This window comes from Centroberyx gerrardi, chromosome 23 (genome assembly GCF_048128805.1).
Source record: "Centroberyx gerrardi isolate f3 chromosome 23, fCenGer3.hap1.cur.20231027, whole genome shotgun sequence".
NCBI lineage: Eukaryota > Metazoa > Chordata > Actinopteri > Beryciformes > Berycidae > Centroberyx > Centroberyx gerrardi.
In genome coordinates, this window is record NC_136019.1 from 19,070,940 (window position 1) to 19,215,118 (window position 144,179).

The window sequence follows — 144,179 nt, forward strand, 5'->3', positions numbered from 1 at the left end:
GCTTTCACACAGCGGGTATAAAAGAAGTTGTCTCTCCTCTTCTGTTCACACGCTACACCTCTCTTACTGCCCTGTTGACCGCCATCAGCCTTCCATTTTCATCTTTACCGTTTTACCAACATCTCCAGCAACATGGATAAGAAGTTACAGACATCCATGGTCCTCCTGCTGCAGACTTTTAAACAATACGCTTCAGCCGACGGCAATCCCAACACCCTGACCAAAAACGAGGTGAAGGAGCTGTTCAAGACGGAGCTGCCTGGATTTCTCGAGGTACTGTACACCATAGGTGATGGGTAACTGTACTGACAAAGATGATAACTGCGCTTAATTGTACTCTAATTATTTGATGCACTGAATTTCCTATGCATGTGCCTGCTCAATAGATAGCGCATTTCCACTGCCAGGGTTAGAGGCTTGATTCCTACTGGGGCTGAAAATGCATGAACTCATGGTGCTTTGGACAAAAGCTTCAAGTGGCATATTGTTAAAGTCAAAATGAAAGATGAATTTTTCACCTTGTTTCTCCATATCATAACACCTATTAAAAGTAGAACATTTTTATTTTCTTGTATTTTTATATCAAATCATTTCTTTAATTTCCTGAAATATTGTGTATTTTTAGTTTTTACTTCATCGTGTACCTGTAGGCGTACATAAAAATTCCAACCAGTAACAGATTTGGCCCCCTCCACCCCTCCCATCATATGAACCCTGCAACTTCACAACTTTGAAAGTGACAGAGTGGCAACATGGTGCAGCGGTGCAGTTGTGGGTGTTCATTCCCAAAAACACAGTTTCCATGGTTGCGCCCCGATGGCTGGAATTTATTCATTTTGAAAAATCCAAAATTTGGACATCTGGAAAACTCAAGATTAGACACAAAGGATTTTAAACTGACGAACACTTTGGAACAGTCCTGCCCCAACATCCTGCTTCAAGGTTGAAGTTCACCAATAGCATCCAGTAGTACTCATGCTGTTTTGTTCCCCTGTGCAGGGTGGGAAGAACCAGGTTGAGGTGGACAAACTGATACAAGATCTGGATGAGGATGGAGATTCTGAGGTCAACTTCAGCGAGTTTATGATCCTGATAACTGATATCACCTGCGCCTTCTATGAAATCGTGACTTCCTAGGGCGGGGCCGACAGACCGCAGCTTGTTCTACAAAAAAATCCTGTTTTCCATCAATGCCTGAATAAAATGATTTATCTACATGTATATGGTTATGAATTATGTGACTTGGGTAAAATGAGATAAGGTAAGATGAAACTTGAATGATCATCATATTCATCACAGTGAAATTGGATTGTTGCAGCAGGAAATGTTAATAGGTTATGGCAAAGAAAACAGACTATAAATAAGAATAAAGCAAGTCGCTGTTGTCGTGTGAAAACCTTGTAACTCTGGTCTGCATGGTGGTCAAGGTAAACAACATTTTCTTTGTTCCTGAAAAGTCTTTTTGGAGATTTTCACAACAAAATGGTGGATATATATATAACATTTTATATATAACACTAGAACATGTTGCAAAGAAATGTATAAATGGAAAGTATGAAAAAAGTATAGATTACAACATGATGGGAGGGTGTGCAAATTAACAGCTGTGGAACAGACTGAGACAAAGAAACATTTGTGAAAATTATATAAAATATACCAAAATATGAACTAAAAAATATCAATATATGTGCAATTTATAACAAATGAGAAGAATATAAGGATATGAAGTCTTTGCACGCTACTGTGGTTGAGAATATGTAAATGCATGTATCAGTATGGGTGGCAGCAGGTAATGAAAAGTCACATTCCAGATGGAAGATGGCGTATTCTTCCAAATCATTTCAGAATAAGGAGCCACCGGTCAAAAAGTCTCATTCATGTTCAAACAGTCACTAGACTTCCTCTCTAGGTAGGGCAAGAAGCCCTGTTACAAATCAATCAAATCAGCAACAATCAATCAAGTCTTCTCGTTCTTTTCATATCTGGTGAAAACCTCGTAACTCCAGGGTTTTGGAAACGTCTCGTCCTTCACATCCAGGGGCTATTTCTAACTTGAGTAGGTGTTAAAGTCCTGGCAGAACCTGGCAACAAACCCTTGAATGGTGAAACCCACAACAGATCCAATAGAAAGCAATATTCCAGATGGAGCCTGTGTGTATTTGATGTTTGCACCGCTGTGCATGCACACCTAATTCGCCCGAGGGTGCCAGGCAGCCCAAAAACAACACTGGGATACGGAAATTCAGAGACGTCGAAAGGGAAACAGGTAGTCCAGTAATCCCCTGATCGCAGGCACCAGGCTCCCTGTTAATCCACTGCTGTGATACTGAACTGTCTTTAGGTCTGTCTACCCACCAGAGAGCACTGTCCGAGTAACACACTTTCTCCAGCCGGGACAGTTGTGTAATAATTACAGAACAGCTATGCTGCCCTCTTGTGGCACATACACTCCCCATTTCACATACAGAGTGCTGAATCTAAAGTGAATCTGATGGAGGCTCAAGTTCAGGTTTTCACGGGAAGGGTTCAAACCAGCGTGGCATGGTAAGATGCAGAGGTTCAGGCAAGCAGGATGAGACGGATCCTCACCATCATCATGAGAATACAGCTTGATTTGAGTCGCAGGCTGCGCTTGTATGAATTTTCAGATTTCTTATCTACTGTTGTATTGAACCATGATAGGATTATCCTTACTGGTGATTTAAAAAACACACTGACGACCCTTCTAATGGCTTTGCCACTGATTTTTTAAAAGCCACTAAATCTTTTAATTTTGAACAGCATGAATCTGGCCCAACTCATAACCGTGGTCACACCTTGGATTTGGTTTTTACCCTTGGTTTGAGAGCATGTCATGCATTATATCTTTGTTTCTGATCACCAGTGTATCGTTTTTAATTGTCCATTCCTTGCTTCCACTAATGTTTTACTGCAAAGTGTGTGTTCTTGCATCTTTAATGAACAAAGTGTCCCCAAGTTCTGCACGTTGTTTGCACATTGTAGCACTTCCATGACTGAATTCTTCCACACCAGTGATCTGGTTAACTGTTTTAATTCACTTTGTTCATCTGTCCTAGACCTCATAGCCCCTCTCAAAACTAGATCCAAATCATCTACTAAAACACAACCCTGGATAAATGATAGCATCCGCAGCTGTAAACGGGAATGTAGAAAAGCTGAACGGAGGTGGAAAAAATCTAGCCTTCAGGTCCACCATTTGTTTTTGAAAGATTTACTAACCACTTATAACAATAAAGTTAAAGATGCAAGAACCTTTGACCTTTTCGCAACGCATCAACATAATCCTAGATTCTTATTCCAGACCATTAATCAACTTCAGTGCTGCTCCCCAATGAATCCAAGCACCATGCGAGAGATTCTGCGGGGAGCGCAATAAACCCCCCAAGGCATAGTAGACATATCATTAATAATACTAGTGCAGTGCCCGTTCGCCCCGCTGCTGCACAGAGCGCTGTTCGCTTGTTTATTCAAAGTTTATTAATATTGAACACGTCGTGTGTCCAAATTGCACCAAATCCGACACTGCACGTCCTTGGGTCCCCAGCAATACACCCACCAAGTGTGAAGTCGATCGGACGAATGGTTCTCGAGATATGCGAAGGACACACATACAGACAGAGATTCCTTGCTTTATAGTATGATGATGAACCAACATAAAGGATAGAGATAGCTTGCACAAGCATCCTGGGAGCAGATAATACAGGAGGAGGTTGGGGTGGTGGAAGGAATTTGCATCGACTTGGGTCAACAGCAGCGGCATGAATGAACGGCAGTGTGAGCTGGCAGATTATAAAGACCGCCTCATGTTGTTTGAATGTGATTGGTGATGAGAGTCAGCTTGGATTGGACAACTGATAGTCAATTAGCTGATGGCGTGCACAACTTCAGTGTTCTGCCTGAACTAAAGCGATGCTTCATTAGTAAACCCAGTTGTTCCTGGTGTGTCAGCACCAAATATTTCTGACTGTGAGAAATTTGTATCCTTTTTTACTGACAAGGTGGAGTTAATCAGATCCACTATTTCCTGCTCTGTCACATTTTCTGATAATAATTAATTGATATTAATTGTCCACCACTGGACACCCGGAGTCAGTTTTCACTCATTATAAGACATTACAAAAACATTTGAAAGTTTCTTGGTATCTGGAGAAAAAAATAAGAAAAGTTTCTCGTTATGAGATAAGTTGGTATGTCGTAATAACGAGAAAAGATGTCATTATAACGTGAAAATATCTTGTTATAACGTTAACAAGATACTGTTATATTACTGTTAGATACTTTTTTTTCACTGTGACATCAATACACTGCCCTAACCTTTGGCTATGAGCTTAAGGGTAAATTTTGGTGTCGTGAGACTGAGGTTGTGTTGCCACAATCGGAGCCACCACCCAAATCAAACAGCTAAACTGGTATTAACCTGACTGTTTGGAAATAATTTAACATCCATAGTTTTTTTTTATCATTGAATCAAACAGCTTTCACACAGCGGGTATAAAAGGAGTTGTCCTTTTATCTAAAAAAAATCTTGGTGAACTTCAGTCAGGTTAAGTTTATGGCCATGATCGGCTTTCTCACCTGCGCCTTCCACGACAGAGCTCACGGCAAGTGAGCAGTACGACCTCATCGACCAACGGACCGCAGCTTGTTTTTGTTAGTACAGGGAATAAAAACATTAAAAAATGGTTTTCCAACAATGGCTGAACAGTCTATCTACATGTATATGGTTGTTATGTATTATGTGACTCGGTGTGAAGGTGGAAGTTGTTTCTCCCCGGCCTCCTCTTGTGCATGTTCAGCCCACAAGGCACGCAAAACTGATATGGAGGGTCTGTAACAGTAAATACTGTTTAACTGACTCTGACTGTATAAACAGATTTGCTTTAAGTTTTGCCAACACAGTCTCACAACATTTTGTGAAATAATCATGAACTCTGAAACGCAGATTACATGTGGTGGACACAAATAATGTGAAGATCGGAAGAGATGGTGTTCGACCCCAAAGCCATTGGAGACCACTCACCAGTGGTTATCCACGACCAGAACATAGCCCAGGTTGACTCTTACAGATACCTGGGCATACACATTGACAATAAACTGACATGGAGTGTTCAGGTAGAAAATGTCTGCACCAGGGTCCAACAGCAGCTACACTTCCTTCGTAGGCTGAGGGTCTTTGGCGTCAACCAGAAAGTGTTGCTCCTCTTCTGCCATGCTGTAGTTGAGAGCATCCTGCGATATGGCATCTCAGCCTGGTTCGGCAACCTCAGTGTACAGCTGAAAGCCCAGATTACCCGCCTCACACAGAGGGAGTCAGGCAGCATCCCACACTCCAGGCTGTCTTTGATGAAACAATCATCAGACAGGCCCAGAAGATTCTTTCAGACCCCACCCATGTCCTCCACCCTGAGTACCAGCTTCGACCCTCAGGCAAATGCTTCAGAGTGCCCCAGTGCAGGCTCAACCGGTTTAAGAACTCCTTTGTCCCCCTGTCCATCAAAGCCCTAAATAACACCCAAGTCAGGGTCTGAGTCCTGAATCCAAAGCTTTTAAACTTGTAGCAGAGGCATGCATGTAGACAGAATCTCCGTAATCAAGAACTGAAAGAAAAGTTGTTCGAACCAGTTCTTTTCTAGCCTTAGGAGAGAAACACACTTTGTTCCTAAAATAAAAGCCAATTCTTAATTTAAGTTTCTTCACCAGGGTCTCAATGTGTTTTGAATAATTTAACTTGTTGTCAATCCAGATCCCCAGATATTTATATGAGTTGACTAGCTCTATTGGTTGATCATTCAATATTACAATTTGATTTTGACATGAATTCTCAGACTTTGCATTTGAGAAAACCATGTACTTTGTCTTGTCAGCGTTTAACACAAGCTTGAGATGATATAAATTCTCCTGAATGACATCAAATGCTAACTGTGCATCCTACATCCTACTGTGCATAACTACGTGCCTATGGCTTGAAAAAGGTTTTAACCACCACACTGCGACTGCTCCTTTCTCACGCTATCACACACACATACAAGCATGTGAAACATAAAAAAAAGTTCAGCACAGGGTTGAACAAATGAATACATTACATTATCTGACAAGGTACCCCAATTGAATCTTCAGAGTGCTAAAACATTTACATTTAATTACTTTAAGTAACATGCATCGCATCATGTAAAGTGAAGATGCAGCTATTGTAGAAATCCCACTTTTCAAGTCTGTGCTGTACTGCCAGTATCTTGAGTGCAGGTTGTGTTGACACAATTGGAGCCACCACCAAGACCAAATACCTAAACTGGTATTACCCGTTTGTCATTTAACAACCGTTTTTTTTTAAAATCATTGAACCAAACCCAGCTTTCACACAGCGGGTATAAAAGGAGTTGTCTCTCCTCTTCTGTTCAACCAGCATCAGCCTTCCATTTTCATCTTTACCGTTTTACCAACATCTCCAGCAGCAACCATGGGCAGGATATCGCAAAGCATGATGTCCCTGATTGAGATTTTTAATGAATACGCTGCAGCCGAAGGCAATGCCAACACCCTGACCAAAACCGAGGTGAAGAAGCTGTTCGAGGAGGAAATCCCTACATATCTCACGGTACTGTAACCATTTGGGATGGGTAACTGACAAAGATGATAACTGTGCTTAATTGTACTCGAATTATTTGATGCACTGAATTTCCTATGCATGTGCCTGCTCAATAGATAGAGCACATGGTGCAGCGGTGCATTTGTGGGTGTTCATTCCCAAAAACCCAGTTTCCTTTTCCTAACACTCCATGGTTGCATCCTGACGGCTGGAATTTATTCATTTTGAAAAATCCAAAATTTGGAAATTTGGAAAACTCAAGATTAGACACAAAGTATTTTGAACTGATGAACACTTTGGAACAGTCCTGCCCCAACATCCTGCTTCAAGGTTGAAGTTCACCAATAGCATCCAGTAGTACTCATGCTGTTTTGTTCCCCTGTGCAGGGTGGGAAGAACCAGGTTGAGGTGGACAAACTGATACAAGATCTGGATGAGGATGGAGATTCTGAGGTCAACTTCAGCGAGTTTATGATCCTGATATCTAATCTCTCTTGCAACTTCTATGAAATGATGACCGCATCCTAGGGCGGGGCCGATAGACCGCAGCTTGTTCTACAAAAAAATTGCTGTTTTCTGAATGCCTGAATAAAATGATCTACATGTATACGGTTATGAATTATGTGACTCGGGTAAAATTAGATAAGGTAAAATGAAGCTTTAATGATTATCATATTCATCACAGTGAAATTGGATTGTTGCAGCAGGAAATGTTAATAGGTTACGGCAAAGAAAACAGAATATACAATATAGCCGCAAGTGGCAATTTTTTGAAACGTCTGGCCCCACCCTAATCAGTGATGCCAATCAGCTGTATCCACAAAGCTTCCTAGTACTAAGAGTTGGTCCTAGCGGTGATGACGTTTTCAAAGAATTTCCCCTTAAAAGTAAGACTAAATCCTAGTAAAGATAATAGCTATTCACAAAGCATCTTAGCCCTTAAGAGAGCTCCTAAGGTGAAAAACTGTTAAGAGTAGAGAGGAGCTTTTAGGAGCTTAGGAGTTTCTTAAGGAGAGGAGGAAATGGCTGAAAGATGCAGAAAAGACACATTAATGCTGTTATTATTATGAAAGTTATCACAATGTAAGACATTTAGCAACAGGCAAACAGTGCAGCAGTGATGATTTAGGTTTATGCAACCACATAGTAGAATAATCACACAAACAATCACAGCTCCTTCACAGACTCATATTGTGACGCAACCCGTTTAATTCCCACTGGATGTGCGCACCGCCAGCAAAACAGCAGCTATGGATATAGTGAGTTTTCTCTGTATTTGTATCTGTACTGGTCACTGATGGGACAGACGTCCGCATCATCGGCAATATATATTCTTGTTAAAAAATCCTATTCATATAGGCTTGCCAATATAGTCTATAAATCTTAACATCAAATTAGTAAAGTATAATAACTTTAATGCATTCACCCAAATAAAGGCATAATGCGTCAACCCGTGAGGACCGTACAAGCATTAAAAAGTACGGTTTGTACGGTTTTCAAAGATTTTGTCCAATCAGCTCTATTTTTTCTTTTTTTTCTTTTTGATAGTATAAGCAAACCACACGTTAATATCGAGTCAATTGTGTGATTATCTTGTGTGATTGCTTGTGTGCATTCTGGATGACAAAAAGAGGCGTGTTGATTTTTCTTGCTCAACCAATGACAGCGTCCGACAGAGAGCATCACACCTAGCAACGGGGTCAGCAGCACCTCCTCACTAAGGGACTGTTCGGTATTTATGAGGGGGGGGGGGGGGGGGGGGGGGGGGGGGCTGGGGGGGGGGTGGCTGGGGTGTGACGTCGTTTTTTTTTTTTATCTTGACCCTCCCCGGAGCTGCAAATATTTTTCCTTGAGCCTCCCTGAGTGACTGGGGGAAAATGTGACTGGGGGAATATTTTATTATATTCACACCAAAGGTAGCAAATAAATAGCAAGGCTGACCTTTTCCAACCATATGTTGATTGTCAAATTATGAATTGATAAAATAAAATTAGCACTGATGACTTTTTAAATATTATTTTTTAGAATATAATGACGCACGCGCACCGCCAACGTAGCCAACGTGCACTCTGGGTATGACAGCTGCTGAGAATCTGAAACGCAATGAAAGATAAACGTGGAATTTCCTCAGGTATAAAAGACTGCATAGATTTCATACTGAAAGATGGCGTACTCACAAAACTTACGTTTTTTACGTTAAGTACGTACGCACAGACATTTTCAGATGTATAAAACCGTGCGCACGCCAGGTCTTGCGCACCTTTCCTTTATACATCCCAGTCAACGTGAAATTGAGCGCACATGCATGAGCCTCTCACCCGGCCTTGTCTCCTCCCAGAATTAACTATGCAAATGACTATAAATACGCCCCTCTTGTCACCTTCTTATCAAAAACAATGGTGAATGTGCCAGTGCTTCCCTCTCCAAATATGTCCAATGTGCTTTTACGCATACAGTGTTATTGTAAATAAAAGTAAAATTGCACAATTGAACTGATTCAAAGATTAAAAACAAAACCATATAATGTAACATGTCCAGTGTTCGCAGTGCTGCCGCTCCAAATATGGCAATTTGTGGCATTTTTTTCTACACTACTTTTTTTTTTTTTTTTTATAGTTTTACGCACGGATGGCCTTTCCTTTCTTACCGTTCAGTCCCGCAGTCAGCGCACAACTTCGGTTGTGTGAGTGGGTAGCTACTACACACAAATCGTTTGAACATCACACAGTTGTTCCAGGACTTATTCCGAGTGCATCTGCCCACCCGACACTGCATTTTCTTCCCAGGAGAGATGGATCTGTGCGCCTTGCCTCCTGTGCGCCATGGATCTCTGTGCGCCTCGGCAACTGTACAGTCCCCGACGTGCGTTAACATCTCCATGTCACATAAACAAAGAAAACTGTACAGTTTACTGGCGATCTTGGTTTTGTCACTGTGAGTAAGGCCTGATGTCATCTGTGGGAAATTAGTTTCACTAGGTTTTCATTGCGCTCAATAAGTCAGACCTACTTGAAGTGAGCCGGAGGAGAGAGAGATGCGCATTCATACAAACCAACGCGGCGATATAGCGGAGAGTGCCTGTATCTATTTCCTAAGTGGCTTTTTTCATTCATTTAAAACCCTCATATTTAGGAAAGGTCATGGAGGGAGGAAAACATACCATTTTCCTCAAGTGTTGGAGGAACTAAAAATTGAAAATAACAATGCCAGATGGGTTTTGGCCTTTCTAATGTTAAACATTATCCACATAAATAACCAAACTATTATGGTGTATCAGTATAATAATAATAATTATGGTTTTTCATATACTACTTCATAGACATAGCACAGTGAATTGAGTGAACATTATTTTGAAACATTTGGAGAGTTTCACTACTTAGTAGTTTGGCGTCGCCAACTGACGAAGCCAGACAAATGTGCATACGCATAGTCTAAAGTTTGCGGGACGGCCCACACATTCTCACGTCAAGTTCATTTTTATACATCCCGACGTGTGCGTGAAAACCAGCGTACACAACCTTTTTGTACGTGCGCAACGTTTATACATGAGGCCGGTGTCTTTCCTGTAGGGACTGTGAAGAATATGAGGCCGGACACGACGCAAACCCATGTGGTTATTGTGGCTGTCCCCCGGGAGCACATCTCCGTACTGCTGATGAGTCGGGCGTGAGGTCCAATGAGGTTAAGGTAGGGGTGGGAGATACCAAGTTTAGTGAGTCCCGTCACCATACAGCGGTAAAACACGTATTTTGAAAAGAAAAAACGTATTTAAAATAAATACAAAATACAACCATTTAAAGTTGTATGTTCCTCCCCTAAGCCAAAATAAAAAACATAAGTCCCTCCCCAGTGCTTAAAAAATTATTTGACGTGCCTCCCCCGTTTTGCACCACCCCCTCCCCTCTCATAAATAACGAACAGTCCCTAAGATAAAAGTTCTTGTCCATTCCTTGCTCAGAGTCGCTCTGAGAACTTTCCTAAAACACTCCTAAGCTAGGACCCCTTGCTAGGAAGTTTTAGGCTAAGGTAAGAGCTCTCTGAGAGGATTCTCAGAATGTTTGTGGATACGGCCCCAGGTATTTTGCCATTGACAGATGATGTCAAACACCTGCTTTGAGTTTTCTGCACTGTGTGATTTAGTGTTGATTTACTTTTCATGAAACTTCAAAATCCATCCATTCATCCAAAAGTCCATCAGGGACTTCAACTCACAACCTTGTAGTCCACAGACCTGGGGCCGTATTCACAAAACATTTTGTCTTACCACTAGCTAAGAGTTTCCTCTTAAAACCTATTCACAAAGCTGCTGAGACCAACTTTTACTAAGGAATGGGGAGAAATCTTAAGTTAAGAGAAAGGGTGGGGTTGACCTCGTTGCTATGGATGATGTCATGTTTCATGAAACAGTGATTGGCTGATAGGGGATGGGTCTCTGTGAGTGAATTCATCATAGAAATACTGTAGGAGGTATCATGTTGCCATATTCAAATAAAGATTTTAAAATAAAAATGTAGGCTCTCACTGATTTAACATGAAACAAAGAATAGTATACTGACTAGTCAAGTATATGTGCAGCTAATTGTCAGCCTCTTACATGTCTGGCAGCTCGTTAAACAATTAGCGGATATTCATATAAGCAGCCTTTTAATTATCAGACTAGAATAACCATGGCTGATAGTAAGACGTGTGACGCTACATTGTGCAAACGAAAACGAAAACCAAACTGGATGCAAGAACAGCTTTTACTTCTTGCCCAACTTGTGGCGATACCTTTTTAAAAGCTCAGTATCATTAAATGTTTCTAAAATGTTGACCCGATTACGAGGCGGATTTTAGGATTGTTTGTGATTTGGTCCTAGTGACTTAGGAGTCCTCTTGACTACCCCTAAGTTTTCATAGATTTAGGAGCTGGTTTTAGCGCTAAAACGCTTTGTGAAATACTCTTAGACCAAAAATTTAAGAGTCCTAAAATTAGGACTGACACGCCCATTATTTTTAGGAGTTTCTCCTGAATCAGCAAGTTGGGAGCTACTTTTAGCCTTAAGATGTTTTGTGAATATGGCCCCTGAGCTTAAACACTCTGCCAACTTCCACTTTGGTGCGTCACAGTGGGGAAACAAAACAAAGAGACAAGTGATAGGTCATAGGTGATAGTCCAACCCATATTGAAAGCCTCAGAAAGAATATTATAACTGTATTAGTGCCCCACATCAATCAATTTACACATGTCTTTACAGACGTCATCTTGAGAGTCCAGACATCGTTTTGTGTTGAACATATCACATTGTCAGTTTCTCAAACTATTTGCAGCTGCACATTTCCATCTACTGTACGCTCAGTTTTCAAGATATCATTATAGTTTTTGGGCTGTTTACTAATTAAGGTGTGACGATTTCGTTTTTTTTCCTGTAACATACGGTTTAGGAGGACAACACTGTGGGATCACAGTCAGTTTTTGCTATAAACAGAGGGGGGCGAATTGGGGGTAGGTACCAGTGTACGAAAGATTTATCTCACTTCAGCCGATATATCCTGAAAATGTCAGCTCTCTAGGACATACGGCAGATTTTTATGAATTTTTGAAGTTTTGACTTCAATATCTGATATCAGATTTGGTTATTATGCAATAAGCCACACCCACTTTAATTAATCATGACCAAATTTATTGGATCGACTTGGACATGATCCTAGAATATGTGTAAACAATGTCATTAAAATCTATGCAGTCAATTATGAGATATAAACTTTTTGCATTTGTCATGCCCACTAGTGGTAGAGCTCAAAATGCTTTTGAGGCCATGTTCAAGCAACACTGCTCAACATGTGTTTCAAATTTTGGCTTGATTAGGTGAATGGTCAATGAGTTATAACCAATTTAGTGTTAGGGCGTGTTTCATTAAAGGTTTGGTCGATAAAGGCCAAACCATTTGGCCTATCAATAACCTTTATGCAAATTTGAAAGAGGACAGCAAAAACAATAGCAAAAACAATAGCAAAAACAATAGGGTTCCAGCACTACGTGCTTGGACCCCCAATAAGAATAAAGCAAGTCGCTGTTGTGTGAAAACCTTGTAACTCTGGTCTGCATGGTGGTCAAGGTAAACAACATTTTCTTTGTTCCTGAAAAGTAATTTTGGAGATTTTTTTTTAGAGGTTTTCACAACAAAATGGTGGATATATATATATAAAATATTATATATAACACTAGAACATGTTGAGAAGAAATGTATAAATGGAAAGTATGAAAAAAGTATAGATTACAACATTGTGAGGGTGTGCAAATTAACAGCTGTGGAACAGACTGAGACAAAGAAACATTTGTGAAAATTATATAAAATATACCAAAATATGAACTAAAAAATATCAATATAGATGCAATTTATAACAAATGAGAAGACTATAAGGATATGAAGGAAACAAACTAGATTATGCTTCGTCTTTGCACGCTACTGTGGTTGAGAATATGTAAATGCATGTATCAGTATGGGTGGCAGCAGGTAATGAAAAGTCACATTCCAGATGGAAGATGGCGTATTCTTCCAAATCATTTCAGAATAAGGAGCCACCGGTCAATAAGTCTCATTCATGTTCAAACAGTCACTAGACTTCCTCTCTAGGTAGGGCAAGAAGCCCTGTTACAAATCAAGGTAAAAGTGCACAGTGCACTTTGTCTTCTCGTTTTTTTCATATCTGGTGAAAACCTCGTAACTCCAGGGTTTTGGAAACGTCTCGTCCTTCACATCCAGGGGCTATTTCTAACTTGAGTAGGTGTTAAAGTCCTGGCAGAACCTGGCAACAAACCCTTGAATGGTGAAACCCACAACAGATCCAGTAGAAAGCAATATTCCGAGCCTGTCCTCTCCCAAAACACGACCCCATAGGTCGTTTGTAAAAGCAGCTTATTACGACCTATAGTTACGTTTTAAAGTTAAGCGACCTCTAGCGGTCGTGTAAATAACGACAATGTGCTACGTTGCTCTGCGTCCACGTCACGTGACTGTCAAGTTTCTCTCTCAACATTGAAATAGCACGGTGGAAAGTAAGGGTGTTGTGGTCGGGGATGGCGGACGGGCGTATACGTTTGCCTTCGATGTCGGCGACCGGGGTTCGATTCCCAGTGTTTCCAAATTTAACCATGACCAAACCATTTTCCTAACCTTAACCAAGTTGTTTTAGTTGCCTAACCATAACCATAACCCAAGTTGCTTTCATTTCATGTATTTTTGTGAGATTACGTTGGAAACGCTCCTGTGGGTCATATTAGAGGGTAGGAACAAATGACCTATGTGGTCGTATGGGTTGGAGGACTTGTTGAATATTCCAGATGGAGCCTGTGTGTATTTGATGTTTGCACCGCTGTGCATGCACACCTAATTCGCCCGAGGGTGCCAGGCAGCCCAAAAACAACACTGGGATACGGAAATTCAGAGACGTCGAAAGGGAAACAGGTAGTCCAGTAATCCCCTGATCGCAGGCACCAGGCTCCCTGTTAATCCACTGCTGTGATACTGAACTGTCTTTAGGTCTGTCTACCCACCAGAGAGCACTGTCCGAGTAACACACTTTCTCCAGCCGGGACAGTTGTGTAATAATTACAGAACAGCTATGCTGCCCTCTTGTGGCACATACACTCCCCATTTCACATACAGAGTGCTGAATCTAAAGTGAATCTGATGGAGGCTCAAGTTCAGGTTTTCACGGGAAGGGTTCAAACCAGCGTGGCATGGTAAGATGCAGAGGTTCAGGCAAGCAGGATGAGACGGATCCTCACCTATCATGAGGATACAGCTTGATTTGAGTCACAGGCCGCGCTGCGCCGTCTGAGGCCTCGCAGGGCTGTTTGGGAAACGTGGCTGGCCTGTAATCGGCTTGCAAGGTCATTAAGCTCACACTCTCCTCTCTCTCTCTCTCTCTCTGTCTGTCTGTCTCTCTCTCTCTCCGGGGCATTACAGAGGCTTATAGGGGGATTAGGGTCCAGAGTGGAGGAGGACGTGGGTCCTGGAGTCAGGAGATACAGGTGGAAAGGGAAAGGGGGACGGGAGGTGGAGTATGTACTGTATGTTATGGGTAAGGTGGTGGTGTGTGTGTGTTTGTGTGTGTTTTGGGGGGGTGGGGTAGAAGCAGCTGATTCTCTCTCTCTTTTTCTCACACACACACACACCATCTATCATGATTTGAAGGATCTTATATTATTATATATGATATATATTATTTATTATGTGTTATTATATGTATTATTACTATATATTATATAATCTATGTTTACAATATTATTATAACCTATTACAAAATACAGGTGCGCGCGTGCGCACACACACACACAGTCCATAGTGAATAGCATTTTATTCTCCTCTATTTTTATCTTGTATTTTATAGATAGCATAAATTTGTTATGTTATATCAAATTCAAAGTGGCACAAATCCAATAGATAGATCGAATAGAGGTTTTCCAAAGAATAGTGTGATATCACTTCAAAAACAAATAAATACAATGTTAAAAGTTATATTATGTCATGTTATATTATATAATATCACATATTACTATATAGTAATCTATTGAGCCTAAACAAAATGCAGGTGCACATAAGCACACACACCATCCCTGTTTCTCTACTGATTATGATTACATTATCTTATATTACATCTTATAGTGTTACTACAGTTTTAAAATCTATGAGGCCAAAACAAAATAAAGGTGTAGACAAACATACATGCACACACTGTCCATAGTAATCAGTATCATTGTATTCTCTTCTATTCTGTTACTGTATTTTACACATCTCATCTTCCACCTTATATCATATTTTATTACTATATTATTAGAATATATTAAGCCTGAACAAAATGCCAATACACACAAACTATATGCATTGTCATTGTTGTCAGGCCCTGAGGTCATGTCTATACATGTGATCAAAGGCCAAACATTGGCTCGGCTCCATAGAAACACTTAGCCAAGTAGACAGGATCTACTTAAAGGGAAAATCACGGTCATTGCAACAATCATTTTATAAAAGCAATGTGTCACTATTTTCAAATGGTGGCTAGTATCTCATTTTCTCCTCATATAGGCTTCTAGTGTTGAACCACATACACACACCTCTCAGCTCCATCCACGTGAGGGGGGGTAGGCCAGTCATGAATACCTAATTTTGTGTTAAAGCCACACGTCTCCTCTGGTCATATGAACTCTGTGTGCCGGGGTGTCCAGCCCGTCTCGTGGCCTGACGTTCAGCAGCAGAAACAGGCTGAACACACTGCCGCCCTTTGTCTTGGAGCTTTCACGCCAGTGTGTTTTCATGTCTTGGTGGGTGTCATGGGATGTCACCGGGGTTTTTGTGCTGAACGACCACAGTAGGTCCAGGACTATCGAAAGGCTACGTGACTCATGACTGCTTGAATCATGGGTTGTTTGCACATGAAGGTGTCAAATCTCAACCTTTGACAGCTGTCATCAGTGATGGTGGTAAATAAAGAGGCGGGTAAACTATGAGCTCCAGTTGGTGACCGTCATAAGGCAAACATCCACCGATAAAACTTATCCTTAAAGGATAAGTTTGGCGATTTTGGACCTATATATAATTTGTCTCTTACATACAGTACCTGTAGTACTTGGACCCACAGAGAATATTGGCTCCCGAGCCAGCTGTCAGTTGAAACCGTGAGCTCCGTAGCCTCTTGCTGCTAATGGGTTTGTCAAAATATCTCCAAAAAAGCTAGTCTGTAAACGATATGGCGACCAACCGACGTATTTATATCCACAGCCTGTAAAGTAGCAGCAACGCACCATTTCAACTCAGTGGATAGTCTTCTACCAAACTACTGTTTACAATCTGACCTGTCCGTCCGCAAAACTAGATCACTCCACCAGTAACACACTTTCACCCCACAGCAGTCTGTGCTGCAGCAGAGAAAAATTGTCAGTGATTTCCTGATTAGTCAAAATGTGCGTAATGGCGGAATTGTGTCATGTTTACTCTCAACTCTCCTGTACAGCCACAAATGGCTTTTTTGGAGATATTTTAACAAACCCCATTTGGACTCATTGTTAGCAGCAAGAGGCCTAGCAATGGCGCTTGCTGTTTCAAATGACTGCTGACTCTGGAGCCAATATTCTCTGTGGGTCCAAGTACTACAGGTATGTAAGAGACAAATTATATTAATGTCCAAAATCGCCAAACTTATCCTTTAAAAAGACCTGATCCTCAGATAACTTACATCAGTTTGATACTGCCTACCTATTTCTCTGGAGTCAATTTTGATTTTGACTCTTCAAATTGTAGGACTCCTCAACTCCTATGGATTCATCTAAAAAAAGACTAAAAGATTAAGCTGTGGCAACTCTTTCCTGAGAGAACTCCCAAAAGCTAATTCACACAAATTAAGACATCTGAATAATGTTGCATGAAAAAGAATAATTTTGCATCAATTGACTTGAAATTAACATAAGTGTTTTTTGCATGTTTTCACCCATTTATTACAATTCACATATACTTTACATTACTACCGACTATGTCCCAAAGCATACTATACTTTTTTAGATGTTTGAATGCATTTTTCCTACTTTCCCGGCAGCCATTCAAAATCATTCATTTCAGTACAGTATGAAAGTCAACTTGCAGAGATTTGAAACTTGCTTCAGTTACGTCATCCATCACAGTCAACATCGCATCCGGCTTTATTTTTGTCAGAGTTACTTGTTTTGAAAAGTCTAATGTCTTCTGGTGCGTTCACATGTTGGTACATCACATCCAGGACTTGAAAGACAGCTGACAAATGGCATTGCCGTGCTATTTGGTAGGAAAATCAAACCCAGAAGACAAACGGTAAGCAAACATGGATGTTGTGAAAAGGTTGATGTGGAGGTTAAAATAGACAGAAAAATAACATCTGGATGTTTAGGACTACTCATAAATCCATGATCATAATTCATAATTGAAACCAAAAAGGAATATGGAAAATAAACCACTTTTCAGAAAGTGACCATGGAGAGATGAGATCACTCACAGCTGTCTGGACTATAGGCTTCTCCAGCCAAGCAAAGACGCCAACAGACCGCATCAGTATTACTAAAGCTGAAGCCTGCATCCACAGAAAATCTAATAATCTAATGTAGCCTTAAAACACCATACTTCAAAACTTCATGGGATTGCTCTGAAGCGGTTCCTTTGCATGCTTTGTCTGAAACAAGAGTAGCAGCCATGTTTCAGACATTCATATGAAAACAACTGGGAGAAGCCACACAAAGGTGAGATTTTACACTTAATTGCAGATGTTTTCACACAATATGTTTTACTCATGTAACAGAAAAGGGTTCAAAGATTTCAGAAAGCTTATATTGGCAAATTTTGGTCTGGAAACCTTACCCACAAGAAAGATTTTATCTGCACGGTTTTTAATGGAACGCCTCGGGACTGGCACCCACGCAGTGTAGTGCCGGTCCCAACAGGGCTAGGGATGCCAGTGTCAAAACACAACATATGCTGGTCTTGCGGCATGGTGTAACCAGCATTCATTATGCTGGTCATGCTGGTAACCACCTATGCTGGCTTTTCTATCAGATTGCTATTTTTTTGCCCCATCATCAGCCAGTAGCAGCAGCTAGCTACCTTACATTGGTGAATGGAAACTAAGCTAGCTGGGTAACAGTTAATTAACGATAGCTAATGTTAACTAGCTACCAGGCAACTGAAAAACACCAACTGTATCTTTTTTTTCATCTGTTAATGCAACACGCAGCTAGCGTGACACGGTTGGTGGTTAAATAGTCTAATCCCACTAACGCAACTTAAATACCACAGGAAATAACGTTACCTACCATGAACATTTGTAGGGCAGCAGAAGATGTGGATGTCTGTAAATGAGTTTGTCAAAGACGCCCTCTAGAGGCCATCTCACAAAGCGCATCATATCATGAAGCGACAGATAACTGACTGACTGACTGACTGACCAACGATTATTTAGCTATCTCTAAATAATGAGACCAAAGTCTGGATTGGAATTCAACTTTTTTAACTGTCAAAAATAGTTCTGCAGATAAGCGATTGGTCAAGTTGTACACTTCTTGAAAAAACTTTTTTGACCAAATCACTGGTCAAAAAAGTAGTACCAAGAGTCATCTCTGCTCAGTTTCCACTCCCAGGGTCATTGGCTGAGAGCCCGACTCTCCATTTTATTTCATTTTGCAAATACATAGTTGGGTAAACTGGGTTTGGGCGGGTTTAACCTCCACTACAACCCTGGCTGTTGTACTCTGCTGTGTGTCACCAGGTTAGTGGAGGAATAATTTGACCCTGCCTGCTGCTTTGACCTGTGTAACCCTACAAGAAAAAGACGTGGTCCCCTCCCTGCTTACTTGAGCACTAATAGTGAGGCCTGTGTAGTCCCCCAAGGGCAGTGTTACAAGCTAATGTAATGCCTTTTCCCAGGCTTTCACCACTCACCGCAGCATCACGTAGCATCTTTGTGTTCTATTGTTAGCCTCTCTACTTCAAAGCCACACAGTCAGCTGTCACCGGCTTCGGTTACATGCAGAGTATTTTAACACTGCGAATGTATTCTTTCCGAGTGAAGACGCCTAATGAACTGTTTACGTGAATGCTAAATAAAGTGATCTGATAAGGTGTGCGTTTGTATGCGCCAAAGCATGGAATGAGAATAAAACTTTTTTGACATAGACCCGCATTCTAGCATACTGTTAGACTTTCCCAGAAACTCATTGGCGTCACTTCCTTGAAGTGGAAAAACATGGAGAAAAATATATTGTATTCCAACCAAAGAAAGAAGTCTGTTACAAAGTCTGTTAAATGTTTACACTGCTATTAGCTGCTACTTTCCCCCCATTGAATGAATTAGCAATAGTTTCTACCACACCTTTCTTACCAAACAAAGCTTTATTTGGCTCGTCTGTGCTGTCGGTTAGGTGCTTAGGTGAGGAATTTTATTCTGATTGGGCTATTATTCCAATTATTAATCAAATATGAGGCTCAATTCACACCGCAGGCCTTCTTGCTCGATTCCGAGTTTTTTGGATGACTGTTCATATCTATTCTAGGATGTACTCCATATCTGATGCCAATATAAACTGACAGTGATGTTGGAAAGAGACGCATGTGGAGAGTGACACCAACAAAAGACAACAACATCCATTTTTGTACCTGCGCTTCTCCTGCTTCTTTCAACACATTTCAATTACAGTATGTGCTTTTCAGTTTTGACTGAATTGAGGCGTCTCCCCAAATGCCAATCAAGTCAGCTGTTTTGCTTTCTTTCCATTGTTGCATCTTATTGTCCTCCATGCTAACGCAGGCTCAGCCAAGTTGCCGTGGCGCCCAAATGATGTAATGCAATTGTCTCAGGTGAATGATGTAATATTTACTTATTGTCATGGTAACACAAACAAGTCCTGATTTGAGCGTTCCAATACAAGTCGCATGCCTCGGGATCCGATTTTGTAGCACACACCATGTGGTCCAGATCAGACGTGTCACATGAGCAAAAAAAATCAGAATTGGGACACTCTCGGCTGCAGTGTGAACGTAGCCTTAGGCTCCATGTGAACCCAGAGTCTGGCTATACTGATGTGTGCCCTGTTAAACTACAGTGGCCAAAACTATGTGAGGCATTTCCTTGTATTAGAAATAGTTGTGGCGTGAGTCTTTATAATTACACGTGACTGGCATCAATTATGTGTCGATTTGCTTTGCAAAGGAGGACTAGAACATGAGGATCATTTGCAAAACAAAGCAAGCAAATTTAGGCTTGACGGACACACCATTACCCTTTACCCTTAAACCTGTCTACCAAGAACGACCTGCTGACTGTCTCTGTCTGTGTGGAGGCAGCTTTGTGTACAGGCTGACAAACAGTTGCCAGGGCTTAAACAGCATACCGTAGAGTTCCTCCCATACCATGAATTCCTTTTAACTTAGTGTGACGGCGGCCACTTCTGCCAAACAGGATCCTAGCATTTGTCTGCCTTGCAGGCTGAAGTCCTGTCTCCACCGCTGACCTGCTATCACACAGAGGAAAGAGACAGAATCCAGAGTATTGACGCTGTTTTATCAGCCCCATCGAGCGTCACTGTCTCCACAACCAGACGACTTTTTCAATGTGTGTGTGCGTGTTAACTGATATAATGCGCGTGTTGCCCTTATCAACATGACTGAGCTGCCCTAAAAGACTCTTAAGTCCGATAGTGAGGGAAAACAAACAAAACAGCCATCATTCATACCAGACAACGGTGTCTGGTCTGCTGTCACCTTTGACCTACACATGATAAACAGGCTCACAGTGTGATTAGATCATTGTCCAGGAACTCGCCTTGGGTCTCAGCTAATTTGCTGTTGTCCATGCTAAGAGTTATATCAACTTTATATTGTACTTAATTGAAGTAATAAAGTTTATTTTTGCATACCCCCCTTATAACTCCTATGTAAATATGGAAAGAGGTCACAGTTCACATAATACTCCATCTGTTAAACGTAATATCTCAGACACCACTGGTCCGATTTTGACGAAACTTGGAGGAATGATGCATCTTTGCACTGTGTTCCAGCGTTTAAAGAATTATACTGAATGGCCTAATGGGGGCGCTATATTTAAAGGTCAAATTTGCAATCATTGAAAGGCCATAACTGCTACACCATTGGCCCCATTTTGATGAAACTTGACGGGATGATGCATCTTGCTGCTGATTGGCCAAAGGGGTGCCTGCATCATTCGTGGGGGACGACGTAATTATTTGGAATTTCGAGGATCAGGTCATCAGATCATTGTCCACTGTTAGCGACTAAAGCACCAAAGCCTTGCGGTATTCTCTTGGAATCTGTCACATGTGGCTTTCATTCAAGTTATATAATAACTTTCGAGTTTCAAAAATAAGTGTTTAAAAGTTTAAATCCAACTGGGAGGATTGGCTAAATTAGGAGGCTATCTCTATCCTGTCCATTGATGTAGATGTAAATAATAAAGATGATCATCATAAAACAACCACCAACATAAACAATACAAATCAGTTATAGTTTCTAGGGATGGGACGATATATCGAAATTCAATATATCGCAATACAAAAAAGTGACAATATGTATCGTGGGGCAGAAAAATGAATCGCAATATTAGCTCCATTTTATTCTGCTGTAGTAATCACAAATGAGACGGCTTGACCATCACAATTTCACAAGCTCTCCATCCAAATTATATTATTTGCACTTTGTAATGACATTTTTAAATTGTTGTTTACATTCTAGCAAGCCAATGCCATTGCTAGAAAGATTTGTGATTCAGAAACCCCATATCGCAAATCGTATCGTGAGATACATATCAGCATATCATCAGCATATGCTTTTTTCCCTGTAAAGACCCTATCCTCATATAACTTACATGAGTTTGTTGCTACTTGCTATGAATTTACCTCATAAAGATTCAGAAAGTCAGCCTAAAAAGGTGAGTTAACTCTATTCTGCAAACAAAAAGGTGGGTGAATTCAGTTTAGGTGGGTTTATGCTCCATTACATCCCTGATCCTATCTCTTAAAAGACTTTTCAGCAGAACATCTACAGCCAAAGTGGGTAGAAACGGTGGCGATGGCCCCTTCCGATCAAAGAGGGCAAACTGCAGAATCTCGTTAAAAGTTTCCGAGCACTTCGTAAACCTGCTGAACCAACCGCTATCAGTCATCTTTGATCTTCTGGTTGACAGAGGGACGAGAGGTGACAGTATTTGCATTGAGAGCACATTGTGACAACAGGCTCTCTGTGGGTAGACTGTGACCGGATGAAGTAATCCAGGCCACTCTTCCTGGTTTTTACAGCAGTCGCTCGTGACGTAATTAAAAGTAGCACTGTTTGCGCACTCCCAGATGCAAACAAGCCCGCTCTCTATCTTATTCTCCCGTTCACTCACACACCCACCACACACACACACACACACACACACACACACACACACACACACACACACATGCACTCACAGACACAGTGAACCACATGACAAGGAGACTTTGTCCTCCTTTATCGCCAGCAGCCCTAGAAAAGGCCTTCAGTGCAGACACATTTACACACTGTCAGAGATAGCTCACCCTTACATCACTGGGCAGCACATGTCTGAATTCATCCAAAGCCATTAGCACCAGTAGAAATCCTTCAGTGCTCCAAATGCCTTCGGGTTTTCTCTCGTTGCGAGAGGCTCGACACTAGAGTTGAAGTCGACTCGCTTCAAACTCGGAGGCGTAAATCATTGGAACATGTAAATGACTTTTCACATGACAGTGAGCAGCTTCTGGATTCAATAACTAACCCACCCAACAAGCCCAAAGAGTTGCTGTATAACGAATGAGCTTATTATTTTGGACGCGGCTGCGGTATGCCGAGGTCCTGGAGGGTGAAGATCGCGATCAGCACAGTCACACAACCACACACCATTTCTCCTGCGCTCACAATATGCAAATCTCAACAGTCAGATAGCATCAAATGATGGGAATGAGTGTTTGCATGAGTGCATCTTTCAATACAATACCAAAAAGGGGAAGAGTTCATTGTTAGTGCTAGTTCACCAGTGGTTCTGTGTATGCATAGGAAGAGAGCGACTACCATAAGCTGTCAGACTGATTGATGTGTATTGATTGATCTACTGATTGATCTTTCTGCTGGAGTGATTGAGTCACAAGGGGAATTGGCATTAACTTTGAGACTGAGAACTAACGAGTTCTGCTGAAGCCAGACAGATCATAGACCTTTTACCCAGGAATTTTACTTATTTTACAGAAGTGAAGACAGACAGAGAATTTAACGGGCTGCAGGCACTCAGTGACCTTGTGTAGAAAGAACTCAGTGACCTGGAAATAAGAGCTACTAGTGGTGGTAGAAGTACACTGCATAACATAAAGGTGAATTGAGTAGTATTGTGGCAAAGGCAGTTGTCTTACTGAGATTTGTACTTAAGTAAAATTAAATATTGAGGAACCTATTAAATGTGAAATATGGCAGTGCAAATCCATCCTATTTTACAGACAGTTTCAGACTATGCAGAACTCCAGTAAACGCATCACAGCGGACTTGGTCCTGATTGGCTCCCTCACTAAAGAATTACTGAAATCCATCCAATCAGGCCAGTTTGCAGCATTTGAATGGGAGAGCCTATCAGAGTCCAGTATTGTGAGGACGTTCATTCGATAAACAACCTTTTTACTAAACTACATTTATTTGCCAAACATCATGAAGAACATTATTTTTTATCCTGAGCCAAAGTACATTTGAAAACAAAATCGTGAAAGCTGAGTCATATTGGACCTTTAAAGTACTTGAGCAAATATACAGAGTAAATTTATACGAAGTGGAGTAAAAATAAAAACAAGACTTTGTGGAAACTTAAACTGAACTAAAGCTATCTTGTCTAGGCCTACTTGTAAAAAATAAGTGCATTTTTTTAGTTTTCATCTTTTTGTTTATGTGCAGGGCTAGAAAGAGAATGAAATGTCAGCGTATTTGCTGAACGATAAGTGAAAAATTCTTGTAAAAACATTGGAAAAATAAAGAATGTATGATTTACCGTTTGTATTACACAGTACCTGTTGCAAACATATTCAAAATACCTGCTCTGAATTGAAGATATCACTATATCTTAAAGGCATACTGAGCAGGCATACTAAAGGCATTTCCCCCTTGAAATGGCATAAACTATAAATCCAAAAGTGATCCTACTCAATCATTGGCTCATTGGTAGTGTGTGACAGTGTGTGTGTCTGCAGAGACCCTGCCTTCTGCCTGGATATTCTAATTTCTGAATGTTCAACGTTTCTGGGTGTCAGCCTTTTGGTAGTGGGTGTGTGTTCGCCTGCAACCAAAACCACTGCTAAATCGTTTTATATCTAAAAGCCACGCTGGCTGCGGTAGCGGTCCTGAACTCTAAAACAGAGCAACTAGAGTTCTGGTCAGAGCGAGTGTATGTCATGAGCTGAGAGCTAGCTACCATTGTTAGCGTAGCTTGTTGCGTAGCTAGCTGTTAGCTAGCTAGCTAACCTTTAAATACTAAAAATAAATAAATAAACTGAACTAAAATTACCAAACCCACACTGATAACTAAAACTAAATTTGCAAAAAAGAGAAGCGAAGTACTTTGCCAGCAAAAGCAAAAAAATGTCTTATATTTGGTGTGTAGGTAAGAAAAATCATAGAAACAGTCAATGTAGTACTACCCACACACAAAAAAACAGGAGGACCAGAAGCCTCAAAGAGCAGTCATCACACTGAGATGAATGCCTTCTGGATTTATTCCATACTTTAGTGAAAAAAGTGCTCAGTGCACAATGTGAGGTTAAAAGCAAAGCAAACGTTTCAGTCAAACAAGACTTTCATCAGTGCTGTTACAGGCTCATGGATTGGAAGCATATAAATGGACAAGGCCATGACACAGGTGCAGTCAGTCACTCAGCTCACTCTGTTAATTGTATAGGCAGATTCCACAAACGTGAACAATATTACAAAAAAGAAAACAAACAATACAGCAAAGGTAGAGGACACTATAACTAAAACGAAATTTAAATTTAAAATAAACATCTAAAACTATTTAAAAGTAAAAGCTAATGAAAAATCCCAAACTACAGTAACCTTGGTATGGAGTCGCTATCCATGATCGCCACTCATTTGACAGAACAGATTCTCTATGTTGAGTTGAGTTTCTTATATTTCTAAAAACTGAATAAAAGCAGAATTTACATAAGAATGGCCTCTATTCAACATATGCAGACCAATAAACATGTAAAAGATTTAAAAAGACACAGTATACACATGAATAAATAGTGACCATTTTGTTGTTGTTGTTGTATTTTTTACAGAAGTGTGTGCGCTTTCACAAGTTGTGGCTCTGGACTTGAAACGTCGGTGTAGATTTAGCATGGCGGCATCCAAATGAGGCCTCAAAGGGGGAGAGAAAGATTCCCTATTGATCAGAATCATATGAGGATCATGTGAAAACAGGGAGACAGAAGAAGCACAGAAGAGTGGGAACGCCTGCCTTTTTCGAAATGCAACAGATAGAGTAATGCGTCGACATCGGAGGATCGACAAATTTGGGGCCAAAATTGTATTCAGCAAACAAGAAGTGGGCCTGTGTTTGCCCGACGCAACACTTCCCCCCTCTTCCCTTCTCTGTGATATTTTGGTTCTTAAGCGTTTTCAGTGCGGTTCCCCCCTCTGCAAGACGTAGCACGACTACAATAACAAGCAAGTGGAGGAATGTGGGAGAGTCAGCTGAGGTTATCGGCGCTGCAGGTAAAATACGTGCACTCATTCATTATATTCAAAAGACTTGTTTTTATGTTTGTGGCTGTTTTTTTTCCCTTTCTTCATGCCCACAGGTTAAGTGCCACCGAGGGTGATGGATGTGTTGCGTAACTACAAGCACAGAAAGAAAGAAGGAAAAAAAAAACACTCAGCCGGATGATTTCCTGCTGAAGAAATCGTACATGTATGTAGGCACATACACACACATGCAGAGACACACACACACACACACACACTCCAGACAGAGTGCAGACAGCGGTAAACAGGTTGAACAGCTTCAGCAACAGGAAAAGAGGAACTGCAAACATATGGATTTGTTTGGGCGGGACGTCATTGTTCCTGGAGGACAGCGATTGGTCGCTTGGATAAAGACGCCAGTGTGTGATTGGTCTTCTTGAATAGGAGTCATTTGGGGTTCTGTGAAAGGATTAGTGCGCTGTAAAGTGTGTCAGGAGGCTAGAATCGACATGTGACTGCCTGGTTACAGCATGACCACAACAACAACAAAAAATCATTTACATCTGAAACAGAATCGGGGCTGCGGTTCAAAATAAAATTTTAAAAGCCTGGCATGTTATTAATTTTCACTGTCCTGAAATAAACTCTGACCAGCAAGTTAGAAAAACTGCTATATTGCTTTCCTGATATTGGCCTTTTATTAAAAAATCAGATTATATGATGCAGTTTCATTACATATTTATTGTATAATTGTAGAATGATCAATACTACACTGGTTGTGTATGAGAAGACCTTAACCTGAGCTGATTCTAATGAGATATTTTGATCAGATTCCACACAAATATGAATAAATATGTTTTATTATTATTATCCTGGGTTTCAGTGGAGAGTTTTAGTGTCCCATGATGGTCTAAATGCTATTTCAGAGGCTTTTCCACCCTGCCAATAATACAATTCTGGGTGGAAACACTGAATACTACTATATTTTTTGGCATGAAAATGGTCAAATTGAAAAATATTGACTATTGGCAGCTTCCATCCAAAACCCCATATCATCTGAAGCGTACTTGAGTCCCATGCCGGCTATGTTTTTTTTAGCGTTCCCATGCATTTTGACTGACATTAACTGGCCCTTGTGGGAAAAAAAAAAAAAGAGTTTGTGGAACAATGTCTGTAATACACAAAACAAAAAAGGCCCCATGAGGACATGAGGTTTTTTTCAGGACATGGACAAAATGTAAACAAGCTGGTGTGTGTACCACATGTCTAACCTTATCTAACTCCTGACCTATGACCGAAATGGGATTAACCCGGGAGGCAAATCATGAGCTGGGAGTTCCAAGGTTCTATCTGGGTGGAGTGCAGTGCTGAGCATCACAGATTTGACATCCCATCTGGCAAAATCTTATTTTTTTTTTTTTAAATATTAAACCCCCGAAAGGTTCTGTTTTTTTTTTAAAATAACACCGCACAAGCATGAAGTCACATTCAAACATCATGAATATGCGGATAACTCAATTTTGATTAAAAAAAAGCCTGATAGAACCTTAGAAATCCAAGCTTCCAAAGTGCAAAGATGTGCATGACCTGAAACGCTATGAGAGACGTTTCACTCTCACTACCACAGAGGCCTGACATCCCCCCCCCCCCCCCCCCCCCGTAGGAGAGGATTATGGGGAATCTTCCAACTTCGCCATCTGTTCTGAATTGACTTTCAATTAATGCCGGCAAATGAGAAGCCATTGGAGGTGTGTGTGTGTGTGTGTGTGTGTGTGTGGAGGGGGGGGGTTCAAGACAGCAAAATTGAGATGTTGCTTTTCGAAATGTCAACTCGCTGCATGTCGTGCGTTCGCCGGCTTGAAGTTCAAATGAGATAGTATCAGTGACAGGAAAGACAGAAACACAGAGAGAGAGAGAGAGAGAACTGAGTAGACGAGAGATAATTTAAAAAAAAAGGCAAGTCGTTTAGTCCGGTAATGAGCCTTAAAATCTACAAAAAAGGAATAATTTTGCAATGGGGTGAGATCATGTCACTTGTTTCCAGTGCAAAACAGCATGTTTCACTACATTTTCACGAAGCAAGTGACAATATCTTGATACGACTCAAATAATCTGCCTTATCCTGCTTTGTTTCAAGACTTGTCACTTGTTTCGATGAAATTCTCAAAGCAGAACCCTCCTGGTCAATGAGGAAGTCCTGTGTTTTTTTTGTTTTTTTCAGCACACACTGCAAAAAATATCCATCTTAGCAAGTCATTTAGTCTGGTATTGAGTCCCAAAATCATACTTTTCTTGAGTGAAAAAAACGGCCAATGGGAAGCGACGGCTCCACTTGTTTCCAATGCAAATGAGCTGCCTTACATGAAGCGACTAGTGGATTGATACGCCGTATTTCACGATACTGTCAATTAAATTCTCCAAAGAAGGGGGAACTGCATCGGAAACAAGTGGCATTATCTCACCCCACTGGCCCGATTTCTTCGCTTGTTTTAAGAAAAGTACGATTTTAAGGCTCAGCACCGGACTAAATGACTTGTTAAGATGGATATCTTTTTGCAGTGTGTGTACATTGATGGTGAAAAGCCACACAACTTCCTCATCGACCGGGCCTCTGTGTTAGAGAGTCAATATGTGTTTGGCCGTCGGCTGCAGAGCTCTACTTTCAGATAAAGAACTCAATAATAGTCTAGTTTTCTGTCCTTGAGGGACCTGGCGACTAGAATAGAATGAGAAAATATGAATAGAACATAATTAGATATGTGAATATAGTTAGAAATATAATGCAATGCTGTCTGACTTCAATCCCACTGACCACACATGTACATATGGAGCCAATGCTATGACACACAATTTATTGCTCTCTCTCTCACACACACACACACACACACACACACACACACACACACACACACACACTCTCTCCCGCTTGTTCCTGCTTTCTCTCTCTCTCTCTCTCTCACACACACACACACGCCACACACACTCTCTCTCGCATGCACACACACCACACACTCCCTCTCCCTCCCTCCCTCTCTCTCTCTCTCTGTCACACACACACACTCAGAGACAATTACTCCTGGTGACACAGCAGGGAGGCAGTGAGGGAGGGGGAGTGTGTGTGTGTGTGTGTGTGTTTGTGTGTGTGTGTGTGGGGGTCAAACAGCTGGTCAATAGGGCTTGACTCAACCTATTTCCATAGGTCACGAACCCTGGGGTCAGAGGACAGATGAAGTGTGCCACACTATGTACCCATACTGTGATGGGAGGGCATCACTGTTACTGTCCTGGAAATCCCCCAGTTATGATTATTATTACTATTATTAATAGTAGCAGTACCAGTGGTAGTAGCACTGGTAGTCGTAGTAGTAGTAGTACTAGTACTAGTAGTAGTAGTAATATAATAGTAGTAGTAGTAGTAGTAGTAATAGTGGTAGTAGCAGTAGTAGTAATACTAGTAGTAACAGTAGTAATAGTAGTAGTAGTAATAGTGGTAGTAGCAGTAGTAGCAGTAGTAGTATCATTAACAGTAATAATAGTAGTAGTAATAGTAGTAGTAGTAGTAGTAGTAGTAGTAGTAGTAGTGGTAGTAATTGGGTCTATGCTTATTCTTGGAAGTCACAGTCATCCCAGTCTGCGGTTTAGACAAGAAAAAGTGTAAGAAAGGTCAGACTTAAGCAAGATAAGGGGGTAGGGTGTCTACTGAGAGCTCCAGTAATATTCTGCTTTGATTCAACAGAGACATCAGTTAGATCAGAAGCTAGTCTTACCATTGGTACTACACTTGTTCAAATCATAAATCAATACCACGGAAAGGACACTTTCTGATAGAGTGCAGGTGTTTGTCAGTTGGATCCTATTTGTGCACATGCCTGAATGGATGCATTGTCCTTACCAATAATGAAGAGGTGTGTGTGTGTGTGTGTGTGTGTATCCTCTAATTCCCCGAAATAGCAGCCATACAGAATAATTCCCTGTAATGGTAGATATGTGTCAAGACCTTCTGCTGGTAATCCAGTTATTAAATAGGAAGAAAAAATCTTACATGAACATTTAATGATCAAATCTAATTTTTGCCACTTTTTTGACTCCTACAACTCAGTTTACTTGTGACTTTTCCAAGTGTGTAGCACTTAATAGTATGAACTTAGTTGAAACTAAAAAGTGTAATGTGTGGAAATGCTTAACAAAATGCAGTTAGAATGATAAAGTAAGTTCAGGGAAAAATGGATATAGTAGGAATAAACATTTTTTACCAAGTGTTTTATTGTGTCATGTACAACCTGGTTATATTACAATTGCCTATTTACACATACAGTTGGGGGATTTTCATTCATAAAACAAACGAGGGGAGGGGAAAGAGTTATTCGATTAAGAAATTAACATAGTAATTCCACTCACAAATTTATGACTGCATCAAATCTACTTGATCCCCACTCAATCCCTTACTCACTTAAATCTGAGTAGAAATAATGAAAGTACTATTTGGGCTTCTGATGCAATACTCTAGCGGAGGAATCAAACCCACTACGAACAGGACGGCAGAGGTTTGCCTTGTTGCTTGGATACGAACGCGGAGGGAGGCGCATTAGCAGTGTTTCTCTGAATGAAACCGGCTTTCAATAGCCGACATATTGGCTCTAGACGTAATGTGTCGTCGAGGAATGACCTTCCTGCTTGAGCCGGAATGTCTCCAGTTTCCTTGACGCTGTTGAAGAAGCGCTGGTTGTGAAAACAGCGCCATTTCTGTCGGCGTCCATGATACGCGATGCTACCGCAGCGGATTCCGGAGCTCGAGCTCGGAACGGCAGCGGGAGAGAAGTAACCGCTCCCCCTTCGCTGCTCCTCTTTACTTCAAGCAACGGCAGGTAGGAAATTCGGCGAACCGAATGGGAGTTTTTATTTCGTAGTATTATGTTTTATTTTCTCGTTTGGTGTTTCATTTTTAGTCAGCTCCCTGCTTCACTGTCGGACGATATGGCGCACATTTTTGAAGGAAAAACGTCTGACAGTCCCCAGATAGCCTGCCGGGGCAGCCGCTCCTCCTCCCCTTGGTCACAACAACAACTAGCGTAGCGTACGCGCTAGCTAGCTAACGTTAGTTTGAATTTGAATAAGACATTTGTGTTAAATTTTGTTTATCGACGTATACAATTACATACGGTCTGTTTTCGGTTTGAATAAATGTCTCAATGTTATTTGGATTTGGCTAGCATGCTAATGTTAGCTAGCCATTTAATGGGGAACAGTCAGTGCTCTAATTTCACCATAGCAGCAGCCTACGTTCACCTGCCCGCACACATATCTAACTACGCGACGTCTGATTAAATACATTATTCATTAAAATAAAAATTATTCTGTCTTGTCTTATCTGGGTGATGCCAGTTATGTAGAATATCATAAAAGAAAAAACAAATTGTTCAATGACAGCAGGCAAGCTGTCCTCAGTAGCTAACTTGGCTAACTTAGCTCATTAGCTAAAGGTCGGTGGTCCAGCTAACCTTGCCATCCGCTTGCTAAGTGAAGCAGCCAACGCTAGCTAGCTTACATTAATACTATTTGTGAATGCAGTAAACATTTCAGCTGTCTCCACCTCGCTGGGTAGATGATAAATTAACATTAGCAACGAACGCTAATCAAAATCCCAAATACCGTAACCTGCTGTTCCCTAGTTGCATTACCGGACTCGAAGACGTTAATGTCTGATAATAATAATAAGTTAGTTAAGCGTAACTGACACATCCATTGTAAAGTACTAGTAAGTTACTTTAAACAAAGTGTATTCTGTTGCTCCTTTCCTTGCCAGACAAACTGTCTTTTATAATCGCAGATCGTAAGATAAAGTTGGCATGTGTGTATTACAGTCAGCAGCTAGCTGCCGGGGCTAGTGTGCACACAAAAAACAGCTGGGTTGTAGTCACTGGTCAGCCATATTTAGCAGTTATCGATGAAGCTAACCTTTCAAATTTGGTCCATTTGGACGTATTATACTAACAGAGTGTTGTTCTGTACAATCGGATTGACTGTTGAACTGATATGGTCACGTACTGCAAAGCTCCTTATCTTGCCCTTTTGACGACTATAACGGGTAGCCTATAATATGCCACTGTTGAGTGACGAGAGGGCCAGCCAATCACATCGGTGCAGCCTCCATTTGCTCTTCACGTTGGTTCCCTAATCCACTGCTGCCATATGAAACACATGCACTTGACAGCAAGCGTCTGTTTGACTGCCTATTGCCCACACAGTCATGTCACCGGCTGGAGTTTGCTTGTTGCTGTACTGTCATGAGTGCTAATCCAGGACATATTCTTTGGCTTTATGGCTCCCGATTGAAACTTTGCAGCTGTTGGTTTATGACTGTGATAGAGGGAGTAATCAGTAAAGTTTCTGTAGAGGAAGAAGAGTACCTGCACACTGTTGAAAACCAGCCTGGCTGTCATCCAGGTCTTTCAGAAAGACCTGTTCATGACCACTGCTGCTGTCACTTCTCGATTTACATTGCATTTACTTAACCACGGGGGTATTACACAGACTTACTTGAATAACTTTATGTTATATACTTGCACACACACCTACTTGCACCTACAACACCACAGTAGGGCTGGTTGAAATCAATATCAAGATAATAATATAAGGATTTTTTTTCTAACTATATAGGCTACAACATGCAAAATTACATGTTAAATAATCAAATTGATGCTCATCACATTGAACTGCATAGTAATGTTAAGTGTGATGTCAATTGAAAAAGAAGAAGAAAAGGTTTGGTTGAAATTTTTTCAAATATTACTTAAAATGTTTCTTACCTATCTACCTAATACAATTGTACTTGTTATCATCAGTTAAGACAACAGAATTGTGTATCACGATATCACAATGTCATCACAATATGAATCCGCTGAAAGACAATATACAGTAATTATTGCCCAGCCCCTTGCCATGGTTAAAATCCAAGCCTCTGGTTGGGGTGTAGTACTGTGGCAGGTCAGCAGAGTGGTAATTCTTGGTATCCTGCTCATTGTTACTTGTAAAGAGGGCTTACCACCATTATGTGTCATGTTGGTGGCTGCTGTCTGCATTATATGCAGAGCCCATGCTCTCTCAGGAGCCCATTAGCTTGCTGGTGTCCGTTAGCAGCACTATCAACAGTCATTAAAAGCCATCCTTTGGGACAAAGCAAAACTTCTCTGCGGTGGCAGGATCTGTCACAACATTTGTCATCCTATCTATTTACTATTTAAAATAAAGGAAAATAGTATGATTTCCATTGCCGAAAGCTGTGACTACATGCCTTGGCCAATTTTTATTTTTTTACAAATAGGCCTTGTTTCTTGCCGTTATGTTTGGCTCTGTGGGTTTTTTATGAATGCGGTCTTTGACTATATCTTAGTGCTGTGGGATACCTGCTTTCGACATTGAAAGTATTTCAGAGAAACTGATGCATGTTTGTTTGCTCTGTTTCAGGTTGTGCCGGTGAAGTAAGACGTAGCCCCAAAATGGACCCCTCCAACTGAGACGCAAACACGACTTGTGTTTTGCTCACCAGCTGATATCTTTCATCAGCATAAGCCATGCCTGACGAGTAAAGTCCCCTTTTTTGCTCAAAGCAATAAAAAAGAGAAAAGGAAAAAAAGAACATCTACATGCCTCCCCATGTAGAGCCCCTTCAGTGCGTCCTGCTGGAGTGATACCCCCACCTTCCAGATAGGCTCTGCCTCGTCCTCTCTCCACACCCTTTCCCACCAACCGCCCTACAGTAACCACCCGTCACAATGCCGCTCCACCTGAGAATGGCCAACACCTGAGGTCCCATGCGTCCAGTGAGCACCGATTCAGACGGTCCTGCTCCTCCTGAAAACCTCTCTTGCCCCTACCCCCCAGTGGGCCCCCTGCCTGCCTCAGAGATGTCCCTACTCCAGTCGCTGGGTCCAGTACAAAGCTGGCTTGGCCAGGAGCTGGAGAAGTGCGGGATCGACGCCATGATTTACACCCGCTATGTCCTCAGCCTTCTCCTGCATGACAGTTATGACTACGACCTGCAGGACCAGGTTTGTTCCAACAACCATAAGGAAACATTTTCAGTCAAATCATGTGGCACGGAAAAGGATTGCCCAGTTGATATTGTTTTTTTTTTGCATTGTCAAATCAGTGGGCATGTGACAACATTCAAGAAAAGGTTGGACAGGGAATATCACATTGCCCTAGATAGTGGAACATGCCATTTTGTCAGGAGAAGTTCACAATGATCTAAGGACTTTATTTCACATTATTCCACTGGTAGCATTGGCTAATTCCTTCTTCCTTCATTTCTCCCATTCATTATCACATTTTTTACCATTTGTGTTCATATTATTATGTTACATTTAATTGAAATGTTATGAACATATAGTATATAATATACATATTTTATGTAATGCAGTCATGATTTTGATTATCTAGCTTTGCCCATGCCTGCTTTTCTGTTCCGTAGTATATTTTTGGTGAATGACTGTTGTCTGTATTTAACAGGAAAATGACATCTTCTTGGGTTGGGAGAAGGGAACTGGGAAGAAATGGGGCAAGAGTAAGAAGAAAGGAGGGACAGACCTGAGTCTAGAGGAAATGAAGAAGCAAGCCGCTGTGCAATGCCTCCGTTCTGCATCTGATGAAGTAAGCATCATTCTGCCCCAGTGTTGCAACCAATTGATTCTCATTAATGTCTCTGTATATGGTATGAGGATTGGTGTTACTCAGTGTTTTCTATTTCTGTGGTGTGTGGTCTCTTCCCAAAATTACTCATTAAATTGAACCACTTTTCTTCTTTGGAGGCATGCAAACTATGGCCATTACTCATTAATTAAAGCTGGAACTATTTGGCCTGCCCCATCTTGTATAAAACTTTTGAATGAAATGTATTCAGAATACAGAAAGCATGGGCGTGTAATTTGTTTAATTATCTGTGTCAGGAATTTGTTACTGTAAGTATGCCTTGTTGATTATGAAGGTGCAGTCATGCACATATTAATTGCATAAATCACGGTGAATAGACATTGGATAAAGCCAAGCCCATGTGAGAGAGTAAAGCCTTCAACAAGGCAAGACCTTTATAGTCATTGTCTGGTCACCTCATTTGGCTGGGTTGCCACACCTTCAATTAGTTTTCACCGGAAAGGTTATATTAAGGTCGGCAGTAAAAAGTTGTTTCCTTGACATAAACCAATACTGTTCTCACTTGTAATGTATGACCTTCAAAGAATGTCCTTTGCATGTAAGCATATGCAACAGTAGTAGATTGTATTCCATGCCTTTTTTGTGAATAAAAAAGCAACAGAGTGAGTTGCTGACATTCTCCTCTGTGGCTGGCAGTAGTATGAGAGGCAGGCTGTAGTGGAGAATGAGACAACGTAGAGCTGGAGGTGGGAAGGGGGAAGGGTCTGCAAGGCAAGAGGAGGAGTGTTGAGCTCCTCTCTGGGGACTGGACTCTGCGGTCTATTTTTTAACCAGCACACGCTGCACGGGATTGCAGCAGTGAGCAGCAGAGTCGGTCGGCTGTCAGCTGACCGGCATTAGCACAATGATGCAAGAGGAAACACAGGGCAGGGGAGAAAACTTTGCTTTGCTTTTCACAGGGTGGCATGGTAAGGAATATTATTTTCTGGAAGAGTGAACAGGAAATGAGTGAGCTAAAAGATTCTGGCAGGGCTGGTACTTAGGATAAGCTATATAGTTGACGGCTATCCTCTTGAGGGTATTTGCTCTGACAGTGCCTTGGTCTGAGCAGGCGTTTGAACATGGTTGTCTTAGTTCTTTCCCAGCCTTGTTGTTTACATATAAACAGATGATGTTTTTTTCTTTTCATGTATCACATTGCTCAATTTAAGGAAGGCAGTAGGGCAGATAGGACATGTGGTAAATGTTCAATGCTTCAGAAGTGTTAAAATAACGTAGTGAGGCAATCACTTGTGCTTAGTCTTCTTTTTTTTTGAAGGCATTTCTGCCCCATAGCTAAATATAACACAGTCATGGTAGAACATGCCTAAGCTCTCACAAGTCAGCTGGTATGACTTGTGTCAACCCCGTGCCTTTCATTCTTTCATTTTATATTGGGGTCAAAGTTGATGTTGGGAACACATACTTTGCTCATACTTTAGGCTACTATACTGTATATTTTGGCATCAGTCTGGGTTGATTTAGGCAAAAACAAAAGTTAGGAGTTGAACAGGAAATAATTTGTGTTAAATGCAACCGATGCCATCAATATAGGCCTAGTCCTAGGACAATACTCTTTTGATGCTGAAAAGATGTAACAAAGATTTTCTTTCCTACAGTGTTTTGTAGGAAACACCACCATGGCTAAATTTGTTGGCATCATGAAATGTACTCTGTGTACTCTAACTCTCTGTGTTGGTTCACAGTATTTAAGGAAAGTAGATTTTGTAATTGGTTGCAAATGGTATATATGGGCCAACGGGACAATATGTCTCATAAATCTGTTCTTTTTCATCTGTGCAGAACTCTGGAATTGAGAGCCTGGTTGAGGAGCTTTGCTCCAAACTCAAGGACATCCAAAACAAACAGAAAGGTTTGGTTGATTCCCTTTATTACCATATTTAGGGCTAAACTTTTCAGTGCAAACTAGTAACAGAAAAAAAACTGAATAATAACTCTCCTAATATGTAATGATATTGTACTTTACAGAGGAAAAACAGATTCGGAAGAAATCTGATGGCTCTCAGTCTCCGGAGCGAGCTGAGTCCCCCTCTTCAAAGGACCAGGTGGAAATGTAAGCATCATGGTCATAATGTACCTATGAATTTCAATGATTGGGCTACAGGGCTCATTTGAACCATACTATTATTAACACATACATTTGTTCATTTGCACCATGCTATTATTATTAATGCATTTTAATCAAGTTTTTCTCTCATTGTGGCTTTAGGTATTATGAAGCCTTTCCTCCTTTGTCAGAGAAACCTGTTTGTCTCCAAGAGATCATGACGGTGTGGAACAAGGCGAAGGCCTGCGCATACTCCAGTTCATCGTCCTCTGCAGCCCCACAGACCAGCACAGACACCTCCTCCCCAAAAGATTGCAACAGTGAGGGTGAGGCTGCGAAGGAGAGAAACCTTGAGGCATGTGGTCCCACCACTACTGCAACCAACGAGAGAGGCCAGCAACGACGCAGCAAGAAGGAGAAAGAAAACCGATACCATGGTGGTGCAACAGCGGAGGACAGATCTGCCGTCCACTCAAAGAGACAGACAAGGCACAGATCCGAGGGCAAGTACCGGCCCCGATCCTGGTCTTCTGGCTCTAGCGAGGCGGGCTCAAGCTCAAGCGGGAACCAAGGTGACTCAAAATCGTCCAGCAGCAAGGCAGTTAGAATCAGGCACAAGTCCAGGGAGGCTGGAAAGAGTAAGAGAGGGCGCAACAGCGGGCAGGTGAAGCTGGCTCTAAAGGTTATCGACAAAGAGGAGCGAAGGAATACAGGAGGGAGCAGCAGCAGTGCCACTGGAGGCCCTGCCAAACCACAGCTTTACAAAAAGGGGAAGAGACCGCTGAAGGAGATTCGTAAAGATCCAGGCTGGGTGGAAGCAAAAGAGTCCGGAGTTGAGGCCAGAAACAAAAAGGAGTACATGGAGGAGCCACTTTGGTACACTGAGCCCATTACAGAGTATTTTGTACCTTTCAGCAGCAGACAAAGCAAGCTGGAAACAAAATATCGAAGCAAGGTGGACTCTCCTGATGGCTTTGCCTTGTCCACTGACATGGAGAGGTTACCTGAGAGAATACAGGGAATCTGCATTGCCAATGATAACTACCAGAGGGCGTACCTAGCAGCAGGCTCATTTGTGGATGGACACTTTGTGGAAGGGCCTGGCGAAGCAGAAGATGAAGCTGCTGAACTCACTGGGACCTCAAGCTGCCCTCAGCCAGAGGATAGTAGAGATTTAGATGACAAGCATCTGTCTGAATTCACTCACTTCTATGAAGTTGATATTTATCAATCCATATTGGATACTAGTGCCTCAGACTCGATACAAGAGAGTCGGATCTTGAGCATGATTCGACAGAAAAGCAAAGAGCAAAGAGACCTTGAGGCAGAATGTTGTTTAGTGTTAGATGGCTTTGAGCGGGAAGGGGAAAGTGCAATAAGGGCAGACTCGCAGGAAGCTTCGGGATCTGTTGGATTCTTAATGCAGGATCTTGAAAACATGGCTCAAGTCTGGGGATGTTATTCACCCTCTAGTTCAGAAGATATAGATGGAGAAAGCTTTGTAGGAGACTCTCCCATTCGGCTCTCCCCCCTTCTTGACAGTGTTTCGTTCACCCTGAGCAAGCTATCTGGAAATCTGGAGGAGACACATCTTCCTGAAGCCACCAGTGAACCACCTGGTTTGAACTCGTCCTGCTTCTCTCTTTTTGAGCTGCAGTATGATAGCCCCACTTTACCTTTTCCCCGCGACTCACTCACCGTTGGTCACGAAAACAACACAGATTCAAGTAGCTGTCTCGATCCACATTCTAATAAACAGTCTCGTTTGCTAATATGGACCAAAAATAGTGCCTTTGACGAAACTGAACACTGTTCTAACCTTTCAACGCGAACTTGCAGTCCGTGGTCGCATTCGGAGGAGACACGTTCAGACAATGAGCAAGGAAATATTCAAACAGAGGATCCTGCTCAAATTGGCAATGAAGAGATTGATTGTATAATCCCTCCTCTCTCTGGTACCTATCTAGAGGATGAAATCCTGGATTTTTTGCAGGAAGACACTGGCCGTCAGTGTGAGGAGGCCAATGTTAGCACGGCATCCAATCAGACCTTCACCAAGAAATCTAAATTGGAGTCCATTTGTGGCATAGCATTGGAAGAGGATGAGAGCAAACAGTACAACACTGGCATGTTTTCGGACAACACAAACCAACAGAGTGATGATTACAGCTCAGGGATAATAAAGGACATTTGGACTGCAATTGGAGATGGCGATTCTGTCATGTCAAGGCAAGGAGCAGAAAAGTCAACTGAGGGGCTATTCTCAGACGAGTCAAGCAGTTACCGCTGCAGCTGTCTTGAGGTGCAGGCTAAAGGAGGTCCAATTCAGGGACCTCAGAAAAAGGCAGTGCAGCGGTCAGAGTATCACCTTTGGGAAGGCAAGAAAGAAGAGCAGGGCTTAGCCAAAAACAAGCTCTCCAAGATAGATGGTGCTGGGGACTACATGACTCCGTCCAAGCCCTGGGACATGAACCCTGACAAGGAGAGTACATCATTCATCCTAGGAGGGGTGTATGGAGAGTTAAAGACGCTAAGCGGTGATAAGAACTGGGCCGTTGTGCCGCCCAGTGAAACGCAAGGTAGCCTGCTACAGTGTGCCGCTGCAGCCGCATCTGCCTCCAGCTCAGACATGCTTACCATCACCGGCACAGATGTGTTCATGAACACCGGCAGCTGCTTTGCCCCTGGGCATAGGCCCCTGTGGAGGCCTCTTGTTTCCTTTGGGCAGAGTGACCAGGCCATTAGAGCAGGTGGAGACGGATTGAATAAGGGATTTTCTTTCATCTTCCATGAAGATTTACTTGGATCCTACGGAGGCTTGCACAGTGAGGAGCAAGGTTTAGAATACCCGTTTGCGTCCTTCAACCTGAACAATCCCTTCTCTCAAGTCCTCCATGTCGAGTGTTCTTTTGAGCCTGAGGACATGGCTTCATTCAGCCCAGGGTTCAAACCCAAATCTATACTCTGCTCTGACTCTGAGAATGAAGCCTTCCACCCACGAATATATGGCATCAACCGGACGCAGTATAGGGCCATCCGCATTTCCCCCAGGACTCATTTCCGACCAATATCGGCCTCAGAGTTGTCTCCTGGTGGGGGAAGTGATTCAGAGGCCGAGTCCGAGAAAGAGGAGATGAGTTTTCCCGTCCTGGCGCCGGTGGACGTCTTTGATGATCCTCAGGCAGACCTCAAACCTCTGGAGGAGGATGCAGAATGTGAGGGCCCTTATTATGGGAAGTCAGAACTGGAATCTGGTAAATTCTTACCCAGATTAAAGAAGTCTGGCATGGAGAAGAGTGCCCAGACCTCTCTGGATTCACAGGAGGGCTCCAGTACCCTCCTGCCAATTGCTGAGCAAGAGATTTGCTTAGACTGCGAAAAGGCGGCAACCGCATCGACTGCAGACGGGCCGGTGGACGTCTCAGTCGACAAGATTCAAGAGGAGGAATCTTCAGGAGAAAAGGAGACCTGCTTATGTGCACCAGCAGGTCAGATCCCCAAGTATGGGATTGCTTATGACTTTGTTGGAGATGTGCCGGAGGTGAGAATTAATTAAAAATTGGCATTCTGATTGTGGTGTGTTCAGTGTGCAAGAGCATTGAGCAAAAATATAACCATGCAGTATTTCATGGTGTTTAGCATCAGCTGTAAAATGGGTTCCGCCTCTCGCCTCTGAAAATGAAGTCTCTCAGTCTGTTTTCTGAAAGACACGCTAATCACTTCTCTTTTTTTGTCGTGTTTAGTTCCCTCTGTTGAACATAAGTGGACAGGGAGGAACTGGCAACCAGCAAGATGAGTGCTGGTGGCAGAACACACTCTGTTCCCCCCTTTTCCCTGGATCTCAATGTACAGGTAAACATGCACATAAGCATATTTGAATATCTCTCCAAAAACACATTTTACGTCATATTCACCATTCACCATTTTATTCAGTGTACTTTTCTTAAACACATCAACTTGTAGCTTGTTAGTATGTTGCTCATCAAATCAGTCAGTATATGTTTCTGTCATTTAGCTTCTGTCATGAAATCAGTCAGTGCAATCTAGGAGGTGATCAGTCTTGGCAGATTTGTTCTAAGTGTTAAAGGGGCATTATGTAACACAGGACTTGTCGACCTCTGTCTGTGGCCAGTAGGAATTGCAACAACAGTTTTTTCCCAAAACAGAGTACGGGCTGGAAAGTGAGTTTTGAAAGCCAGAAATCTCAGCACTTGTCCGAGTAATTTTTGAGTCATTAGTATTGATCAATAACCCTGTCAGCCCCCTGCAGATATAATATGGTAATTTTGTGTTGTGGGGCAGTAAAAAATATCACTTATTGCACTTTTAAGACAAATTGGCATGTAGATGTTTGTTCTGAGGCGTCACTTAAAACTAATAATCCACTACATTTTCATATAAATAGATGTCCATTTTGCTTCTCTCTATCACTGATTGATAGTACACTATACTGATTCAACCTACAGTATATCCAGTTCATAAAAGGTTTTACATTTGCTGTTTTAAACACCTGGTGTAGGGTAGATCTTTCCTGGGGAAAAATCCTCTGGTGCAGAGGAAGTGATGTGTTTTACTTTTCTGTTTTGAATAAATAGGAGAAGAACTGGGTTAGCATGAGCAGTAATAATGCAGTAAAAATGGAACTAAACAGTTATCACATTGTTTTATAGTCTCAGAACAGCCCATGCTTGTTTGTTTGGGGGTGTGGCAGATGCTGTTGTACTGGTGACACTTCTGCAAAGTGATCGCTTGGAAATGCAGTGCAAAACACCACAGTAATGACCGCTTATCACCAAAGATATCCGAATTATTTTAAAAAATGTAGTTGCGGATTATAACTTTGACTGTTTCCTTGTGCAACAATCTCACCATTTTGCTTTATGTTTCTGTCCAGGGAGCAGCAACATTTGAATACTCCAGTTTTGCAGAGGACGCCTGTTGTCGAGAGGAAAGTGCCTCTCCCTTTGTGACTGGACCTCTACCAGCAAAGATTCAGGGGCATCTCAGAGCTGGAAAACCTACCGTAGGCTACTGTTCTGAGGAGACACCCCTCCACAACCCACCCCTAACCCTGCTGATTTTCATTTACTAACTTAAACCTTGTGTAATCAACAATCAGATCAACAAAAAGTGAGCGAAAATAGGAAAACTCAAAAAATATGTTCTCCATGTCTTTGAGTGATGCCATGTGCGGACACGCATTTTAGGCGTTTTAGAATTTGTTTCAGTTGATTCTTCTGTACATTGGTCCTCATTCAAGACTCACAGTTAGGTATTAGGGACAATCTTTTGTTCTATCCTTGTCAGTTTTCTTCCCACCTTTTTTGCTTTTGAACTAGGATACTGGTAGTTGGTGGTGTCTGAATGGTTGTGCATGTATGTTCGTCCAGCAAGTCTCACTCCTCTTTTTCTAGTTAAACCTGCAGCAATTTCTGTGACCTAACTGTGATGCAGTGGTTCATAATGTTGTATGAAACAACTGCTATTGCATCCTCTATTTTCCATCTTCTGTTCAGAAAGACAATATAAGGATGTTGAGGTTTTTGAGTTGTTGTGTAAGAATTTGAGTTAATTTGAATAGCTTGGATGCCTTTCTGAATGTGAAGTAGAGAATGTGTGCAGCTTTCTTCTAAAAATCCGTAAATTCCCCACGTGTGAAAAGTTATTATAAATGAGTCTGATTTTGAATGGTGATAGTCTTTCAAAAGCTAGTAGTAGACATAGTATGGTTTGTGAGGCAAAAATAATAAAAAAAAAAATATTCCAAAAAAAGAGGAAATCATAAGGAGTTTTGTTGGCAAAAAATACTAATAAAAATCTACTTAAATGCAATGCTGTAAAAGAATGAAAAGAAGAAAAAAAAAGTTTGCATTTTGGGGGTTAAGGCCCATCACAAAAAGACATGACTACAGCCATTTCTGCAGACACCTATGTGTTGCAATTGAATGAAACATTTGTTTTTGTAATTTCTATGGTACAAACAATTGGTGCTATGAATATGTTCAAAAAAATCTTTTGAAGTTGCAGTTCCATAATATGGCTGTGATGAGTAGATGCTATAGCCTAGTTTTGTTTGTAGTCCAGACAGAGTCAGAATCCATTAATATCTTTTGCGAAATTGTGAAAAGAAGAAAAAAAAAAAAAGTTTGGCTGATCGCGGTTCTTGCTTAACGCGGCTTGGTTTTTGTTTTAAGGTAACTCTCTTAACTTTTTAGTTGTCAGGCCTGTAACACCAGAAGTACTTACAGGTATTTAAACCTCACATTTCTACATATTCTTTCAATAGTTCAAGAGTCCCCAAGTGGAAGGATAAGGGCATCACTGATTTTAAAGTCAGTGAAGATGCAACTAAATATGTATAACAAATCGAATGGAGAAAAAAATGGTCAAACCAAAAACATGGCATATTTACACTAAGGTACAAATGCTTTTTTTTTTTTCTTTTGAGGTGTGTTTTTATTTTTTGGTTTACAATATAACTTGTTGAAATATCCAGTAATGTCTCACAGTGTGTGTGTGTGTGTATGTGTGTCTGTGTGTCTGCATTGAACTTGTAAAGACACTGGTTCAAAATGAGTGTGCTAGAACTTTATCTCAGAGAAATGTGAATGTATGCAAAAACGTACATTTACAAAAATGCAAATGCATTTGTGCCCCCTAAATTTGAAATGCACCTGAACAAATTTCTGTTATAAAACCCTCGAGGTGTGGTTGGACTGATCGTTTTTTGAGGCCTGTGCATTGACAATTAAATTGAGTTAACACATCTGCAGATAAATGCATTGTGCATTTCTTCTTGCACGTCTTGTAATCCCTGCTGTTCGTCATTGTTTCTGCTTTCCCCATTTAACTTCAGTATTTTTTGAACAGGTTATGAGGGCAATAGCAGGGTAACGTTTTTGCCGCATGATGCCATGAAACTAAAGCACAGATAACAAAAAAAAAAAATCACCATCCCACCATTTGTAATGCATTCATTGGGCGGTAAAAACATGTCTGTTAGCAGTGTGAGCAGACTTGCTGTAATGCACTGTCGCAGGTCAAGGTGTCTCCATTGTGAACACGGCTTTTGAAATGGTTTCCTCATTTGAAAATGTGAAGATGGTAATGTCCTAAAGGTTTGATCGATCCAATGCCAGTTTACCTGATAAAGGACCTCAAATGTCTGCCCCCCCTCCACCCAACTAAGTGTTTAGCTTTGGTCAACTGTTGTGTAAAACTGAAACATGAATGAAAGGCAACTCCGACTTCAGGGTTTCTTTATCTTTCTTTGACAGTCGTCAGACACTCAGGAATCCTTTAATACAAGCATACTGCATAAGCTACACTCAAATCTGTGACAGTGCATTCAAGCATTAATGCAAAATCTTTATTTGATTGTAGAGCAGAAATTATTGACAGGAGTTATTATTTCCAAGCAAAACACAGAGTTTACTGTAAAGTAATTAATTTAGAGCTAGTTTTAGAGCAAACCAAGCCATTGTAGATTGCATAAGCAATGTGGAGGGGAATTCAAGAGCCCTCAGTTCTATGCAATACCTTGGCGCATGTAAACTTAAAACATTCAAGAGTATATGGAGAAAAGTCATTCAATTAATTTTGCATGTAAATTACTTTTGAGTGAGGGACAGCTGAGAGAAAAAAAAATAAACCATGGAATGTCTCTAAAAAGCAGCATGCAAACATCACACTCCATCTCTTTATGTTGGAAAAACCAAAATGTTTTGGTTTCAAAAAATACAAGTGAGGTTAAATCAGTGATTGAAAGAATATTTTGTGACTGTGTGCGTGTGTGTATCTGTCAGTGAATGTGTGTAAGAAGCGGAGTCACAAAAAGCACTTACATGGGAGTTGAAAGGAACGCATCACACCTTTCTCCATTTGATTCTTCCATTGTCAGGCTGTGTTTTGAAACATGTTCGACGAGAAAATGCATTCAGTTTGAGGGTATGCATTTGGAACAACACTGACAGGGTCTAACATCGTTGAGTTTTGATTGCACTGTGGTCTGAAGAACATATCCAACACTGAAAACTTGAGTTTTCCTCGTCTCTTCATTCCCTAGATGATGCCCCTTCATTTCCCCTCCTCCTCCCCCCCCCCCCCCCCCCCCCCATCTCTATGCTCCTAAACCCCATCTGTCCCAAGTGGTTGTGTTGTTCTAATTTCATGTACACCCTGAGTAAATTATTTTGTTTCATTGTGGAGTTTCTTAACATCTAATAAAGGAATAAACCAAACATCAGCCTGTGTAATTGCCTGTCTACAGCGCTTTACTGTAGTGTAGTTTGTATTGTAGTAAGTGTGTTTGTATATGCAGCCACATATTTTGACACTAGAGGGCAGGATGGTGCTGCAGTAGCGTCAACTAATGCCTTCTGACTGAGAAACCATGTACATAAAGAGGGTAGTAGAAGGAGCCAATACTTGTTTATTATACAGTACCTACATAGGGTCGACTGATATTTTTTTGTTGCAGCTGCTGATAGCAGATATTTTGTGCCAATATTTAATATCTTAATTTTTTTTTCCATTTTAATGCCAAAAAAAGTAATCAGTGCCCCCCAGTAGTTTTTTATTTGTAATTGGCAAGGTGGAAAAGCCTCTGAAATAGTATTTAGACCATGTGTCACTACAACTTTACATTCAAACCCAGACTAATTATTTTTTCAAAGCATTACCACCTCTTTAAGGTGGGGTGACCCACCCCATTTAATGGTAGGAAACTGGGCCTCCATAAGGACTAATTTACAAAAAATAAAACAATTAAAATACAATTAATAAATAAAATGCAAAGTAAATCAAATTTAATTGCAATATTTATACTTTTTATGTAGCTGTAGTCAGGGAGGAACCTCCATATCAGCAATGGTTCCCATGACTGGCCGATATTTAAGGCCAATATTGGCCTGATATATCGGTCTAACCCTAGAATATAAATTCTTTATTATTCAAAACATACTGTTGTGCAAAATGTTATAGGCTCACTACCACATCCATCAAAAGGCTTTTGCGTGATTGACCTTGCCCTAGAATAGTGATAGCCTACCATCACTTGTGCATTTGTTATGCTTTAAGTTTTTCTCTAGCGATAGCTAAATAGTAGGGCAAACTTTCTAGTAATGCCGATACTAGGGTTAGAACGATATCTGTTTGTCTACATTGGAGCGATATTAGGCCTATATCAGATATGTCGTCCACCATAGATATGATGGAGGTTCCTCCCTGGCCACAGCAAAACAAAAATATTCTGTAAAACCTGCAATGATATTTTATTTCCTTTTCATGTTTTGTTTTATTAATTTGTTCATTAATGTTTTGTGAATGAATCCTTCAGTTAGAGGCAGTAATATATCCCAGAGTTCCCTACTATTGAAGAGGTGAGGTGGGTCAGGAGCTGCCAAGCCACCTAAAATAATTAGTTTTATTATCTTATGTTGGGCTAAATGCTGTTTCAGAGGCTTTTCCAAGAATAACATTCTGTGGGAAACACTGAATGCATGTAATTTTCCGGCATGAATGTAATTTTCCGGCATGAATACAGTTAATTTAAAAAATATTAAAAGTTGACTCAAAATATCGGCAGCTTTAATCCAAAAATATTTCGTAGCCTATCAGCCTTCAAAAACAGTCTAAAACAGTCTATTTACAGTCTATGGCTGAACAATAGTCAATAAGTGGTTAAACAAATATCAAGACAGTGATTATTTGTTTTAAAAATTAGCTTAAAATAGGTAGCTGAAAGGAAATGTTCACTTTTCTTACCAAAATGTGTCCATGTGTTGAGATTTTAGGTAGGTACTTGTCTCTTGCTGCAGCTCAGGATGCAAGGTCGATTATTAATGCCTTCAGGTCCAGACAGGTGAATCCATCGACACTGTGAACATTCTTGGCTCGATTACACCGCACTCTGGGTATAAGTTTGTTTTAAAATGGCGGCGGAAGCGTCGAGACAGGTATGTTGGTGTTAACGATACCAAATAAACTTACCAAGTGTTTTGATTCATATAATTCCTAACACTGAAGAAGTGTTTCGTCTGCCGTAGTGGTGTTGTTACAGCAAAAAAAATGTCTCTCGCCTTCTGTATTCAATTCGGCTACACTTGAGGAAGCGCTGGTAAATCAGTTGGCGTCAACGGACAAGTGCACTTGGCGAGCAAGTCCGGTTCGAAGTGGCGTTTGTTTTAGCCGTCACGTCAGCGTTCTTACAGTGAATTAACGTGTTTATCACATGAAATGACATTGTTCTGTTATTGTTTACGTGCACCAAGGTACGTTGAGAAGGCAGGGAGGTGATGGTGGTGCAGCAGTAGTCAGAGCATCATCATGGACCACTCCGGCCGGCTACCTGCCGCCCACCTGTAGCATCAACAGGCAGCATGGCGAACACGACGCAGGACACCCAGGACCGGAGAGGAAGCCAGTGTGGTAGGCTACTCGATATACTGTCTCAGTCAGTGTGTGTATCCTACATAATATGCATTACTCACACACTCACACACATAGACTCTGCTTGCCCCGATACGTGGCGTTCTCCCCGGTATGAAGATAACGTCACGCCAAACTCCATTCAAAAACTGGCATCTTAATGTGGCCTCGCATATTGGTAAATTATGACTAATCAAATTTTAAGAATCGTTAATGGGCAATTATCAATTCGGCATACATGTAATCCACCAAGCGGCACCTGTTTCAATACAATTTCAACTTTTATAGCTGGTTCACACTGCTCGCTACCGCCCACCAAGGTGTAGGTGGAAGAAGATTGTAGGAATACCAGAAGTTTAAATTATAATGAAACAAAAGTGATGCCTGATGGATTATATGTATGACGAATTGAAGAGTGGCTCCTATCTATTCAGAAAAGTCTTCATTTATATATTAGGTGGTGTATGTACCTTTGTTGGTAAACAAGGCCACAATAAACTGTCAGATTTTTTAATAGACATTGGCGCAGTGTTTTATCCATACAAGCGATGCAGTTGGTCCTATTGTACCTAAACCAAGGAATTCACAAACACTTTCATTTCAAGCACCTCTAAAGAGATATGCTTTTGCCATCTGAAAATATTTTTGTTGTTCTAATTTTAATAGAGAATTGCATAATTGTCTATACTGTAGGTGGAGTGACATCAGTAGGGAGAGTAAAACTTATGATCCAAACAGTCATCCTTACACATTTTGTCACTGGGCTGACTTGTAGTGAGTGAAGTAATAGTGAAATTAAACTGTTCCTCATTTTGCTGGCCCCCCTTTCACTCCACTCACTGTACTATACAATTGACCCATATGCCATCACCCTTGACCCAAAATTACTGAAGCGCTTTTCCCACATTCAAACATCACATTTAAAATTCACACACTGAAATAAATCATGTCTTTTGTTTAACCTGGAATTAAGTGGATGTTGCGTGAGCTTGTGCGGCCTATTGATAATGGTGTAATGACTATGTGACAGGGCCGGATTTTCTTGTCTATTCAAATGAGTGGTTCAGTTAAGCAGGCAATTATATGTGTATGTAAAAAGGATGCCACACAAGTGCGTTTCAATTGGGATTCAGATTCATGGTATGAAATATGGAACCATATGCAAGTGTTTGGAACGTTGGTCTTTTTCATGATGGGAAAAACAAAAACATGTAGGTCTACGCCAGAATATTGTCAATATGGACTAGACTTCACAGCAAAGTCATGTCAATGGCTAACAAGTTTTAAGGCAAACAAGATTTATAGTGGCATTATAAGTGGCATGGTATTTAACTATTATTTTACAAAAATATTTTCCAAAACACCTTTTACCAAATCAGTGAATAGCTAGACATATAACAAAGTACATCTGCAGTAATTCATAATAATAATTAGTTACTACATTTTGTGGCTGTCTCTGGTTTTAGTTATTTATATTCACAGTAGCATTGGAACAACCTGTAGCTCTGTTTTGGGACAAAGTCTACCAGGCTCACATGACAACCTGCTGGTCAGGGTTTAGAGCTTAGCTAAGACCTTGGCTTTGTATTTCAGTCATTTGGAAAGAACTAGGTATTAGGATAGGGTTTGACCTTTACATTTTATTTAGTTTGGTAGGTAAGGTTTTGCTACTTTTATGTTTTTACCCTTTTGCCATTCTAACATGCTCTCAATTACTGCACCTTAACCTTATGTGAGAGGAGAGTTGCTAAAGAAATGTACCAGTGGCTTTGAGTTACATTGACAAGTACAAGTCAATGACACCCTTAGCTCTGCTTGTAGAGACCTCGAATTCAACTTGGAAGAAGAAACTGAATTCAAATATTTATTTCTCTGGAGGTTTGCTTCATATCCAGCTCCAAGCAGCAGGTGGTGCAGTCAGGAAGCAACTCCCCGAGCTGCGCATGGATATCTATTGTCCTACACTTTGGAAAGTCCATTGAAACTCATCATGAAAAGACAGTGTGTGTGATCAAAGCCCTTACTGTCTGCAAGCATAGACAGTACGCCTTATTAAAATTCAAAGCAGTTCCGCTATTGCAAATCTCCTATTTCGTCTACGTGCTTTAGAATGGATTTCTCATTTTGTAACATGGATTTTATTTGTATCTCAAGTGGATAACTGAAGGGGTTATAATTTCTCCCTCCACGAATCTCTCAGGAACTCGTATAGTTGCACGCTAGCTGCTTAGCTTCCAAGCTGGTGTTAAAGAGTAGGCATGATGTAGACCAGTTCACATTTCAGTACGGACTCCAGTTACAGCCTGGTTACTGCTGGATCATCTTTCACCCCTCTGGACTTCCGGACCCTTTGTCTGTCTTGTCTAATATCCTGGCCTATGAGAAGTAGCTTTTTAAAGGTGAATACCACTCAAATTTAAGAATCCCTGTATGCCATTCTTATGATCTAGGAATAAACATGAGGAACTTTGTTTCTCGGCCCAGGCTGAGACTCAAAACTTTGATGTGTTTGTGAGTGAACTGGGAAAGAAATGACGCACCCAGGGAGGTTTTTCTGGGGATAGCCATACAGTTTCTGATTCAGGAGAAAGCTCATTTTGAAGTATTAAAAATGAATTTTTAATTGAGTGATATTCCCTTTTTCAAGGAGATGGTGAGGCAGGTGATATATCCCTTTTATTTCTGGTGAAGGCACTTAAGCTGACTATGGTTTGTAGGCCAAAAGTGTTGGAGGAATCTTGTCACCTTAATAGCCTACCCAGGTTCCACTTACCGATTTGTCATCCTCAGTTAATATTAGATGAAGGTCAGATTATTAACTTGGCAAAACTTTCATCTTCGCACAGTCTTTCCACCACTGTCCCTGGATCTAAACAGGCCATAAAGTCGATGTAAAAATCAATTCCCTGCCTTACTGTATGCAAGGAAATAATTCCACTATTATTATACTCCCTTGAAATGGGCCGTCGCAATTTATCATTGTGTCTAGGGATGGAAATGATCTATCTCAATTAATTAAAAGACATTTAACACAAGCTTTAAGCTCATCGATCATTCATCATTCATTTCCCCTCAAATCGCCTAGGTAAAAATTTGCACAATCATGTAATGAATTGTTTTATTAACTTCTGCCAAATTTCTTAATGGCTGATTCTGGTCTGATTGTTTCCACCATTTTATTTTTGTACCCTCTTTACTGTTGCGTAAGCACACTACAACAGCGAGCAGTTGGCATACATAAGAATAGTCTCATCAGAAAAACAAGGTGGATTTCTGTGATGGAGAGGGGTAGAAAGTAATCTATAAAAAAAGAGTAATCGGTCAGAGTTGATGCACAAGCTACTGGGGGCTACAGAAATACTTGTTTTAATATTTCACTTTATATGGGAAAGGGCTTCTTACAGCATTCACACAATAAAAAAGGGTTAAGAAATTTGTTTACTTGTTGCTGTTGTATCACTCACTATTCACTGCCACACAAGGGTGTCCGCAAGTTTCATAAAGTTCAATTTAAGACTTAAGACCTTTTTAATGTTAGAATGGAATACAAGCACAATTTGGCAACTGAAATACGCCCAATCTGCTTGATTGGATTTATTTCTTATCAGACAGCAGTGCACCAAGAAACATTTTTAAGACCTCTAAAACAGAATTTAAGACGTACAAGGCTATATATGATGGTATTAAAGACATTTTAAGTTTACATAATATGTTTTACTACATTTTAAGGCTTTATCATGACCTGCAGACACCCCACCACACACAGAAATTTAACAGCAATTGCTCCAGGTACTCGATGTCCTGTCCTATTAGTATATGCAATTTTTTTCCACAGCTTATCAATCAAGTAATGCTGTGGGATAGGGCTGTCAAAATTGGCCAAAAATGACGTTCGATTATTCCTTCTAAAAAAACACATGGGTTCGAACCATTCGAATATCTATTTTTGCACATTATGTCCATAAGAGGGCAAACCAATACAACGAGAGACATAACTACTTGTATAGGTATATTTATTTAAACATAAACATGTCTTTTAAAAGATCTACATATCTACACATTACAAAATAAACAAATAAAATAATGTCCTATACCGTAAAACTTCATTTAAAGACCGTAGACCTCTCTCTCTCTCTCTCTCTCTCTCTCTCTCTCTCTCTGCGCCGTGGTTGGTGCTAGAGTGAGAACTGAGAACGCGCTGTCTCTCGGAGCGAGATCAAAAATGAATGATTCGTAATTGATATGTTATTCGATAGCCTAATTTTTATACAGGTTAGGTAATATTCATACTGGTTTAAATAAACAATTTGATACAACTTTTTCTCGAGGTTCCACAATTTTGTCGTCTGACCAAAATCTGAAGTATTTCCAAACAGGGCTTTTTAGATTGCTCGGAGGGGGTTGTGAACTCTCTGCTATCATTACCACACGGTTGTTATTGAATTATTCGGTCGTTTCAGCTTGACCTACATTTCATTTTCAATCAATGAAAGTGACGTTGTGTGACTTCTGTCCGTCATGTAGTGCATTCAGTGCAGCGGCCCAGGCCCACGCGAGAACTTGCGAGGCAGACAGCCGCGGTAGTGCTGCTTTTGTTTTTTTTTCACAATCGAATATTAATTTTCACAATCGAATGTTTTTTTTTACAATTCGAATATATAATCGAATTTAGAATATTCGTTGACAGCCCTACTGTGGGAATGTGTTGTCTAAAAGAGGTCATGGTCTATCAAGTACAGTTTCTGTACAGTCCCCGGTACATAGATTAAAAACAAAGGGGAAGGATGCAACTGAAAAGAAGGTGAAGGCAGGAATTGTTTTTTTCTAAATTTGAGAAAAGGTTTGTGGGAGTTGTGTGAAAGTTGTCAATATTCGTATGTATTCATCAAGTTGAATTTCCCTGTTCCATGTCCTATCCAAGGTGTGTCTGGAGGAGCCATAATGGAGAACGGCTCAGTAGTGAAAGACCAGACGGCCACGACACTGCCCGCCCCTGACCTCCACAACCACACCGACCACCAGCGCCATGATGAGCACCATGAACCCAGCACGAGCCCCTGCAGCCAGCCTGTCCTGCCCAGCTACAAGCCGTCCTGCTCCCCTACGCCCATCTACTACAGCAGCCCCCAGAAGAGCCAAGCAGACCTGGATCAGGACAGCCACAGCATGGCCTCCCAGGACTCGGGCATCCCAACCCTGGAGATCAACCATCCGGAGCCCCTCCTCCACGGCCCCCAGCGCCCGGGGGACGGAGGCGGAGGTCACAACTCTCCAGCAACGCTGCCTCTGGACGAGCCCGCCGACAGCAACGCCATCCGCAAGTCCTCCACCTTCCCCCGCAGCGGCTACGACTCGATCCGCCTCTTCAGTCCCGTCCCCAGGTCGTCCGTCGCCATGGGGATGGGCGTGGGGGGCGGAGCCTTGAACCGCAGCGACGACATCTCGGTGTGCAGCGTGTCGAGCATGAGCACCGAGCTGTCGGCCACGCTTTCGGTCTCCAACGAGGACATCTTGGATTTCATGGTGACCTCCGACTCCAGCGCCATCGTCACCTTGGAGACCGACGACAGCGGCGCCGCCCACTTCTCAGACGTGACGCTGTCGTCGACGCCGGGAGACCCGAGGGACTTCTGGAGCCCCATGCGGCGGCGTCCAGGTTCGGGTGTCGCGCATCAGGAAGAAGACAGCAGACAAAAGAGACTGGGACCACTGGCCAGCTTCTTCAACAGGTAACTTCAACTATGGCTTTGAGTAACTGTCTTAGCTGATCGCATCTTATTTACATGGATGTTTAGCTTGAGTGAAACTGGAATGCATGTTTCAGTTCTCTTTCTCGGGCATTGTGCCATGTTGACGTTATATTTACTATAAATCCGAAAAAACATTCCCATCAGCCTCCTAGTGGTAATTACAATGACCTGCGGGAATTTTTTGTAGGTTCCGATATCATTTGGTGTCATTTGGTGTCACAAATTGCATTGTGTGTTATCACAGGCGGCAAACATGGCATGGAATCCACTGATGTTGGCAGTCCAAGATAATAAAAATGACAATGATAAGTTAGAATCGCCTAGTTAGAAAGCGAGCAATATCTGCTGCAGTTTGTTTATGGTTGATTTTTAATTCATAAGTAACTTATTTTCTTTGTGGGAGTTCCGATGACGAGAAGGCGGCATTAGCCATATACCTACCTGCAAAATTTAGCCACCACTGATGTTAATCAAATGACAGTCATAGTCATAGAGCAATCGAACTTAAGAGTTTCAAATAAAAAACAATCTATCGTCCTCATTTTCCATTAAACAAAGTTATTACATTTAGTTGACAAAGAAATAAGAAACACTTTCTTTGCTTGCCTATATGGCTCGCATATATTTTGCATTAGCATTTGTTAAATGTTTCTATGTCTGTCTGAACATTACACCATTTGAGCATAACATGGAACAGGAATTAGCCTATCCTTTAATGGGCATTTTTGAATTGAAAACCTTTGATTCTGGTCCACCTCAGTGGGTTGTAAGTTTGCATTCTGCACTTCCCCCCTCTTCAGGGACTCTTTGTTGAAGGGCTAACTTTATCATGGTCTTACAAAAGAAGGTATTGCTCAAGGTTGCTTTACAAATCTCGCTTGGCCAAGACAGTACACACCCAACCTCCTACCACTAAGGTACATACAACTTGCCCAGAACATGACCTTTTGCTTTGCTCAACATGGCATAACATTGAGTTAATGAAGCATAGTCTTAAGGCTATATATGTTTTTTGCTGCAGTATTGCTTCAGTGAATTCACTGCTTAACCCTAATTGTCCCAAAACAATAGCAGGAAAGCTCAGACACCAATGCCCAAACACTCAATAAAACCTGTTTCAAAGGGTTATGTTTTCATAGAATAAGCCTTGGCCTTTACTTTGGGTTATAAAACATCTTTGGAAACTATACACAGAGGCACTAATGGAGGTCTACCTATGGCTTTGTGTATACATACACGCATAAATGTAAACACAGCAGACCTATAAACCTGGTTTAATGGACCTCAAATTTGAACGTTGCTTACACAAACCATACCTTTTTAAGGCACCAAGGCTACACTTATACCATATGGTTCGTAGGCTACATACAGCACTCATCTGCAGCACAGTGCACAAGAGCACTGAGTGCAGGCTGAGTCGACTGCACTTGTGCTTCAGTTGAGTAGCTGAGTGCTGTCTGAGAACACTTGCGGTAAGAGTGAAAATCCACTCAGAAATTGCCAGTACATTTCGTTGTACATGAATCACTATCGCTATTTATATTCTGTCAAAGCTACAATAGGAGAGTAATGGATTTCTGTTTTTAAGAATGTTGAGGTAAAAGTTGATGAATAGAGGAAATACTTGGTTTGCCTTTTTTATGCAGCTCTGAAGTCCAAGGATCACCACCTTGACAGTAACCCGCATTACTTTCTCTTAACCTTTGTACAACTTCATCCTTACCCAATGACTCACATGCTTTGTGTGTGTGCACGACTGCATGTGTGGGCGTGTATGCTTATGTATGCAGAAATGGGAGGTTACGTAGTCTTATTAATAGTGTCATCTGCAATCATGGTAAGGAATAATTATGCATGAAAGGATATTGGCGCACAATCTCAGCATGAAATTGCCTTTTTTTCCCATTGATACATGTTTCTAACAAGTTATCTAACAAGTAGCCTCATTACTCATTATTTTTAAATGTATTGTAATCTGATAACTGTTGAACAGATTAGGTACCCTTTTTTTGGTAAGGAGAATGCTGTAATCCTGTAATGTGTTACTCCTTAATTCTGTGTGTGTGATTGGGGGCGTGTTTCTCTTCCTCTCAAATGGTGGCTCTTAAGTGTCATGTCTATTTGTGGCGGAGCAGCTGGGGGAAACAGTAATTTACCCTTCAGTGATTAATCCTGTCCTGTCCACATTCCCACCTCGTCCTGTCTGTGATTACGTCAGTGATTCGGCCAGCTGTGGCCCAGCCACCGCTCACCCACCAGTAAATAACACCACTCTGGCAGTGTCACTAAGGCCAGCAAAATTTTTGTTATTTTTATTTATTTAGCCTTTATTTAACCAGGTTAGAACCATTGAAATTAAAGGACAAATCCACCCTTGGAGTTAGATATCATCAACCTGTGATGTTCAGTTAATTCCAGCAGTTATTTTGTGATGAAGTGAACTTTTGGGTTACCCACTTTCCCTCACCCTGCCTCTTCTGCTTCTACTTCAGTTATTATTTCTTATATTTCCCAAAATGACTTTCAACCACCTCCAGAGAAGTGGCGTGAACTTGCTAGCTTTCAATCAAAGGTGGGCGTATGGGCATAGAAATGGATTGAAAGTGTGATCATTCAGCTGTAGGTTATATGTATTTTTGATCGTGGCCGTGCCCCTTACTCAAAATGCAACATGTCTTGTGGCTGCAATGTATTCTGGTCTGTTGAGGCTGCTGTCTGTGGAGAAATTGGTCTCTCTGCCTTTTTTGAGGGAGAGGTGGCCAAGAAAGCGGAAATCAAGACAACATTCAACAATGTACAAAGTCACATAAAGGAAAGAGTATGATAAAACAATGTATGAAATCAAAACACAGTCAAAGTCTTAGAAAGAACAAAGTAAAATTTCCTATATAAGTACACCAACAGGTAATGGTCCAGTATCAGAGCAGTATGCTCATAGGCCAAACCTGTTTTGACCAAACAAAGCAAAGACGACGACTCCTTGAGTCTGCCACAATATATGTCATTAGCAGTAAAAACTTACTGAGAGACCTCTTTCAGCTTTAAATCATTTTGCAGTGAGTTCCTCTGCAAAAGCATTGCTCTTACTGTGTATCAAGTCACATTTACATACAATTAGTGTAGTTTTGCGCTTGAATTATAATGAATCCATGCTACACCCTATAATAACCTTGCAAATTGTACAGTATATTGAAATTGAGGGCTGAAGTTCACAGAGCAGTTTCAAGTTCCCTTAAGTGATTCTAAGTTTGTTTTCACATTCAGCCGACCCTCATCACGTGGAGCCATATTTAAAAAAAATGTTTTCCACCAAGTACTGCTTTCATTTCCTCTCACTTTCTTGCCCGATTCCCCTTTCTGTTGAGGCACCATGTTTTCCCCAGTTCAGAGTTGGATGGGGGGTTCAGGGGGATTTCGTAGAGCCTTGTCAAACTTTTTGTTTTGTTTTGATCAGGCAGCTGGGTGAAAATTCCCTTCACTCGCAGCTGTAACCCGACACCTGCAATGTTGTTTTATGACTCGTTTGTGTGTGTGTGTGCGAGGTTGAGAGAGAGGTTCAAGGTTTTAAGCACCTGTTACCAGAGTTGGTTAGCAACATGTTAAAAAATATAAAAATACACAGTAACATCTTACAGTAACATCATTACCTTTTCCAGTAATAAAAAGTATCAAATTACTGTTTCAATTTCACCAATATTACAATAATTTGTTACCTTTGTCACCACCCCCTGTAAATATCCAAACACTTTGCCCCATCCCTGATCTATTGTTTCATTTTACTCATAATTAGACATTGTCCTCTCACACTAAGACAGTTTAGATGAGAAATGACAGAAAAGCTGACTTTCTCTGAGTGGAAGTGTTCCCACTACTTTCCTTTTTATTGAGTAAAAGGACAGCAAGAAACAAGGACTTCAACACTGTTTGGTATCCCTGATCATTCACACAGAAACACAAGCAATTTTTGAAGGTAAAAGAGGATGCAATCTCCAGGGTGTAACAGAACAGTAATGAAATGAGTAGCATAACAAATGGCTGCTCCCCAGGTTTAGTAAATTATGTAAAAATATTACTTTTGAAATGAGGAATATATTACTTAGTTGACAAGCCTACCCTGCTTGTTACAAGCTTAGACATAGTGCCTCCCTGGACCCACCCTCCCTTTACTGCTCAATGCAATGCAGTTGTTTCACTCTGACACACTCCCCACACACACCCCCAAACCCCACCCACCAACTACCTCACATGGGGAAGTTACTCATTCCCTCCTTGCCGTTCATGCAAACTCCTGCCCCACTCCCCCGTTCCTCCCCTCCCGTCTGTGTAGTCAAACCCCTTCACTCAGGAGGCGGGGAGGCTGAGTAGCAGGCTGTCGCTTTACAATCTCTCACACAACACACAGTTTGCCCGAACCCGTGGCTGCGTGTGTGTGTTGTTAGACGTCCTACTTTTTCCTCTCTGCAACTAGAACCAAAGGAACTATGGACTTTAATCTTGACTGAAGGAGAGCTTTGCCTTCCATCATCAGGAGTTTTCGCTCTTTGTTTTCTCTTAACTTTTTTGGGGAGATAGAGAGAGAAAGCTCCACCTCTAGGAATCTGTTTCTTTCAGGATTTTGATTCTGTGGATTTGTTTATGGTGACAGCAGGATGGCTACCCCCTCACTTCTCTTATACATTGACAGGTATGCCAGAACAAAAATTGAGCATGATAATTTACTATTTAGGGTGGGAAATAAACTCCAGCTGTTTTAGCTGTGGCTGGTGAAGCTGTCTACCAGCCTGTTTGGCAGGTGACATAATTTGCTTCTGGACTAAAATCTGTTTTCTTGGTACAATAGTTAAGTTTTCAGTGGGTTTTGACATTCACTAGCCACTGTGGCCTGTAGATGAAAAAGTTTGTTTCCTGCCCTGCAAATGTTTTGTATACATGTGCAAGCGAGCGAGAAAGATTTGATTAGCACTCGAATAACATAGGCCATGGTGCTATGTAGCTTCATTTCTGTTGGACTAAGTGTAACACTGTCCCCTACTATTAGTGTGTTCTATCTTTCTATTATATAAGATTGCCTGGAGCAGAACTGCGTCCTGAACGTCCTCTCCTGCTCTCTGATGTCCTTTATGACTCCGAGGACTTGGTGCACTCTGTGTTTACTGCTCTCGGTCTGGGTAGTTTGACATTTCCAAGCTAATTCTAGTATATGAACAACAATGACACTCCAATGCTTCATTTGCACACGCCAGTCATGCTTGCGAAATCCCAGCATCCTCATGAGACTCGCCTGCACACGAGTCTAATGCAAGGTTTCAACTTGAATTCAACATCCAAACAAGTACCTCCACCAGTCCTTTTGAACTTTCTAACCGTTCCAGTTGAGCGCTCTTCCGTAGCCGCGACCATTCAACTGTCACATTTTGACATATTTGGCCTTGACTAAATGCAAAGCAAGATGCTGCTTTCTGGACACTTGTCTGACCACACAGACCTAAGCTGAAAGCATAATGTTATGTTCAACTCGAGCTACAAAAAAACAAACTATGAAGGAATAAAGTGTTGAGATTTGGATGTTTGGGTTGAGGCCTAATGTCAAGGTTTGCTCTGTGAAGGTTGTACTCAGCAGTCTTGAGTCGCCCTCTGCACTTAAATCTATGTGTCATTCTTTTATGGTGGCTCACAGGGTTACTTAAGTTCAACACTCCTCACAGTTAAATGGTGAGGCGAGCTTCTATGCAGCCGGCTACAATTCAGCTGTCCCACCTGGGGTTAGACCCATCGCTTTGCTGATATATTGGGATGATATTAGCCTTTTATTAAAAATCAGATATGGGCCAGCCGGTGTCGTCCACCTCTGATATGATGGATATGATGCAGTTTGTTTGATTACATGTATATTGTGTAATTGACGAATACTCTGCTGGTTGTCTATCAGTCTAACTACTTCTCTCCTTTGGTTGTTTTTCTCCTCTCATATCCAATATCAGATTTCAATCTGTTCTCTCTCTTCCATGCCTTCCTTGTCATAAGGCTTAAGGAAAGCTGATGTTAACTCTTTTTTTCTCTCTCTCCTTTTCTCCCGGTGGTGTTGTGTTACTTTGATTAGATATTTCCTTATTCAAATGTCAGCTTTCCCTAGCAGCTCTCCTTTCAGTTGTGTTGTTTTTTGACAGAGAGCATGGTTGCAGCATGTTGCTCTCCAGGTGTCTGAGCCACACGCACGCTCATTCAGAGTCTGGAAAATGCTGCGCAAATTAAGTTTACACTGGGTAACTATTATTATCACAACGTACCAGACTTACTCTACAGCCACAAGACCCCTACACTAGTCTGGACTATAATATATTTTAATCTAACTTTCCACATAGGTCTTTGGCTAGGTACGAGCTAAATATGTTACATCATTTGGGTATTCTTTGTGATTTAGACAATCCTACACTGGGTGTTCGCCTTAGGCTTTATTCGTAATTGTCTGTCACAAGCTTTGCCTCTCAACACTGCAAGCTGTGACATGAAAAGTATTCTAGCTGTTATAGAATTTCACCCCTAGTTCTCACACTCTTCAATGCTAGTACAGAAAGACAATACAACCTGTGGTGTCCAAAGATCAAGCCTTTTTTTTTTTTTTTTTTACTGGTTATGGAATAGACCGAGAAAAAGAATGGACTTCAAAAGAATTGAACCTAGAACTTCCTGGTCACGTGACCATTTCTCTTAACCACTAAAGGTGTGATCACACCTACGCGCCCAACCACACTTTGTATGAGATCAGGCACAGTTGTGTAGAAGCCTCTTCCAAATTCCAATGAACTCCCTCTGTCTCTGTAACAGCTAGCAGCAGACTGAAGTTATTGATCGTCTCCACCTGGAAAAGCAGGTAATCAGGGGAAGCATTGTTGCAGCAGCGGCAGCCAAATCTCTTAATTCTCTTGATATCACAACATTAATCATCACAGCAATTGGCCTAGCCAGTCTTCTTGGCAGTGGCCAACTTATAGCCTTATTGTGAAGGTATGGACGACAACAACATTGTTTGTTGCAGACCAAGTTGTTTTGTTGCCAGCCAAGTAAGGCAAATCCAGTCAAGCAATGCACCACGTGACCAACCAATAGTTGCACTACATGCATTTGATTGACACAGTCTCATTATCATAGTAGGGAGAAATACAGAAAGTAAACGGGGAAATAAATAAATGGGGAAATAAATACTATGTTGGTAATTTTTCTTGTTAAGGCATTATCTGAATCATTTATTTATGCTTACTGTTCCAGAGTTATGCGCATTTTATTATTATTATTATTGTTATCATTTAAATGTTTTGTATTTATTAATAGATTTATTTATTAATTTATGTGTAATTACGACTGATTCTCTCCATATGACACTGCCCAATTACAAGTGAACCAGAACTTGTAAACAAACGTCACATGGACTCACAAGTAGTAGGAGTTCTGGTGACAAATCCAGTTCCAGTCCCTGTATCCCTGTAAGTATTATGGACTTGTATCTGCTTTAATTTACCTTCTCTGGTGTTCATACCAGATAAAAAAACATGAAGAAATAGCTGGATATGAGCATCAGTCATTTTGTTATGCTAGGCTTTCCAAACACAAGGAACTGCAGGTTATCAGATATCAACATCAGTCTCCTTATACACATAAACCCTTGTGAGTCGTAGTTGGTTCAGCTTACGTTCTCACTCCTAACGACGATAGGACTGATCACTCATACTCACTCATACTCATTTACTGGTGAACCTGTATTCTACTTGGTTCCACTTTACAACCAGCCTCTCAGTTCCTTTTTGTTTTGCATCGTTTTCCATGGCACTGCTTCACCACCAGAGAGCCTGGCCTCCCGTCACGACTGCAATAAAACCTTAGACCCTGCCTGAAGCTGCAAGCTAATTATAAACACAGCAGCCATAAAATCTCATTCTAAAAGGCTAACATGATTAGCATCCACGCATGGATTTTAAAAGAAACGTCCTTGAGAACAAACAGACATGATTCATTTGTTTGTCCTTGGAGCCACCACCTGAAAGCACAGTTTCCATTTGATTTCCATTTACAGAGCTCAAGTACACTGTTGCTCATATTAAAGTCCTGGCATTTGAAGAAGGGTAAATCTAGAGAAAAGAGCATAGAGAGGCTTCATCAATGCTTTGATTCAGATAAGATACGCTGTCTTTGACAGCTGGTAACGTAGCACACAGCCATGACATTCTTTTGAGGTTTCTTGCTATCTCTGTGTGTGCTTTTCCTCATTTCATCATACCATCTACTTCAAAAAACTTTTGAGTCACCCGCAAACTAACACATACCTTCCACTGTTTGCTTGGTGTTAGTCTGCTTTCAGCGGGGCAGAGTGTAAAACATGTGCGGACCTTCCTCTTTCTTTCTTTCTTTCTTTCTTTCTTTCTTTCTTTCAGAGTGTAAAACATGGCAGGAATCTCTTTAGCAAGGTGCCGTGACACAACATGTGCCACCGTAACAGAGAAGCCAGAGTGAAGTGTTCCTACTGTAGATTACATTAAAAGAAATGTTCTGTCACCCAGGCTAAAGCTCAGATAGTGGAAATTGTCCATGGATTGTGAACATACTGGTTGGGCTATTCAGTCAAAACTTGTTTTGGTCCAGGTTAAGTGTCACTTTTTACTGCTTGCTTATGCAGTGGTTAAGTGAGAAAAGGGTCAGTCTGTTGTCATTTGTTTTCTGGTTGCCTTGGGAAATAGCCCCAAAATATAGACAAGCTACAGCCTTCACATACAATAGTGGAACTGTGAAGGCTATATCTGTGGTTACAGTTTCATAACCTGCCATGTCATTTTAGCCTCCAACATTGCAACTGCAGAAGGTCTCTGCACCCAGCAGCTCCAGAATGAGGAACACGGCAGGTCAGGCTTCAGATAATGATTATGGTCCTTTACCATCTCAGTTGGAGTTTGACCAGTTACTTTAAAACCAAGGAAAGGAAAAAATGCATAACTTACCCAAAGCAAACCACTCTTGGATCTACCTTTGCTCAGCTTTGCCTAATCAGCTAGACCATAGTCTACCCCCTCCCCACCCCCCCATGCCTGTCTTGGCCATTAAGTTAGTGTATTTTTACTCGTGACAATAGACTGTATCAAAGACATCTGCTGGGATAAAATGTGTGTAGAATTTTTAGGCCATTGACATTTCTTAGACAATTAGGTTTTCTTTTCCTCTGTCCTCTTGACCCAATATTGATTTCCTTCTCCTGTGCCTTCAGAATTGCTGTCCTCCCATAAGCTGTAGCCCAATTTAATATGGCATCTGAAAATCACATTTTGAATGTCAACAAGCATAGAATTGCTAGTTTGCTTGTTTCACAAAGTGACTTTTGTTGCTTATTGCCTGCCTCTGACAGTATCTAGAGAGATGTACAGATGTCTCTGTAGCTGCTGCTAGAGGTAGACAATAAAGTGTGTGCATCACTTTGTGAAATAAAAACAAAAATGGGAGACTGCCGACACTGCAGAGGACATCCTCAGCATTCTGTTAGCAACTTTGTAATTGATATGAATGATGCAGCTTCCTCTCTGGGCCAATCAGTAACTAATGTGTCATCTTGTTTTGACTGTACTGTAGCACTCAGTGTAATTTTGAAGATGCCAGTGTTGAGGTGCATCATTTCCCCAAGTTTCGTCAAAATCTGATAAGTGGTGTCTCAGATATCACATGATGGATGGATGAGTGAACAAACAGGAGACCATCCATAGTCCTGCGCCCTGATTTTATAGTAAGGGACAAAAATAATCCTTTTGGTTGGCTCTCCAAAGCAGTCACAACAACGGAACTTGTGTTTTCTCTGTTGCCTCCGTCTCTCAAAAATAAGACATTTAATGTGTTGGCATAACAGAAGGCTATGCATGTCTCCAGTGATGACAGGTGTCTTCAAAACGAGTTCAGAAATATGCAGATGGCATTATCAACTTCCATCTGGTTTCTACTCATGTCTGCGTAGTGTTTGAACATGGCAGCATGTTTCCTGTCATCACTGCCCTGGAGGCAACAACAAAGGGTCAGGTCAGGTTCTGCGGGAGTCAGCAGGTCAAAGGTCAGACCAATCCAACTAAGAGGCTTATTCACTCAGACCTCCCTTCCACCTCTCTAGGGTCCCGTGGATGATACACTGGAGTGGTTTCAACACAACTTGTTTAACTCAAGGCTTCAGTCTGCTTACATAAACACACATAAAATCACATGCATACGGGTCAACCCAGCAATTAAGCTGTTGGGTCTTTCTGTTTACTTGGCAGTTGTCCCAGTGTGGGCAATGACCAAATAAGGGTTTCCAAACAGCCGTCCATCTCACTTAAAGGTTTGGATTCAACAAATGGCAAATGTTCCCTGTTCATTGACGAGCAAAATCATTAGTTTAGCTAATTGCCAGGCCCAGTCGCCTCAACATTACTTTCCACTTTCCACTGCGTATCCACCGATGGCTCCAGAGGTCGAACCTGGGCGCAGCAGTAACCTTATTGATCAGATAATTCTTAGGCAAACAGCAGGAAAACAGACTCTTTGCTCTCACAGGCTCGTCCTCCTGCCTTTTATGTCACCTAGCTGGGACTGACGAGGCCTTTTATCTGACCAGGCTTATTCATGTCTTTTCACAGCTGGGCTCTATTCAGGCTTGTAATTAAAATCCCCGCTAACGGCTCTGTGACAACACTGCACTAATGCACCGACGGATAAATGAAAGGAATAGCTGGCTTAATGGTATGGAGAACCCTATTGAAGAGCGGAAGGCTTTTCAGCAGCTTAAACCCTTTGCAATTAAACACCGGGCAAATATAAGCTAAACACGCCATACAGATTGCTCTCTCCATTTTGGCATTCATGTGATTTTTATTTTTATCCCTCCGCGCCGGCGACAGCCGTGGCCGGAGGCATTATGTTTTCGGGTTGTCCGTCCGTCCGTCCGTCCGTCCGTCCGTCCCATTCTCGTGAACGCGATATCTCAGGAACGCCTTGAGGGAATTTCTTCAAATTTGGCACAAACGTCCACTTGGACTCAAGGATGAACTGATTCGATTTTGGTGGTCAAAGGTCAAGGTCACTGTGACCTCAAGTCCGTCCCATTCTCATGAACGCGATATCTCAGGAACACCTGGAGGGAATTTCATTACATCTGGCACAAACGTCCACTTGGACTCAAGGATGAACTGATTAGAATTTGGTGGTCAAAGGTCAAGGTCACTGTGACCTCACAAAAGACGTTTTTGGCCATAACTCAAGAATTCATACGCTAATTATGACAAATTTCACACAAATGTCTAATAGGATAAAATTATGAAATGATAACATTTTATATCAAAAAGTTCAAAGGTCAACTTCACTGTGACATCATAATGTTTTGCTTACCACTGTAGCTGAGAAAACGATCTTGGGTCATTCTACAAAAACAGTGGAAGTGCTGTTACTTTTGCAGACACCAAAATCCTTTAAGTTGACCTAATAATCACATTAATTATATACTAGTCCATACCCGGGGATGTGCGCGCCACAACTACTTGCAGACTTCCGGGGATGCGCGCGCCACAACTCTGCGCAAATACCCGGGGATGCGCGCGCCACAACTATGTGCAGACTTGCCAAAAATGCGCATAAACAGCGTAAATTTGGGAAAATGGAAAAATCAGCTTCATCAGTCCCTGCCAATGCCCATGTGCAGTTTCAGATTGATTGGCCAACCCATTGAGGAGCAAAATGGATGCTGACAGACAGACGGACAGAGTTTTCCTCATTTTATTGTAGGATGTTCAATAAATAAAGACTGTCCTTGCAATGATAAAACAAAGTTTATTGGCGGAGGCATACAACCGCGAGGCGGTTATTTCTAGTTTTGTATAGTTTTTAGTCAGAGCATGCAGCCACATTAATAATTTGGAATGGAAAATCGCACGACAAAATCAAAAGATCCTATTCTGCCACATAGGGCAGTGATGTAGTTTCACTTTCGTGATGTGACGTTGCTTCTTCCTCACCCTGTTAGTTAAGCATTAAGGTGGATTAGTTCTGCCTATAGCATGCTAGTGTCTCCATTATTCTGATTCTTATACGCCCCAATCACTACTGTGTCCTGTATTATCAGTCCTGTGACCAAGATCAGCCTGCCGTCTCACATGATGTCAGCTCGGTTGTTAAAACGTTCCCTGGGCGGCCTTTCATGGCTTTGTTCCTAAATCCACAGATTCCTCCTGTGAGCTTATCTCACCAGTACACTGGTAGCGAGGACACACACACACAAATACACACACTGTTGTGGCAGCTCTGGGGGCCCCAGCAGCGACCTAGTGAAGGCAGCAAGTGTAGACCGTGTTCCACTTTCTGCTCTGTTATGTCCGGATTTATCTCTTTCTTTGTTGTCTAATCTCTCTGTCCCTCCTTCTCTCTCAGGAACCTGTTTGCAAAGAAGGTGAAGGACAGTCGGCCAGTGGAGCAGAGGGATCCAGGCTGGAAGCTATTTGGGAAAGTCCCGCCACGGGAAGGCCCCATCAAAGACCCGAAGAAAATACAGAAGGTAGTGTGGTAAAATCTTAAAAATGTGTATATTGTGGGTTCAGAGTGTTAGGCTAGTCATTCTACAAATGGAAGACGCCCCCTCATTTGAGCTCCTTCAACCTGATTTGATTGTCTCCTTGTTGCTTCATACAAATAGCGGGGTAATGCAGCTCGTTCTGCTCCCAATACGACTCCAGTGTTCTCAGTAAGACTGTAATATCTCCACTGACCTTACTGAAATTCAGTATACAGACACAGGTTTTTCAAGATTTTAGATTTTTCAGCAAAGAATCAAAAACCGAGATGTTGTTGCTTAAGATTTGGTCTGTTTGTCTGCAAGGAAAGTTTTTTTTTCTTTTTTATAACCTGCAATTGAATATGTTGGCCAGAAGTTGGGCTCAGCATCAGAATACCATGTTTAGGGTTCCTTTTAAGCAGCCACCGCTCTGGTAAAATCGAAATTGAAGTAGTTCAATCAGCTGCCTATGTAGTGTGAAACCCCACCTCCTCTTCATGTGCTACAAAGCTGAAGTTTTAAAGGTTTTTTAAGTTAGTACATATCTGGATGTACTGGACAAAACAACCAAATATGACAAGTAATGATGTCGTATTATTATTATTATTATTATTATTATTTGGTACAGAATATAAATACTAGTTTCACTGAGAGACCATGAGACAGAACTGACGGTAAACCATGGTCCTTTGTCCTCCAAGCATCATCTATTTTTCCCCTTCCAAATAAATTCTACTACAACATTTTAAAATCTCTGCTCTCCTGATTCCTCATATGAAGAGCTTTTACAATTCCCAACAACATGGAGACACTTTTCTGGCTTCACTGACAGTTGGTCCAGGAATAGGCCAGCCGTCTGGGAAAATGAGCCCTCCCTATGTGTCAGATGAATGTCTTTATGTGGCCTTGGCACAACATGTCAGCTTTGGTTTATGTTGCTGCATAGATCCTGTGACCTCAGGGTCAGGCATGTTACATACAGCTGGCCCTATACACATCACGGCCATCTCCGCCATGCTGAGAAAATGATGCACATTTCAGAGTAACATCGCCTCTTTGATGCCTGTCCCCACTTTAGTGGATTGCTTTTAGACAGCTGGGCAGATATGAAGCCAGCTGATTGCAAGTATATCAGGGTATCCACAAGAAAAAAAAGATCTCGGGAAAGTCTAATCTATATGTCAGATTACTGTTAAATTAATTAAATAATTAAATTAAACTGTTACTAACTGTTTTTAATTAAATTGCTGTTCAATCAGAAATAGGCTGGTTTTGCCAGCTTTGTTTCTTTATTTTGGATTTAAATTGGTCTCTACCAGGCAGCATCAAACAGACTTCAAAAGTCTTAAATTTGGCTTTCTGAAACCTGCAGATACCCGAGTATATACAGTATTTTAGATGAATATTACTTTTTAAGTGTTTTTGATTTCAAATTGAGCTCTTTTTAAAGCGGGAAGCATTCCATTCAAATGACACTTCAGTAGCTTGTGTTCTGTCCTCCGGAACAGCTGGGGTTCAAAAGTCAAATGGATGAGCACCCAGCTGTTGATGCGATAATGCCTTTTAGCAGGGCTTGAGCTGCCTCCTATCACTGCACTATGGGACCATGAAGGCCAGTGAGTATAGCGACATTATCACTCTTGCTCAGGACAGATCACATAACTGATGGCTGAGGCTCTGTTATGTAATTGCTGTAACAGCCAGGACTTGGAAAAGAGCTCTGCAATGTGTGTGTGTGTGTGTGTGTGGGTCCAAGGAGGATTCATTATTTTCTCTCCAGGTGTTCAGGGCCAGCGCAATCTGGGTTGTCTTCTCAAATACCGGGAGCACAATGCTGCGAGCAGTGACACTCCCCCATCAGTGACATTTAGGCTTATCTTCATTCTTCAGCTATTTTTAGCCACAGGGCAAACTAACAATCTTTCTGTTCTTACACAGATAATAGAAAGGACAGTGCTGAAATATGACCCGGCAAATGTATTTACCTGAACCAGCTTCGGTTCTAACAAAGACTCTCTCTCAGCAGGTTGTTCAGAGTAATGACAGTGTGTACACAATAGCTTCTTGAATGGCAGTCAAACCCTTGATCCACTAAATCACAGTGGACTTTTGGATGAAAGATAAAGTTGACTTATGCTCTAGAATTAACACTTGGGTAGACTAGTCTGTCTCTGCTGTGCTGTGTATTCACTTTACTGGGTTACTTCTGACATTTTGAAGGTTTTGATTTGGGAAATGCATGAGAAAAAAATGCATGATTAAACAAACAATTTGCTATATTTGACCCTAGAGGATAGCACAAGAAAGTGTTACTTAAAACACTCATCACACTCATAAAATGTCCATGAATCCTATTATTTTTCTTTGCAGTGCACTAACATTAACTAACATTGAGTAGTGGCACTGCGGTCATCAGAAAACCGGCTTGTTGGCATTGCTCAGCAAGCTGAAATTTGTAAATGTCAAGGTCTTTCAGTGCACCATGTTAGATAGCTAACTAACAGCCTTCCTTCAATGACTGCATTCTCAATAGCATCGGGCATTTCTAAGTCAGACAGGAAAGTGTCTGACTCGGGCTCAACAATAGAAGGCACGCAAGCTCCCTGCTGGTGAAATAAACCAAGAAACGAGATGGCAACATGTAATCGGAGCCCAGAGGAGCCTGTTATTTTGCTCCCATTTACCCTGGGAGCTTGGTGTCCGACAGGCTGAGACATGGCCCTCTCCGCTGCGCTCTTTGTCCCTAAAGCCCGGCTGAAAGGCCTGTTATTGTACAATCTTTATGGTTTACATATGAGCCTTTTAGCATAGCATGTCACACACATGCCCCACAATTGCTTTATTATTTTCGTTCTCCCCTGCTTGACTGGTCAGAAATTGGAACCCTAGCATTCAAATGCTGTTTCTCAAACACACACACACACACACACACACCTCTAAGTCCATCTCATCTGTGGTAGTAACCTTATATTGGGCCTCAAGGTTCAGTTAACAAGGCTAGACTTTCAGGCTTTTGTCTCGCTGTAGATGCTGCTGGCAGTGGGTGGGGTCAGTACACTGCAGGGGTGTGTGTGTGTGATGCTTTATTTACCTAGGTTATTGTTCAGCTGCTGCAAGACACGCCGCGCTGTATTTTCACCACCAAGGTTTTCCCTTTGAGAGCAGCACAGTGAATCAGCCGTCAAGCTTTATTTTTCAAATTTACACCGCTTTGCGTTGTGTGCTGACTGGCCAATATATCTAAAGGCCACACTGACGTACAGTGTATTGTCTGGTCAAACCACAGCGAAGGGCCGCCTGCTGAAGAAAGTAATTGTTCTGCTACCCACCGAGCCTGTAAATCACATTGCGTGGCAGCCCAGACACGTCTGAGTTACTGCATTGTGGGATTGATATTGAATTGAAATTAGACAATATTCCCAGCGGGTGTGTAATTCAGTGCAAAATCACTTGTAGCCTGTGTAGGGTTCAACAAATAAGGGATTTTGAAGACCAAATGATACTGATGTTTTCGGATTGAAGCTGCCAATTGCTGATATTTTGTGCTTATATTCAACATGTTTAAATTAGACTAGTTTCATGCCCAAAAAATGACCATTATTCAGTATTTCCTCCTGAATTTTATTCTTGTCAGGGTGGAAAAGACTGAAACGGCATTTAGACCATCATGGGACACTAAAACTCTCAATTGAAACCCATAACAAAAATAATACTATAACCGTATTCATGCATACTTGTGTGGAATCTGATCAAAATGTTGTATTGTGTTGCTTAGATCACAAAAAATGTTTACGTATATTTGAAATATATTTAACATACGTATATATCGCAATATTTTGGCAGGATAGTATCGCAATATAAAATTTTGGATATCGCCCAAGCCTAATTAAAATCATATCCATCATATCAGAGGTGGACGACACTGACTGGCCGATGTCCAATTTTTAACAAAAGCTCCATATCTGTCCCATATATCGACAAACCGATATCAGTCTAACCATACCCCCATTGACCCGGTTCCTCCCTCCATCCCCATAGAGCCGGGCTTAAGAAAACAATGACTTGATTACAGCACATTGCTGCGTTGATAAGCCAACTACTGCAGAGAGAGAGAGAAACGAGGAGAATGGGGGAAAATGGAGGGGGGGGGGGGGGTCGGGAAAAACACTCACATGAGCTGAACAGCTTGTAACAGCACATTACCCTCTGCCGTTCTTTCAAAGCCCTGACTGGAGCACATTAAGAGAGCAGAGGGCTCAGCGGCTGATACCGGATCCGTCACTCTGGGGTCGATTAGAATGGCTGCCAGGGCATAGGAGAGCGCCGAGCTCCATTCAGCGCAGCGACGGTGCTGATTCGCTGACACACACAGGCACACACACACACACGCACGCACAGAGTAACGATAGACCTGATGCAGAGCTGCTCAGTGTAGCGTCATTGCTGAGAGGGAGGGAGGGAGGGAGGGATAAAGTGAGAGAGAGAGAGAGAGGCAGAAAGATAGAGGGGTATCATGCTGCTGCTGCATCGTTTCCAGTGCGGGGTGTGTCCCTCCGTCGGCAGTTTGGCTGTCCCCATGCCCTCCTCTTCCACCTCTACCTCCTCCTCGTCTCGCTCCTGGGTGTCCCGTTGTCAGGAGTGAGCCCTCGGGAGCAGCCATGACGCTAGGCTAGGGTTTAGAAACGAAACCCCCACCGGAGGTCTGGCCGTCTGAACGGAACTGCAGCGTTCATGGTGAGTGAGCTTTCGCTGTGTGCGTGTGTGCATGTGTGTGTGTGTGTGTGTGTGTGCGTGCGTGTGGACGTGAGGACAAGTGGGCGAGCTCAGCGACCTACTGTCTCTCTCCTCGTCTGGCAGAAACGGAGGGGGTTGATAGAGCGAGTCAGTCCGAGAAAGAGAGAGAGAGAGAGAGAGAGGGCGAGAGGGAGAGGACAGCTCGGACTTCACATAATAGCCCCTTTATGCATGAGGTTGGGGGGGCGGGGGGGGCATCGATTGTCTCTATCTCAGTTTCCTCTAAAAAGATTAGCTGCCGAGCGACGAGTTCTATTTGTTTTCACCTAGTTTTCCGTTTGAAGTTTCCGCTCTGCCGAAGGACCAGTGACCCCCAGGGAGACGACCCGTCCTCAAAGCACTTGACTCGACCTATAGCCTCCAGCTTAGTACAACAAAAGCACGTGCAGCGGTGTGACAGCGCAGTCTCGCTATTCTATTGTGGCTTTTTTAAAGTGTGTCAAGGGATTTCCTCCCACTGCTATCCCCCAATGCAGTTACAGGAGACACGGAGCTCATTTGACAGCCGAATCAATGGCAGTCAATTTATTTTCTCTTTCTCTGTAAAACAGTCCGTGCTGATGGGTTTTCTGTCTTGTCTGTTTTGGTGAATATTGTATATTGTATTATCTCATTTTGTCTCAACAAAGCCGCCGTTTCAGCCTTTTCAGCCTTTTCAGTACGGCCCTCCTAACAAAATTCTATTCAACCCCCTTGTGGAAACGGTAATTTAAGTGTCAGGGTTTGAGCTGCTGTGTGTGTGTGTGTGTATGTGTGAGTGTATGGTGTGTGTTGTCTGGAGTGATACTATGTCCTGTCCCCTCCCAGAGAGACTAAGTGACCTTTACGCTTTTGAACAGCATCCATTGGCCAGCTGTGCCCCCACACTTCACACACACACACACACCACAAAAAATGAAAACATGCAAATTAAAACAGATTAATTCAAAGCTCACATCAGTTCAGCAATATTGTATCAGATCTCGACTAGTGCAGACTGTACATAAATCTGTAAAGCTGCCCAAATCATCAGTTTAATTAAACTAGTGTAGAGGAATTTATCCTGTCTCTCAAGCAGGAAGAAGCTGCTTTCTTGACACTGTTCTGATTTAAAAGCGATACTAGTGGATGCTCTCTCCTTACCACAACAGTGCTGTGGATACTGGTGAGATTTTAAACTAATGCTCGTTTCGAGTTTGTTGAGAAATACTGACATATTACGATCAGCTTGTTTCTGTCATTGAAAATCACTGGAATCGTGATAAGAGCATCAACGAAATGCGTAAAATCTAAATGAAATGGCGAGTGGGTCTGAGGCCATACCGATGCGAGAGACAGAGGAATTTCAATAATGAATCTGACCATTGAACTCTGTCAGGTGATTTGAGATAATTACACAAGCTGAGAGACACACACACACACACACACAAGCCAACTGACTCATCCACACTTTGTACTATAGTTAATGGGCTTTCCAAAATATCCTGGAACTGCCTCCAGCAGCGTTCAATTAAAAGTCGTGAGTTTGGCATGCGGTGAAACCAGGCTAAGCACCCTGCTGCGGCCCATTTCATCATTCAGCTTACATGATCGAGAATCCAAGTGGCATTTCCATGAGGCTGTGTCGCACAGGCCATGATCCGAGGCAACACGGATGGACAGCTCTACCAACAGTTGTGACAGCAGTGGTTTTTTTTTTTTCAAGACAGCTTTGTTCCTCATAGCACATTGTAGCCGTTCCTGTGGTTTAGTCCCTGCTGGCAATCCCCTTAACTTGCCTCCAGCAGTATGTCTCATCTGCACTGTCACAATTTGTTTCCTGTGAATCGTGGCCTGCAGAAACAGTCTCCCCAATTTGTATTCCTGCGTTCCCATGTGTGTCTTCTTTTTACGGCCATAAAAACCTTTCACAAATAGACCTGATATAGCCACATGACTAGTGATGTAGCGGTAAATAAAAAGGTGGGTAACCTGTGACCTCCAGCTTGTGACAATCACAAGGGAAACATCCATCAATATAAACAAAACTCAATTCTATTTTCAGAAATGCATAGATTCCTCCTATCCTCGTACTATCATGTATACTATGAAATTACCTCATAGAAATTCATGCCATCCAGAAAGTGTAGGTAAACTCTATTCCACAAATATAAAGGTGGGTTAACTGACATGAGGTTGCTTTACCCTCCGCTACATCTCCGGATGTCACATGCTAAGTCGCCGATACCTGACCAGTTTTGTCACCCGATCCAGAAAACGACTTGAAGTCACCTCCGAGTCGCCGCTTCCTGGTATATTGAGTTCAAAGACCCTAAAGTCCCATTAGCAGCCAGCCTGCCAGCTAGTCATTCAGCCGGTGCAGCCAGGCACGCAGAGAGCTCTTGCATCACTACCAGGAAATTAGAGAACTTTACTGGAAAGCCGGCGTGACAAAGCAGGTTCCCCCGGTGACAAGTTGCCCTGGGATACGGTTGCCATTCCAGCAGCTAAAAGAAAAAAAAGTTCCATCCTGGAAGTGAGGGGACGGGAAGGGCTTCTCACCTTTGCACAGTTAATGTTTCGAAGCACATTTTCCGTCACAAGTGTTACATATCTTTGTTTCTGTTGTCGGATGACTGCATGACCATGGAAATGTGACTTGATTCAAGGTCACAAAATGCTAACAGGCCAGGAATTCTGACGCATTGTTGTGATTTTAAAGGTCATGCATTTGTTTCTTAATGATACCAACAAAATATGTGACAGAGGACAAGACAAACATGTTAGAATACAGGAAAAGTTATGAGAGCTTCAATAGGAAGAGACAGAAATTGTGACTTTTCACATTAGTGTGAATGGAGAGTCTCCTTCCTTCCCCTCCATTTCTATCTGTACGATTAGCCTCACCTAGCCTGGCTGGCTTTCAAACTCATTCAGAGTCCATGCGATACGGCAAGTCAGCCTCAGTGCTAGTTCAGCAGCAGGACTAGCTGTATCGGTGCGAGCGCTGTGCTAACTCGGTACCGGATTGTGCTGAGCGCCAGATGAATAGAATTGTGGTTAGCTTTTAGTGGATTCGGGTCGAGTGTCTTGCCGCGACACCATCTGTCCCGTGTGATTGTTTTGACAACGCTGCTAATCAGTTAATGTGTTTCCCCTCCCCGTATGGCGTCGCCTTCGGAAGTGGGAGCGATCGGTTTGCTCCCATTACCAAGACGGGTGTGTTTCTGATACGGATGTATGCTTGTAGGGTACACGCGACATACACACACACTCATACACACTTGTGATTCACTTAACGCCACTCGCTTTGCTTTCTATCTAGCTCCACTTTTCTCTTAACTCGCACCACATTCACCCACATTTTCTCTGGTACATCCCAGTGTAGCTGCACACACACACACACACACACACACACACACCTCCTTTCTTCTGTTTCACCTTGTTGGGAGCACCTGCAGTGCTGCTGTAGGGATGCCAGACCCCCCGCCCACCTCGCTTCCGCTCTCCTCTTCCTCCTCCCTCCTCCTCTCAGCAGTATCCAATCATTTCCAGGCTGCAAAACATAACCTTTCTTTTAACTATCGACCTGCAGTTCTGTCCTCAAGAGCACACTGTCTAAACCTAGCAGCAGTATATGCTGTTGAGTCCTATGTTAATGTAAACCCAGGCACACAGCTACTGATATTGACCAAACACAAACTCAGCATTCCCATAAGTGAAACTATCTTTTACGGCATAGAGAGGAGGATACTTTTCCCAAATAGTGTTATATTAGCTGTGATGTGTGGGGGAAAGAACTCTTTCTCTTTTTAAGACTTGCAAAAGGGTATTTGCAGGCCCTTAAAGTCTTAAATGATCAAAAATCACAGCCTTAAAAAGTATTAAAATGTCTTAAATGCAGTTATTTGAGGTGTTATTTATTTTGACATTTAATGACAGGCTTATTTTTTAATTATGTTTCATTTTGATGCCCGTATGAAACTATATAGTGGTATTGACACAATACATTCAGTCAAGGCAGAGCGGAAATTAAGGCAAACACCATGAATTAGTTAGTTAGTTAGTCACCAAGAGTCAGTTTCATTTTCTTAGGTTGTATTACATGATTTGCACCTATAGTAAGTTTGACCCACACACATGCACACTCTTAGATTAGTATAGCATACGATACAATGTGACAAACATGTTTTTGGTCACACTTGCTTTAATCAACATTTCCATGTGTCTTTTCTCTGATATTTCCTTTTTATTGTTTTTGAAAAGCCCTAATTTTGCCTTTGTAAAACCTGCAGACATACTGCTTATGTTACACAGCTATTTGACATTGACCAAAGTCAAACTAGCTCACAGTTCCTTTGCGTAAAATCAATATTTCAAAGTGGTTTAGTCGAGGCCAGAAATGGCATGGATGATGCTTCCCCAATAAGGGCTTTCCTACATCTGATGTGTGTGTTTTGGGGGTTAAGACTCAGCTTTGGTATAATCGCAATTACATGTCAGCAATAAGCCCTGTTTTATTATCCTATGAAATATGTCCTCCACTCAGCATGATGGTGATTGGGGCCAAATCTGCAGCATGGCGATAATACTCAACAGAATGCTACTGTACATAAACCACTGAGCCAAAGGGATGAGAGGAAGGAGGGAAGGATGGCTGGATGGAAAGAGGGGAAGAAAGAGAGGGCATGGATGGGACATGAGGGAGAAGGGGGGAAAGGATGTGAGAGGGAGTCTCTCTCTCTCTCTCTCTCTCTCCCTCTCTCTCTCTCTCTCTCCCTCATAGATATATATATATATATATATATATATATATATATATATATATATATATAAATCAGAGTGGTGACTCACCCTCTTAGGAGCAGTCTGCTCTCAGCAGCCCAGTGCTCAGTGCAGCCTTACCTATGAATCACCTCAATTCTCCGGGGACGATGAAATGGTTTTCCCATTAGCAGCCTATCCTCCTCTCCTCTTTCTCATTCTCTTCCTCCACCATCCCTCTTTCACTTCTTTCTCTGTCTTTTCTTCCCTCTTTTTTTTCCTCCCAACCTCTATCCCCTTGAAGCTCGGGTCTCAAGAGATATTTTAGTTATTCTGCTCTGCTCTTATCTCCCCCCCCCCCCCCCCCCCACCACCACCACACTCGAGCAGTTCGCCTGCTATGATTCAGCCCTTTGAAATGTGGCCAACTACTTTTCTTTCCTTTTTTTTTTTGTACCGGCGTGGCCTCCCCTTTATTCTCACCGAGATAAGGAGAGCAAGTACCAGTGATTGTTGCTTTGTGTTTACTCCCCTCTTATTAAACTAGACCCCCTGCTGTGAGCCGTCACCTACAGCAGCGCCCTTTGAAGCCCTGATCCAGCAAAACAGCCTATAAACTCCAGTCACTCATTCATGAAGAACTTAGAAATAACGGCATATTTCCCACCGTTTTTAGCTCCGCTTCATTGGGTACCAGTGCAGTTTATTGATCACCTTTAAGGCAGGTTTTGGACTAGCACCTAGCGATATCTCTGAACTTTTAACCCCCTCTCAGATCCTGTACAGTCTAGGCTGAACACTATAAGACTGACTGAGCTTTCTAGGCTCTGGGACAACCTGACAACTCCGCGTTCTCCTTTAAAACACTGGTGCTTTTTGCTGCTTTTTTCTGTTTTTATTCATGATTTAAGTACTCGTTGCATTCAGTCTTTGTATTTCATAGCTTTTTCTTCTTTTTTTACTGTGTACGCTTTATTTATTACATTGTTAATCAGCGTGTAAAGCACTTTCTATCTGTTTTCATAGGTGCCCTACGAATAAAGGTTATCACTATTGTTATTCTCACGGTAGACTTATGTCCTTTTATCTCTCTCCCCCTCCCTTTAGCCACTGCCTTTGCCTATGATGTCCAGTCTAAAAATTCAATCGGATTCAATTACCTTCATTTGTCCCCCAAGGGCAATGGAAGCCAGGCTGTAGTACAATGGACAGTAACACTCACAACACAGATTATTTGCCTAGGCTGCATCGCTCACATACATGCATTGTGCTTGTGAGAACACATGCACGCAGACTCCTATTATACTAATAGATTTTCCTTCCCTGTATTGTGGCCTGTGCTAGCTAATCAATGAGAATGTCCCTGTTGGTGCAGTAAAGTGTTAAGCTGATCGTTTGCAGTCCCCAGCCTGCATTATTAACCAGCTCCACGCACTGGAGGCCATTTTGGAGAGACAGTGGGCTGTGTGTGTGTGTGTGTGTGTGTGTGTGTGTGCTCATAGATTGAACTTGCCCTATTTAGCTTTCTAATTAACTAGTAGGGCAATGCCTAGGATCTTGTCCCTCCATCTTTAGACTACCTCTCTTCTATAGGTCTTCCCTGACCTATTTGTGCTCTATCTGGTCCCTAATGCCGATGTGGATTTAAGCTCCAAGCTTTAATCTTATGGCCACCACACACACACACACACACACACACACACACACACACACACACACACCCTGTACGTCAGCTGATAGTTTGCCTTGTGTTTAACCGCCTGTGTGGCCTCAGCTCTTAACAGCTTGACTGTCACATGGCCTCCGCTCTCTATAGGCCTACACACACTCTATGGTAGAGGAGGCATAACACACTCATTAGACGCCGGCTGACAAATGCTCTGGGGCAAGAAGAAGCCTTCTCACAAGGTTGTCAAGAGATTTTTCTATGTATGTATGTATGTGTGTGTGTGTGTGTGTGTGTGTGTGTGTGTGTGTACGTACTCCAGTCTGAAGGGCTGAAACAGACTTTCTAGAGGCAATGAAATGGTTTAAATGTGTTTTTCTCTATTCTCCTTTCCTCCAATCTCCTCTCTCATCTCCTTTCGTATCCTCTTCTCCTCATACCTAATGTCTTCATTGCTTTAACACTGCTGAAGAAAGGCAATCAAAAATGCAGCATATCCCTCTCTGCAGTTTTTACCCTCCACTCTAATTTCTCCTCTCCTCTCCTCTCCTCTCTAAATTCTAACAATATGTGTCTGGCCACAGCATTAGTTCTGAGGTCATCTGTTGCCCTCGTGGTAATTTTCCCCGGCTATGGATCTGCATGCATATCCTATTGGCTGTCAGTAGTGTGCAATGGAATATAGAGCAACTAATCCACCAATTTTCTCTCTTCACCCTGTGTGTGTGTGTGTGTGTGTGTAGGGAGGGGGGTGGTGTGTGTGGATATTGTTGCTACGTATGACCCTTCATTGCCAGCAATGTGAAACTAAACATAGCCCAGATGAAATTGACCTCAAAAGCGAGTCGGTTTATCTTAAATTGTGCATTTTAATTTAAAGTTGTTTTTGTGGCGAAATTAGTTGTGAGGATGCAGTTTTTGTCTTTGCCTTTGAGACCTGAAATGAAAACCCATTTAATCTGTTTTTTTCCACTTTCATTTGGATATATTAACTAGCAGAATCGAGGTTAAAAACAAAAGGCAACTCATTTCTGACAATAGAAGGCAATAAAAACTCTAATTTGAAAGGGTGTGTAGACTTTTGATATCCACTGTATGTACAACAGATGCTACATGTTCTTGGTTTAACGAGGCCTGCATTACAACACTTCCTGCGTATGTGTTGTAATGTGTTTGTCGTGCCTGTGTGTGTTTTTCCATCAAGACATCTTCACAATGTTATAAGAAACAAATGAATCCTATGCACTTGATTTTAAAAGGGCTTTAGGCTTTGGCGTGTGGGTTGTTGCGGTCCTCTCAATGCTGGGTTTACTTACAGTTGCCTTCAGTGATGTTCTGTGCCAAAAGCCATTCTGTCCATATGTGTATTGCTGTGTCTAAATAATGTGTGTGTGTGATGTGTTTTGTTGTCAGGAATATGAAACAAAGAGTGGCAGAGCTGGACCTGGCAACCCACCGTCTCCCAGGCAGAGTGTGAGGAAAAACCTGGACTTTGAGCCCCTCTCCACCACCGCACTTATACTGGAGGACAGACCTGCGTACGTAAACACACACACACACACACACACACAAACACCTTGTTAGTGGGCCTACAGGTAGGCTGAGCCCTGTCTGTGGGCTGTTAAACTCATACTATCCCACATTTTTCACCTTCTTTCTTTTCTCTCTCGTTGCTAGTGGGTTTTGGATATCAGACCGTAGAAACAAGTCTATTTCTGTCTATCTCTCCATCTTTCCGTCTCCATCTCCCCCTCATTCCTTCCTCCCCTCCCTCCCTCTTGGGTCATTAGCCCCCATACAGTATTATTCCAGCTTGTATTGTCTCCTTGTTTGTATCACAGACGGGCCGTCGGTAGGAGAGAGGTGCTGCTGAAAGTTTAATAGCCCTCCCTGAGACTGGCTCCATTACCCTGCTTTGTAGCATTCTGCATTTGGTTAACATGCAGGAGATATTCTGGGCTTTAGTGTTCGTTCAGCTGTGGTGCTCTGCCACAGCATGAACACAAAGAAGTGTAGTCTTTGTGTTTAGAGTTCATGTTTTTACTGCGATAAAGTAAGCTAAGGAAAGCAAACTGTACTGGAGCCATAAGTGATAACATAAGAACAAAACAGGGACAGATATGGAACTAATGCTAAAATTACAGAGGAAACACCAGGGTATCTTTGTGTATACACATGTTGGTGGTATGGGCTGTATGTTCAAATCCTCATGCCCTTTGCCACATGTCACCTCCCACCTCTGTCCCTTCTTCCTGTCACTATCAACGTACGGAAAAATGTTCCTGTGTACCCTCTATGTATATATAGTGATGGAGGAATGATAGTCTAATAGTGTAAGACCACAAATAAATGTATTTTGAAATAAAATGTGCAAAAAGTCAAGGGGGAAGTATACATTTTGTAGCCACAGTGGGACATGCAGCTGTGTAGTAAGTGGTGCGTTTTATTGAGGCTGCACAGCTGTAGCCAAGAATAGACTTCAGCTCATAATCAATCGGCTAGTAGGCCAAGGTCAGTGAAGGGCTCCCATCCTGTCTCCCTCTCTCTCTCTCTGTGAATGTTTTCCCCCTCCTTATATCCCACAAGCTTGCTCACCATGAATAATGCAAGGCAAAGAGCTCAGAAAACACGCACGCGGTCGCTCACCCATTTCCCTATGTGTGCGTGTGTGTGTGTGTGTGTTGCAGTAATCTGCCTGCCAAGCCAGCCGAGGAGGCACAGAAACACAGACAGCAGTATGAAGAGATGGTGGCCCAGGCCAAGAAGAGAGGTGAGGAACCGCTCCAACTCCCTTCATCCCTGCATTTTAACTGCCCGTCCTCTCTTCCACTGATAAACCGTGGAAGGAACTGTGGTAAACACGTCTCGCCTAGCAACCGTTCTCGCAGCCACCAGGGTAAATCGGAACCGTTTTAGACTTGGATCATCAGAGGCTGAGCACAGACATCCAACCTGGCTACGAAAAACACTCATTTTCAATCCTTAGACATGACTGAACTGGCTGAAACAAAATAGATGGGATTGTTGACATTTGACAATGATGTAGTCATATTTTTCCGAGATGCGTAGTAAGAGGTGACCAGCTTCTTCTAGAAGACAACAAGTTATTATTTTGCCAAGGCCCCATGGTCAATTATCTGTGAGACTTGTGCATTTGAACATTCCAAGCTTACAGATGTGTGAGAAGATGTTAATTTAGAATTTAGTCTGATACTGGTGAAGCAGATTCAGTATTCTTGAGTTTTAGGCACTTAAGGTGTAAATATGGGTCAAAGGTTACATATGAAGTCAGCATAGGAATGTTACATTACCTACTACAGGGTTTCCGCTATATGCATTTTGCAGCGGCGGCCCGCCGCTGCAAAATTATTGCCGCCGCTGCTTCAGAATTTTATGAAATAAGTCGCAATTACACGACTCTGCAGAGGGCTTTTAATTTGAAACGACGGATACAGGAAGTGGCGACACCCGGCCGAGGCGAGAGTGAGAGAGAGAAAGAAGAGAAAAAGAAATTGGAGGGAAAGGTAGATTTAACTAGCTAACGTTAAGTTAGATAGATTTTACATTCACAATGTATTCTCTATTGATGTTTATGGCCAACTTGCGATTTCTTTTTCTCTCCCACTTTCGCTAAAGCTGGGGAAACTACGGGACTGAACAGACTGTAAAAAGACTGGACATCATACACTTAACGACTGGCTTTTGCTGATTTTTATATACTTGATGACTTGATGACGAGTTGGGTTTCTCTCAGGTCTTCTCTCAATTCTCACTGGCTGTTGGCAATCTTCGTTTAGACTTGACCCCTTCTCTCTCCCTCTTTTTCTCCTCACTCTAATCATCTCTCCCTCTTCCCCCTCCCGCCCCGTAGAGTTGAAGGAGGCTCAGAAGAGGAAGAAGCAGCTGGAGGATAGGTGTAAGCTGGAGGAGAGCATCGGCACAGCTGCCCAGACCTGGAACCAGGAGATCCTGCCTAACTGGAGCACCATGTGAGTACAGACACTTCCAAAGACTGAGTTTAGGGATGTAGGCTACCACTACTGATTTTCAAATGGTTTCCCCAATAAGAGCCACTTTCCTTTGATTGAAAGTTTGTTTTAATAGAATTTGGAGCATACTTTAGTTCTCTGTTGCCAGAAGGAATTTATCAATGCGGTTACTGGTTGGGTCTTGGGCCAGTATGAGGTTTAGGTATTGGACAATTTCCCCGCCATTTAAAAAGTCAAATGATCCCAAACTGGTGGTCTGTATTGTTCAGCAAAATAGTGGATTGGATTGTTACTCTGTGTTGGCCAATAGTTTAGGTCTCTAAATGGCCATTGGTAGTGAAAAAAAGTATTAATGTATCCCTCTTCCCTGTCTGCTTTGTGATTTGAAGGCAGTGTGCTAAAATTCATGAATGTGACTGGACCTGTCGCCGAAAATAAATGTTGAAAATGGGACAGGTTCCTTTTGAAGAACACTTCATGTCAGATTAGACGTTTTCATTGTTCATATTAGCTCAGTCACTCATCCAGTCATTTAGAAGTCAATCAGCTGTTTCTTCAGAAATCAACCACCATACACAATCATGGCATGGATTGCAACAAAGCCCAGAGTCTGTAAGGGCATTTTTACACTTTGTTGGTTTAGAGCAGTTAATACTTTTGTTGGCCCTTAGTTTGGTTTTCTTGGGCATACAGTATGAGAACACAGCAATGCAAACCAATCAACCAAGACCTTGCTGAGAGGAAAGTTTCTCGGTACGTTTCCAAACCAGCCGTGGAGGTCTTTGTAATCCGACCGTAATCCCACCCAACAGCATGAAGCATTGTACATTATGGGTTAAGGGTGAGTCTTACCCTGGATAAAGTCCTTTCCCGTACCAAATTTCTAACCAGTGAAGGAACCACCATCTGGCTTTGGGTGATAAATTATGGTCCGCTATATGAAACGTAACTGAACCAATGCGTAAATGCAGCAAAGCAACAACCCCTCCGCCGATTCAGGCCAAAGCTAACGGGTTATAGGTTTTGAAAAGCCCTGACACGTCTGACACAAAACTTCATTCTCTCTCTCTTCATTTCCTTTACGTCTTCCTGTCCTCCCCCCACCCAGGTGTACGTCTCGGCGAGTGAGAGACCTGTGGTGGCAGGGCGTCCCCCCCAGTGTCAGAGGCAAAGTCTGGAGCCTGGCTGTCGGCAACGACCTCAACATCACCCACGGTACACCCCTTGTGTGTGTGTGTGTGTGTGTGTCTGAGGGAGAGTGTGTGTTTTAGAATACGCTTGTCAAATCTAAAAGGTCCTATGTGCCTAGTGCAGTCGGCCTGCTCAACAAAGCTCAATGAATCACCGTAAGTGCACTTGCTGTTATCTTTTGATTGTCATGTACTGTTTAGCACCGACTATCATCTGTCATGTTACTGTATGTTGCTCTGTGTTTTTGTTGTGCCATGGATGAGGCCAACAATTATTTTCTAGCCTAGGTTGGATAATTAAGTTGTATTCTATTCTGTTCTGTTATAGCCGTCTCTTAAAAATACACCATTGTGGCCTATTTTTTAGTTGGTATAGCAAAGCTATATTGGCTCCTTCATCAGGGCACACATGTGTACAGGCACAGTGTACACACACACACACACACACACACACACAGATGGGTGTACCAATTTGTCTCAGTCGTTGTAATTGAATAACAACAGCAGTGAGATAGATGGGAGAGGAAGGGAGTGTGTCCATTAAGAAGGAACATGGTCCAATGCTTCCCCAGTACAAGAGGGAATGAGCAGCATTTCAATGAGTTCTCTGACTCAGGATGGACACACATACACACACATATCTTACACTCACTCGTTGGAGCTAATTTATGCTCCACTTTCAATGGGAACACCAACTTTAAATCTCTAGTCACACAAACTGCGTGTGTGTATGTGTGTTTAAGCTCCTCAACACCCTCAAGGCTACTTGCAGATAAGCACTCGGCTCACAAGCTAGCTAACTGCTGAGCTAGCCCACACTGCACTATCCTACTCAGCCTTTTAAATGGAGCACATTCCCTCACATTAGCACTCTACACACACCCTCGTACCCGCACACGCACACACACCCTTCAAAGTGGTCATTCTTTTCATAAGTAGCAGCTCGATTACAGTATTCCTTCAATTTAGATGAAGCAGTTTTAATACTGCTACTACTGCCAGCACTGCTACTACAGCTAGTACTGCTACTACTACTGCTGCTTACTATTATTACTACTACTGTTACTAATACTACTACTACTGCCAACACTGCTACTACAGCTAGTACTGTATGGCGTTTATTGAGTCTCTCCGCGTGCACAAATGCGGTCCCGCGAGCACCGGGCTGTGACGAGCGCGTGCTCGACTGTCCCTACGCGCTAAGTTGTCTTTTGAGACTTTGGAGGCGGGGATAACATCTCACTCCTTTGCCTAAACCTAACCAATCAGAGACAGAGTAGGTCTTCCAGAAAATGGGGTAGGAAAAAAATAATGCATGTCTCTGACCTCTTTTTTGGCGGCAGAATCTACAATGCCCTTAACACAAGTAAATCGTGCTTAACCAAAATGTAACATAGGCTATTTGTGATGTGGCTGTTCCTCACTTTACCTCTTTTTTTCTCCGACATCTTCTTCTTGATGATTCTGCTGCCAAAAAAGGGGTCAGAGACGCATTATTTTTTTTCCTACCCCATTTTCTGGAAGATCCGCCCCTACTCTGCCTCTGATTGGTTAGGTTTAGGCAAAGGAGTGAGATGTTATCCCCGCCTCCAAAGTCTCAAAAGTCAACTTGACGAGCGAGCGAGTGTTGAGAGCACGTAGGGAGGGTTGAGCGAGCGCTCGTCACAGCCCGGTGCTCGCGGACCGCATTTGTGCACGAGGAGCAGAAATGCTCCCTCGTGAGGATGCTTTTCCGCTCGCGGATACTGTTCTGTGCGCTCGTATCACGTGCGCGCGCCTGGTTTTTATGTGTGCGGGTTTTGAGACTAATTAAACGCCATAGTACTGCTGCTGCTATTACTGCTACTACTAGTATTACTACTATTACTACTACTGCTGCTACTACTACTATTACTACTGCTACTAGTACTGCTGCTACTTTTTCTCACTACTACTAATGCTACTACTAATAATAATGTAGCATTCTATTGTTAACCATTTTTAATATACAAGTTAAATATTGATTGGTATAGTGAAAATAATAGATGAACCTGTGTATTCAAAGTTCTGCTGTTATTCTCGAGCAGGCAGAATCAATCCAATATGTATATATTTTTTGCTGTTTTTATTTTTGTCTGCCAGTCGGCCTAATGCAGTGCAAACTGATTCAGCCCAAGCCATATTTGTTATAGCTCACTTGAACTACCTTTTTTTAAAAAAAAAAGAAAAAAAACATGCTCATATTGAACTGCAGCACTCGGCTCAGCTCACAACAAGCTCAAAAAGCCTATTCAGCATGGCCTGTAGTCACCTTTCTCCGCCATGAATATGAATCTGTTGGTGTGAGTACGAGGTCAGGGCTGCGAGTGCCCGGCTCCATGTTAGGTTGCAGAAACCTCATTATGTAGATCCGGCATCTCATCACTAGAGGGCAGCCACAGGTCAAGGCAGAGACCAGGAAATCAGCACATTAGAGTCAGCGTACTCTAACACAATGAATGTCTGCTGCAGCGGAGGGAGACCTGGATCCTTTAATCACTATTAGTGGCACTGCTCTAGAGAGTTGTGTAAAGAACCGGATCCTTTAATCACCAGGCCTGGCAATAGTTCTCATGGGTTGTTTTTGTCAGGTCATCATGTTCTCTACTCTCTGTTTTTTACCCTCTCTCCTTCCCCCTTATCTTCTATTGACTCTGCTGTCGTACTGTTATGTGTCCCTGCAGAGCTGTATAACATCTGCCTGTCCCGGGCTAAAGAGAAGTGGAAGAACATGCCAGCGCTCGCCTCAGAGACTGAAATTGAAGGTAGAGGAAGAACAGAAACCCCTCTCTCCTTCGCCTTTTCTCGCTTTCTCCTTTAATGTTCAACCGCTCAATCTGATTTATACTCATCACAGGCAAACATAAAATCTTAAGTGCGTTTTGATGTTACTTGGGTATCAGATCTGCATCTTTCAGTATGTTTCCAAGTATGCTGATACGCAGCATCCAGTAGTCAGAGATGGTAAATGTTTGAAAGGCCTTCTTTTGTTTTTCCTGCATGTTTCTCAATGTGCTCCTCTCTTCTTTTCTCTCCGTCCTGTTTGGCAGATGCCGGTTCGTCGGACCGGGAGTCGAGCCTGGAGCTGATCAAGCTGGACATCTCCAGGACCTTCCCCCAACTCTGTATCTTCCAGCAGGTCAGTGGGAGAAGCTCAGCCACCGCCAACAATATATTCTCCCATCGGACCACTAGCAGTGTTTCCATCTGACTGTCGAAGAATGAGATAATAATGATGAAAGTATTCTGGCACAACTTCACCCACTAATGAGGTGCATGGAATGGGCTGGTAACACTGGAGAAGAATAGATTCCAGCAACACTTGCAGTACTGAGGACAAATATTTATAAGTAAAAACCAACACGTTTCGGCTCGTGGCCTTCGTCAGGGTTTGTAAAACAATACATCTAAAAGCCTATATATATACAATACATAAGCACACTAGAATCAACCAATAGAATAAGAGACAATGGGAGTAACGGCCAATAGATTACTAACACATACCGGAACAGAGGATGTGGTCATGTGACAAACCAAAAGCCTACCCACCGGTTACCAGCAAGATTCAGTTCAGCAAAAGTGCCATCCCACAGGTTCCTATTCCCTTATGACAAGAGGGCACAGGAGGATACAACATTTAAAAGGTTACAGCACAAAATCAGAAATGAATAAAAAAATCAATTAAAAGAATAAATAAAAGGATACAAACTCTTGAGTGTAAAGTTCTTATTCATACCCTCCGGAAATAAACCTTTAAGATAAAATATCCCTCTTTTTTCCCATGTTGTTAATATTGCCACCTCTTTGGTTGGGTTTAATCTGTTCAATGCCAATAAAAAAAGGAGGAAATGTGGGGATTAGTTTGATTTAAAGTGTCTGGCAACTGGATTAGTTGAGGCGAATAAACAGGCTTCCTGAATGCAAGAACAAAACGCATGCACAAAAAAAGTAGAAACAGTATTTCAAGAATTGATTTGGATTGGGCAAGTTGTTATTGTGTGTTGAGTGTCAGGTGACAGTATTTTAATGCAACACTTACTGGCCATAAAACCACAATTGCCATCTTAAACATTCAATGACAGTGGTGGACAGATATTTTATAGACATTTCAGGATGTCCAAAGCCACTTTGAACCATTTATCTGGCTGATCATGGCAAGACGTAATTTATTTGATGAATGTGTTTCCATTGCTATTTATTGCATAATATTGCACGCAGCAAATAGTAGAATACAGCAAAGAAAATAAAAAGAAAAAAATAATTAAACATAATATAAACAAGACAAACAAAATAGTGATCACCATTTGATATATTGTTTTTTATATTCAATTTTTTCTGTTTTTATTCTATTTTCTTTGCTGTATCCTATTACCTTCTGCTGTGTTTCCTTCACAAAGGTCATAAAAGTTCATCATAATTCACAATAAAATGACTTGAGCTAATTTTAGCCAACAACAGCCCACTCACGTAATTTTCAGCGAAGGTCAGTAGTGGTGGCATTGCTTTAGGAAGGCTTGCATCGAAGTAAATGTGACAGTGGAATTTCTGAGTGATGGTGTGTGTGTTCCATTGTCTTAATTTCCTCTGTGTGTACCATCAGGGCGGGCCCTACTATGATGTGCTGCACAGCATCCTGGGAGCGTACACTTGTTACCGGCCAGACGTCGGCTACGTAAGTCACACACACACACACACACACACACAGTGCTGTCAGTGTCGCTGGCTTATTCCTCCATGTAATTGAAGTGTACACTTGAGCAAAGCATTAGATGCCATTGTGATACTTTGGCACACATTAATACATCAACTCAGTTATTATACTTTTAATATTGCTTTTTATCGCTCTAGCTTTGTGTGCATAGCCACCACAGGGTCATAACACTGACGGATACAAACGTGGTTTCTCTCATAGAGGCCCATTCATTTCACCAACAGTAGCTGGAGTCTCCGTCCTTGAAACTGACAAATGGTTTTGTACTTCATCCGGTGTTGCTGTTAAAATGAATGGCCTTCAGCAACAGAGCCTGGACTGTTATGAGTTTTAACAGCGTTGTTGCAACAGACGCCAACCCTACACATCATCACTGACAGAAACACAACTTTTTCCGCACCCGCTGGGTTTCCATCCAAGTATTTTTTATAGAAATAATGATGTATACAATTAGAAAAGCTGAATGAAACAGCAAATTACTATATCATTTCCTCAGTATCGCCAAAAAAAAGTTTTTCTGCTCGCTTGAGAAGAAGAATTTTTTTTTGTCGACAGAAACACCAATGGAAATGTGTGCAATAGGTGGAAGCCTATCTATTCACTCAATTTCAAAAGTTCAGTCAAAATTTCGTTTGACAGTTGGATTTAAGACTCACTAGTGATACAAGCAGATATCTTTTTCTGCATTTAATTCGCTCCCAGTGCTGTGAAACGCATTGCCCAGCGCTACAAAAAGTGCAGGTGATTTACCGGTTAACAAACCTCAACCTCTTTCCTTCCGTCCCTCCGCCCCTCTTTCCTCTCCAAGGGGAAAAGCCGTCCATAAGCCTCCTCATAAGTGACTCATTTCTGTCTGCTCTCAGCCTCACATTACCCACTGCAGCTCTGACCTTCCTCCTGACGTTTGCGTCCATGTCTGTGTTTGTTATAGTGAAGCACTTGGTGACACATTGCTGCGTTTTTAATTAAACCCTGGAGCCTGCAGCATAAACCTAATTTAAAACTCATCTTAGCTGTCGACCAGCCCGGAATTCTCTCATTAGACCGCTGTGATTTAAGACCGGCGCATAAATAAAGTTTGATGGCTTTCCTGAATCAAAATGTTTTAAACATCAAGGTGTCTCTTTACATTGTACTTGGTATTGGCTTGCTGTTTGTGCTTCTGAAGCGCCATGCTGTGCTTATAGATGCTGTGGTTTGCGTTGCTGCTTCTTTGCCACAGCCCCACACTGTGTACTTGTTAAGAAATGACTGTTTATTTCCTGCACTGACCCCAACCCATGAACTCATGTATATGCACCTGCTTGCACAAGTTCTGTCTGTGTCAGCGTTTCGTTTTCCTGTTTTAAGTGGCCAAAAACGTGATGGGTTGTTAAAAAACTGTCCGGCTTCAAGTTAGATTAAACACAGTGCGTGAATTTAGCACTGGATCAATGACAGTGCTCTGCAAAATTTGTTCTCTTAAGTCGGTGTAATGTTGCTACCATAGTTTCTTACAATGACTTACAATTCTCTTTTGTGTGTTTCTATGTGTATGTACATACTGTGTGTGTGTGTGTGTGTAGGTGCAGGGAATGTCGTTCATCGCGGCGGTGCTGATCCTAAACCTGGACACGGCCGATGCCTTCATAGCTTTTGCCAACCTGCTCAACAAGCCCTGTCAGATGGCCTTCTTTAGAGTCGACCACAGCCTTGTCAGTACACACACACACACAGTTACACAGACACACAACCTAGCCATGAAAACTGACAACACACACGTACATTAGATTATTTCCGTGTTACATTTGTACCATCTGCTCCTCTTAACACTATAACACCACACTCAGTTGATTTCCTCATTATAAACGTGATGAAAAATTGATATCTAATTTTGACAGTTGTACATTGTGAAGCTTATCAGTATTTTTCAATGCATTTCGATGCCATAAAATCAACACTGATACCAAACCACTTCATATAGAATTGCTGAGTGTTGTTTTTCGATACCCAGTTCTAATTAAAACCAACACTTTCTGCTGTCTGACGTGGAAACCGAAGAAATCACTACCACTTTCTGTTTTGACAGATATAAACACGAGGGCTTCCACAGTCTTGACCAACCACTCGCACATCGCATCACACACACACACACTCCACAGGCTGTTTACATATTGCTCAGCCGAACACTTCGGTTTACACACTGTTGTCCATTGCTGTAGATGACTCACTGCGCTGCATGTTGAGCAGAACCATGTGGTTTGTGTGTGTGTTTGCTGCTCTCTGTGACCACCTTCTCCCCTCTCCGCAGATGTTGACTTACTTTGCGGCATTTGAAGTGTTCTTTGAAGAAAACCTACCAAAGCTCTTTGCACATTTCAAGAAAAACAACTTGACCCCCGATATTTATTTAATCGACTGGTGAGTCTGGCGCTCTTCCTCTCCGCTTTTTAATATTCTTCCTTTTTCCCCCTCTTTCTCCACGTTTCCTCTTATCTCTTCTCGAATGTGAGTGTCATTCTGTCTTTTTACATTTTAGAAATGACACAAGGACTACAAGATTAAATAGCAGACTTTTTAGCACACTGAAATGAGGGGAGCCATGTACAAAAAGGGCTGCGGTTCCTTAACTGTGCATATGATATGGCTGGAAATAGCCTCAAATTGAGGCGGACAATCTACACTTTAACCACTAGTCATTGTGTCATTTCACACCTAGAGTAATAACAATATGGAGCCGAAATATCAGATAGCATTTCAGAATGTCAGGTGTGATGTTTCTGAGAACACAGGATGGGGGGGTGTGTGGGTGTGTATGTGTGTTTGTGTAGGAAGGGGCTATGTCAGTGGTCTCTACCCACCTACTGTGGAAATGTCTAGAACAGTTTACTATAGAGATGAGGGGCGTGTGTGTGTGAACAAAAAAGAACAGGATGTTGGCCACCGTTTTTGCTATATTTCTTCATTTGTGGTACACAAGCTGATGCACTTCAACAGAGTAATCAATGATTCCCATATGTTGATTACATTGGGGCAGACTGTCCAGGTAAATTAACAGCCATCCAGGCAGATTTTTGCAGTTCTATAATAATTTTGGGTGCTGTGATGCACAAAGCTGGCGTACAAACCTGGCATTCTGGGTGATGTACTTAAAACAAAAGATTTAGGTTGTTGTGTCCTCACTCAGGTCCTCTGAGCAGTCTCTGTTGGCTGTTCTTAGGTCAAATCTTACAGCAAAAGGTGATCATGCCTTCGACACTGGAAGGGATTCCCTGTAAATGCTATAATGACCAATACTTAAAACTCTTTTAGTAAGTAAAACTTTTAGTAAGTGCAAGTCTAGAATGGTGTTAAAGTAAAAGTACTTAATAATGTCGCAGTATATAGATAGTATACAGATAGAGTATTCCAAAAAACAGAAGTGCGATTGTTTCTTGTCTCCATTTTGCATTTGCGCTTCTGTTTTTCTGTTTAGCATATTAACACAAAACCGATATGTCTCTCCCTTCTACCCTCTCTCTCTGTCCCTCCCTCCCTCCATCCCTCCAGGATCTTCACGCTGTACAGCAAGTCGCTGCCGCTGGACCTGGCGTGCCGCGTGTGGGACGTGTTCTGCCGAGACGGCGAGGAGTTCCTGTTCCGCACTGCGATGGGCCTGCTGCGCCTCTACCAGGAAGTGCTGACCTGCATGGACTTCATCCACATGGCCCAGTTCCTGACCCGCCTGCCCGACCTGGTCCCCGCCGAGCAGCTCTTCCAGCACATCGCCGCCGTACACATGACCAGCCGCAACCGGAAGTGGGGACAGGTAGGCTCACCGGATGATTGCAGATTATATTATTATAGCCACGATTTGGCATCATCATCACCAGTTGGGACCATCACCATTATTTCAAACATGCTAGGTGATGCCTCCTATTAGGGATGAGACAATATATCGAAATTCAATACATTGCGATATAAAAATGTGACAATACGTATCGTGGGGCAGAAAAAATGAATCGTGATATTAGCTCCATTTTATTCTGCTGTAGTAATCACAAATGATATGCTTGACCATCACAATTTCACAAGCTCTCCATCCAAATGATATTATTGTCACTTTGTAATGACATTTTTAAATTGTAGCAGCCAATGCCATTGCTAGAAAGATTTGTGGCTCAGAAATAAACATGATTCTGCACAGTCAGACTTTGTTGTCATTGAACTTTTATTTATTACATCGTATCGTGGTTGTATTGAAGCGTGAACACCATATCGTGTATCGAATCGTATCCTGAGATAATCATATCGTCCCATCCCTCCTATATCCCAAAAATGGGATATAGGAGGGAAATCGGTGTATGATTAACACTTGGACCCCTCCCCTGCTGCATGCATTGTTCATGTACACAGATCAGTGTGGCATATCTGTCATCTCGTGTTCTCCCTCGTCTCCTCAGGTTCTGCAGGCCTTACAGAAGGACCAGGAGCGAGGCAGCCCGGTGCTGAAGCGCTGAGCTGAGATCAGAAGATCCACCAAAACCATCACACACTGAAGGACTCGACCAGTTTCCCCCTCCAGCCTCCGTTAAACTGGAACTGAACCGGACCTCTTACGGGACGCCTACCCACCGCGACGGACCTAGACCCAATCTAGACCTAAGGGAGGTCCTTGTTGAACCTGGGACACATCTGGTTCTGGGTTTGGCCAGTTGACCCGGTCGTAAATGTGGTAAACCAGAACCCTGGAGGGGGTGGGGGGCCTGTAAGTGACGAGGAGGAGGGGGGGGCGAAAGGGAATACGAGGCCTTATAAAACTCCCACCACCACCGCCCCCCTCCTCTGTTCAGAGGCCCGGCCCGCGGCCCGGAGACCGCAGCTGGGCAGAGGCTGAAGAATGTACCACACACTCCCAGAAACCCCCGGGCCGATCCAGGGTCTCCACAGACCCAGCCAGTTACCTAACTGGATCCTCCTCTTCTCTTTCCTCATCTTCCCTCACTTCTCTCTCTGCCTCTCTGGCTCAACGGTTCCGCTTGTCATTTCATTTTGTGTTTTGACCGAAATGGGTTTTGGAGCACCGATACGGATATTTTTTTTTTGGATCGAACAATAACCGGCATTTTGCGCTGATATTCAGTATCGTATTTGACCATTTTCATGCCAAAATATTTGCAAAGATGAAGTGTTTCCCCCCAGATGAATTCTTGTCAGGGTGGAAAAGCCTCTGAAACAGCATTTAGACCATCATGGGACAGTAAAACTCTCCACTGAAGCCCAGGATGATGATAAGAAGACGACATATTCATGCATAGATCTCAAAAATCATTCATTGAATCATTGAAATGCCAAGTGGAACATGCCTCTCTCTCTCTCTCTCTCTCTCCCTCTCTCTGTCTTTGTCTGTTTGTCTCCAGTTTGCCCAATCTACCCCCCTTTCCCTTCCCTCCATCCTTTGTCATTCCTTCAGGTATGCTGAGATTTGATTTTAGCCTTTGCTGTCTTGCCTGTCGTGACCTCCGTGTGGTTTTCATTTGTACGTCGTTCTCCTGTTGGGTTGTTTTTTGTTTTTGTTTCCGCACCATTCCATGAAGTAAATTATCCCCAAGGACGAGCCTCAGGCTGCTATTTACGGGATGAATAAAACATCACTTGAAAGGAGGCTTGGGAGTTTAGATCCATGAAGGTTCAGCAGAAATGCACATACCTTTTTTAGGTCAACCACCTAAAACGAGTTTTGTAGTGTCTCTGAGAGCGCCATGTTACTTTTAATGAAATGTTTTAACCCTCTTAAAAGAGGTCATAAGCTGCCTGTAAAAATGTTTTACAGTATATTTATGTCGAAGGAAACTGGAATAGATGCTGAGATTGTTCAGTATGTGTGCGTGTTGCTGTTCGACACAGCAACAACACACAGTATATCAGACACCGACATCCCCCACCCTCCCTTTTGTTTCGGGTACATTTCAGCTCTTTGGTGTTTTTATGTTTCCTGATGTCTTGGTGTGAGTGCAATGTCTTTATTAGGAGACAATCTCATCTTTGTATGTTTATTTAATATTTGTGGAAAGCGTGATTGGACCGAAACGGGCCTCGTTTTCTCCCCCATGTTCCTGTCAAATGAAGGCTCGTTGCTGAGACCCTGCCCACCCAACCTACCTAACCCAACCTAACTGTGCGTTCACACTGTGAGCAGCTTAGTTGATGGGTCGCTCTGTTCTGTACCAGTTGTGGGCGGGGCCAGAGGCTCAGATTGGATCTATGTAGTTGTCTGTGGCAAATCGTGTTTTTCGCTGCTTTGGTATTGCCTTACATAACGTTACATTGTTTTGATCAGTTAACATAGCTAGCTAGCAAGCACTAATTAGATAGCATTAATCAAAAATAAACAGAAAAAACTCAGTTACCATCTTACCATTGGCTCCAGCGATAGATGCAAGAATCTCTTTTGAGACATTTATTCCTGTAGTCTTTCAAATAAAAGCTGTGGGAGGCTTTGAATGGCTGGAATCAAATCACATCGATAGGAAAACAAAGAAGCACAGAAATCTTTCGCTAACTATGAAAAGTTCAACCCTTGGCAACCTTTCGCGGCCAATAAGCTGCTCGCTCAGCCCTGTAAGAAATGAATGGACTTGTTGATCGTGTTGCTCGCAGTGTGAACGCATATTGTTGGTTGTGAAGCTGCTTCACCAAATTGTGTTGTGCTACTGATTTTGCGTGCAATGGAGCGCTCTGGACGGAGAGTTGCTTTCTTTCCTTTTTGTGCCCTCCATCTGAAGGCTGATATCGGTGACATCTCCATTTTGCCTCAGCATCTCTCGTCGCCACTGAATAGCCGAAGGGGCTGCACTATATTTTCTGAAATGCCTTTTGCTCATGTAACGAAAAAGACACGTGGAGTCATGTTTTCCACAGCTGAAGTACAATACATCTTTGGGTTTGAAGTATAAGGCGCAGTAATGAGAGAGCAGATTCTCTTCTCTTAAATGGCCAGATCCCCACTAAGTGTTCATGAATGTACTGAAGGATTATTCCTAACAAAAGTAGGAATGCCCCTTTTTGTTTGTAGAGCCTCCAAGCGGTTAAAAACGTATCATCAATTTGGCTCGGGCCAGTTTTTGGGCTGCTAACATACAGACTCTCCTGTTTTGCAGACTATACTGCAAATACAAGGTCGGTACTGTGTGTGTTTTTGAGCGTCTGCTTCACCTCAAGCCTGTGCAGCAGACTTTCTGATCACTTTTCTGGATGCACTCCTCCCTCCCACTCCCCCCCCCCCCCCCCCCCCCCAGTGTGGTGAAGCACCGCAGTACTGCAATAAAGCTTTTTGCACATAAGCCTTTGATTTGTGCCTCACGTTAAAGTACCTAACAACGTCATCGCTCGCTTTTAGTTCACCATGGTTAGATTTTCTTGTGTGTGCGTGTGAATACGGTGACCAGCAGAAGTGACCAGTTCGCAATGCTAGAAGTGTGTGCGTTTTATGTGTGTCTTATGTGGCATTTCTAAAATGAGACTGTAAGTTGCTCTGTTACAGGAAAGGCTGGTGTATGTATGAATTGACCCCACCCAGCCCTACCAACACTACATGCTTATTCCGGCCCCTCTATCACAAAATTCATATTGGAATACAGAATGGCCTAATACTGTACCATCCACAGTGTTTAAAAAAAAAAAAGAAATATTTGAATATGAAGATGTATTGTTGCTAATTGGTCTGTTTGATTTGCTGGATGTCTTTAATTTCTTGAGCTTTTCTTTGTTTTGCATTGTCTGATTTTTTTTTTCAAGAGACCCATCTCTGCTGTAGAGGACCGGACCGATGGGTATGAATGGAGTCGGCAGAAGGGTCAACATGCGACTATCTCACTTGAAATGTATATAAACTGTGGTTTTATTAAATAAAGAGCTGTACATATTCAACCAGAGGAACAGCGCAATGCGTTTTTGTTGCGATTAGAGGAAAAATCATTCTGGCCTATTGTTGAAAAAATACACCACCATGGTACATCACCAATAGCCGTGGATTTGTCCTTTTAAAATATATTTCACAATGACTAAGAATTTTTATTGAGGCATGTGATAGTGCAACTTTGTCTTTGACTTTTCACCCTGTCATGCTTGAGTAGAACAAAGCTAAAGCTGTGAGATCGATCCACTATGGGCTAAACCACAACAGCATTTGCTCTGCAATATACCACTCAGGTTTTTTTTCTTTTCTTTTTTTATCTCTCAACCTTTTGAAGCAGAGTGGAAAGTTTTTGTCACATGCAGCTTGAAACCACAATCCTCCCCCCCACCTCCATCCTACCACCTCTCCCTTTTGATTTTTGGACGTGATAAGCGACAGACCCTGCTACCTTTTGTTTAGAAGCTCTTTTGTTTGCGGCTGAAGAACTCGTCGCCTCGGTCCGGCTCTTCTTCGTCGCCGTCCTCCGCTCGTCGTCCTCATCATGCGGACCAGTCACGTCTTTCTGCTGCTGTGCATCCTGGGAGCCGCGCTGTTCTCCTCAGCCGCAGCCAACAGTGAGATGACCTTTTGATTCGTAGTTTAGACACTTGGGGACATTCTAAAAGGCTTGTGTGAAAGGGTTAATACTTAACACTGGTGAAAAAATGTGTTTTTTTTCCCCCAGGTATACAACACCATAAGAACCAGCAATGGTGAAAAGAAAAAGAAAATTTACATCAATTTGATTTTTTTATGAATTAATATAGTGATTGAGCCACATTTAAGCTCAATCATTTCCATTCATTTTCAATTGGAGATCTTGTCATAGTTTTTTGACCATGTTATTGATTTACTTTTAACTTGAAATTTTCCCCACAGTGTCTCCTTGTATCCCTCTGATGCCAGAATTAAATATGAATTTTTCTATTTTGATTTTAGGTCATTTAGCCACATTAAGCCCTCTTTTTGGCTTAAATTCAAAATTTAATAATTTTTTTTAAAGATGTTTCCCTATTTTTTCTAGACATTACTTTTGGGCTGTAGTGAAGTGTTATGGTCTCTAATTCATGGTTACATTTTCAGAGTTTTTCCATTTCAATATTAGCTCATTAAACCATATTAGCCTTTTTCTTTTTTTTTGTGCATTTTTTTAATATATAAATCCATGAAAAAATCAAATTGATGTAAATTTTCTTTTTCTTTTCACCATTGCTAGTTCATATGGTGAAGTATAGCTGGGAAAAAAATTAAATTTTTCAAAAACACCCTGCAAATATATGACCGGATTTTCCTTTATTCAGATGGAAACGGTCCGGAAGACTGCTGTTTCAAGTTCTACCCGAGGAGAGTGAACAAAAAGCTCATCCGGTCGTATTACATGACTGATGAACGCTGCCCAAAGTCAGGAGCCATGTAAGTGCTGAAGTTTCCTTTAATCTGTGATAATTTGAATAGTTTTTACGAACGTCCGAATACAATGCACATTTTGCACATCCTGTATAGTGTATATGCTCTGAATTTATATATTTGCTTTGTGTATTCTCATTTGTGATATATTGCATCTTTTTTATATATATATCATTTTTCATTTATTTCCATACTGCATATATTTCATGTTTGGTAGGCCTATATTTTCATATTATTCATAAATCTTTGTCTATATTTTGCTGCTTTTATTGTGTACACTCTCCATACAGGCTGTAATTCATATATTTTCATACTTTTCATTCAAATATTTCTACTTAATATCTTCTAATGTTGTAATTATTGTTGTTATTGTTGTTATTGTTATGTTTTTTTTCTTGTTCTTTCAGTCTGGTGACAGAAAGGTTTCGGCACATCTGTGCGGATCCCAATCTCTCCTGGGTTCAGGGCATCATGAAGAGTCTGGATGAACAGGCCTTTTAAAACAAATGGCCTTTCTGGAAAAAAAAATGCAGCCTTTCAAAGGAAATCTTCCTTCTGTAATGTTACACTGGCTTTCTTCGCTTTACCTGGTCATATACTGTGAAATGTATGTTTAACATTTTAGATGTCATATGGTCATGATTTTGGTATGAATTTCCAAATTTGCAATAGGTAAATAACAGTATTGCGCTTACGAATAAAGAATCATTTTGAGCATAGACTGGCACTTTCTCTAACTTTATAATTTCTTTTTGTAATTCCTTTTTTATGTTTTGTGTCGCAAACGATGTAGAACCTTTAAATCTGCTGTTAATAAACAGTTTTGTAAATGCGCTGTCATTCTTGATATTTCAGTTCTCAATTTTCTCGTCCTCTGAGCTATTAAATGTTCTGAGGTTTGTGAAAGATGTCTGGAACAAACTGCTGCTTTGCTTTATGAGAAACAAAGTGTGACGCAACAGACTATAAAGTAGAGGTCAGGAAAGATAAGATAATTAAAAACCAAGAAGCGTCCAAGGCCTGGAACCACTTGAGTTGAATCACTGTCACATCTAGTTTTTTCAAATCATATTAGACGATTCTAGACCTGCTCTCTTCTGAGGCAGAAACTCTGAACGCCCTGAATCCAAACACTCTGATTGGATAGTTGCTGTAGGCGGGATATAGAGTATGATGGTGCGATAACAACAAGCCTGGAAGTATTGCAGGGTGCAAAATGGCAGCACCTGAGAACATAAACATTGATCTTGCGATTTAAGTAACAAAAAGTTACAAAAGTTGAGGAAATTCACAAGCTGAAAAGTACATGCATGCTGTGCAACATGTCCCTAATAAGTTCCCCCAGAGATGGCAGGCGAGCTCCACTGGGACTGAGCCTGACATGGTGGCTAACGTTAGCTACTGAGCTTAAACTAACCAGCTAGCATCCACGTTGCTATGTTCAAGAGGGAGAGGGATTTTTAAAGTCACAATGAAATAAAAAATGACTTTTTCACCTTCTTAGCATATTTTCCATGTCATAATATACACCTATTTAACAAGAAATACCCCCATTTTTTTTTTCTTGTTTTTTTATATCAAAATGACATCACTTTTACTTCCTGGAAAACAGCGTATCTTTAGTGATTACTTAATAGTGTACCAGTAGGCGTACATAAAAATTCCAACCAATAATACAGTCACAGATGATTCCTCCCTGCGTTATATCCCACTCCAACATCCTGTGTTGGCATATATACCAACCCTTCATCAATATCTATTTAATGTCTCTTTAAAGTAAAAGCCTGTGAAACTCAGCTAAGGGGAATGTCTCCTCGCGTCGTAGGAATCCTAATGATATCCACCATCCTTCAACACTCAACTTCTTCCAGTAAGTCAACTTTTAGTGGCAATTGATCCTTTTAAATAACTTTATGTAATAATAATATAATAGCAGTTGAATTAATTGAGGAGTAAAGCCTCTGCATCTATTTCTTTAGCTGTCATAGATGTGGCTATGTTCTATTCTAACAAGCTGATAGTGGCAGAGAACCTTTTTTTATTTCCATTGCAGACATGAAACAAACAAATGGTAAGATGGAGTTTTGTATAGGTGAGCTATCTGAGTCTCACTGGACAACGTCTGAGTCACAGACAGCCTGGCCAACAACAAGTCAACAAACTGCAGCTGAAAAGTTGACCGAGTCGTCAACATTGAGCGATCGACATCGTGAAACACAGCCACCAAGAGTCAGTTATCAAAAAGTAACTGGAACCACGTCAACACCGGTGACCAGTTCAAGTTCTTCAAATTCTTATATGTTTTCTCATTTGTTACATATTGCGCATATTTTGACATGTTTTTAAAATATCTTTTTATTTCCATACTGCACATATCATATAATATATTTTCATATTGTTCATATATGTCACATATATTACTGTATGTTATCCTGTTTAATCTAATTCACAAACCGCTATCCGACAATAACATTTCCTTGTTCTTTCTTTCAGTCTGGTGACAGAAAGGTTTCGGCACATCTGTGTGGATCCCAGTCTCTCCTGGGTTCAGACCATCATGAAGAGTCTGGACACACATAGCCTGTCTGGAAAAAATGCAGCCTAATGCAGCCATTACAGAAGGAAATGTAGTAACGTCTGTAATGTTACACTGGCTTTTTTTTTTTGCTTTGTCTTTCTTTATCTGGTCACACACTGTTAAATGCGTGTTTAACATTTCAGTCATTTGGTTATAGTTTTGGTATGAATTTCCAAAAGAACAGTAATATACTTACAAATTAAGAAGCATTTTGAGTATGGATCAGCACTTTCTCTAATTTCTTTTCTCTAACGTTTTGTATTACCCACAATGTAGATCCCTAAATCTCATATTAATAAACAGTTTTGTAAATATGCTGTCATTCTTGATATTCAACACTTTACAATTCTCTAGTCTTCTCAGCCATTAAATGATCTGGGCTGCGTTTCCCAAAAGCATCGTAAGCCTAATATGTTGGTAAAGTACATCGTAAGAAGCATCTTAAGGTTACGATGGATTTCCCTAAAGCTTCTTAACTAACGACGCTCTTAAAAACTCGTCGTAGATTACAAGTGCTTCTGACCGAAAGCCAAGAGCGTCGTAAGGAAGAAAAGAAGCATCACTAGGCTGAGCTTTATGTCGACTGCAGTCTACAGTAAAGACTTCACATAATGTTTAGAATCAGGATAAAATATTCATGTACACTGAAAAACAACAAACATTTTTCAAAAAAACATTACAAACTATTGTTTCAGGGCATTTAACTGTTGATTTGAGGAAGTGGGGTACCTGTGTTATGAACACAGGTGGGACCTAAACGCAGGACACGGACAGGGTGGTGTTGGTAAGGAAAGGTTTTATTGTAAGGGAGGATCTGGATGAGGGGCTGATGGCAGGGAACGGGAATCCGGTGGCTGCAAGGGGGAGTGATGGTGAGGAGGAGCGGGGCTTGGCGTGAGCGTGGGATGAAGGGAAGCGTGGCAGGCAGGTGTAGCTTGGAGGCTAGGAGGTTGCTAGCAGGCAGGCAGGGAGACAAGCAGGAGGACAGGTAGGCGGGTGATGGTCCTGGGGCACAAGAGAGGCTGGTTAATAACAGGAAACACGAAGAGACAAAGTCACTAGGAGTTGAACTAGATTGGCCTTGAAGCATAACTACCACTGTAGTTGAAACAACAATCTGGCGAAGAATGGTTGAAGAGCCGGGGTAGATATACTGCAGGCAGATGAGCTGATGAGAGGCAGGTGAGCAGACTGGGAGAGGTGATGAGCCGATTGCAGACAGATGTGCAGGATGAGCAGAGCCGGGAGCCAGGAGAACGAGGAAGGGAGACCACGCCCACGCCAATACACACACAAACAAAACATAGACAGGGAGTAGGGCTGGGTATCGGTACTCGATACCTTTAAGGTATCGACCAAAATAACCCAGTACCAAGTAGTATCGAAACTTCTCCAGTCAAACGATACCTGCATTCGATACTTTTTGTACACAGATCTAGAAAAAAATTACTATTTGTATGGTTTTGCTCGCAGCCAATCACCACAAGCGTTCTTCGATTTAATGCGACGTGTGATTGGCCCACTACCGCAGCAGCAACAACCCATACAGTCTGTGGCGAAGTCGAGTGCGGTGTGTGTGACGGAGTTGGCAGTTCAGCGTGCCGAGATGCCACCAAAACGTAAAAAAAAAAGGTATCGAATGAAGTACTCTATTGGTATCGGTATCACTTTAAGGGTACTGGTATTGGTACTGGTATCATAATTTTTTAAACGATACCCAGCCCTAACAGGGAGAGAGACAGACAGGGGAGCACTGGGAACACAGGGAAGGGGAAACACAAGGAAACACTAGGGAATCTTCTGGGGGTACGGCCACGGGCTGTAACAGTACCCCCCCCCCTCAACGGGCGCCTCCAGGCGCACGTCCAGCAACCGCCGGGCGGTGTAGGCTGGGTGATCGTCGATAATGCGGGGAGGTGGGGGGGCCGCAGCTGGAGGAGACAGTGGGCTAGTGGAGACAGGTTTCAGCTGAGAGACATGAAATGTGGGGTGAATCTTCATGTGAGGGGGGAGCTTGAGGTTGACGACAGTGGGATTGATGACAGATTCGATCTCATAAGGACCAACACAACGGGGTGTGAGTTTCTTGGAGTCAGTTTTCAAAGGGAGATCTTTGGAAGACTCTTTGGAAGCCAAACTGTCTGACCTGGTTGGTAATTGGGGGCTGGTGTCCGATGGCGGTCAGCAATGCATCGGTTGCGGTCAGCGGAGTGGAGCAAGGCGGCGCAGGCATCCTTCCAGATCATACGACAACAGCGAAGGTGGGCTTGGACCGAGGGGACAGAGATCTCCTCCTCCAGAGCCGGGAACAGAGGTGGCTGGAAACCCATGGCACATTTGAAGGGTGACATACCTGTGGCAGCGCTTGACAGGGAGTTGTGTGTGTACTCGATCCATGACAGATGAGAGCTCCAGGAGGAGGGGTTCCTGAAGGCGACGCAGCGGAGTGCCGCTCCCAGGTCCTGGTTGGCTCGCTCCGTCTGACCGTTAGTCTGTGGGTGATAACCAGAGGACAAACTCACCGTTGCTCCGAGGGCTTGGCAGAAGGCTTTCCAGACTTGGGATATAAACTGAGGACCACGGTCGGACACAATGTCAGTGGGGATTCCATGGAGGCGAAAAACATGATACACCAGGAGGTCGGCAGTTTCCAAGGCTGTGGGGAGCTTAGGGAGAGCCACAAAGTGTACGGCTTTTGAAAATCGGTCCACAATGGTGAGTATGGTGGTGTTACCTTGAGAAGGTGGAAATCCAGTAACAAAATCGAGAGCTATGTGAGACCATGGGCGACCAGGGACCGGCAAGGGGTGGAGTAGGCCAGCGGGTGGTTGGTGGGAGGCTTTGGCGCGGGCACGCACAGTACAGGCGGTGACAAAGGCACGGGTGTCAGCAACCATGGTGGGCCACCAGAAACGCTGCATCAAGAGGGACAGGGTGCGACTGACACCTGGATGACAGGAAAACCGAGAGGTATGCGCCCACTGGAGGACCTGGGAGCGGACAGAATCAGGAACAAAGAGATGATTAATGGAGCCATTACCTGGATCTGGCTGAGTCTGTTGGGCATCCCTGACTAGGGACTCAATCTTCCATGTCACCGCGGCCACCACACAGGACGCAGGGAGGATGGTGTCTGGGTCGGAGGGAGTCCCCTCGGAGGCGAACTGGCGGGAGAGAGCGTCTGGCTTGAGGTTCCGGGAGCCTGGGTGGTAGGTGAGAGTGAAGGAGAAACGACCAAAGAACAACGCCCAGCGAGCTTGGCGGGAGTTTAGGCGTTTGGCTGTCTGGATGTAAGCCAGGTTCTTGTGGTCTGTCCATACAATGAACAGGTGTTTGGCCCCCTCCAGCCAGTGCCTCCACTCCTCCAGGGCGAGCTTGACGGCCAGCAGTTCCTGGTTGCCGACATCATAATTCTTCTCGGCCGGAGACAACCGGCGGGAGAAGAAAGCGCAAGGATGAAGTTTGTGGTCGGTGACTGAGCGCTGGGCGAGCACCGCCCATTGCTCAATCAACGCTCCTCTGTTGATTGAGCAATGTTATGGAGTGAGGAACAAAGGAGTGCTTGTATTTATTCCTCCTGCAGCATGGCACCCTAAAACGTTTCCCAGAGGGCAGCAGTTGATACTCCTCATGCCAAACATGAGAAGAGTCCTGGGCTATTCTATTAGCCAGTCTGAGGGTGTGCTTGGAGCAGCTGTCTAGGAAGGAGTCTTCCACAGGGTGACTTACCACCATGGAGCAGATCCTCAGAAGCTGTAGAATGCTGGCTTTCAGTTGGACTGAGAGGCCGCTGAACCATACTGCACCACCATACTGGAGGATACTTTGTATGGTTGAGCAGAAAAATAAGGTGAGGATTTCACTACTGGCTCCAAAAGACCTTAGTCTCATAAGGAAATAAATCCTCTGTTGTACCTTGTTACAAACGAAGTCCACATGAAAGCTCCAGGTGAATGCACTCCCAGATATTTGAATGATGATGTCTGTTTTATGGGGTGATTGTGAACAACAACTGTAGCAATGTGCATGTCTTGTGTAGCTCCAAAGATGACCTCCTCTGTTTTAAGTGTGTTAAGAATGAGAGAGTTGTGATCGCACCACTGCACCAGTTTGTTGACACCCGACGGGACCCGAGACTGTATGTCGGGTATTGGGGTCGGGCTTGGTTTTTAAATAAATAATTCGGGCTCGGGTCGGGTCGGGCTCGGTTGTTTTTTTTTCATGTGTGGAAAAAAGCACAATGTTTTATGATCCTCACTTTCTCCTGAAGCTCTGTGTCACACACACAGCCCCCCTCCCTCTGCTGAGCGCTGCTCTCTCTCTCTCTCTCTCTCTCTCACTCGCTCACTCGCTCGCTCCGCTCCGCTCTGCTCTGTCACTGGTGCTGAAAGACCCACAGCGGCTACAGTACCAAAATGGGCTTTTTTCATTTGTGTTTTACTACTTCATTTTCTGTTTTACAAATGATAAAGGGAAAATCAAGTCCTTTATTTAGGCTACATGTCAATCATGGCTTTTTTTCCCCGAATAATAACGAGCAACTTCGGGTAGAAGAAATATCTGTTTCCATCGCATTATTTGTGCTTTCCCGAATAACGTATTCGGATTTGGGTACATCCCTAGTCCATAGTTACTGTGCACATTTCATCCAAAGTGCCCTCCCTTAACACCTCCCAGTCAGTGCAGTCAAAACTGGCTCCCAGTTGCTCTTTACTGTCCTGAGTCCACAGTCTAACCACCTTGTCCACAGGTTTTTTGCTTTTCAACCTGGTTGTATAGGTTGGAATCAGGTGCAGATATTGGCAGTTTACTCCTGGATTGATAGGCATTATTGAGATTTACATAACATTTGTCCAGTATGTTTTTCTTCCTTGTGCCACAGCTTACAAACTGATGGAATCCTGGTAAAGTTTTCTCCAGGTTGCAGTTGTTCAGATCTCCCAGCACAATAGTTGGGGCGTCAGGGAATTGCTGCTGTAAACTGTGCACTCGGTCTGCTATTAAAGTAGCAGCCTTTGCTGCTTGGGGGGGCATAAACAACAAATAGCAATATGCAACCAAATTCTCGTGGGAGGTAGAATGGTCTTAACCCAATACACAAGAGTTCAACATCACTGTTACATACTGTGTCTTTGACTGTATATTGGTGGCACCACCGCTCATTTATGTAAACACAAATCCCCCCTCCTCTGCTTTTCCCTGAGTTCTTGTTCCGATCTGCTCTTATGAGCGAAAAACCGTCAATGTCATAAAGTGAGTCTGGAGCCGCGGCATGTAGCCAAGTTTCAGTGAAACATAGGAGAGAAGCCTCCCGGAACTCAGAATAATACCTTGCGTAGGCCCGTATCTCATCAATCTTGCTTGTGATGGAGCGCAAATTGGCAAGGATTATAGCAGGGAGTGCTGATTGCGTTCTCCGCTGCCACAGCCTCCTCCTAATTCTGCCCCGCCTCCCCCTCTTCCTCCTCTGGCCTGCAGATCGTCTTGATTCCCCGGGGATGCTAGCCAGCAGCCCGGGGTGACTCGGTCTGTGGATTCTGCTGAGTTCTGGAGGCTCCTCCGGCCCGTTGGTCGTCTCAGTTACCCCGGAATGCGGTCCAGCAGCCCGGGCACTGGGTCAGTGAGTCCCACTGAGTTCCGGAGACTAAAAAGTGTGTCCCGTGCATAGACAAGTGCAGGTCGGCCCACCGATATTCCATGCTGTCAAACAGGTTCGCCGGTTGCACAAAGAAACAGAGTCCAAAAAACAACAGAATAATCCAGCCAGTTAATCCACACTTGGTCTCCCACATTCTATCGTGTTTTCCAGACGGGATATGGGCTTAGTACGAACAGTATACTACAAACACATCAAACAAACATATTAAACATACAAGACTGTATGGGAGCAAGCATGCAAGTCGCCAGCTGAGCAGCGCCCCCTCCAGGTAGACAAAGACAGATCGGTTGAGAAAGTCTCACAGCACATCATTTACAAGGGCCTGGAAGACGGTGGGGGCCGAAGTTAGGCGACAAAGGCACGGGTTAGGCTGAAGGGCATGACCAGGTACTCGAAATGGCCGAGGGGTTAGGGTTCTGACCAGATGGTAAGCATTCCTCAAATCCAGTTTGGAGAAGATGGTGGCTTCCTGGATCGGTTCGAAGGTGGAGTTGATGAGGGGCAAAGGATGCTTATTCTTGATGGTGATGGCATTGAGACCTCTGTAGTCGATGCAGGGGCGAAGAGTGCGATCCTTTTTGGATACGAAGAAGAAGCCTGCTCCTACCGGGGAAGAAGACGGCCAGATGATTCCAGCGGCCAGGGAATCATGGATGTATTTTTCCATGGCCTCTCTTTCTGGACGGGACAGGTTAAACAGACGGCTGGACAAACAGTGGGGTGTAACGCTGGCCAACCCAGTGGCCGGTCTCCATCGAGCTTCAACACGAGAGACTCAGGCCTAGTAGGTAATTTCTTCACAGGTCTCGTGTACCAGTACTGAGTACAGAACCGGAGAAAGACCCAGACACATCCAACAGATAGAACCTGATGAATGGACAGGGCATCGACCAGGTGTGCAGATCTCCTCCACATCTGTTCCACTGAACAGTGCCGTCGACGCAGCCACAATCCGTGTTGAGTGCGTGTGGATGACTGCAGGAAGGTCCCTACCCACCAGCACATAAGCCTGTGATATTCCCTCACAGAGCCAGTGGGCGAGTCTCTGCTTTGACAGGGGCTTGCCAGCCACACTGTCTGCATAGCACACAAAAAGCTGCTGTGTGGGCCTCACCGTGGCTGTGCGTTCCACATAACATGCCAACGCATGCTCGGGGCATAAATGGTGCAGCCTCACCTCTCTCTCCTCACCATGAGGAGGAGGATAGAAAGCCTCGTCCCAGACCGAAAAGAACTATTGATGTTCTTGGGTGCAAAAGACGGATTCTGTCTGAGTGTGGCACCACTCAGGTCCCCACGTATCAGCAAACAGCTGGGATGGACCGAAAGAGCGCACAAGTCACTCACTCTCTTAGCTGAGGTCAAAGCAAGCAGCAGAGCCATCTTGACCAACAACAGCTTAAGAGAAGTCTGCCTGATCTGTTCAAAAGGCTCCTTAGACAGAGCCTCCAATACCAAAGGCAGTTCCCACTGGGGGGCGGTGGAATGCACCACTGGACGTTTTCTGCTAGCCCCCTGCAAAAAACGCTTCATGAGGGGGTGGCCGAAAACTGACCTCTCTCCAAACCCCTCATGGCAGGCAGAGATTGCTGACGCATACACTTTAATAGTGGAGTGCGCCAGCCCCCTTTCCAGCAAGCAATGGAGGAAAGAGAGAACAGATCCAATTGAACAGTTGAAAGGATCGATGTTCCGCTCCCCGCACCATTTCTGAAAGCCCAACCATTTAGCCTTGTAGCTATCAATGGTGGATTGAGCCCTCGCGCCCTGGATGGTCTGCACCACATCCGCAGCCAGTCCAGCGCACATCAGTCTGTCCCTCTCAGGAACCAAACCCTGAGAGACTGTCCCAGGCTGGGCATCGCGCCTATCGCTCCATTCGCCTGAGACAATGCTCCCCAAAACTGGGGAACTGTCCAGGGCAGAGCCACCAGCAGCTGTCTCATCTCCGCGTACCACGGTGCCGTTGTGCAGCCCGGGGCCACCAGAATGAGCGACAGTCTCTCCACTCTCACTCTCACGAGCGAGGAATGAGACGGAGGGGAGGAAAAGCATACAGCAGCTTTCCTGGCCATGGCGCATGTCCGAACGCGTCCACCCCCAATGGGTGAGCGTCTCGGGGAAACAGAGAGAACCACAGGGGACAGTGGGCGTTCTGCCGGGTGGCGAACAGGTCCACTTCCCCTCTCCCGAATCGGGACCAAATCTGGTCCACTATGTCGGGATGTAATCTCCATTCGTCCTCCAGGGGCCCGCCCCTCGACATGAGGTCGGCCCCCGTGTTCTCCAGGCCTGGAATATGCAGCGCCTTGAGAGAACGGAGGTGCTCTGTGGCCCAGCGTCACAGGTTCTCGGCAGCCTTCAACAACGGTGCGGATCGCACTCCGCCCTGTCTGTAGGCCACCATCAAACGGTTGTCGGTCCTCACTAGCACATCCTTCCCCTGAGGCAGGAAGTGCTGTAGGACCAGCATGACTGCAGTCAACTCTAGTAGGTTGATGTGCTGGTTTGTCCCTGAAGGCCACACACCACCGACTGACTGCCCCAGGCAGGTTCCCCCCCAACCCGTCAGGGAGGCGTCTGTGAACACCGACACGTAGGTCACTCTCCCCAGCGGTGTTCCCTCCGCCAGTATTTGGGGGGTCCCCCAATATGCCAGGTCCTCCCTGGCTGTTGGGGGGATGGTTACCATGTGACGTCGTGGATCCAAACGCAATCTGGCAAACCATCTCTGAAGGCGTCTCATATGGAGCAGCCCCAGTGGAACCACAGGGTGAGCCGCTGCCACAAGACCCAGGAGCTGCATGACGGTCAAAGCCGTCACTGTTCCGCCCTGTCTCTCCCGCCGAACTGCCTCCAACACGGCCGTCTGTCTGGGATCTGACAGACACGCCCGTAGTGTGGCGGAGTCCAGCTGCACTCCCAAATACACCACCTGTTGGCTTGGTATGGGTGCGCTCTTTTTCCAATTGATGGCAAAACCTAACCTGGTTAAGTGCTACACCAATTGCACTGTGTGGAAAATAGCCCATTCTTTCGAGCGGGCCATGAGAATCAGGTCGTCTAGATAAAAGAAGACGCGTATTGCCTGATGGCGCAGGGGTGCGAGCGCCGTGTCCACACACTTCGAAAAAGTGCGGGGGGCCAGGGAGTAGCCGAACGGTAGTTGTACTCGTAAGCTACCCCCTGAAAGGCAAAACGCAGGAATTTCCTGTGTCTCGGCACCACTGGGACATGAAAGTACTGTATTTCCTCTAATATTGGCCCGGGCCTTTATTTACCTCAACTGCAGAGGGTACCAGGTCTTTATTGGAAGCAGGCTTATATTAGAGACAGGCCTTTATTTCTAATTCCCTCTGTTATATTTTAGTATGAAGTTTGATTTTCTGATCTGCTTCTGTTGGGGTACGTTAGGTAGCGCCGTTTTTTTGTTACTGCAATGCATTACGATAATTACGGTAATTGACGACGGCATGCTCCAGAGACTTCCGAGCCATCTTGTGGCATACTGCCATCTTGTGGCACTTGTACGTTACTACAAACTACAGTTACATGTATAACAGGCACCAGGAGTTTACCGGTATCCACCGTTGTTTGCATGTAAGCTGGAGCTAACTGAAGCTAACTGAAGCTAAAGTAGAATCTATACAAGTATCATATCGCCGTTTATTTCGATGCGCGAGCTCAGTCCACCTGACAGCCTCTGTTCTGTCGGCGGCATGGAGGTTTCGGTGCGCTGAGGGCTTACTGCCGACGCTTCGAGTTTCCCGGGGGCCCGGTTCCGGCCAGTGCCGATAGCTGGGCGCCGATTTGTTCCCGGTGATCCGGCCAAGATTTCGGTGGGGTCCCGATGCCGATGCGTCATCGGGTGTCCCTGATAGGTACGGGCCGTGGGCGCGGTGGAGAGGACAGCGGCGGAGAGAGGAGCGGACATGGTCCAGCCATATACTAGGTTTTGACCTAGTCTTGTTTCCTTTATTTTTTTCCCTGGCCTGTATTTGAGGCCGGCCTTTATTTGTTCGTGTCTACCACGGCCCCGGCCATTATCGGAGACCCGGCTTTTAATTGACTACCAGCCACTATTAGAGGAAATACGGTAAGCATCTTTCAAATCCACTGTGGTGAACCAATCGCCCAGCTGTACCAATTCCAGCATCTTTTTTACAGTCAGCATGCGAAATGGTCTCTGGGTGATGCATGTGTTGAGCGGACGGAGATCCAGAATAGGCCTCATATCTCCGGTTTTCTTGGGAACCAGGAAATAACCGGAATAGAGACCTCTCTCTCTGTCTTCCTGGGGAACCACAGAAACTGCTCCCTTCTGGAGTAGTTCCTGTATCTCCCTGGAGAGGGCGCTCATGCCTTCCTGAGAAGTTATGATTGACTCTCTCACTCCTGTGAATGGGGGCGGTACACAATGAAACTGGAGTGAATAGCCCAGTCGTAACGTCCTGTCCATCCATTCTGTCAACACACACTGGGTTCGCCACTCCTGATAAAAGGGGGCGAGCAGACAACTGTGGAGCGGAGGAGAGAAATTCTCTGTATGCAGCCTCGGCCCCTGCAGCCTCGGCCCGAGCTGCCCGGTAGGGACAGAACGGCCCATGGGGGGCCGGAGGCAAAAGGGCTGGAGAGGCTCAGCAGCCAATGAATGGCCCAAGGCAAAAACGGCATTAGAATCAGCAGACGGCATTCTCGCTATAGACTGTAATACACAGTCCAGCTTTGATGTCCGCTATTCGCTTCGAGGCGGAGTAGGCGGCAGAGGGAAAACAGCGTTGACAGCGCTGTGTGAGAAAGACTGTCCTCACATACGTCTGCTTGCCTCTGAGGGGAGGCAGCGATGACATCAGCAGAACGGTCCAATGAGCGGGGGAGCGGAGTATTTTGAAAACTCGTCCGCTCTCGCTCCGTATACACTGGCCGGCGTCTAGGAAAGATCAAGCCCGGGGTGGGGGGCTGACCTCTCGTTCGAGACGGGCGAGCGACTGATTCCCCATGCTTCACGAAGAATCTGCCATCTGGAGCTCATTCGCCGGCCGAAATGGTTGAGAGGATGCTCTGCCGTCATCGAGTCCGCGTTCTTGTGGACGAGTGAGGCGGGCCGAAGAAACGGCGTGCCGGTCTGTTGTTTATCCACCGCTCTTTCATGGAAAAAAGGTGGAATTTGGGAGCGACTCCCGGTGATGCATCGCGTCGTCCCGAAGCACGATTGGGTGGGTTAACGTTGCTGATACCAGCCTCCAACTCACGCCGACTCACGAGACCGGACAGCGGTTATCCAACGTATCAGTTGGTGATACTGAGACCATCAGCCGTCCCATTTCGGCCCGAAGACCGGGGGGGGAAGGGGATTACCGCACCACTGAACCGATCACTGCTCCGCCGCGCTTCCCGTGTGGGAAGGGAACAGAGATCAAAATGATGACTGCGATCGCCGCTCTGGCCGGTGTCCCTTGTGGGAGGAGGACAGAGAGCAATCGGCAGTCAGGGTGGTAGGAATAGGCTCTTTATGGAAGAAGTATTTTGTTTTATTACAAACAAAAACATCATTCACACAAGGCACAATGGGAACATACCCAGGAACATTGTGGGGGGATGAGCGGACAACGCCACTAAGGCACGGCTGGGGCTGAACAGAAGCCTCGCAAGCTGGGTCGGTTCCCCCCTCCGGCAGTCAGTATCGCTTCTTGCTGGGCGACTGGTTCCCAGCCTTCCAGGGACAAGCCAGCGGTCTACAGGAGCCCCGGGGTCCTCTCTGGGCCGGTGGCGGAGGAGGAGCGTCGCCGTCGGAGTGAGCCGGTGGTGGGGCGGGCTGCGTCGCGGACGCCGGTGGGGGGCGAGAGGAGGATGTAGCGGAAGAGGAAGCCACATTACGCCGTCCACGCCTCTTGGACGCCGCCGTATGCTGTTCCCTTGGCTCCTGGGAGGAAGTCTTCTGCTTGCCGGAAGAAGACTCCAACGGCAGATGACGGCGCAACTGAGCCTTTTCCTCCTCTAAGTGTTGGAAATGCTGCGTAGCCAAGGTGACGGATGCGCTGAAGAGCCCATCAGGCGACAGCGGAGCACCCAGCAGGTCTTCCTTGTCCTTCTTCTGAAGGGCTGTCAGAATTCAGAAGCGGAGAGGGAGGCTTTTCCAGTCGACACGGTGGATAGGGACACCCCCAACAGCCCCAGGTTGTTGGCCATGGCCGCCGTCTGGGCCGCCAGGTGGAAAAACTTGCCATAAAATTCCACCGTCTCCTTGTCTCTGGGTTGAGGAGGAGCATGTCTCCTGCTGCCAGACCAGCTGGTTGAGCCAGGAGAAAAATGAGCACCCAGCACATCATCGAGCGGGGGAACACCAGAGCGACAGAACGCGCTTTTCCCGTGGACATTGGAAAAATCCGAGAGACCGGAGATAGGAGCCTTGCAGCAGAGCGGCTCCTTCCAGGATGCTTCCACAGCCGCCTAAACCTCGTCCAAGGTGGGAGCGACGAAGACCGGCTTGGTCTCTGCCGCCCGCCGATAGACTCCCTGGGCCAGGCGATCAGCGGCGCGAGGGGATTCGGGGGGTGGAGGCGGGATTCCGGCTTTCAACAATGGATGAGGTAGAGCGGCGGAGGTGAAGGATGCAGCCGTGACAGAGACGGAGGAGATGTTGTCATCGCTGTCCCCCGGCGGCATCCCTTCTTCATCCTCCGCCACCAGGGGAGGAGCTGGCAGCGGAAGCGCTGTGACAAGGGCAGAGGAGCAGGGCTCGGGCGAGCTGCCGCCAGCCTCCGCCTCGCTGTCATCACAGCGGAGCTCGATTTCAGGGGAACGCTGACGCTGATAGCGTTTGAAATGAGCCCAACGCTGCCAGCGTCTCACCCTGGAGAGAGCCCTACAGCTGCTGCAGTCCGGCGAGTCGGAGACACCGTCCGGGCCGAGGCACTCGAAACACGCCTCATGCGGATCTGTCGTCGCGATCATGCCGGGGCAGCCCGGGCAGTCTTTAGCGATGTTGGTCTCAGACGATGCCATCCTAGGCAAACTTGTTCGTCAGGCGCTGAAGAAAAAGTGGATGCTGAATGAGGGGCCGCTCGCCATTTATAGTGCGAGGCCCCATAGAGGGTGTATAGGCTCATCCTGATTGGCTGAGCACGTGCATGCAAATTTCAGTGCGCTGAGGCGACTAGATGAGTGGCTAAGCCAATAGAGCCCTGTTAGAGGGCGAAGCCTGTGTGAAATAGAACCCCATAACATAAGCTATCTTAGACCTATCAGTACTGTATGTGAGAGGCTGCTGTTCAAAAACTAGAGAACACTGGATGAGAAAAGCCCTACAGGCACCTAGGTCTCCAGAGTAATGCTCCGGAGGGGGAATGTGGGGCTCTCTGGGCTGGTGAGCAGGCGGAGCTGGAGAGAGTGCAGAAGTGGGGAGGTTGGGCTGGGCCGCAGGCGGCAGAGAGGAGGGCTGAGTGGAGATGTGGTCAACCTGGGTTCCGATCCGGTGAACACTGGCTGATAAATTCCTGAGGGTTTCCACAACTTCACGGAGGACCTGATCATGTTGGCCCACGAGGGCGTCTTGGCTGGTGAGAGCATGGCGGAGCTCATCCGGGGCACGGTGGAGATCGTCCATGTCTGCTGGGTCCATGTTGGCCAGGTTGTTCTGTTATGAACACAGGTGGGACCCAAACACAGGACACGGACAGGGTGATGTTGGTAAGGAAAGGTTTTATTGTAAGGGAGGATCTGGATGTGGGGCTGATGGCAGGGAACGAGAATCCGGTGGCTGCAAGGGGGAGTGATGGTGAGGAGGAGCGGGGCTTGGCGTGAGCGTGGGATGAAGGGAAGCGTGGCAGGCAGGTGTAGCTTGGAGGCTAGGAGGTTGCTAGCAGGCAGGCAGGGAGACAAGCAGGAGGACAGGTAGGCGGGTGATGGTCCTGGGGCACAAGAGAGGCTGGTTAATAACAGGAAACACGAAGAGACAAAGTCACTAGGAGTTGAACTAGATTGGCCTTGAAGCATAACTACCACTGTAGTTGAAACAACAATCTGGCGAAGAATGGTTGAAGAGCCGGGGTAGATATACTGCAGGCAGATGAGCTGATGAGAGGCAGGTGAGCAGACTGGGAGAGGTGATGAGCCGATTGCAGACAGATGTGCAGGATGAGCAGAGCCGGGAGCCAGGAGAACGAGGAAGGGAGACCACGCCCACGCCAATACACACACAAACAAAACATAGACAGGGAGAGAGACAGACAGGGGAGCACTGGGAACACAGGGAAGGGGAAACACAAGGAAACAATAGGGAATCTTCTGGGGGTACGGCCACGGCTGTAACAACCTGGGGAAAAACTGAAATATTCTACAAAATGCGTGACTTGTGTTGATGCAGATTACTAAATCCAGGGGATGGTTAAACTGAGAAAGAAAAAAATGTGTGTTGCAGGGGTGTTTAAAAAGAAGTTGGAATGACTTGGCGATGTGCTTCAAAACCAGCCATGTACTGAGCGTCCCTTGGCTCGTACAATCCTCCTCCCTCCTCCATCTCCTCCTCCTCCTCTGCTCTGTCAGGTAGGCCTACAGGTGCCAACGCCTTGATGGCCATGTTGTGCAGCATAGCTGTGACGGTAATAACGGCACAACACTTGGATGGTGTAAAGTGAAGACTGCCACTTGATTTATGTATACACCTGAAGCACATCTTCCACCCCCAGTGCTGTGTTCTGCAACGCTCCGATGACTTGTGGTAGGTGGATGCCATCATGTCACTTTTCACTTCTCACTGGAAGCCTTAAAGGGTAACTTCGGTATTTTTCAACCTGGACCCTATTTTCCCATCTTTTTGTGTCTAAGTGACTAAAGGGGACAACAATTTTTGAAATTGGTCAAGTATTGAGCGAGTTCGCATCGCCGGTAGCCGCGAAACGATCTGCAATATAATCCGACGGGGCAAATCGCACCGTCAATGTACGTCCACTAAAAGTGCTTGCTTTTGCCACTGACAGGCTCAGATTGTTATTTGATTTCCCCCGTCGGATTACATTGCAGCTCGTTTCGTGGCTGCCTGCGATGCGATCTCGCTCAATACTGGACCAATTTCAAAAATTGTTGTCCCCTTTAGTCACTTAGACACAAAAAGATGGGAAAATAGGGTCCAGTTTGAAAAATACCGAAGTTACCCTTTAAATAGGGAAATGTAATGATAACAGAGTGAAAGCACCTGAGTCAGACGCTTATTAGTGTGTCTTACTATTGTGTTTGTATGTATTAGTATTATGTTTTCTTTCATTCTTTCTTTCTTTCTTTTTTCTTTACTAAAACTGCCTTCCCATGCATGAAAACTCACCAAATTTGGTACATAGCTCCAGTCCCATGCCAAACGACACTCACTGAAGTATGGGGCAAATACACCAGATGGTGGTGCTACAGCAGCGGTCTAAAATTTAAAACTTCATTAAAAAAATCATAAAAAATCAACAATACATGCTCCTGTAATTTTCTGAGGTTATCGGCCCAAACTTTCATACACTGGTAACTACAGTATACTAAATTATGAAATTCTCTAAGAATGATCATTACTGGGAAACGAACAAAGTTCCACACAACATAACCTATAATGTAGAGGTCAGGAAATATTTAAGATCATCTAACTCTTATTCGCCATTGATAAGCCAGCTAATGATATTTGGATGGTGATGAGAGAACATGTTCTGATGTGCATACAGAAGTTTCCTGTGCAGTAGGTTCACCATATCAGTGGTTAACCAATATCTGATGGCTCTGGTTTAGCATACCAACACTACATCAATCGTCCATCTATTTAAAGTCTCTTTTAAAGTAAAAGCCAGTGTAACTCAGCTAATGGGAATGTCTCCATGAGTTGTAGGAATCCTAATGATATTTGCCATCCTTCACCACTCAACTTCTTCTTCTTCTTCCAGTAAGTCGACTTTTATTGGCAATTGATCCTTTTAAATAACTTTTTAGTTATCCTAATTTAGGAGTAAAGCCTCTAATAATATAATAATAATAATAATTTCTTTAGCTGTCATAGATGTGGCTATGTTCTGTTCTAACAAACTAATAGTGGCAGAGAAACTTTTTTTTTTCCCATTGCAAATATAAAACAGAGTTTTATAAAAGTATGCTGAGTCAACAAACTGCAGCTAAAAGGTTGGCTCAGTCATCAACACTGAACGACCAAAAAGTAACTGGTGTTAACGCCAGTAACCACGTCAACAACAGCGACCAATCAAGAAACAGTAATGGATCCACTGACAGACAAATTACACTATAAATTCAGACTTCGTCATGGACTTCGACATCATGAATGAATTCCTGGTGAAACCTGGAAAGGTAAATAAGTTTTTATTTTTGCCTTCAAACATTTTTCTGTTCATTTTAGAAATTGCTTTCTTTTTCATTTCATGAACAGCTTTCATTAATTATGCCTTTCTGTCTTGTCCCTTGCATATTAGGGTATAGTAATAAGATACTTGTTTGTGTTTTAGAAAGGTGCTGCCAGAGGTTTACCTCAAGAGTTTACCTTCAACTTGTCAGGAAGGGTTCAGTGGTGGCTGCAAAGGACCCATGTTTATGTGCAACTATGTGAGTATATATGACTGAACAGGATGTAATGACACTTCTGATGCTCTACTTTGTGCTTTGGTGTGCTTTGGTGTGTGTGGTAATCTTTTGCTTTCTGTCTTAGTTTTCACACAGAGGAAGAAAAATAATTTTCTGCAAAAATCCTACAGAAAGCTGGACACTATCATACTCTTTCCATTTCACCTGGCACTGCCGACTAGGTGGGTCATGGTGGTAGTAACAAGTTGTTCATTTTGGGGTACATGAGGTATATCATAAAAGCATGCCACATAATTGAAGCACTGTTGTTGAATCAAAAAAGTATTAGCTTCTTGTTTGATTTGATTTACGAAATACAAAGATATGTTATAAAAAATAAAAAAAACAATTCATGTGTATTTGACCCCAGAAGATAGCACAAGAAAGTGCTACTTAAAACACTTATTTCCATTGTGGTCCTCAATAGAAGACAAAGTAATAATAACTTGACATACAACACAACACAATCAAAAGATATACATGGCATTAGCTAAAATATGTTAATATTGGCCACTTTATTTGTTCTCACCTCCTTTTTAAACATAGCTTTAGATTTTGATTTGCAGGGGAAGACAGCTGATTGTTGATTATTGTTGACTTCAAAATCATCCCAGTTGATTGGTAAATATAACAGATATTGCTGCTTAATAATACTTTTTGTCATCGCCTTTCATCACTATGCTGATGATACTCCACTGTATCTCTCAGTTAAATAGAATCTAGTAAGGGCCCTTGTTTATAATAATAATAATAATAATAATTATAATAACCTTTATTTGTATAGCACCTTTCATACACAACATGCAGCTCAAAGTGCTTTACATCAATAAAAGGCAGATAAAAGACAGATAAAAAGATAAAATTCATATAAAAGAACAAGCAAGATGCATTGCATTAAAAGAATCAAATCAAGTAAAATAGAAAGATAGAAGAACACAACAAATACTCCCACTTTTAGATGCACATTGTGAGTGAACCCATATGTTTTAATATAATATATATGTATATTATATAATATACATATATATATATATGTTTTTAGTATAATCCATGTCTGGCATTTTTATTGTAAATTTATTTGGCTTTAACTTATTACTTTTTGGCATTATCTGTATTTTGTAACCCTGTTCTGAAATATGCTATGAAAATACAATTATTATTTGGGTATTAAACTCTTATACTATATGATGTATGTTTTTGTTCCTGTGTAACTCAGCCAGCCTTATCTCAGCATTCCAGTACACCAACCTCATAAGAGCACCCAGTAACATGATTAAAACCCAGTTAATAAAACATTCATAACAACGTAATATGGCACATTTGAGCACTGAGTCATGTGTTATGTACATCATTACCATGATGTACATAACACATATGTGGCACATCAACAGATGTATCCTGCCTGTCATGTGCAGTAACAGCATTGGAATGCATTCATAACTCATGCATAAATGCAAATGAACATGACAAATAAGTTATGTGTCCAATACTCTTGACCCAAATGACATGTTCAACAATGACACCACAAAACTACATGTAATGCCCTTTACATTTGTAAATACAAAATTCCTGTATCAGCTGTGTGCAGTCTAAACACAGCAGTTTACATAATTTCCTGATTCACCTGTATAATATATATATTTTTAATATGAAGTCAAAAATAATGGTTACATTCTGTTGTAATGAAATCTTAACAGAATGAGCCAACCTTTGACCAATCAGTCAATCATCAAAAAAACAACAGCATTGAAACACATTGGTAGTAAATGCATTTCAGTTTTGCACTCTTTTTTCCTAAATCACTATATTTATTATCATTACATCATTACCCTTGTCAGATATGTATTAAATAGGTCATTGTTGCTACACATAACCCCCCTGTCCTGCCTCAAAGTGTTCAACAGGAAATGAGAAATGATACATACACAAAAAAACATGATTAATCTGGAGCAGATATAGCAGGTTATAATGTTAAAAGGTTAAAAACCTATATCCCTTAACCCAACCCAACACTCCAACCCAATGTGTGTGTGTATGTGTGTGTGTGTGTGTGTGTGTGTGCGTGTGTGTGTTACTTCTCGCAAGACCTACATAATGTGTGTCTACCACTGTTCAGAGTGAAGCAGACAGCCAGCCAGCAGCAGGTTTTGTGTTTTCAGTAGAACTGAGAAGGTGAAATTTCACAGCAAGTATAAAAATGGAGCGGCCAGTTCTGATCAGTTTGGCTCTCTATACAGCTGTATGGATTGTCCTGTTTATCATGGCAGATCCTCTCTCAGGTATCTAATCACTTTTACTGTATATAGTTTCACAATGAAAAGTATGATAGAAATTATAATTATTATTGGGTAATGGAGGGTTAGAGTTAGTAGCAGTAGTAATAGTATTGTTATTTTTATTACTGTTAGTTGTAGTAGTAGTAGTCGAGCTCTGCTAACTAGTATTATGTGGTAACTAGTGTTACTGTTAATGCACTACATTAACAAATTCTATTACTGCTCTGCTCTTCTAAGTCATCTTGTTTTCGACAGTGTTTGTACAGAGAAGCAGCACTAACACCACTGATGGGGAGATACTCTGGTATGGAGAGGTTTGTGTTCGTCTTCCATCTGATGTCAACTGGACATCAGCTGTACTATCAACAGCAGTCAACATCACCTCTAATGAAACCCACGCTGCCAACACCACCTTTCAAGGTGAGACACTCTTATCTTCTTCTTCTTGTATGATTCATGTGTCTGAATCTGCCCATATTTGCACATCCTGTATATATATGCTGTAATTCAAAAATGTGTTTTCTTCATATTCTGACATCCTTCTCATATATCTTTCTTGATGTGTGTTGAGTAAATATTAAGATTTTATAGTTTTTGCTATTATTTCACTATGCACATATTTAATAGTTTAGGTACATATCATACATATTGTGCATTACTTTTTCTTTGTGTTGGTATTTTCTACTGCTGTTATTTTGCACACTCTTATGTTGTAATCCATATTTTTTCCTTATTCTGTTCATCCATACATTTCTACACAAACATTGCTCTATTTTTATTTATATTCTATTTTTCTTTGCTATAACTACTTGCTGCAGCAATGATGCATTTTAACTACAGGCAACATTAAATCTTCATCTTATCTTATCTCATCTGGTTAATGGTATCAACTAAAAAGACTCAGATTTATTTCATCAAGCACAATCCAGAACAGTTACAGTAGACCTAAATGCTGAAGTCCAGATGTATTTTCTACAGCAAGCAGGGAGAGCAACCTGACACTGCATGAAGGTGGCAACTCCGTCAACAAGAGCAAAAGCCGGCTAGATTGTACGTGCAACAAGACAAATGTGGCGCCAGCTGATCTGTACTCCTTACAGCTGTCAGAGATAAGAGCTCCTGCACCAGGATGTGAACCTAAGATGTTGTAAGTTCATGTTGGTAGTGGTAGTAGTGATAGTAGCAGTAGTAATAGCAGTATTAAATCATTGCTTTATCAACTCATATTTCCATTCATTTGTCCTGTTTTTTTCTCTTTTGTTTTGGACTAGCATGACGTTCACCAACATGGTGCTGTGTATTGATCTCGAACTCTACTTTTCTGCCATTGCTCCACTTGTTTCGTGAGTTCTGGATCTTTGGATCTTTTTGGATGTGCAAATCAGCCCCGCAGAATACAAACTAATGCATTAATAAAACAAACACAACTTCATCATACAGTTCTATGTATCTAATGTGTTGCATCCTGGTGTGGCCAAACATTGTAGTCTTTTCCACTCGTGTGTTTCTACCACTAGATACTGGAATGAGACAGAGCCAACTAGCCCCCCCTCCCCCCCCCCCTATGACGGGACTGGCTTCCTCAGAGCCAACCACAGCCTCACAGTTTATTTCCAGCAGCAGGACAGAAACTGGTCTTCCTGTAGCGACCCGTAATCCAAAAGCTGCCGACCAAGAGAGAGACACGAACCAAAGAGGAGGAGGAAGGCCTGGTAAGTAAGTCTGTCCTTAACAGTGTGCTCAACTTTTTCCTTTCTCCATGTTGAAGTTGGAAGCAAATGTTTCTTTTGTCTGCAGCTATAGTCTGTCTGAATAATCGTCTTCTTGGTACCAGAATTGTTGCATCATCTCAGACATTCAGTGGCAGCTAGTTCAAATGGCAGCAATGGCAACAGAAATAAAAAGGGCAAGTCATCAAAATCTCTTTCCGTCTTTTGTTTTTTAGGTTTGGCCCACGGTGTCTGCTGTACAAGATTTACATCAGTCCGTATTCCTGTGAGCCGCATTAAGGGGTATTCGGTACAAAATTCAATGGAAGTGTGTCATATTGACGCCATTATGTAAGTAAAAGCTAGATATTACCGTTATGAGCAGGGATATGATGCTATAGATTTGGCTATAGATTCCCTCATTCTTCAATTCTGAGCAGATTAAGGAATTTATGTGGCATGGCATATATTCCATCAGCAATTTTAAAATTTGTCCAAGATATCATATGTACCTTTAAATTTCAGTATATTTTAGAGGTGTTACAATGGTTTTGACTAACACTGTGTTATTAACAGAGGTGCTCATGTTTATTTTCTCTCTCCAGACTATTCACAAGTAGTGGCATGAGCGTCTGTGTGGATCCAAAAGCTGCATGGCTCCAGCCAGTTCTGAAAAAGCTTCATTTAAAGTTGAAATCAAAAAAGATTCAGTAAAACAAATACAACTGAGAAGTTTGATGCTTTTCCATTCATTCCCACTGGAGTGAAGCTGAATGCTTTCCAAGTTTATTTACATGCGCCTGCCTTAAATTTCTAAACTTCTGTGAACGATGTGTAAGATAATTTTGTTTTTGTCTGAGATTCAGGTTTAAGAGAAAGAACTCTGAAAAGTTATGTGAGAGCGTTTTAATAGTTGAAGGTGACAAAATGGAAGCAGGGTCTGAGAGCCATTTTGTGACTAAAGATTGTTGCTCTGTGGATTTTAAGAAATTCTGATAAGATAGTTTGATGTAATACACTTCAAAATCTCTCAACCACTATCAATATAGAGTTGCATGATATTATGATGCCACCACATGGTTGTAGGCTCCAATGACAGTTTCACAGCTTCAACCCTCTGATTTCTATTTACTCATCTAAATGAATCAAAGATGCATATATTTTGCTTGATGTCATAGTGTATTTATTGAAAGGGTTTTAATGTTACATGATCAAAACTTAACCAACCATTTAAGCCCATATCACTGATGGCTACATTAATGACATAATGATTCTTGCTCAAAATGTAAATAACAGTTAAATGAAAAGCCTGTAGCTCTTCATAGAGGACTGATGGAGACTTAAGAAATAACATTGTTAGAGGTTGCTACACTTATCTCACACCTTATGTAAAATAGACCTGGTATATGACATTTATCTGGTTTAAAGAGGCACTTCACTGTAAAACCAAACTGATATTATGTGCATTGTTTCACACCATGTATCCTTTGGTTTGAGAGTTATTGTTAGTTAATTAATCCTCATGGATATTAGGATCAATTAAGTCATGTTAATAACAGCTCAATGAAATTGTTAATTGGAAATCGTTTAGATACACGTGTCATGACCCAAAGCCTCACTGAGGAGTGCTGGGGGTAAAATATACTGTTATGTTTGAGTCAATAAATTGTTTTTATGTTGATATATGCTGAACTAGAGAAGACAATAAAACAACTTAGCAATCTTTCTGAGTCACTAGTGTTTCACTTCTGAAAAATGATCTATAGTAGGCTACAGCAACACTGTAATAAATATCACAGCAAATTTTTAAGTTCTGACCTCCAGTAAACAAGTCCCTATAAGAATATTATAGGAAGCCACCATGGAAGATAAATAATAATACCATTAAGTAAGAGTCAGCAATTACGCTATACAAATTTCCATTAAAACCACAGGACATATTACCTATACATGGAAGTGGAGGGAAGATATATAATGAATTGGTGTTCATATTGGTGGTTGTTTACCTCATGTTGATCCCTGACTGGAGTTCTAACGAGAGCACCCAGTAACACATTGATTGAAGCGCAGCCAATAAAACATTCATAACACCCAAATATGGCACATGCATTATGTTTCAGTAATTCTACGTAGCTTATCTACCTGTGTAATGTGTGACAGTGATGGAGGGGTCATAATATCAGAAATTCTCACATAACATTACCATGGTGTACATAACACATACATGGCACATCAACAGATGTGTCCTGCTTGTCATGTGCAGTAACAACACTGAAATGCATTCATAACTCATGCATAACTGCAAATGAACATGACTTTTATGTTAATTCATGTACTCACCATGTGTCCAATACAACATACTCTTGACCCAAGCTATTGCATTGCTTGTATTCACCATTGTACCACAATGACTGAACACCTCACGACTACATGTAATGCCCTTTACATTTGTAAATGCAAAATTCCTGTACCAGTTGTTGTGTGCAGTCTAGCCATTCTGCTGTAATGAAATCTTAACAGAATGAGAAAAAACAACAACATTAAAACACACTGGTAAATGCATTTCAGTTTCGCACTCTTTTTTTTGTATGTCACTCTATAATTATTATCAGATTTATTAACATAACCCCTCCTCTCCTGCCTCAAAGTGTTCAACAGGAAATGAGAAATGATACATACACAAAAAATCAGCAGCATCAGCAGATATAGCAGATTATAAGGTTAAATACTCATATCTCTTAACTCAACCCAACACTCCAACCCACACACACACACACACACATGCGCACACACTGTTTTTCACAATGAAAGGTATGTTAGAAATTATGGTTGTGATTATTATTGTTTGGGTAATGGAGGGTTAGAGTTAGTAGCAGTAGTAATAGTATTATTGTTATTTTTATTACTGTTAGTTGTAGTAGTAGCTGCAGTAGTAGTACTAGTAACACTAGTAATAGTAGTAGTAGTAGTAGTAGTAGTAGTAGCAGTAATGGTAGTAGTACTAGTCGAGCTCTAACTAGTATTATGTGGTAACTAGTGTTACTGTTAATGCACTACATTAACAAATTCTATTACTGCTCTGCTCTTCTAAGTCATCTTGTTTTCGACAGTGTTTATACAGAGAAGCAGCACTAACACCACTGATGGGGAGATACTGTGGTATGGAGAGGTTTGTGTTCGTCTTCCATCTGATGTCAACTGGACATCAGCTGTACTATCAACAGCAGTCAACATCACCTCTAATGAAACCCACGCTGCCAACACCACCTTTCAAGGTGAGACACTCTTATCTTCTTCTTCTTATATGATTCATGTATCTGAATCTGCCCATATTTGCACATCCTGTATATGCTGTAATTCAAAAATGTGTTTTCTTCATATTCTGACATCCTTCTCATTTGATATGTATTGCGTATATATTAAGATTTTATAGTTTTTGCTATTATTTCATACTGCATATATTTCATAGTGTAGGTATTTTACTTATTATACATATTCTGCATTATTTTTTTCTTTGTCTTGGTATATTTTTCTAATGTTATTTTGCACACCTTTATAATGTTGTAATCTATACTTTTCCGTATTCTCTTCATTTCTATACATTGCTCTGTTATTATTGATATTCTATTTTTCTACTTGCTGCAGAAATGATGCATTTTAACTACAGGCAACATTACATTTTCATCTTATCTTATTTAGCCTGGTTAATGGTGTCAACTAAAAAGACTCAACCTGACACTGCATGAAGGTGGCAACTCAGTCAACAAGAGCAAAAGCCGGCTAGATTGTACGTGCAACAAGACAAATGTGGCACCAGCTGATCTGTACTCCTTACAGCTGTCAGAGATAAGAGCTCCTGCACCAGGATGTGAACCTAAGATGTTGTAAGTTCATGTTGGTAGTGGTAGTAGTGATAGTAGCAGTAGTAATAGTAGTATTAAATCATTGCTTTATCAACTCATATTTCCATTCATTTGTCCTGTTTTTTTCTCTTTTGTTTTGGACTAGCATGACGTTCACCAACATGGTGCTGTGTATTGATCTCAAACTCTACTTTTCTGCCATTGCTCCACTTGTTTAGTGAGTTCTGGTCCCTGGTGCGGCCAAACATTGTAGTCTTTTCCACTTGTGTGTTCCTACCACTAGATACAGAAATGAGACGGAGCCAACTTTTGCCTGCAGCTATAGTATGTCTGAATAATACAGTGCTAAGAACGTTTACACATAATTCATCTCAGACTTTCAGTGGCAGCGAGTTCAAATGGCAGCAATGGCAACAGAAAGAAAAAGGTCTAGTGATCCAAATCCCTTCTTGTCAACATTTGTATATTTTAGTTTTAGTTTTCACCACCAATGACTGCTGTCAGAGAACTACATCAGTGAGTTCAACTGTGAGCCGCATTAGGGGGTATGCGGTGACACGTCTGTGTCCTATGGTTGCCATTATGTAAGTAAAAGCTATATATAAGGTGTATGAACAGGGTTATGATGCTATAGATTTGGCTTTAGATTCCCTTATTCTTTAATTCTGAGCACATGAAAGCACTTATGTGACATGGCACATATATTAAGATATCCAATGTACCTTTAAATTTCAGTGTATTTTTGTATTTCAGTGTATTTTAGATGTGTTACAATGGTTTTGACTAACACTGCGTTATTAACAGAGGTGCTCATGTTTATTTTCTCTCTTCAGAGTGCTCACAGCTAGAGGCGAATGCTTCTGTGTGGATCCAAAAGCTGCATGGCTCCGGCCAGTTCTGGGAGATCTTGATTTAAATATGTAGTTCTAGCCTGAGACTGAATGGCCATTTCATTACCACTCCATTATTCAGCTTGACATTGCCTCCTAGCAGTGGCGTTCACAGACTCTCTAAGGGGCAGGGGCAAAAAATGAAAAAGGGGCACCTCTTCCGCCCGCACCAACCTGAAGCCACCTGGGTTTGGTTGGGGCATAAATGCATGCTGATATGGCCCCCCAACTGGAGTGAATATTAATTTAGCTGACTTAGGCCACACACACACACACACACACACACACACACACACACACACACACCCCTTAAGCAAGAGTGTGTCTTTCAGCGTTGTTAGGGCCGGCTGACTTTATAGTATAAATACACAAAGACAAATGAATTTCTTTGGAGTTTCTCTGCACTCCATTTGATGAACAAACCAAACCTCCTTCCTTTCAGGTTAACCCTAACACATCACATAAACACCAGTGAACAGGTTAAAATAACTGGGATGATTAATCAAATCAAAACTTGGATACCAACTCTACACAGGGATTAATGTTTTACTTATGATTCTGAACTCAAATTTAAATAAATTGTCATCAGGAATAATAAGACAATGCTGTCGATCATTTATTTAGAAAAATTAATCTGGTTTGAATAGAGGGAAAATGGTCTCAAAAAAAAAAAATGTACCTATATCAGACTGGATTCACAGCAAAATCCTCCTACTGACTGTGTTTTTGAAAATATGAATGACTCTGTGTGGTCGATGCTGATGTCCTCTCAATGGACAGTAGGAGCAGAGAGAGCTTGTCTTCACCACAGCTGTTACAGAGCTTGTCTTTTACCAGCTTCAGCTTTGAAAAAGAGCAAGCAGCTGTAATAGGACTATAGCTGCTAGCTGGCACTTATTTGCCACAGTAACATTAGCTTCAACTCAAGCTAGATGCCTCATTTAAACTTCACAGCTAGCTATCAATAGCTTACCAAAACCATCAATAAAATACGAGATTGATTATAAACTAGCTAGAGAAAATAACACAAAGCTAGCTGGAAAATAGGCTACTTGCTGAATTATTTGTTTGATTTGTTGAGGCAGACAGCAGCAGTTTCACTGCATATAGATGCTGCCTGGATGTTGCAGGATGCAATTTATCTATTTTCCTTAACTGCTGCGTTAATTTTAAGTCTATTTCTAGGCTATAGCCAACTTCTCTAATCTAAACCACTGTCTATTTTTGAATATGCAAAATCATTTTATATCAACTTGCTAAATTAATTTTAGCCAAGTAAAAAATCCTTCATTAAAGTCTGACCTAACACCAACATAATTTCAAATCAAAATTGATTGAATAGAATGACATAGGCATAGAGGTCTGCTGAATGAAAACAATTATAAAGATACTTTCGAAAGCGCACCACCTGTTCAACCAACACTTGTAAACAGACAACACATGTACACACATGTGTGTGCAAACACTCACAAATACACACATACAAACACACAGTCTGGTGCTGCCTGGCTGACAGACCAACAGGTAAACAGTGAGTCAGCGCATCAACCAGCTGTTAGGTGTCCCATTAGAATGTCCCTTTGGATGAAAAAAGTGAGGGTTTCATGTTTTACTAGGGTGTCCCCACAGTAGAAAAGAAACATATGTAGAAGTGGCAGGAAAGTTGAGAAGGACAACTTCTCTAGTTGACTACATCAACTCGTGTGTCATTTATTTTTAACCACAGAGCAAGACAATTTACTTCGCGCTCAAAAACACAACATATATCGAGCAGACGTCAGACTCAGAAAACCAGACTTTCTTAAAGGGACCGTGTCTCCTTAACCCTGAGAAGCACACAATGTAACTGTGTGTGTTAAACATACCTAAACCACAGATTATGGTGAATAATGTCTATAGAGTCCGCCACACATAATTCATTTTCATTTTTCAGTCATTTTTGCCCTAATGTCACACCAGATGGGGTTTGAGCAGCTCAAGTGCCCCTCTGGTGTGACATTGGGGCAGAAATTATTTGATTTTTCCCTGAACCAATCACTAGTGACTGACGTATCCGGCCACCAGCGTATTTACCAACTTTACCAAGCATGTTGGTCGATTTTGACAAAAATAACTTTTTTCAAAGACAATATGTTGGTTAAGGGGTGATTTCAACAAATATTATTCTCCCGAAAAGCCAAAGAAAAAACGGTGCACGAACCAGTGTTGCCAACTAATTTTCAGGGGAAGTTGCTGCAGGCAGGTCGATTTGTTGCTAAAAGTTGCTAAATGACGTTGTGATGTCATTGCGTGATGATGTCATTACGTAATGATGTAAAACTGCGTCATTACGTAGAATACACAGTGACGTTACTCAAATTGACTGTCCATCTCAGCGAAAAATATGATTTGAAATTTGTTAGTTTATTTTGTTTGTTTATCACATATTTTTATTTGTAAAAGTAATATAAACACAACACATTTTTTATGATCAGATATTTGTATTTTTTTACCTTTTTTCAAGACTAGCTTAATTTTCAACTGCAGTGAGTGCGCTAGCATGTAGTAACGTTACTGAAGGCTTAGCCCTTTTCAGATTGTTAATGCTACTTTGTGGAGGAAATTATAAATTAGTCTTTTTTTTTTTTAATTGTGACTTCCTAACCAAACAATTGTACTCTGAACTGAATGTGTTTAAATGATTTGATGCCAACAATGATTGCTGCTGCTGCCTGTGCCTGGCTATTGAGCCGAGCCGTCACTACTGCTGACGTCACTCACAATGCACTTTTGCAGCCAGGCAGACAGACCATGTGTTGTGACTGAGTGTGTGACACAGAAAATCGTTTTTGTGTCATTTAGAGGGAAAATGTGTGCATTTTAGCGTTTGAGTCACTTTTCAAAAGTTGCTAAAAGTTCCAAATAAATTTTAAAAGTAGCTAAATTTGTTGCTAGGTGCTTTTTGAAAAAAAAGTTGCCAGGGTAGTCTGAAAAGTTGCTAAATCTAGCAACAAAATTGCTAAATTGGCAACACTGGCACGAATGGTTCAAACTTTAGTCCCGCCCACAAAGGTGCTGATTATTTCTCAGAGCGAAAACAAGCTGTTGACTGGAGCAACACTCTCTGAAATTGCTCGACAAAATCTGAAAAGTGGGCGGGACACGATTCAGCAGTTGATGCTTTTCCATTCATTCCCACTGGAGTGAAGCCGAATGCTTTCCAAGTTTATTTGCATGCGCCTGCCTTAAATTTCTAAACTTCTGTGAACGATGTGTAAGATCATTTTGTTTTTGTCTGAGATTCAGATTTAAGAAAAAGAACTGAAAAGTTACGTGAGAGCGTTTTAATAGTTGAAGGTGACAAAATGAAAGCAGGGTCTGAGAGCCATTTTGTGGTTAGGAGTAAGACTAAAGATTGTTGCTCTGTGGATTTTAAGAAATTCTGATAAGTTTGTTTGATGTAATACACTTCAAAATCTCTCAACCTCTAACAATATAGTGTTGCATGATATTATGATGCCACCACATGGTTGTAGGCTCCAATGACAGTTTCACAGCTTCACCCTTCTGACTTATCTTCTTTACTCATCTAAATGAATCAAAGATACATATATTTTGTTTGATGTCATAGTGTATTCATTGAAAGGGTTTTAATGTTACATGATCAAAACTTAACCAACAAATTTCAACCCATGTCATTGATGGCTACGTTAACGGCATAATAATTCAAAATGTAAATAACAGTTAAATGAAAAGAGGACTGATGGAGACTTAAGAAATAATATTGTTAGAGGTTGCTACACTTATCTCACACCTTATGTAAAATAGACCTGGTATATGACATTTATCTGGTTTAAATGGGCACTAAAACCAAACTGATATTATGTGCATTGTTTCACATGTATTATTAAAGTGTAGATGGGATCACACCATGTATCCTTTGGTTTAACAGTTATTGAGTTTGGAAGTTAATTAATCCTCACAGCAATGTCAATGATACATGGCCCTCATTGTTTAGATACAAATGTGTCATGACCCAAAGCCTCACTGAGGAGTGCTGGGGGTAAAATATACTGTTATGTTTGAGTCAATAAATTGTTTTTATGTTGATGTATGTTGTACTAGAGAAGACAATAAAACAATGTATAATAACTTTATAATAGCTTTATAGCCTCAGAACCTTAGGGAAGGCATTCCAGTGAATCCAAATACATATTTTAATTATAAGTATATGGGTAATAAGTATACAAGGACTAAAATGATACTGATTAGGGTTAGACTGATACATCAGTTTGCCTGTAAAACCTGCAATGATGTTTTTTGTAATTCTTCATTTAAAGGCCCAATGAATCCCAGAGTTTCTCCTACCATTGCACAGATGGGTGGGTCACTCTGCCTTAAAGAGCTGCTGACACTAAAATAATTTCATTAGTCTGGGTTTCAATGGAGAGTTTTAGTGTCCCATGATGGTCTAAACGGTGTTTCAAAGGCTTTTCCATCCTGCTACAAACAAAACTTCTGGAGGGAAACCTTGAATACTTGCATTTTTCTCCTGGTATTGTAACACAATAAAAAGCCAATGCTGCAACTCCTGAGCACCGTCCTACCATGCTGCTGAATGATCAGATTAGCCAAGTGACCCTCCCACAAGGTTCAAGCACTGCACACTGTCTTCACAAATGCATTGAGCCTGACTTCTGATCCAGATCATCAGCAGATCCTCAGACCGTCCGTAATGGGCCTCTTCACAATCACCAACCTGCTTTTGGTGACTCTTCTGGTTCAACCGAGTGAAGCGCTAAGTAAGTTGAACGGCTGATCTCTAATTTATAGGCTTTTGTGTATGGATAGTGTGTGGAAGTACATATTAGTAGAATATTATAGTGATTTTTTCATTAGGGTAGACTTGTATATGTATGCGTGTATGCATTATTATGTTTTTTGTGGAGAATGGCTTATGCTTGTTCTGTATGTCTCACAAATAGTTTTGATGCTGCAAGTTTCAAATCAGGTTTTGGCTTAATTCAGTCAAGGCAAAGGTCGATTTGTAATTCAATGAATATGAGACCATTTTGAATGATCATTCGAAATCCTGTATATGAGAGAAAATCCACTTCACAAGGTTTGACTGAAATGAGAGCATTCATTTTAAACTGAAATCCTTTGGATCGATGAATTCTACCAGCCTTGGGTGCCAGATCCCAGACATGAGGCAAAGGGGAACAGGCTGCCTTACCAGTTCAGACTGATTTGCTGTGCCTTTATCATTCCTATCACATGTCTTCCCACAGCTGAGAGTCCAGTCACAGAATGGGACCCAAACACAATACCTGAACCTGTCAACTATGAGAGGTTTCGCGAGTTCTGCCTGCAGATTCCAGATGATTCTCACTGGACCGGCTCTGAACTAGTTCACCAACCAACCAGACGGGCAACTGAACCAACCACGCAGGCAACCCAACCAGACAGGCGGGCAACCCAACCAGACAGGCGAGCAAACCAACCTGACGGGCAGGCAACCCAACCAGACAGGCGAGCAAACCAACCTGACGAGCGGGCAACCCAACCTGACGGGCGGGCAACCCAACCTGACGGGCGGGCAACCCAACCTGAAGGGCGGGCAACCCAACCAGACAGGCGAGCAAACCAACCTGACGAGCGGGCAAACCAACCTGACGGGCGGGCAACCCAACCTGACGGGCGGGCAACCCAACCTGACGGGCGGGCAACCCAACCTGAAGGGCAGGCAACCCAACCAACCCTGCTGCAGATTGTCACCCACGAAGGGATTGACAATGTGCCACCACCACGTACTTTAATGGGTGAGATCTTTTCCTACTGTATATTGTTTGATTGTAGACTAGAGACGACATGTAGAGGTTACACTTGAAAGCAGATAATTGGTAAATAAAGGGTCTCATATGCAAGGATATGTTATATAGCTATATACCGTATGTTCTATATAGTGGAGGGTGAACCCTCCGAAATTCAGGTGTCCCACCTTATTAAGCTAATATAAATCTTTATGACACAAATTCCTAATATAGATCATACTTCATGATATATATCAGACAGATCTATAAAAGCATAACTTAAAGCTGCAGTATAGGCAAGATTTTTTAAGTAAAAATCCAGCCGTCTTATCAGCCTAAATCACAAAGTGGGGCTGCAACAAAGAAAAGCATCTCATCCGCACTAATTGAGACATTGTAGATTTTCCCTGTTTGCCCAAATTAAACAAATCAAAACTTAGAGTGAAATCCAAAGTGTCTCGTAAACAGCAGTGAGCAGCGCTCTGTCCAGAGAAAGCTGGACTCACCAACGTTAGATCTTTTTCCTCTCTCGTCTCTTTGGTATCTTTGGTATAAAGCATCACAGACTGGCTGGGCTGGTAAACATGAGCGTGTTGTGAAACTGGATTTCTAGGTATTAAAGTTCAAATTTTTGAAACAGTTACCTCTGGCTGCCATTTGGAGCTGCCAACATATGAAATTGCCTAGTGCAGCTTTAATGCTTTTCTGAAAGTACAATTTTGTTTCTATTGGCGGATGTTTGCCTTATGATGATCACTGAGTGTAGTTCATAGTCTACCCATCTTTTTATTTACCCCTATATCACTGCTTATATAAGAGATAAATGTACAGAATGCAGTTGTAGTTGATATACCACCAGGCTTCTGTCTTACATGTCGCTTTAATGAGCCAGTAAATATCAAACTGTGTTGTCTTTGGCAAATGTATTCCTATACAAGACAACAGCATGTCCATACCTCTATCAACGATCAGGTTCCGTTCCAAGTAAAAAAAAGCCAAAGAGAGGATGTCGCTGCAAAACGTTAGAGAAGAAACTTCCGACTGAAACTTCCAAAGTCAAAAAAATAACAGCTCGGCTGCCTGACAAAAGGTGTAAGATGACTGAAATAATGTAAGTGTGTGTGTGTGTGTGTGTTTATGACTCACTTCCAGTTCAGTCAGTATTTAAAACTCTTAAATATTTTAAAACTGAAAATTGCCTTACATCTTTGTAAGGTTTGATCAGTATGGGTTTTGAGGGCCGATTTCAATACTGATGTTTTTTGTATTGAAGCTACTGATATTTTGTGCCAATATTCAATATCTTTTAATTTGACCATTTTCATGGCAAAAAGTCCTGAAGTTCTAAAATTAAAAGTGTTTGCCCCAGAATTTTACTCTTGTCAGGGTGGAAAAAGTCTTTTATATTGAAATATTTCCTGTAACAATTGACAAGTGGTCTGCCATTGGTCAATGAACTGCAATTTAACTGATTACATTGCAAGTTGAACTGACCATAACCCTTGTTTTCCAGAGAGACTCTGATGGATGGCAGGGAGGTGTGTGTGAATGCATCCAGCATCTTGTTACACCTTGACTCCACTTTTCTGTAAGTGGCCACCACCTGACATACAACTTAAGCTAATTCTGCCACCTGGAATAGTTCAACATGTATTTGCCAGTCTAATAAACTTGCATCTTTGCTGCAGTCATTTTCTTTTAAAGATTCCATATTATAGGAATTAACATTTCCCTCTATTTTTCCATATATGCTCAAAGATGTTGCATTTTCAAAAATCCACTCTTTTTTCCAGGCCGTTTCAGACTAACTCCAGTAAAATGCATCACAACTGGACTTGATCCTGATTGGCTCCCTACTAAAGAATTACTATCAGGCCAGTTGCAGCATTTTAACTGGAAAGGCTTCACTCAGCATTTGAATTTGATGAGCTGGTGTTGTCGGCCAATCAGGGTCCAGTATTGTGACTGTTCTGCCTGTGACGACTCATTCAAATTCATTAAATTTAACTAATTCAATTCAACTTTAAACTTAACTAAATGTATTTACAAATCATCTTGAAGAACATTTTTCTTATCCTGAGCCATAGTATATTTGAAATCAAAATCAGGAAATGTTAATAATATGGGACCTTTAATATAAATGCTAAAATGGCAATGTTTCTCTAGGCTTCTTATCTGATGCGAGCCATTTCTTCACTGATAACATAGCGGATGTACTCTTTTTAGATTAACAATCTTCTTTTTCTGTAAGTTGACTTACTGATAAGAAAATATTACTCAACCAACCCTCCAGCCGTCCTTCTGTAACTACAACTGAAGCCAGTGTCCATCAAGAGCCTCCAGTCACAACGCCTACTGCTCCATGGGACCCAACCACAGAGTTGACCACAACCACGCCACCTCCTGTCACAAAAACCACTGAAGAATTTGCCATTGGTAAACTATGGGAACATGGTCCAGAACATGCAACAATCCGCTTGCCTAAGGTCTTGCCGGCTGGGCAGGAAGGGAGGGTTCATGTTGAGTCCGTTATGTTAAAGACCAAATGTGAGTTTTATCATGAATAAACAACCATTTTCACCTAACATACTGGTACATCCTGCGTAACATTTGAAAGAGAGTTGAAAGTTTATTCTTGTGTGGCTTCACAGTGGTGGAACCCGTTCCCTGCATAGGTTGCCGTATGATGAACTGGGATGACATTGACAGAATGTCCATAGCGTCCCTAGACATGACGCTGCCATTCGCTGGCTGTCCTGTCATCATCTTGTAAGTCCCACTACTATCTTTCTCACTCTCTCACACACACACTCTAGTGTTTGACCAATATGGGGTTTTGAAGTCTGATACCAACACAGATATTTCTGGACTGAGGCTGCCAATAGCCGATACTTATATCTTTAAGTGTGACCATTTGCATGCTAAGAATTGGAGGTATTCAGTGTTTACCCTAGTATTTTATTCCTGGCAGAGCCCCTGAAACAACATTTTGACCATAGGACACAAAAACCCTCCATTGAAACCTGGAATAAGAGTAATAAAAGGTAAAATATCTTCGCTGTCAGGTGAAAACTTTGTAACTCCAATTTTGGTGAAGGATTGCATGCTCTTCTATGGGTTGAGAAAATTCTATAACGCTTGGATTTATGAAACCTTTTTCAAACCAATTAGATAAACTCAAAAATGTATGGTCGCCAAGCTGAAAAAATACTTTTTGTTTGTAGTTCCTGAAAAGCTGACATTTTGGAGATACAGTTTTCACCCGACAATATTCATGAATACTTGCGTGGAATCCAATCAAATTGTCTCATTAGTATCAATTCAGGTTAAGTTCTTCCCATAGACAACCAGTGTAGTATTGATCAATTCTATAATAAATATGGATCCAATCAAACTGCATCGTATCCATCATGTCAGAGGTTGATGACACTGAATGGCCGATATCTGATTTCTAATAAGGCCAATTTTAGCCCCATATATCAACAAACCAATTTATCGGTCAAACACTGATATACAAACACACACATTAATTTGACCTCATAAGCATAATTGGAGCATCATCATATAATGAAAACAGAATAATGAGTTGTTTTCTCTTTGGCACAGTGTCAACCTGAAGGATGGTGAATCCATTTGCGTGGACTCTGCCCAGCCGGGGTTCAGGATGGCTCTGGAGAAGCTGGACATTCAAGCCCACTGAGGAAGCGAATGGAAGTTTAAGTAGGAATGGCATTGGCCTAGCACTGCTGAAAGTTCATTTACTGTACTAGGCTGCAATAGTCGCTTCAAGAAAGATTTAAGTGTGTTACTGATTATGTGTAAGTTGTATGTATTTCCAGCTTCTCAGACGACGTAAGGCTAAGCAACAAGTTAACCCCTCGCCCTAAAACAGTGTGTATGCTTCTCATTTTCCATTTAAGCCCTGTATACTTTGATGCTTGATCTCCCTATTCCCTCATCAATTTCCACCTAAACCACATTAAAGGAAAAATCCACCCAAAACACTTCAACACTGTTAAAATACTAGCAAGGAAACTAGCATAAAACACAGCTATTGCCAACTATAGCCACTAGTTTCTTTGCTAGTTTTCACCAATCGCCTATTGGTGATGTACCTTGCGTTTCTTAGCCCATTTTGTTGTTTAATGGGGTATTTTTCTTATTCCCATGGATAACTGGCCACACGTGGGCGAGGTGACGTCACATAGATATTTTCAGGGTAGCTACAAAGGAGTTTGATAGTAGTACAATTTTCGGCGATCTAAAACATCAATAGTCAGTGTCAGGTTTTGCTGTCAGTCCCTCAGAATCAAAGATCATGGGCTTCTTTCTAGAGCCGCCATTTTTTTCAACAATACAGGGAGAAAACATACAGGGAGAAATCCATCGTAGAAGAGGCAGAGAGACAAATTTCTTCACCAACAGAAGCCTCAATAGACCAGAATGCAATGCAGCCACAAGACATGTTGCGTTTTGAATAAAGGGCACAACCATGATCATAGACACACCAAATGTTCACAAACTGGTAGGCCAGCTAGCTATATGCCCATACACCCACCTTTGATTGAAAGTACTAGTAGTGTAGTTCATACCCCTTCTCTGGGGGTTGTTGAAAGGCATTCTGGGAAACGTGGGAAATCACTAACTGAAGTAGTTCGTAGACGAAGCCGGTTGAGGGAAAGTAGGTACACCAAAAAAGTAAACTACAACAAAAATAACCCAAATTTATATCTGACAGCACAAAAGTATTCCAAGGATGATTTTTACTTGAAACCTTCTCAGCTCCCTCACCCTTTTCATTACATTCCATCTGTGGAGTAATGACAAGATGCAAATGGTTCCTTGGTTGAACCATTTCAGCTAACCAATGGTCTCTTGGAAGTCTTGAGGAACGTTTGAAGATTTTAAATATATATATTTTGAATTGAGATGAAGCATTTAAATCCAATATCACTGCATCTTCAACAGTATGCCGAATGTATGTTCAACCAGGAAACTGGGCCCTAGAGATGAGTATGATTTCACTTCTTGCTGAGCCTGGCCCTGTTCTCAGAAATGTTTGATTTACTGATTAATATGGTAATTTCCATCATATCTTGACATGAAGGGTCTCTTCTGGGCTCTAAGACGCATCTTGAAATAATGGATAACAAGACAATAAAATGGCAAAATGTATATTTGTGTGAACTGCAGTCTTGATATTCTCGATGTAGACTACAACTTAAACATTCATCACACTTTGGCTTGAATATGAGTCATGTGATATAAGGTCAGCTTATGATCATCCATTGGACATTTTGCAATTTTTCCCCCTCATATACAGTATATCTCCATATATTGTGCAGTAGTGCCATCTACTGACTGCAAGTGAGAACAGTCAGCATCTCATGGCTGAGATAAGAGATACTGTAGCAAACTACTTGATGCATTTCTCATTGGATCTCATAGGTACAAAGGACAAAGCTGATTTCTGCGTTCAACAGTGTTTACTTGTTTGAGTACCAAACTCTCTGGTATTCAAACCTCAACCCTAAAAGAATCTATAGAAATCTAGAAAAAAAACATTGACCCAGGTTTGACTTTTTATTGACTTGACCCACGTCTACTGGCATCCCTGTAAATTACAAAACATACAGTCAAGTGAATCCTACTTTCCCCTCCCCCGTTAAGTTGTCTTCCTCTTCTCCTTCCATCCGGCACACTTCAAGGCGGTCTCGGCTTGCTGGCACTTCAGGTCGCCCAGTGTTTCCTCCAGCCGGTCGGAAGCATCCAGAGTGTCCTCAAAGTCCCGGAGCAGGACGGTGTTGCCCAGAAGTCCGCTGTGCTGCTTCAGCCTCAGGTGGTCTCTGTGGAGGCCGTTGCGGGCTTGCTTGATCCTGGTCAGCTCCTGCCTCTTCCTGGCCACCTCGGCCTCCACCTCGGCCAGCTGGGCTCGCTTGACCTGGCTCTCCGTCTGGCTCCACTGCAGCTTCTCCTTCACATTTGTTAAGAGCTGACAGAGTAGACGAGAACGCCACCTGGATTACTTACGGATTGATAGAAAATCTGATTTTGTTAACATGCAAAGCAGCAACTAGAGCAATGATATCAACTGACTCACTCTGATTTTAACAGTACAATCCTTTGATTTTTACCAAGATGCAATGGTTTTCTACAGCTGAACCCAATCATGAGTTAAGACACTTTGCTCCTCTATTCCTGGACGCTATAAAACGTCATCATGGTTTAGTAAATGTCATTTTGTACAGGTTTCTTCTTGAGTAGTATATAATTAATAAAGCAAAGTAAAAGTTGTATTTTTGTGACAATTTAACTTTTAAATATAAATCTTTACACTTAAGCTGCAGGTTTAATCTCCCATAGTCCTCTTTGTATGCAAATGAGATTTGATGACATCCCACGATGGGTGAACTTACTTCTGGGTTCTTCCTCTATTAGTTTGCATGGACTACTGCCATTTAGTAATGTATATAGCGAGATATATATATAATTTTTGATGATTGTGAGACAACACATACTTATCATTTTATAATAAAGTATATTGTTGTGTAAGTAATGCTTCTATGTATGTATGTGATGTGGTATTAATTATGTTTGCTGACGTTTCAATTGCTAACGTTAGCTAGCATTACTGTATTCTCCATAGAACAGGTGAAGGCAGTTGATCAACGAGGGAGCCAGAAAGCTGAGATCAATATGTCATCGCCACGAACATGCTATGAGACTGGACACAATCTGTGCTTGTCGATTCTTCAACCCACCTCCATAGTGCTGGTTTTCTTCTTGCGCAGCTTAAATAGTTCCTCACTTCGCTTTTCAATCATCTCGTTGAGCTCCTTCTTCTCGGCCTGCAGCCGCTCGAATTCCAGCCCTTGGAGCTCGTCGGCAGGCTCCTCCTTGACGCGGACTTCAGCTTCCAACTTGCGCGCCTTGATCTTCAGCTTGATGTGCTCCAGGCGCAGCTGGACCAGCTCGTCCTGCCGGTGCTGCTCCGACGCCAGGATGGCCTCCACCTTGGCCTGAGCCTCCAGTTTACCCAGGCATCGGCTCAACACCGTCACGGCGACGTCCCGCTTCAGCGCCACGAGGGCATGCCACTCATTTTCCACCTGAGGATGAAGATGAGGCAACGTAGGTTAGATTTTGCCCACTTTTCAGTAAAGCACTCACAAAACACAAAATACACCACACTTGAAGTGTTAAAAGTGGTAATCTGTGAGATCCTTATTTTTTTGTTTATTTTGTCTCCATCTTTGGTGCTAAGTGTTCATTGCTGTGGTGTTTCTGCACTGCACTTCCCAGAGATCACCTGTCAATCAAGCAGTGTGGGCGGAGCTTGGATTTTCTGTTGATGCAGTTTGAGTTTCTGTAGGTGGCGCTCTTTTCTTTGTCTGTTCAGCCATGGTGGCTGTCACTGCTCATGCTAACTACCCAGTTCTTCTATTTATTCTAAACAAGCTAGAGGATTTTTCTCCAGAAGATCCACCAGACACCGGGCGTGTTTTAATGAGTAGAGAATACAAAAATGGACCTTTATATATATGAAAACTGCTCTACAAAGGCAAACAGCAGTAATTAGTATTTATTCTGTGTTTAAAGGTCATGGCTAGGGTTTAGCTTTAATATCAACAAAACCTACAACTATAAATGCTATTAAATGTCCAATGCTGTTAAATGTCCACTTCTGTACCAACGATAACAGCTTTGACGTCATTTTTTCCAATTCCACTGCTCATACAATTACTGGTCTATGGTTTTGCAGGGCAGAAAATGTGAATTATTACTTTAATTTATTGATTTGAAGATTTTGGTTGGTGTTCAGTATGATTCACACAGATAACTCCGCCATATCAGAAACACATCACTTTCTGTGCACCAGAGGATTTTTCCCCAGAAAGACTAGCAGTCACCGGGTGTTTAGAACAGCAAATGTAAAAGCTTTCATGAACTGCCTACATATCCTATATGAAGGAGATCAGAATATGTGAGATAGCCTACTTTTCCCAATTTTTTTGTAAAATTTCCAAACTTTTCAAAACCTGGAAATGACCAAATTCTTTTTCCAAGCATTTCCAAACTTTTCAGAACTGTGTAGGAACCCTGCACAGGCCCTTATAATTTGAAAATTAACACTAAGCCAATCAGGGATGCACCGATCAGCAGACATCGGTATCGCCATTGGTCCGATATTATTTTTACTGTTGATATTTGACCGATTGTGGAATTGCCATTTTTGTGACCTTTTTTTTCTAGGAGTGTGTGTCACTTAATGCAACTGTCAAATTAGCAACAGAATACAACTAACCACTGAAAAAGCCAACCAACCTGGCCCAGCTTCTTTTCAGTCTGTAGTCTCAGCTCTTCCTCCTGCTGCTGAGCTGCCTCCGAGTGTCTGGCGTGTTGCTGCTTCAGGTCGGCCAGGACGTTCATGAACTTCTTGTAGCGCTGCTCCTGGTCTGACACGGGCATCTCCTTCTCCGGTTGGCCATAATCCCAGGTCTTCTTGCGGAGGTACTCTACCAGCTTCATCTGCAGCTGGCTGCTGTTCTGGACGAGTTTCTCTCTCTCTGCGTGAAGCTGGTGGATGAGCTGCGTGTATTCTTCATAGTCGATATCTTCGCCATCTGGAGAAGCTGCAGCGGCTTCCTCTTCTTCGGGCTCCTTCTCCTCCTCCTCCTCCTCCTCCTCCTGCACAGGGCTGGTGGTCTCTCTCTCGGGGGTTTCCAGATCCAGTGGTGGGAGTCCATCATCATTGTCGTTGACCTCGAATACGACACTCCCCTCGCGGGAGAGTGGTTGCTCGATGAGAGGCTTCATCTCAGGACCCTCGCCAGCATCCAAGTCCTCACTGGTGGGGATGTTGTTTCCATCTCCATGGTCCCCTCCTGGCTCGGGGGTGTCTGATGGTCCAGCAGGGGGCCCCTCAGAGGCTTCTGCACCGTCAAAGTTTTGTTGATCTGGTTCTGATGCCCCCTTCTCAGCCAGGACATTGTCTTTTTCATCGCCAGCATCAGTGAAAGGAGATTTGCCCTCATCCATGGATGAATCTGCTGACATGACCTTTTCTGTATTCTTCAAATCTATGTTTTCATTCCCAGAGCTGGGGGAATTTTCTTCCTGATCTGCCTCTCCATTCATTGGGGATTCAATTAAAGTAACGTTATATCACACAGAGTATAGTAGAGTAGAGCGTTTTAGTACTCAGAGTATTAAAATAGTCTAAATGTTTAGATTTTTAGACGAGATATAAATTAGGTTAAAAATCCTGCGCTTCTGTGAACAGCAGTTGGTGTTGTTTTGGTTGTCGTGGAAACTAGAACTCGGAGCCAATCACAGGCGCCTTGACCTCTGCTCATTAATATTAACAAGCTCGCGCGGAGAGGCTCCAGTGCGCAGGCGCGCAGTTCTGCCTCCAACAACAAGAAGCAGGAGCCAGGCAACATGGCCGACCTGGGAAAGAAGTACTGCGTTAACTGCCTTGCGGATGTTACAAACCTACGGCTTCGCTGCACCGACTGCCCCGATATCGAGCTGTGCCCGGAGTGCTTCTCGGCGGGCGCAGAAATCGGTAATCACCGGAGATGGCACGGCTACCAGCAGGTCGACGGCGGTCGGTTCTCTCTCTGGGGTCCCGAAGCGGAGGGAGGATGGACCAGCAGGGAAGAGCAGTCGCTACTCGATGCTATCGAGCAGTATGGATTTGGAAACTGGGTACTTCACTTTTATAGTTAGTTAACTTACTTCAGCGAACTACAAAACATAAAGTAGACCTACAGAAGCTTAGCTTAAGGTGCTAAGAAACTGCAAAGAGCCAAACTGACTAGTGGCAACTATACTTTGTAACGTTAATAACCTTGGGAAAAAATGACAAGCAACTTGAGGATGACAGTGATGCTGACTTCCCGTGCTGTCAGAAATTAGGTGTTGAGGCATATGAACGACTCAACAAAGCGTTAAATACGACTGGGAAATTCGGACTTTTTGTGATACCCGAGTTGCCAAGATATTAATTCATTAAAACATCAATTACATGCCTGATGCTCATTTTTAAGTATCTCTGTGCCTTTTTGATTTCTAAAATGAAACAACAGCCATAAAAAGACTACTTCAGTTACAGGGTCTTTTTTTAAATATATATTTCCGACAAAAGCACTTGAATGCCCGACAAGTCGTATTTATGACTTCCCGCCTCAAAAAGTAAGAGGTTGCAAGGAGCACTTGAAGGCAGTTACAATCATAGACTGTAAATCGGTTGCAATACGTGTAACCTGTTGGAGCTTTTTACCAGACATAACCTGGGATGTAGTAGACTCTACTACTACTACTAAGTAGAGGATAAGCCCACCTAAACACAGAATAGAGTTAACTCACCTTTTTTAGGCTGATGTGAACCTTTGATATTAATTCATACGAATACATCATAAAGTAGTATCAGACTGATGTGAGTTACATGAGTATAGGGTCTTTTTAATAATAAAAAACAACAATAAAAGAATGCTTTTCTGACACTATGTGATTGTGCGTCATATTGGAGGTTGTTTGTGTTATGGTGATCACCGACTGGAGGTCATTGTTTATCCATCTTTTTATTTACCACTATATGGCATAGTCCACTGCATCTCATTTTTATTTTAATAACTTATTTTCCAGAAAAGCCCATTGCATATGCCTGTAATATTAACAACATACTGGTGCCAACATCCTCATCAGTAACAAATTGCTGTGTGTGCTGTTTTTCAGGAGGACATGGCCACTCACGTGGGAGCGTCCCGGACCCCCCAGGAGGTCATGGAGCACTATGTCACCATGTACATCCATGGAAACCTAGGCAAGGCCTGCATCCCTGACAGCATTCCCAACCGGGTGACCGACCACACCTGCCCCAGCGGCGGACCCCTCTCTCCCAGCCTCACCACCCCTCTGCCCCCGCTGGACATCAGCCTGGCCGAGCAGCAGCAGCTGGGCTACATGCCGCTTCGTGACGACTACGAGATCGAATACGACCAGGACGCAGAGAAGCTCATCAGCGGCCTGTCGGTCAACTACGACGACGAGGACGTGGACATCGAGATGAAACGCGCCCACGTGGACATGTACGTGCGTAAGCTCCGGGAACGGCAGCGTCGTAAGAACATCGCCCGGGACTACAACCTGGTGCCTGCCTTCCTGGGCCGTGACAAGAAGGACAAGGAGAAGGAAAAGCCCGGGGTGCTGGGAGTCGCAGGGGCTGGTGGTGGCGGTGCGGGCGGGGCAGGTGCGGGCGGCGGCATGACGATCGGTGCGGGTTCCACGACGGCGGTGGGGCCGGGTTCGGTTCCGAGCACGCCCAAACGGAAGATCACCAAGGAGGAGAAGGACCAGAGGGTCAGGTTGCGGGGGCTCTGTCAGTTCATGGCCCACAGGGAGTTCGAGGACTTCTTCGACAACATGCACAAGGAGCGCGTGCTGAGGGCCAAGGTGCGCGAGCTGCAGCGCTACCGCCGCAACGGCATCACCCGCCTGGACGAGTCGGCGGAGTACGAGGCGGCGCGCCACAAGCGGGAGAAACGCAAAGAGAACAAGAGTGTGGTGGCCTCCAAGCGGGGCAGCGGGGGAGGGGGCGGGCTCGGCTCCGGGGTCGGACTGGGGGGCGGAGCCGGAGGAGGGGGAGGGGCCGCTGGAGGGGTGGGGGTCGGAAGCGGGATCAAAGAAGAGGGCAAGGACGGGGAGTTCGCCGCCATCGAGAATCTGACGGGTTTCGAGCTCCTGTCGGACCGGGAGAAGGTGCTGTGCAACTCGCTCAACCTCAGCCCGACGCGCTACCTGACTGTCAAAACCATCATCATCAAAGACCACCTCCAGAAGAGGCAAGGCATTCCCGCCAAGAGCCGGCTGCCCAGCTACCTGGACAAGGTCCTCAAGAAACGCATCCTCACCTTCCTCACGGAAAGCGGCTGGATATCCCGCGATGCCTCGTAACGATCCATCCTGGCTTTTTGACGCGGGAGAGGCGGTAACTCTTGATCTCTGATTGGTCAGAGTGTTCTTGCATATGATGCGTGATTTGCTGTACGCTCCAGAAGCAGATCAAAACTACTGGATTTCACCATTTTTTCAAAGATGACCTTGTGAATATGTACATTGCAAAGACAAAGGATGTCCCTTCGAGGGGAAGAAATGTATTTTCATGCCAGGAGGGCTAGGAACACAAATAGGCCTATATTTTTGCATTTGAATCAAAATATTGATGATGAAGGGGGGTAAGCTACATTTCTGTGGGTTCACAGTACTTGGTGTCCATATTGCAATTGAAGATAACCACAATGCTAACACGTTCAGAGTTGATGTAGCGATATCGGTTATTGTACCAGGTTCATTGAAGATGTTTATCGAGTATTGCTATTTTTTTTTTTTATCCAAGCAGCTATAGGGCAACAGCCATTCCATGATGAAGATAAAGGGGGAATTATGAACATCACATTTCCATTAAATGATGAAGACCTGTAATGGAAGGTCATTAGCTGTCAGTATTTGACTGCTAATGCTCCGATGGGTCACCGAAATTATCATCGCTGTATTTTTCCTCTTCTACAGCTTTCACAATTTGGCCTTACAACAAACAGAGGAACCCCAAACCCCCACCTAACTGATTTTTCACATTGTTATTATTCATCAGTTAAAGCTGCACTAGGCAAGTTTGCACTTTGGCGGCCCGTGCGGCAGCAAGAGGTAACTGTTAGAATTTTTTGAACGTTTGAAGGACTTCATTACCCAGGAATCACGTCAGGTTGTCAGAAAACTGCGCACTCCTCTGACCTACATTGCTTCTTCTTAGTGTGTGGTGGGGGTGGAGGTGGTGCAAAAGCAGCCGGTTCCAGCTTTCTCTGGATGGAACGCTCCCTCGCTGCTGTTTAGGAGTTTCGATTTGTCACTTTCTGTGTGCTGAGTCCTGCCAGTGACCATATCCCAAACCTGAATTAATTAGGGCAAATGTACAGCAGCTCAATTAGGGGAGATGGGACGCTCTTCTCTCTTGCGGCCCCACTTTGTGATTCAGATTGATAAGACGGGTGTATTTTTACCTAGTGCAGCTTTAAATCTTTTACTGTCTACTGCGTAAGAGACAGGAAAAAAAGTTGAATGTGTAAGGGCATTAACCAATGAGATCCATATACGCTGAAGCACAATTCTAAGATTTTTTTGTTTTGTTTACCAAGTGAGTATGTACACTGGGTTAATATGACACCCCTTTATCTTTTTCACTTTATATATATTTTGCCTGCTCTATAATCATACAGTAGCCTAAGCTGGTTTTGCCTCATTGTTAGACCCCCTTATTGAGATAGGGTGCATGACTACTTCTAAGGCTTGGCTTTTATTGGCCTGCTATTTATCTATCCAATGATCTGATTAGGTATAAGTGCGGAAGCTGTTATTAAAGTGTGATCACTCATGTTGAGTTGACAACATGAAATGTATATATAATAGTCGCATAGGATAATGCGAGGCCTTGCTTGTATCCCCTTTGTGGTACAATGCCTAGTAATAAGCAATAGGGATAGACCGAAATATGTTCTTAAAGGCTGACACTGATTTTTCTGAGTTTCCACTCAGAATTGTATTCTTGTCAGCTTGGGAAAGCCTCTGAAACAGCATTTAGACCATCATGGGACACTAAAACTCTCCATTGAAAGCCAGACTGATGAAATAGTTTTAGGTGGATGAGTAAAATCCTCTTACACCACACTGGAATGATTTCTCTGGTCACACATCTGATTTAAAAATAATATAAAAAACATATTCTCTAGCTGTAGTCAGGTAGGAACCTCCATCATGTCGGAGGTGGACGACACTGACTGGCTGATGTCCAGTTTTTCATAAAAGGTCAATATCGGCCTCATATATCAGCCTAACCCTGATGAGCAATATCCTCCTTCCTTATATCCCCATTTGTTTTTCGTAATAATTAAACGTCACTGTCTGTATACCGTGTCCAAACTTGACAACGACCTTTTGGTTCACCACCCATCACATACATGCATAGCCTGCCGTTTGGTCTGTCAAAGCAGGTGTTGTCTGCCATCACCTTTCGCATCTCCTTAGCTTTTCGAAAAGGTAACTCCTCTCTGTCTTGAAGGCCGAACCACAACAGCGGCATTGGTGACTCATTCTCATTTTCCGCCTTCGAAGGGCTTATGTGCGAGCCGAGCCGAGCGCTGGCCGATGCGCTATTTAAATGTAAATGAAGTTATTGAATTGGCAATCGGTTGACAGCGGGAGCAGGAGTACAAAAGTGGAACAGGGTCCAGAAGAAAGGAGCGTGTATGTGTGGGCGTCGCCTAAGCCAGGATATGTTCTAGATTCGTATTCTTTTTTTTTCTCCTTTCTCCACTCTAGTCTGTGTTTGTCCAAGAATGAGCGTTTTTGGGGGAAATGCAAGTCATCAGTGCTTTGTATGTGTTTGTAAGTTCTGTAATGGCATTGGCTTTAAACTGGGCCTTTGCCTTCTTTGTGGCCACCGAAGAGGACTTGAATCCCCTTCACTTCAGTAACTAAGAACTCTGCTTAGAGGTCAGAGGTCAGCTTGTATGGGGACATAGTAGGGTTAGACAGATGTATTGATATGTTAATATTGTCCCCTGCCAACATGATGGAGGTGAGGATAAGATTTTACTCAACAGTCCGTAAAACCTGCAATGAAACCTGCCTCACCCTGCCTTAAGGAGCTGCTAGCCCAACTAAAGGAATTTCATTAGCTTTCGATGAAGAGTTTTAGTGTCCCATGATGGTCTAAACCGTGCAGGGAACTAATCAGTGAAATCAGTGTTTGGCTGGAATGAAAACATCTTGTGTCTCAATGGAAGGTTTAGAGAACTACTGGTCTGAATGGTGTTTCAGAGGTTTTCCACCTTGCCAACAACAAATTCTAGGGGTAAACACTGAATCCTTTTGAACATCGGCACATAATATCAGCGAAAGGCAGCTTCAGTTCAAAAATATCGGTATCGTCCTTCAAAAATCCGTATTGGTTCAACCCTAGTACATAGTACTCGGTGTCCCTATTGCAGTTGAAGATTAACCCAATGCTAATTCTGAGTT

The 144,179-nt window shown here is 42.7% G+C and overlaps 5 protein-coding genes, 2 long non-coding RNA genes and 1 pseudogene across 9 annotated transcripts; 7 read left to right on the forward strand and 1 right to left on the reverse strand.

Annotated features, from left to right (window-relative positions):
* The first annotated feature begins 25 nt into the window (after positions 1-25).
* Positions 26-1,221, forward strand: LOC144537908 (protein S100-P-like). The gene is made up of 2 exons (XM_078281840.1): positions 26-273; positions 1,000-1,221. The coding sequence occupies exons 1-2, from the start codon at positions 133-135 to the stop codon at positions 1,135-1,137; spliced, it is 279 nt and encodes a 92-aa protein (XP_078137966.1). The 5' UTR covers positions 26-132; the 3' UTR covers positions 1,138-1,221.
* Positions 1,222-6,396: 5,175 nt separating this feature from the next.
* LOC139930366 (uncharacterized) lies at positions 6,397-7,214 on the forward strand. The gene is made up of 2 exons (XR_013508013.1): positions 6,397-6,616; positions 6,995-7,214. It is a non-coding gene; the product is annotated as an uncharacterized LOC139930366 (long non-coding RNA).
* An 18,629-nt stretch (positions 7,215-25,843) lies between these two features.
* kiaa0232 (KIAA0232 ortholog) lies at positions 25,844-44,846 on the forward strand. 2 transcript variants are annotated; one of them, XM_078281835.1, is made up of 8 exons: positions 25,844-25,875; positions 33,310-33,893; positions 34,354-34,494; positions 36,337-36,406; positions 36,523-36,607; positions 36,764-40,142; positions 40,345-40,453; positions 41,496-44,846. In XM_078281835.1, the coding sequence occupies exons 2-8, from the start codon at positions 33,657-33,659 to the stop codon at positions 41,510-41,512; spliced, it is 4,038 nt and encodes a 1,345-aa protein (XP_078137961.1). In that variant the 5' UTR covers positions 25,844-25,875; positions 33,310-33,656; the 3' UTR covers positions 41,513-44,846. The 2 variants fall into 2 exon arrangements, with proteins under 2 accessions (XP_078137961.1, XP_071757472.1); XM_071901371.2 differs by lacking the exon at positions 25,844-25,875 and adding an exon at positions 30,597-30,710.
* Positions 44,847-46,521: 1,675 nt separating this feature from the next.
* tbc1d14 (TBC1 domain family, member 14) lies at positions 46,522-90,980 on the forward strand. 2 transcript variants are annotated; one of them, XM_071901369.1, is made up of 15 exons: positions 46,522-46,557; positions 46,873-47,029; positions 51,951-52,758; positions 65,203-65,326; positions 77,919-78,043; positions 79,193-79,275; positions 80,377-80,494; positions 81,603-81,709; positions 84,387-84,467; positions 84,753-84,841; positions 86,303-86,374; positions 87,979-88,107; positions 88,704-88,813; positions 89,942-90,200; positions 90,835-90,980. In XM_071901369.1, exons 2-15 carry the CDS (start codon positions 46,981-46,983, stop codon positions 90,889-90,891), a joined length of 2,211 nt encoding a protein of 736 aa, XP_071757470.1. In that variant the 5' UTR covers positions 46,522-46,557; positions 46,873-46,980; the 3' UTR covers positions 90,892-90,980. The 2 variants fall into 2 exon arrangements, with proteins under 2 accessions (XP_071757470.1, XP_071757471.1); XM_071901370.2 differs by lacking the exons at positions 46,522-46,557; positions 46,873-47,029; positions 51,951-52,758 and adding an exon at positions 57,242-57,463.
* A 3,758-nt stretch (positions 90,981-94,738) lies between these two features.
* Positions 94,739-96,567, forward strand: ccl36.1 (chemokine (C-C motif) ligand 36, duplicate 1). Its single transcript, XM_071901374.2, has 3 exons — positions 94,739-94,903; positions 95,630-95,741; positions 96,143-96,567. Exons 1-3 carry the CDS (start codon positions 94,831-94,833, stop codon positions 96,234-96,236), a joined length of 279 nt encoding a protein of 92 aa, XP_071757475.1. The 5' UTR covers positions 94,739-94,830; the 3' UTR covers positions 96,237-96,567.
* Positions 96,568-105,780: 9,213 nt separating this feature from the next.
* LOC139913374 (uncharacterized) lies at positions 105,781-109,296 on the reverse strand (annotated as a pseudogene).
* Positions 109,297-131,750: 22,454 nt separating this feature from the next.
* Positions 131,751-134,260, forward strand: LOC139913382 (uncharacterized). The gene is made up of 3 exons (XR_011784715.2): positions 131,751-131,870; positions 132,708-132,853; positions 132,896-134,260. It is a non-coding gene; the product is annotated as an uncharacterized LOC139913382 (long non-coding RNA).
* Positions 134,261-138,528: 4,268 nt separating this feature from the next.
* Positions 138,529-141,068, forward strand: tada2b (transcriptional adaptor 2B). Its single transcript, XM_071901375.1, has 4 exons — positions 138,529-138,812; positions 139,842-140,298; positions 140,425-140,688; positions 140,791-141,068. Exons 1-4 carry the CDS (start codon positions 138,543-138,545, stop codon positions 141,057-141,059), a joined length of 1,260 nt encoding a protein of 419 aa, XP_071757476.1. The 5' UTR covers positions 138,529-138,542; the 3' UTR covers positions 141,060-141,068.
* The last annotated feature ends 3,111 nt before the right edge of the window (positions 141,069-144,179 follow it).

Coding starts and splice junctions, on each gene's coding strand:
- tada2b (XM_071901375.1), top strand. CDS start 138,543: ATGGCCGACCTGGGAAAGAAGTACTGCGTTAACTGCCTTGCGGATGTT. Junction 138,813..139,841: donor AGTATGGATTTGGAAACTGG/GTACTTCACTTT, acceptor GCTGTTTTTCAG/GAGGACATGGCCACTCACGT. Junction 140,299..140,424: donor CAAGAAGGACAAGGAGAAGG/AAAAGCCCGGGG, acceptor CGGTTCCGAGCA/CGCCCAAACGGAAGATCACC.
- ccl36.1 (XM_071901374.2), top strand. CDS start 94,831: ATGCGGACCAGTCACGTCTTTCTGCTGCTGTGCATCCTGGGAGCCGCG. Junction 94,904..95,629: donor CTCCTCAGCCGCAGCCAACA/GTGAGATGACCT, acceptor TCCTTTATTCAG/ATGGAAACGGTCCGGAAGAC. Junction 95,742..96,142: donor TGCCCAAAGTCAGGAGCCAT/GTAAGTGCTGAA, acceptor TTGTTCTTTCAG/TCTGGTGACAGAAAGGTTTC.
- kiaa0232 (XM_078281835.1), top strand. CDS start 33,657: ATGCGTCCAGTGAGCACCGATTCAGACGGTCCTGCTCCTCCTGAAAAC. Junction 33,894..34,353: donor ACTACGACCTGCAGGACCAG/GTTTGTTCCAAC, acceptor TGTATTTAACAG/GAAAATGACATCTTCTTGGG. Junction 34,495..36,336: donor TCCGTTCTGCATCTGATGAA/GTAAGCATCATT, acceptor TCATCTGTGCAG/AACTCTGGAATTGAGAGCCT.
- LOC144537908 (XM_078281840.1), top strand. CDS start 133: ATGGATAAGAAGTTACAGACATCCATGGTCCTCCTGCTGCAGACTTTT. Junction 274..999: donor AGCTGCCTGGATTTCTCGAG/GTACTGTACACC, acceptor TCCCCTGTGCAG/GGTGGGAAGAACCAGGTTGA.
- tbc1d14 (XM_071901369.1), top strand. CDS start 46,981: ATGGCGAACACGACGCAGGACACCCAGGACCGGAGAGGAAGCCAGTGT. Junction 47,030..51,950: donor CCGGAGAGGAAGCCAGTGTG/GTAGGCTACTCG, acceptor GTCCTATCCAAG/GTGTGTCTGGAGGAGCCATA. Junction 78,044..79,192: donor ATACTGGAGGACAGACCTGC/GTACGTAAACAC, acceptor TGTGTGTTGCAG/TAATCTGCCTGCCAAGCCAG.